The sequence below is a fragment of the Scyliorhinus canicula genome, chromosome 13, assembly GCF_902713615.1.
Source record: "Scyliorhinus canicula chromosome 13, sScyCan1.1, whole genome shotgun sequence".
Taxonomy (NCBI): Eukaryota; Metazoa; Chordata; class Chondrichthyes; order Carcharhiniformes; family Scyliorhinidae; genus Scyliorhinus; species Scyliorhinus canicula.
The window spans coordinates 101,297,637-101,441,815 of NC_052158.1; the positions used below are offsets into that span (position 1 = coordinate 101,297,637).

General features: G+C 48.9%; 1 protein-coding gene across 1 annotated transcript; it reads right to left on the minus strand.

Annotated features, from left to right (window-relative positions):
* Nucleotides 1–569: 569 nt before the first annotated feature.
* Nucleotides 570–76,736, minus strand: LOC119976205 (transient receptor potential cation channel subfamily V member 6-like). Its single transcript, XM_038816517.1, has 15 exons — nt 76,702–76,736; nt 75,850–75,944; nt 69,089–69,211; nt 67,048–67,188; nt 62,457–62,555; nt 60,280–60,452; nt 47,213–47,359; nt 45,598–45,804; nt 38,697–38,783; nt 36,995–37,071; nt 21,634–21,799; nt 5,218–5,284; nt 3,517–3,785; nt 819–928; nt 570–726 (listed from the first exon to the last, which is right to left on the minus strand). The coding sequence occupies exons 1-15, from the start codon at nt 76,734–76,736 to the stop codon at nt 570–572; spliced, it is 1,953 nt and encodes a 650-aa protein (XP_038672445.1).
* Nucleotides 76,737–144,179: the final 67,443 nt, after the last annotated feature.

Below are 144,179 nucleotides of genomic sequence, written 5' to 3' on the forward strand. Positions count from 1 at the left end.
ATAGGTCTGTTTTTTTAATCCATCAACAGATCACCTTTCCCTACTTTAGGAAGTTAGTTTGGGGTAAAACAAAATCTCTTGTGTTTCTCAGTGAGTACTACTAAAGCGATGATGGAAGTGCGAAAAATCCCTGCAGAAATGTTACCCATTTGTATTCAAAAATAATCTCTGGTGGTAAACACATGTCTAACTAATGATTTTAAAATAGCACTTCATCCACTCAGGAAAATGTAGAACATTCCCAAATAAATGGGAAAACACTCACTGCAGCTGACATGAAAGGAAGCTGTCAGCAGGCTATCGTCTGAAAGTTACTGTCATATAGCACCGCAGCTTAAAATGTCCTCTCAAAGTCCTCTCTTCTTTATTTTAACAAAAATATCTAATGGTAAATTAATTTTCAAGGTGTAAATTGAATGAAAGTGAATTTAAAATGAGCTTGTTAAATATTTGTATAATCACTAGTAATAAATTGTCAGTATATACCAGTGTGCAGTATTGTCATTTGAATAGCATTGCACAGTGCAAATAACAAAACTGAATGTTGATCCTTATGAAGAAAATGCTCCCTAAAAAGAGGTAGACTCGGAAGACTCTCTCATGCTTATGATCTTTGCAAGATTTTTGCGAATTGCATCCCAACCTAGATGGTGTGAATACTTCTGTGCATTCAATGCTGGAACTTGTACTTTTGTGCCTACTGTCTCAGTAAGAATTTCTTCAACCCTGCAATAAAAAGAATCATTTAGATAAATGACATTTGTATTTGAAACGCAAAAACAATGAAGTAAAATATTGAAATGCAGTTTTTGGATTACCCAATATACCACTTGTCATCATCAAAGCCCAGAGATCTTCCAGGAACCCCGGAGCGGATCTTCAGAAATACTGGTATACGCCGTTCTAGAAGCAGTATAGTAGCTGCAATCTGAAAAAGAGTGACCTCGCAATTTAATTTCTAATACTTGGAATGGTTTATACTATTGCTATTTGGGGTTCTAATACAAAGCAAACAAAACACTTGGAGAAGGTGGGCAATCCTCCTCCACGCAAATCCTCAATGACATGCACAGTGTCAACAGCAGTACAGCTCAATGTTATTTAAAACCTAATTTCCAAGGTTCTGCTTTCCTAAACTACATTTGTGAATTTGATGAGCTTTTACAACAATCAATGATAGTTTGACAGTCACAATTGCAGAGACTAGCTTTCAATTCCAGAGTTTGTTAATTGATCACAAATTACACTAGCCGCCATGATAGGATTTCAGCCCATGTAACAAACCATTAGCCTTGGATACCTGATTACTAGTCCAGTGACATTATTATTATGCCACTATCTTCCTCATGTCAGGATGCTTTGTGGTTTTTAGGGGAACTTGCAGGTAGTGGTATTCCCACATGTGTGTTGCCCTTGTTCTTCTCGGTGGCATAGGTCACAGGTTTGAAAGGGGCTGTCGAAGGAGACTTGGTGAGTTCCTGCAGTGCTTCTTTAGCTTCTATACACTGCTACCACTGTGGTGGAGGGACTGAACGTTTTAATTGGTGGATAGGATAGCAATCAAGCGGACTGCTTTGTCCTAGATGGTGTCGAGCTTCTTTAATGTTGAAGCTGCAATCATCCAGGCAAGTCAGGGAGTGACATACTCACCTCAGAATGTTTAGAACGGATTTAATGGAAATGAAACAGAGAACCGCATCGGTTGTGTTTAGCCAGGTGTTTCTTGGTGCTGGCAGCGCCGAGAACAACCCTGCTATTAAAGGGGACACTGCTTCATTTCTGGGCCTCGGCAAGGAACCTCCACCAATACCACATTTAGTGCCATTTCCTGCACCACCGAGCTCTGCTCGCCAACGCAGGAAGAGATCAGGGTGTAATTTTTAAATGGCACCCCCCTCTAGACCCCCCTCTCCGCCACGACCTCAATGCCAAGTGCCTGGTATGGGCAAGATGCCATCTGGGCACTTTGGCAATGCCAGCCTGGCACCACAGCAGTGCCCCTGCCAGGGTGCCCAGGTGGCACTGCCAGGGTGCCAGGCTGGCAGTGCCATGGTGCCAAGTGGTATTGGGGTGCCAGGGTACCACCTTACCCAGTGCCCAATCACACAGGGTCCCGGATCACCTGGGTGACCCCCTAAATGCTGGTAGGGCTGGTCCATGTTGGTGGAAACCAGTGCTAAACGGCGCTCGCTCAGGGTCTATGTGGTGTTAGCGTTAGACACTGAACATTGGGTAACTCCGGCTCAGACATATTGAAGTGAGCCTCACTGTACACTTGAATATGTAAATCTGGATTCCTCCATTGTGGGCTGGATCCGGATCGTGACTCCTCACGAGTACTCGTTAGATCTTGCCAGGCGTAACAAGGCCGTTAAATCTCACGATGGGCCTCGGGGGCTCCAGTTCAGTTTCTGGTCGATGGCAATCCTCAGGTTGTTGATAATTAACTATTTCAGCTGATTTCTCAGCTTCGCAAGAATGGATGGTAGTTCAGCCATAGATTGGAGACACATTCCATATATGATGATATTTAAATGATGGTTAAACACAGGTTATTGTGTAAAGCTTTTGAATCCTAAGGTAAATCCAATTGTACAACACCTACTCCCACTCTAACTGTGACCACCCAAATCATGATGAAACACAGCAGCTTCCTGATTGGTGCAACCTAATACTGCAACATGCAGCACTAATTAAATGAGCATTGAAAAATGAAAATGAAAATGAAAATTGCTTATTGTCACGAGTAGGCTTCAATGAAGTTACTGTGAAAAGCCCCTAGTCGCCACATTCCGGCGCCTGTCCGGGGAGGCTGGTACGGGAATCGAACCGTGCTGCTGGCCTGCTTGGTCTGCTTTAAAAGCCAGCGATTTAGCCGAGTGAGTCTGATTTTTCTGCACTATATATTTGAAATGATTAACTTAATGTTTGGTCATTAACTCTTAACGAATTAATTACAGTCATTTCATGTACTAACTCTGCGAATCATTATTTACCTTGCTAGGTAATGATTATATTTGTATTTAAACCAGGGTGGACAATCCCACGCTGCATATTTTCTGTGCAACAAGGATAGATTTTCCCAAGTAGCCAGTTACTTCTCTTGCTGCAGGTGTACTGAAAATCACAGGCAATGTACCCAGGAATTTCAATAGGCACTCCCAGCAGATCAGGAATGTCCTTATGGGGAAGGACTAAAAAAATCTATTGTCAGGAAGTTGTTCATTAACTTTCATTAAAATTTACCAAATCTGATTAATTAGAATGTTGGCTTTCTTCTATAAACTCCAACATTATGGTACATGTTTAACTTACAAAGTTGACAAATTAATCACAATAGTAAACTGATTCAAGGACTGCAATTATTAGAAATAGACAAACCCATTTTGTTCCAGTCAAGGATGCGGTGTCAGTGTTCCCAATCAATTAGATGACTTCCAACATAGTTATGATTACTGCTTTCTAACATTTCAATTTGTCTAGTTCATAAACTGAACTAAAAAAAGTTTAGCTTACCTGCACTTTCCAAAGTTCCTCTCTTTCATATGCAATTCTCCAATATGTGTCATCCATCATTGCAATCAACAAATTCAACAGCAGAAGATACACAAAAATCATGTATAGAACGTAGCCAGTGTATATGATGCTGGGAGTTGGCCTATCATACGGAACCGGAAGATCAATTAAACCCATCATTAGCTCAACTGTGGTGTACATTGTCATTGAAAAATCCCTGAAATATGGATAATGTCTCAAATCCAGAGACTGAAACATAACATAAAAAGCTGCAGGACAAAAGCAAAAAGACAAAACCACATGAGATTTGTTTTAAATTAAAATGTCAACAGTGAGTACTGCAGCAAAATGAATTCTGGAATTTCAAAGAGGTAGAAGAAATGGGAAAAATTATGCAGAAAGGGACGGCCTACCCGAGGTCTATATTAACCTTGGAAATGCCTTCATTAACAGTGCAGTTTAACCAATTCCATATTGTGGGGTGGGATTCTCCCTTAGTCCCCATGCCGGCGGGAAAACCGGTGCGAACGACTCCGGCTTCAACAGCCCCCAAAAGTGCGGAATTCTCCGCACTTCCAGGGGCTAGGTGGACACTGGAGGGGTTGATGCCACGCCAGCTGGCGCCGAAGGGACTATGCGAGTTAGCGCATGCGCCGAAGGGCTGCCGTAATCTCGCACATGCGCAGAACCGCCAGCATGGTTCCGCGCATGCGCAGACCGGCTGGCGTATTTGGATGCATGCGCAGGGGGTTGTCTTCTCCACGCCGGCCATGGCGGAGCCCTACAGGGGCCAGTGCAGAAGGAAGGAGTGCCCCCGCGGCACAAGTCCGCCCGCAGATTGGTGGGCGCCGATTGCGGGCCAGGCCACCATGGATCACCCAGTACCCTCCCGAGGACAGCACCAGCTGACTTACCTACCAGGCCCCGCCGTGTGGACCACGTCTAATCCACGCCGGCGGGGCTGGCCAGAAATGGACGGCCGCTCGGCCCATCGGGGCCCGGAGAATTGCCAGGGGGTTCGCTGTCAACGGCCCCTGACCGGCGTGGAATGAACCCCGCCCCCACCCGAAAACCGGTGCCGGAGAATACAGCAGTTGGCGGCGGGGCGGGATATGCGCCGCCCCCCCTGGGGATTCTCCGACCCGGTGGGAGGTAAGAGAATCCCGCTGATAGTCTCTGCTGGGATTAGAAACAGTTACATGTGGGCGGGGGTCGCAAAGTGAAAGGGTATATATTTTGTATGTAGGTGGACCTTGGTCAGGGAATGTGCCCAGTGGTGGGGGACGGAGTGGGGTGGAGGGGGTGGGCCACACATCCACAAACGTGTTGCTCATTTACGTCGTCGTCAAATGTGAATTGGCTGTTCTCACGATATTTTCCCTTCCCGCCGCCAAAACAGCCCCACGCAAACGGAAACAGAAAATCCCAGCCAGACATTTTAATCAAACACCCACTTTATCTAATTTGTGAACCAGTTTGGAATCAAAAGGAATTAATTTGTTTAATATTGACTTATCGGAAACATTCTACATCCACTGTGCAATCTTGTAACTAAACTTTTGAATGAAATCGAACTACGTGGGGCATGGTAAACAGACCTCATTCTTTTGCATTACATCACACAAATGTTCTGTTTTAAACCTTCCAATGTACTTCCTTTAACCAGTTACTACAATCATTTTTACCACCTGAGACACATACCAGAGGTAAATCCAGTGATACAGATGAGCACCAGGCAGCACCATTGCATAAAATCACCAAAAATTATCTGAAAGGAAATAACAATCCACAAACATGATACTTAGAGAGTCACGTTATTTTACAAATTATTTAGCTTTGGTCGGTGACTAAATAACCTAAAGTTAAATAGAATTTCTTTAAAAAATCTAATATCTAATATCTAAGGGGCTTTTCACAGTAACTTCATTGAAGCCTACTTGTGACAATAAGCGATTATTATTAAGTTGGATTTTAACTTTAATTTTTCGTGACAAGTGGTTACAGTGGAGGAAATGTTATCCAGGAATTTGTCACACTTTATTCTTTTTCCCTTACTTCTGTCTCATCCAACACACGCCACATAACAAACCATTACATTTTCACCTTCTTTCAACTCTCTCTTCTTTGATACTGGCCCCTCTCTTTTATTTTGAGGGCTGGAAATGTAGAGATGTCCCTGCCACTTCAGTTGCTTGATCTGATTGGAGCAAATACCAGGTCAAAATCTGGCACCACATGTACTTTAGAAGCTGGGCGAACTGATGGGACTTCTTGTGGTGAATCAACAAACAAGGAAAGGAGATGCCACAGAAATCACCTCTTTTCAGGTTGCGATCACCCACCAATTAGGACTTCGATGTTGACATCAAGAGTTCAGGCTACCGAAAAAGGCTGATGTGCAGGTATACTGGACAGCCTGCTAAGTTTATGTAAAACAGCTCGGAGCATGGAGCAGCTCAGTTACACCCGTGTCAAGGCATTCTACACATTAGGAGGTCTTTCCATACAATCTGGACTGAGTAGCCAGCTCTGTGATGACAACGTAGTACCCACCTTGATTAACCCTCAGCTGACAGCTCTGAGAAGATCAATCTTTGGCTCATATCCTATTCCTCATCTGCAATTTCCCCTTGATGACATTTTTCAAAGACATTTGCATCAGATTCCACACATATGGCATCCATCTATATTTCAGTCCTTCTGTCCTGTGCCCCTGCTTGTCTGACACCCACTTCTAGATGAAACAAACTTTCCTCTGGTTAAACATCGAGAGCACTAAAGCCAGCGTCTTTTGCCATGACAAGCTCTCAATTCTGGCCCTTATTGGCCGTTCTCTCAGGTTGAACTCATTGTTCTTGATTTTTAACTTACTTTTTCAGAGCAGGAGACCAGATGTCGGCCATGCGGAGACCTGGGAAGTTTTGTATTTTCTTTAAAAAGGCAGTTACCTCCGAGGTTTCGGCCTCATTCTTCCAGCGGAGTGGGCAGAGAGGGGATCAATTTTTGGAGGAGAGAGCTGGAAGGTAAGCTGAGTTTTTGATTCTTAACTTACTTTGTCGGAGCAGAAAACCAGAAGTCGGCCATGGAAAGACCTGGGAAGGTTGTATTACCCAATAAATTTGAACGGTGAGGAAACCCGAGACACTACACATGTAGTGTCTATCACCCTCCCTCCTCCTCTAACCTAAAAAAAAGACACAGTGCTGTGAGCAGGTAAGCTATTTTTTTTTTTACTGGGAGACTAAGTAGAGGTGATGGCAGCTAGGGCAGTGGAATGTTCCTCCTGCAGAATGTTCAAGGTAAGGGAGACCTGTGGGAAGTGCAGCCATCTCCAGTTCATCACAGGCCATGTTAGGGAACTGGAGCTGGAGCTGGATGAACTGAGGATCATTTAGGAAGCTGAGGGAGTGTTAGATAGAAGCTACAGGACATAGTTACACCTGAGAACAAAAGTAGCTGGGTAACAGTTAGAGGTGGGAAGAGGAGGAAGCAGTCAGTGCAGGGATCCCCTGTGGTTATTCCTCTCAACAATAAGTATCCGGCTTTGGATACTGTTGGGGGCGATTACCTAGCAGGGGTAGGCTGCAGTGCCCGGGTCTCTGGCACAAAGTCCAGCTCTGGGGCTCAGAAGGGAAGGGGGGACATTAGGAGAGAACTAGTTATAGGGAACTCAATAGTTAGAGGTACAGACAGGCGGTTCTGTGGGCAGGGGCGAGACTCTCGGATGGTTTGTTGCCTCCTGGGTGCCAGGATCCATTACGTCTCGGATCGTGTCTTCAGGATCCTTAAGGGGGAGGGTGAGCAGCCAGAAGTCGGGGTGCACATTGGTACCAACGACGTAGGTAGGAAAAGGGGTGTGGATGTAATAAACAAGTTTAGGGAGTTAGGCTGGAAGTTAAAAGTCAGGACATACAGAGTTGTCATCTCTGGTTTGTTGCCGGTGCCACATGATAGCGAGGCTAGGAATAGGGAGAGAGTGCAGTTGAACACGTGGCTGCAGGAACGGTGTAGGAGGGAGGGCTTCAGGTATTTGGATAATTGGAGCGCATTCTGGGAAAGGTGGGACCTGTACAAGCAGGACATGTTGCATCTGAACCAGAGGGGCACCAATATCCTGGGAGGGAGGTACTCTTTGGGATGGTTTCAACTAATTTGGCAGGGGGACGGGAATCTGATTTATAGTCCAGCAAATAAGTAGCCGATGTTCAGGACGTCAAATCATGTAGTGAGGCAGTGGGGAAGGTAACACTGACAAAGGAGGACTAGACGTGGTGGCCATCACGGAAACTTGGATAGAAGAGGGGCAGAAATGGTTGTTTTAGGTTCCTGGTTATAGATGTTTCAATAAGATTAGGGAGGGTGGTAAAAGAGGTGGGGGGGGAGGGTGGCATTGTTAATCAGAGATAGTATAACAGCTGCAGAAAGGCAGTTCGAGGAGGATTCCTACTGAGGTAGTATGGGTTGAAGTCAGAAAAAGGAAAGGAGCAATCACCTTGTTGGGAGTTTTCTATAGCCCTGCGCCCCCCCCCCCCCCCTACCCCTCCCCAATATCAGCAGAGATATGGAGGAACAGATTGGGAAACAGATTTTGGAAAGGTGCAGAAGTCACAGGATAGTAGTCATGGGTGACTTCAACTTCCCAAATATTGAGTGGAAACTCTTTAGATCAAATAGTTTGGATGGGGTGGTGTTTGTGCAGTGTGTCCAGGAAGCTTTTCTAACACAGTATGTATATTGTCCAAACAGAGGAGAGGCCATATTGGATTTGGTACTTGGTAATGAACCAGGGCAGGTGATAGATTTGTTAGTTGGGAGCATTTTGGAGATAGTGACCACAATTCTGTGATTTGCACTTTAGTAATGGAAAGCGATAGGTGCATGCAACAGGGCAAGGTTTACAATTTGGGGAAGGGTAAATACAATGCTATCAGACAAGAACTGAAGTGCATAATTTGGGAGCATAGGCTGTCAGGGAAGGACAGAATTGAAATGTGGAACTTGTTCAAGGAACAGATACTATGTGTCCTTGATATGTATGTCCCTGTCAGGCAGGGAAGAGAAGGTTGAGTGAGGGAACCATGGTTGACAAGAGAGGTTGATGTCTTGTTAAGAGGAAGAAGGATACTTGTGTAAGGCTGAGGAAACAAGGTCCGGACAGGACGCTCGAGGGATACACGATTACCAGGAGGGAACTGAAGAAAGGGATTAGGAGAGCTAAGAGAGGGAATGAAAAATCTTTGGCAGGTAGGATCAAGGAAAACCCCAAGGCCTTTTACACATATGTGAGAAATATGAGAATGACTAGAGCGAGGGTAGGTCCGATCAAAGACAGTAGTGGGAGATTGTGTATTGAGTTTGAAGAGATAGGAGAGGTCTTGAACGAGTACTTTTCTTCAGTATTTACGAATGAGAGGGGTCATATTGTTGGAGAGGACAGTGTGAAACACACTGGTAAGCTCGAGGAGATACTTGTTAGGAAGGAAGATGTGTTGCGCATTTTGAAAAACTTGAGGATAGACAAGTCCCCGGGCCTGACTGGCTATATCCAAGGATTCCTTGGGAAGCAAGAGATGAAATTGCAGAGCCGTTGGCAATGATCTTTTCGTCCTCACTGTCAACAGGGGTGGTACCAGGGGATTGGAGAATGGCGAACGTCGTGCCCCTGTTCAAAAAAGGGAATAGGGATAACCCTGGGAATCACAGGCCAGTTAGTCTTACTTCGGTGGTAGGCAAAGTAATGGAAAGGGTACTGAGGGATAGGATTTCTAAGCATCTGGAAAGACACTGCTTGATTAGGGATAGTCAGCACGGATTTGTGAGGGGTAGGTCTTGCCTCACAAGTTTTATTGAATTATTTGAGGAGGTGACCATGCACGTGGATGAAGGTAAAGCAGTGGATGTAGTGTACATGGATTTTGGTAAGGTACTTGATAAGGTTCCCCATGGTAGGCTTATGCAGAAAGTAAGGTGGCATAGGATAGTGGGGAATTTGGCCAGTTGGATAATGAACTGGCTAACCAATAGAAGTCAGAGAGTGGTGATGGATGGCAAATATTCAGCCTGGAGCCCAGTTATAAGTGGCGTACCGCAGGGATCAGTTCTGGGTCCACTGCTGTTTGTGATTTTCATTAATAACTTGGATGAGGGAGTTGAAGGGTGGGTCAGTAGATTTGCAGATGATACGAAGATTGGTGGAGTTGTGGATAATGAGGAGGGATGTTGTCGGCTGCAAAGAGACAAAGATAGGATGCAGAGCTGGACTGAGAAGTGGCAGATGGAGTTTAACCCTGAAAAGTGTGAGGTTGTCCATTTTGGAAGGACAAATATGAATGTGGAATATAGGGTTAACGGTAGGGTTCTTGGCAATGTGGAGGAGCAGAGAGATCTTGGGGTCCATGTCCATTGATCTTTGAAAGTTGCCACTCAAGTGGATAGAGCTGTGAAGAAGGCCTATTGTGTCATTAGCAGAGGGATTGAATTTAAGAGCCGTGAGGTGATGATGCAGCTGTACAAAATCTTGGTCAGGCCACATTTGGAGTACTGTGTGCAATTCTGGTCGCCTCATTTTAGGAAGGACGTGGAAGCTTTGGAAAAGGTGCAAAGGAGGTTTACCTGGAATGGAGAGTAGGTCTTACGAGGAAAGGCTGAGAGTGCTCGGCCTTTTCTCATTAGAACGGAGAAGGATGAGGGGCGACTTGATAGAGGTTTATAAGATTATCAGGGGAATAGATAGAGTAGACAGTCAGAGACTTTTTCCTCGGGTGGAACAAACCATTAGAAGGGGACATAAATTTAAGGTGAAGGGTGGAAGATATAGGGGGAATGTCAGAGGTAGGTTCTTTACCCAGAGAGTAGTGGGGCCATGGAATGCACAGCCTGTGGACGTAGTTGAGTCGGAAACATTAGGGACCTTCAAGCAGCTATTGGATAGGTACATGGATTACGGTGGAATGCTGGAGTGCAGTTTGATTTGTTCTTAATCTGGGACAAAAGTTTGGCACAACATCGTGGGCCGACGGGCTTGTTCTGTGCTGCATTTTCTATGTTCTATGTTGTAGCCATGCTGGCCACGCAAAATGGACACTGAGCCAAACTAAAATGGAAGACAGCAGGGGAAGCCTGTTTAGTGAGAACAGACAGCCTGCTCTCAACTAATTAGCATTTTGCAAGCAGCAAACCAGTTTTCTGGCCAGGTGCAGATCTCCAAGCCAAAGGTGTTAATGGCAAAACGCTTAACATTCTGATGAGGCAGCCCAGATCCAGGCACACACAATGGCAACATTTCCATCTCAATGTAGCACTTAATTGGTGGAGCAGACAGGATGGCACCAGAGTAACGAATATCGAAACCACCCCCCAACATCGAGGGAAGCCCCCGCATTGGAGGATTTCGAAGGTAGCCGTTTGGAAACGTTCCAATCGGTACCGAAAGGTAGAGCCCGCCTAGAAGGGGGCAAGGACATTAGAGAGGGGTATAAAAGCAAATTCCCCACAGAGCCCGGTCTGTTAAACTCGTGCTCCGGCTCTGACTGACATCTTGCATCCTGACTCCAGCCGTTGAGCACCAGCCGCCGAAACCGTAAGTTCAACGCTCGCTACGCGATCCAAGCCCACTAGACTCCCAAGTACCAGAACGCTTGCTGAAGGCTGCAGTACCAAACCAGGACGAAGGCCTCGTTCTCTGACCTTGCCTGTTCCTGTTAGATAAGTATTCTGTTCACTTAAGTTTAGTTATAGCTTAGTCTCTTAGTGTGTGCATGAGTATTTATTATAACTGTATAATAAATATTGATCGTTTGAACTTTACTAATCGGTGTATCGTCTTTATTACTTTGAACTTGACCTTGGAATACTTATGACGTTGAGGAACTGTGTTTCGTGCAACATTTAGTGGCGACATCCGCCGGGACCCTGTTGTAAGTGGAAACACCACAGTGTCCAGGACCCTGCAATTTGAATTAGGACTCCAAATTGCAGAGAAAGAAAGAGATCACAAGTATTCAAGGTGTTCAAAATAATAAGCGAAATTCGGAAGTGTGTTTAGTGCATGCGTACTAACAGGGCTGTAAGGTAAAACTGAAAGCTTTTTGTTGCGACAAACTTTCGGTAGTTTTGTTAACGGAAAATAGCGTAAGCCGTACCCTTTTTTCGAAACACCACCCCAGCAACCCCCTGTTCCAAATTATAAAAAGAGAGTCAGAGGAAATGGCCATGCAGGCAATGGAACGTCTGATGGATCCAGCAAAGTTTGTGGTCGCAGCGACCAGCAGCAGTAGCAGAGTAGGCCAGTGTCCCACGTGGGAGCTGGAACTCCGCAAATATTTACAAGGAAAGGGATGGCCCCTTTGGAAAGAGTTTTGTGCAAATGAGGAGACAGGTCCCGGAAGTATAGGTCATACTTGGTGGGAGAACCTCTCTCAAATACACAAAAAGAACCTAGGTAAAGCACGCAAGCCGATGGCGATTGTGTCCTGTTTGGCACAGTTGCGAGGCGCAGAGGAGGTCATCAGGACGCTCCGGACAGATTTAGAAGAGAGGAATAGGATGAGTAAGGTCGATGTCAGGGACATCGAGAAAGAAAACCTGGAATTAAAAGGGAAGTTGGCAGAGAAGGATAGAGAGGTGGATGATGCCAAGAGGGCTCACCAGTCTTGTCTAGCTCATCTGAACAGTTCCCAGACCCAGTATGAGAAAGCCTATCAGGACGTGCAACGTGCCGTTCTGATAAGACAGGAATCGGAAAAGCAGGTGGAGGCATTGCAGAGGCAATGTTCTGATCTCAAAGCAGCTTTGAGAGCACTCCATGCTGCAACGACCGAACAAAGACAAAGCACAGTTGACCACGCGAAATGCAGGAAACAGATTGCGGAACTGCAATCTCTGCTTTCGGTGCAGAATGGCTTCCAAAGCACCTTTGGAGCCCAGTTAGATGGAGAAAACGCCCCAGGTTGGCAGGAATTAAGCGAGACAGCGCAGCGTTATGTTCAGGGAACATGTGCGCCCGCAGCTCAGCAGAAACGACAGGCACCCCAACCCCCCACAGCTCAGACCATAACCGCACCCATGAATCCCATAACCACGCAGAGAAAAGCCGAATCAGAAGGCGCCCCAGACATAACCTACACCACCCCTTTAACAGTAACCCAGCTAAGGGACGCTTGTGAAAAGATCACTCCGTTCCTCCCCACCGCAGACCCCCACCAGTTTTTCGCTAAAGTAAAACAGCAGGCTACCATGTACGGCCTGGATGAGAGAGAGCAGGTTAAGCTCACCGTGCTGAGTTTAGACCAGAGTGTAGTAGCAGCCCTCCCCGACCCACAAAACGTGGCAGGAGGCAGCCTAGAGGAGATGCACACCGCCATTTTAGATGCCATCGGGTACAATAGAGGTGACCCCGTAGAAGGATTGAATAAGTGCAGGCAGAAAAGATCCGAACACCCCACAGCATTCGCAGGAAGGCTGTGGATTCATTTCAGCGCAGTTTTCGGACAGTTAGATAGAGCGCATTTAACCCGTGAAAACATGGTTAAGTGGACGCGCACAATTATCTCACACGCAACAGAAGCAGGACAGAGCGCTTGCAATAGCTATGACCCCTCAGAAGAGGCCCATAACGAAAAATGGGTCCTGAAAAGATTGTCCCGCGCTTGGGAGCAATCGCTTCAGGGAAAAGGAAAAGTTAGATCCCCAGAAGAGACTCAGGCTGCTGCAGATATCCAAGCAGTCAGAGAGCACCAGAAGCCCGCATGGGTAAATGAAGGCAAGAGCAGCCCTCAGCAGAAAGGACAGGAATGCTATAACTGTGGACAGTTAGGGCATTGGGCAAAAGAGTGTAATGCACCCCAGCGATCTCAGAGAGGCCAGCAGACAGGCACTCTGAACCGCAGTAAGGCAAAACCCATCCACAATGTAGCAGTACAGTCAGGACCCACCAATGTGGACGAGACGAACTGACGGTGTTCGGGCTCCCCCACTTGGGTCTGTGACACACTATGGGACTCATCAGGGAGGCCCGTAGTCACAGCGAAAGTCAAAGGGAAGCCCATAGAGTTACTGTGGGACACAGGAGGATCCCGCACCACCATTAACTCCACAACCACGGCACACTCAGACACGTGGCCGACCACCTCCACCATCACACTTAGCGGGTTCACCGGACACTCGCAGCAGGGACATATCACAGCACCCGTAGCGATCCAGCTAGGGAACATTAGCACAAGGCACCCCGTAGTTCTAGTAAATCTTCCCCGGACAGCAGAACACATCCTGGGGATAGATTTTATGAACGCTCACAGCTTGTCGTTCGACCCAGTGAACCAGTGTGTCTGGCGAATGGCTAGATCAGACAGAGCCCCAGCCACCCTCACAGTAGGAGACTACGCTAATCGGATTAGCGCAGTGGGAGAGTACTCATTCGACCTGACTACACTCCACACCGACCGACAAATTAAGGCCCTACTAAACAAACACAGGACAGCATTTGCAAGTCACCGTCATGACTGTGGCAGAATGACTGGACAAGTTCATGTTACCGGACAGGACCCCCGACCGCAAAAGCAATATAGATTTCCCCTTGAAGCAGAGGTGGAAATAGAAAAAGTTATAGGTAGCTTGTTGGACCAAGGTGTACTGAGAACGGTAGCCTCCACCAACAATGCCCCTATTTGGCCAGTGAGGAAGCCCGATGGATCATGGCGTCTGACCATCGATTATCGGGAACTCAACAAAGTAACCCCCGCAGTAGCCCCAACGGTAGCTACTAGTCCCGAGACCATGCTCAAGCAGGGTCTCAACGCCAAGTACTTCACGGTATTGGATATCAGTAACGGATTCTGGTCCATACCATTGGCAAAAGCGTGCCAATACAAATTCGCATTCACTTTTAAAACTCAGCAGTACACGTGGACATGCCTCCCACAAGGATTCCACAATTCACCCTCCATTTTCCACCGACAGCTGGCAAGTGGATTAGAAAAATTTTCCCGACCCGAATGTCTGGTACAGTATGTAGACGACCTACTACTGCAGACAGACACAAAGGCAGAGCACATTTCGCTTCTGGCCGAACTCCTGGAACTCTTGACTGAAATTGGCTGTAAAGTTAACCCGAAAAAGGCCCAAATATTGGAAAGTAAAGTGATGTATTTGGGATCAGTCATCACGCACGGCAAACGCGAGATCGAATTCAAAAGAATTGATTCGATTGTCAAATTGCCCCTTCCCCAGAATGTTTCAGCCCTCCGGTCGTTTTTAGGACTGGTTGGCTATTGTCGGAACCACATAGACGGATTCGCGACAAAAGCCGCCCCACTTTCAGACCTCCTTAAGAAAGGAGCCCCCTGGGAATGGCTTCCGCAGCATACAGGCGCTGTGGAAGAGTTGAAACGAGCCCTTAGTGCAGCACCCGCGCTGCTAGTCCCCGACCAACTTTCCCCGTACGCAATCGAGGTAGCTAGCACAGATCTAACCCTCTCGGCCGTGTTGCTTCAGGAACGGCACGAGCAGCTAAGACCAGTGGCTTATGCCTCCCGACTGTTAGACCCGGTAGAACAAGGATTTTCAGCCTGTGAGAGGCACCTCCTTGCTGTCTTCTGGGCAGTACAGTATTTTTCATACATAACCGGACTAAACCCCATCACCATTCTAACCGAACATACACCCACACAGCTACTACTAGACGGTCGACTGAAGGACGGTTCAGTTAGCCAGATTAGGGCAGCTAGGTGGACCCTACTTTTACAAGGACGGGACATTACTGTAAAACGGACACGCACACACACATATTTAGCAGACAACCTCCAATACCCCGGACAGCCCCATGACTGTGAAATTGTAGCTCCCCTGCATAACACAGGACCCTTTTTAGCCAAAACACCCCCCAGGAAGATAGGGAACCCAAAACAAAGCCCCCAGCCCACAGACACGTGTGGACCCTTGAGGATTTATGTAGACGGTTCCTCCACAGTTTTAAATGGTGAGCGTATCACAGGATGCGGCATCTATGTAGAGGACGCGCAGGGGCGCGCTCTCGAAGAGATAGCTCTTAAGTTACCAGGTCACTTAGGCGCGCAGGCAGCAGAGCTAGCGGCCATAGCGTATATAGTGGACCACCCCGATTCTTTCCCCAGCCCAGCAGACATATATTCAGACAGCTTATATGTCTGCAATAGCCTAACAGATTTTCTGCCCCTGTGGAGGACACGAGGTTTTGTATCCGCAGACGGAAAACCCCTTCCATCAGCCCCCTTACTCCAGCATATCCTAGAGAAAGCGAAGGACAGGACCTTCGGCATTATAAAAGTTCGCAGCCACCATAGGTCATCACCCCCTGGGAATGTAAAAGCCGACGCATTGGCTAAGGCAGGTTCCAGGAGAGGACACTTATGGACCCCCCCAGCTAGCGCACCAGCTAGCGCCCCTGTGAGCGCAGTACAAGTCTCACAAACAGAGGTTAAAGATCTCGTAGCAGCACAGAAACAGGACGGAGACCTCAGGGAGGTTTTCAAGGGAAACTTTGTGCCTGCGTACGAGCACTTTAAACACACACTGACCACACATGAGGGTGTGATCATTAAGGACCAACTTTATGTGGTCCCGAAGCAGGACAGGAATCAGATGATTGCCTTGTTCCATGACGGACACGGGCATCAGGGAATTGATGCAACAACGAGGCACCTCAGGCAACTCTGTTGGTGGCCTAATCTCAGGACTGATGTCACACATTACATTGAGAATTGCCTCATTTGTGCTCAGAATAACCCGGAGCGGTATTCTAAGAAAGCACAACTTCGGCATACTCGCCCAGTTAACGGCCCTTGGACAAACCTCCAGATCGACTTTATAGGTCCATTGCCCCCTTGTCGGAATGGCTATAAATACGTTCTGGTGGTGATAGATACCTTTACCAAATGGGTAGAGGCATTTCCCTCACGAACAAACACAGCTAAGACAGCTGCAAAGATCCTGACCCACCACATCTTCACGAGATGGGGTTTACCCCGAAGTATCGATTCGGACCAGGGATCTCACTTTACAGGACGGGTCATGAGGAACGTCCTGACAATATTCGGAATCAAACAGAACTTCCATATTGCGTATCATCCACAGTCCAGCGGGATTGTGGAGCGCATGAATCGGACCCTAAAAACTACCCTTAGGAAAATGGTTCAAGAGAATAACTCAACATGGGATTCAGTGCTCCCCTTTGCACTTATGTTCATAAGGAACACTGTCTCCACATCTACAGGATACACACCACATACACTCATGACCGGACGCCCTATGAAAGGTACAGAATTCCTTTTAGGACTGGACATGACAAGCCCCGAAGTGACGGCCCTCACACATGAAAAGGCAGTTAAAGATCTAGTTGAGACTGTGAGGTCTGCACAGCTCGCAGCCGCAGTCCAGCTAGGGAAACGCCGACAGCAACGTACTGCCTGTTTCAATAAGACCGTACACACCACAGAATTCCAGGTTGGGCAACAGGTAATGTTATCTGTTTATAACCCCAGCAGTTTTTTGGCTCCAAAATATTCCGGTCCCTACTCAATTTCGGACAAAATTAGCCCCTCCGTTTACAGGATAAAGTATCCTAATGGGAAGACCGCGTGGTTCCATATAAACCAGTTAAAGGCATATGGAACACAGGCCAACCATGCTCACCATGTCCTGCTGGATGCAGCAGAACACTTCACCCCGCCCACCAGAGACACTTTTCCACCATCCCCCTCACAGACCAGTTCATCCACGGACTCGCCCACGACTCCGCCCACAGACCACTACAGACCACGCCCCGACACGCCCACAAGCTGCCACAGCAGAGACAGCAGGACTGACACTGACTCTGAAGACAGCGACACCACACAGCCATACAGCCCACACTGCACCAACTACGACCCCGACTCCAGTGACCCCATGGAAGTCACCTACCTCAAATATCCAGAACCACCACCCGACCCCGACTACCCTGACAACACACTCGACACTACACAATGGCACAGGGACAATTCCTACAGACTTGTCCGCAATGATGAAAGTGACCCCCGGTCACACAATTCCAAAATAGCATGCCTGATCCACACAAGGGTGTGGGATCCGGGAGAGCAGGACGACACGGTGTCTGACTCCCGACACGGCAACCCCTTTGTGACCCTGTTCACAGAGGCAGAATCAAAGTGAGGTGTCCAGATGATGTAAGATAGGAATCGTTTGAGGGAAACGATGTCCTTTCTGATGGAACCTGCACGTATGTTTGTCTTTGTTTTATGTTTGTTTGTCTCAGGATTGTACATTGTTCAGCTGGAGGATGGACATCTTCTTTTCAGCTGAAAAGATTGTGACCACCTCACATACACGTTAGTTTGTCCGCAGATACTTTTGAGAACTTCGGTTTGATTGGAGATCTTTTCCAAAGTTGTAAGGCCACACGCCAAATAGCTTGTCCGCAGATATCTCTGAGAACTTCAGTGATGTCCTCAGTTGGAGCATCTTGGCTCCCTTGGTTTTTTTTAGGTGCCCCTCTATTCGGCGAAATAGAGGCTGCAAGTCATGGTCAACACATTCGTACCCGTTTCTTTCCAGGTTACTCAGGCAGTGGACAAACGGCACTGAGGACCCGCCCTGTCTGAGAACCAACCCTTGGTCAGCCAAGCTCGGGTATGGCACAGCACGCCCTACCCGGGGATTCCATCCAACTCATACCCGTCGCGGCCCATACGCAACTCATTCGGATGTTTGTTTCAAAGTTTGTTTTCATTTTAAGTTAGGTAGCCCTTCGGCCGCCATCCCACATGCTATTTACATCCGGGAACATTCGGATGGTAAATCAGCAAAGCCTGCGAGACGGCTCGCAGCAGGAAGGATTGTTAGGTGTATGCTGGTCTTTAAATTCGCTTTTTGGAAAAAAAAAAATGAGGGGAGTCACAGGGTGTGACTTAGCCAGTCATTTTAAAGGGTCAATTGGGTTTTGAAAGACAGATGCACTAACAAGTAAAGGTCTTAAACTGTGTATTGACAGATACTGTGCTTGATCCCAAAGGTTTCAAAGGACGAGACAGAGGTCGAAGCCAGGATTGTCAATACCGGAGGAAGAAGGAAGAGAAAGAAGAAGAACAGCAAAATGATGGAAGCCCACTTATTACTGTTTAATGTCATATGTATATGTGTGGAAACAAGACACGTTTCCCCCACAACCCCCACCGTAAATGTTTCAATTACAGCAAACCCCCAGTGCTCAGCTCTGATCAGCGAGGTTCAGACCTGGTGTACTAAATTCATGACGTGGTACTCCATGTCCTATATAATCGAATCACTGTTGGTGATCGCGATCCTCATCATACTAGTGCAGACCCTCAGGTTGAGGAAATGGAAGAGGAGAGCCTCTCGTTCCAGCACCTCACCCATCTATAGAGTTCAATCCCCCATCTTCGGATTCCACCAAACCCCTCAACCCCTCACTGATTACAACACTCTGTAAATAAAAATTCAGCCATGTATTATATTGTTCCATACTCGACTGCCGAGTTGGGAAGTGTGATGTTGTGGTGTGAATGGTTAAGATTTTAGAGTGATGAAATGTTAAGTTAAAGTTAAGGTTAATAGTGATAGGTAGAGGTTCCCAGTTGTAGTAATGCATGTCCCTTTGACATAGGGCCAAGTAGAAATGTTAGTTAAAAATTTTTCTCTTCTTCCCATAGTTTAAGAACAGAGTAGAACAGGAACTGGCAAGAGGTCAGAACACAAGGAAGGCAAAGTACATAGGTGATCCTTCACAATAGTATGATTGTGAGGATCACAAGGAGGGAATGTAGCCATGCTGGCCACGCAAAATGGACACTGAGCCAAACTAAAATGGAAGACAGCAGGGGAAGCCTGTTTAGTGAGAACAGACAGCCTGCTCTCAACTAATTAGCATTTTGCAAGCAGCAAACCAGTTTTCTGGCCAGGTGCAGATCTCCAAGCCAAAGGTGTTAATGGCAAAACGCTTAACATTCTGATGAGGCAGCCCAGATCCAGGCACACACAATGGCAACATTTCCATCTCAATGTAGCACTTAATTGGTGGAGCAGACAGGATGGCACCAGAGTAACGAATATCGAAACCACCCCCCAACATCGAGGGAAGCCCCCGCATTGGAGGATTTCGAAGGTAGCCGTTTGGAAACGTTCCAATCGGTACCGAAAGGTAGAGCCCGCCTAGAAGGGGGCAAGGACATTAGAGAGGGGTATAAAAGCAAATTCCCCACAGAGCCCGGTCTGTTAAACTCGTGCTCCGGCTCTGACTGACATCTTGCATCCTGACTCCAGCCGTTGAGCACCAGCCGCCGAAACCGTAAGTTCAACGCTCGCTACGCGATCCAAGCCCACTAGACTCCCAAGTACCAGAACGCTTGCTGAAGGCTGCAGTACCAAACCAGGACGAAGGCCTCGTTCTCTGACCTTGCCTGTTCCTGTTAGATAAGTATTCTGTTCACTTAAGTTTAGTTATAGCTTAGTCTCTTAGTGTGTGCATGAGTATTTATTATAACTGTATAATAAATATTGATCGTTTGAACTTTACTAATCGGTGTATCGTCTTTATTACTTTGAACTTGACCTTGGAATACTTGTAACGTTGAGGAACTGTGTTTCGTGCAACAATGTTCACTCTCAACATCTGGTTTGAACCTAAGTTCATCACCAAGTTCAGCAAAACCTTTCCATCACAAAGTCTGCCTACTTGCTCCACCGAAACATTTGTCAATCTTTGGCCTTGCCACAGATGTTTCGCTGATGAAATCCTCATCCACACTCCAGTTCAAATATTCCAATACTCCCATGCCTGCTGTCCCATCCTCCACCTTCAGAAGCTTTAACCCATCAAAAAGCGCATCCTAACCCACACCAAGTACTAGTCACTCGTTACCACTGCATTTGCTGACCTACTTAAGAACATTTTCTGTATTTAAGATGTTATTATCAATGCAAATTGTTGTTGTTTAAAACTTATTAAAATTATATTTATTACTTAAGCTCCCCAAACCATCAGTGTTAATTGAACAGAAAATAATGCCAAAATTCACTGGGTGTGTAGCAACATAGAATTTACAGTGCAGAAGGAGGCCATTCAGCCCATCAAGTCTGCACCGGCCCTTGGAAAGAACATCCTATTTAAGCCCAAGCCTCCACCCTACCCCGGAACCCAGTAACCTCACCAAATCTTCTGGACGTTAAGGGCAATTTATCATGGCCAATCCCCCATAACATGCACATCTTTAGATTGTGGGAGAAAACCGGAGCACCCGGAGGAAACCCCCGCAGACACGGGGAGAACGTGGAGACTCCACACAGACAGTGACCCAAACTGGGAATCGAACCTGGGACCCTGGAGCTGTGAAGCAACTGTGCTAACCACTATGCGGCCGTGCTGCCCTCTCTGAATTTGACAATAATTCCTCTGATGGGAGTGAGATTAAATTTAAAATGAGATGGTCAGTTTGTCTACCCTGTGCTTCACTATGGATTGGAGACTTAATGGAATTTCAAAGCCTAGAGATGGTTAAATTTAGTTTAAGAAGGAATGAGGAAGGGTTTCACAAAATATGGCATCTGTTTATATCTATTTGTTAAATATGTGTAATGTAATTTATGTATAAGAAAAATTTTGTAAATTTATTTCAAAAAAGGATAAAAAAATAAGATGGGAGTGAAATTTTCAGGGAGTGCCATCAGTGGAAACTCAATTTTTTGGTCGCCAGAGACAAGTATTTTTAAAAATTTGGGATGTGGGCATGGCTGGTTGAGCCAGCATTTATTGCTTATCCGTGAGGGGATTCAAGATGCAACCAAATTGCTGTGGATCTGGAGTCACATATAGGCCAAACCAGGTAAAGGTGGCAGATTTCCTTCTCTAAAAGGCATCTGTGAACTAAATGGCATTTGTATGACAATCGACAATGGTTTCATGATTAATTCCAGTTCTTTATTGAATTCAAATTTTGCCATCTGTCATGATGGGATTTGAATTCGGGTCCCCCTGGGCCACTAGATTACTAATCCTGAATAGTTACATAACTGTTTTCAATGTGTTCGAAACATTTTCTATCATTATTAAATGATTTCAAGTGGCTTTCCTACCTTTTGAATCATAATGGAAAACTGTCCAAGCATTTTAAAACCTCTCGCAAAATAGATGGTGTTGCACCATCCAATGATCAGGGCCAAAGAAATTGGAACAGCTTCTTCAACATTGCCGAGGATTCTCATGATAACTGCCACAGCAATCAAAAGAGAATAACAGACCCTGGAACAGAAGGAAAACAGTAATCTCACAATTTATAAAAAGCCATACCTGTGTGAAAGTGAATAAATTAACTATTTTATATAGATGTACATTTTACATGATGTATTCATTGGGTGGGATTCCCCGATCTCCCGCCGGATTGGAGAATTGCCGGGGGGGTCGGCGTGAATCCTGTCCCCGCCGGCCTCCGAATTCTCCGACCCCCCAAAGTCGCCGAGGCGTGAATCGCGCTGCCCGCCTCGGAGAATGGCGGGGACCGGCGCGACGCGATGGACCCCGGGGCTGCCCGAATTCTCCCAGCCGGATGGGCCCGAACCACCTATATAACGATGTCAACCAGTGCTGATGGTTGACGCCGGACAGCGTGGAGGTAGGTCACGGCGGTGGGGTGGCCACAGGAGAAGTGACGGCGTGGCCGAAGTCGGAGTGCGGGGGGGGGGGGGTCTGTGTGTGGTGGGGGGTGGGGGATGTCATGGGGGGGTGTGGGGGAGGGTGTGGGGAGGTGTAAGGGTGGAGGTGGAGATGGGGAGAGGGCGAGTCCCGGGGAGGGGGGAGAGAGTGAATGCCGGGGAGGGGGTGAGTGCCGGGTAGGGGGAAGAGGGCGAGTCCCGGGAATGGGGCAGGTGCCGGGGAGAGGGTGAGTGCTGGGGAGGGGACGAGTGCCAGGGTGAGGGGGTGAGTGCCGGAGAGGGGGGAGAGGGCGAGTGCCGGGGAGGGGTGAGGAGGCGAATGTCGGGGAGGGGTTGAGTTCCGGGGAGAGGGGGCGAGCCATGGGGAGGGTGGAGAGGGCGAGTGCCGGGGAGGGGGCGAGTGCTGGTGAGGGGGGAAAGGGCGAGTGCCGGGGTGAGGAGGTGAGTGCCGGGGTGACGGGGGAAAGGGCGAGTGCCAGGAAGGTGGTGAGTGCCGGGGAGAGGGTGAGTGCCGGGGAGGGGTCGAGTTCCGGGGTGAGGGGGTGAGTGCCGGGGAGGGGTCGAGTTCCGGGGTGAGGGGGCGAGTGCTGGTGAGGGGGGAGAGGGTGAGTGCCGGGGTGAGGAGACAAGTGCCGGGGGGGTGAGGGGGCGAGTGCCGGGGAGGTAGAGCGAGTGCTGGGGTAAGGCGTGCCGGGGTGAGGAGGTGAGTGCCGGGGTGAGGGGGGAAAGGGCGAGTGCCGGGATGGGGTGAGTGCCAGGGAGAGGGCGAGTGCCGGGAGGGGGTGAGTGCTGGGGAGAGGGCGAGTGCCAGGGAGGGGGGTGAGTGCCGGGGTGAGGAGGCGAGTGCCAGGGTGAGGGCGAGTGCCGGGGAGAGGGTGAGTGCAGGGGTGAGGGCAAGTGCCGGGGAGAGGGTGAGTGCCGGGGAGGGGTCGAGTTCCGGGGTGAGGGGGTGAGTGCCGGGGAGGGGTCGAGTTCCGGGGTGAGGGGGTGAGTGCCGGGGAGGGGGAGGGTGAGTGCCGGGGTGAGGGCGAGTGCCGGGGAGAGGGTGAGTGCCGGGGAGGGGTCGAGTTCCGGGGTGAGGGGGTGAGTGCCGGGGAGGGGGAGAGGGCGAGTGCCGGGGAGGGGGTGAGTGCCGGGGAGGGGGAGAGGGCGAGTGCTGGGGTGAGGGGGCGAATGCCGGGGAGGGGGTGAGTGCCGAGAAGGGGGCGAGTGCGGGGGTGAGGGGGCAAGTGCCGGGGAGGGGGGAGAGGGCGAGGGAGGTCGTCCGCCTGGCCAGGTGCCAGCTTCCAACTGATGCCACCATGCAGCCCATGGGACCTGGCTGCGGGGGGAGCTACGGGCAATGCTGACATGTCGTCATTCCCCCCCCCAACTCCCTGCAGGCCGTTATGTTTGCTGATCAGTCAGTGATGTTGGCCGCCGTGGCGGCAGCAGCACTTCTACATGTTACCCTGGGGGAGGAGGAGGAGCGTGCCAGAGATGCGGCGGAGGCTGCCGCAGAGGAGCGTGCTGCAGAGGGGCAGGTGGCAGCCGCCCAGGCTGGAGGGCCGCCAGCCCGACAGAACGAGGAGGAGGAGCATGAGGTGGAGGGGGAGGAGGTGGTGGTGGCACCACGGCGACGGAGACGCCCGAGGAGGCCCCGTGTGTACCGGCCCCGTTCGTCGTACCAGGACCTCACGGACCAGGCATGCAGGAGGAGACTCCGGATGAGCCGGGAAACCGTGGCACACATCTGCCACCTGCTGGCACACCTGGCACCGCGTGGCACTGGGGGAGGACACCCTCTCCCCGTGTCCGTCAAGGTTATGGTGGCCCTGAACTTTTATGACACAGGGTCATTCCAGGTGCCGAGTGGGGACCTGTCCGGCATCTCGCAGACATCGGTGCACCGGAGCATCCGGGCAGTGACAGACGCCCTATAATCCATTGCAGATCGCTACATCCAGTTCCCTGTGGACCGGGCGAGCCAGGATGCCCGGGCCGTGGGCTTCGCTGCCGTGTCCAGGTTTCCCATGGTCCAGGGTGCGATCGATGAGATGCACGTCGCCGTGCGGCCACCTGCAGATATCAGGGCCATGTTCACCAATAGGAAGGGGACTTATTCCATGAACATTCTGTGACCACCGCATGATGATCCTGTACGTCTGCGCCCGGTACCCCGGCAGTGTACATGACTCATATGTATTGTCGCAGTCTTACATCCCCGGAATGTTCGAGGGACCCCCCCCCACCCCGGCTGAGGGGCTGGTTGCTGGGCAACAGGGGTTACCCATTGTGGTTGTGGCTGATGACGCCTATACGGAGGCCACAGACTGACGCGGAGTACGGCTGCAACGATGCCCATACAGCGACCAGGAATGTGATAGAGAGGTGTTTTGGGTGGCTAAAAATACGTTTCAGGTGCCTGGACCGCTCTGGAGGGGCCCTCCAGTACCCGCCAGATAGGTTCGGCCGCATCGTTGTGGTGTGCTGCATCCTGCACAACATAGCCCAGCAGAGGGGCGATGTGCTGCAGGCAGAGGAGGGGGGAGGGGGGAGTGGAGGAACAGCGAGACGAGGCGTAGTCCTCCCTAGATGAGGAGGATGGGGATAATGGTCAGGACAGATGGGCTGGACATGGATGGGAGGCTGCCCACCGTTACCGGCTGGGCCAGTGGGCACGGGACAGGCTGATAGCCGCCCGGTTCACTGACTAGAGGGGCATGGGAATAGCCGAGTATGGGCACAGACCGCAGACCACGACACCAGCCGACCACCCTCACCCTCGCCACCCACCCACCACAAAGACCCTCACCCCCCCCGCCCACCCACCACCAACACCCTCACACCCCCCCCCCCCCACCCACCAACAACCACGCCCCCCCACCCCCCCCACCCCACCCACATGCACACCACCCCTCCAATGCACATCTACCTGCAGCACAACAGGCCAGGCTCACACGGTCGCCGGTGGAAGCGTGTCTATTGCAGGCCATGGAGGATGATGACAACCCGCTCTGCGATGAGCTTCGGGCCCTACATCGTTGGACAATGTCTGACCCATGGCCACAGTACCACCCTCCGCCCGGACCATCCCTGCATGCGGCAGTGACACTGCAGCGCACGGTCCCGTCCTCTGCCCGGGGGGGAGGGGGGGGGGGGGGGGGGGATGGCAAGGGCGACCCGGGGGGGAGGGGGGGACACACTCACCTGGGGCCAACGTAATACCACCCCTCACACACACACTGGCGCTCAACGTACATGACACCCACGCACGCTTCGGACAGAGCACAAAGGCAGTTTCTGTCGGTGTGAAAGTGATTTTAATAACAAACAGTCCATACACATGCCCTCGCCCCTATAACCCGTCTGTGCCCTGCACCCCTGCCAACTTACTCAGTGTCTAATTGTTTGGCCTTACGGGCCCTTCGACTATGCCTAGGTGGTTCCACAGACGGTGCAGCAGAACTGGAGGTGGACTCCTGTGATTCCTGCCCTGTGACTCGGGATCCCTTTGGCGGCCGTTTCCTGGGGCGGCCCAGCGTAGATGGGCCAGGCTGTGGATCGGGCGACTAGGATGGCGAGCTGCCAGCTTGTCCTGCCCGTTGCCCACCAGATGCACCTGGGACGTAAGGGGGGAGTCCGTGGTGTTGCGGTGTTCCGGGACCTCCCCTACAGGGGGACCTGTGACGGGCCCCAGCACCTCCTCCCTCGGGGTGCCCGATGGCCCCCGGGCCTCGACATGGGTCGGGGGTGTGAACGGACCGGCCATCCGACGCCCCCCCCGACACCTGGCGCTGCCAGTCCTGGAGGCCCATGCTCGTATCGACAAGGGTCTGCGGGTTTGCAGCCATGGAGCTCAGGGAGTTGGCCATCCCTGTCTGTGTCTGGGCAAACCCGGCCAGCACCTGGGCAACGGCGCCGATGCCCCTAGCGATGGCCTGCTGAGGCTGGGCCACTGCCTGCTGAGACTGGGCCACTGCCTGCTGAGACTGGGCCACTGCCTGCTGAGACTGGGCCATGCCTGCTGAGACTGGGCCACTGCCTGCTGAGACTGGGCCACTGCCTGCTGAGACTGGGCCATTGCCTGCTGAGACTGGGCCACTGCCTGCTGAGACTGGGCCACTGCCTGCTGAGACTGGGCCATTGCCTGCTGAGACTGGGCCACTGCCTGCAGAGACTGGGCCACGGCGTGGAGCGCATCTGCCATCTGCCGCTGGCTCTGGCTCATGGCTTACTGTGAGAGGGAAGCCATGTCCTGGGCCACAGACGGCATCTGCACAGAAAGCCATTGCCTCCACCGTGGACGCCACCTTGCAGTTTCGGCCTGCAACGGCATAACCGGCATAACCGGCTCCACTCCCAGCTACTGGACGCGGGTGCACTCCTCCACCTGCGTCTTCAGCCGCCGCAAGCCAGCCGTCACCCCCCTCGATCGTCCCTGGTACCGTGACTGCATCGGGTCTATGGGTGGGTGTGGTAACACTAGGAACCAGGGCGCCGTCTGGGCGGCAGATGGTTGCTGGGGTCAGCCTGCCCTCCGACCACCCGGCCCCTCGGCTGCTCCTACCTCCACCTGCTGTACCGGTACGGCTGTGTTGTGCGCACCAGTGAGTGTACCAGAAGCCTCATCGCTGAAGTGCCCAACCGAGGTGAGTGTCTCTGCGATGGTGGAGGGTGTTGGAGATAGCAGTAGTGTTGTGTCGTGATCATGGTCCGACCCAGTGTCCATGGTCCCCTGGGGTGGCAGTTCCTGTCCACCCGTCCACTGTGTGTCAGTGTCCTGTGTGTCAGTGTCCTGTGTGTCAGTGTCCTGTGTGTCGGTGTTCTGGGTAGGTGTGTCCGGGTAGGGGTGTCCCGGGTAGGGGTGTCCTGGGTAGGGGTGTCCTGGGTAGGGGTGTCCCGGGTAGGGGTGTCCCGGGTAGGGGTATCCGGGTAGGGGTATCCGGGTAGGGGTGTCCCGGGTAGGGGTGTCCTGGGTAGGGGTATCCAGGTAGGGGTGTCCCGGGTAGGGGTGTCCCGGGTAGGGGTGTCCCGGGTATGGGTGTCCCGGGTAGGGGTGTCCCGGGTAGGGGTGTCCTGGGTAGGGGTGTCCCGGGTAGGGGTGTTCTAGGTAGGGGTATCCAGGTAGGGGTGTCCCGGGTAGGGGTGTCCCGGGTAGGGGTATCCGGGTAGGGGTGTCTCGGGTAGGGGTGTCTCGGGTAGGGGTGTCCCGGGTAGGGGTGTCTCGGGTAGGGGTGTCCGGGTAGGGGTATCCGGGTAGGTGTGTCCGGGTAGGGGTGTCCCGTGTAGGGGTGTCCCGTGTAGGGGTGTCCCGTGTAGGTGTGTCCGGGTAGGGGTATCCGGGTAGGTGTGTCCGGGTAGGGGTGTCCCGGGTAGGTGTGTCCGGGTAGGTGTGTCCGGGTAGGTGTGTCCGGGTAGGGGTATCCGGGTAGGGGTGTCCTGGGTAGGGGTGTCCCGGGTAGGGGTATCCGGGTAGGTGTGTCCGGGTAGGGGTGTCCCGTGTAGGGGTGTCCCGTGTAGGGGTGTCCTGGGTAGGGGTGCCCCGTGTAGGGGTGTCCCGTGTAGGGGTATCCGGGTAGGTGTGCCCGGGTAGGGGTATCCGGGTAGGGCTGTCCTGGGTAGAGGTGTCCTGGCTCGACTGCGACGGGGGCTTGTGGCTGCCCCACTTGTCGCTGGGTGTCACACGCCTGTGTTGCCGCACTCGCACGAGGCGGGGGCATCGTATCGCTCTTGCTCCGGGCCTGTCCCTGTTTCGTGGCCACCCTGGGGCGGCTTGGCAGCATTGTATGCCGGAGGGGCCGGGTCTCTCCCTGTCTCGTGGCCGCCCTGGGGCGTCCTGCGCGCGGTCGGCATCCACGGGGATGGGTGCCTCGACGTTTGGTCCTGCAATACACAATACAGCATGCATGGTTAGACACACAGGTGGGCAGTGATCGGGGGAAATGGGTGAGGAGGGATATGGTGGAAGGTGGATACGGGGGGATCTGGGGGAGGGGAAATATGGGGGAGGGGGGATATGGGGATATGGAGGAGGGGGATATGGGGAGGGGGATATGGGGGAGGGGGATATGGGGAAGGGGGATATGGGGGAGGGGGGATATGGGGGATGGGGCACGGGCCGTGGGGGGGTCTCACTTGGTGGTGCGCCCCCGACATCTGCATCGGCAACCTCCCGGTCCTCGGGTCTGTCTGCCAGTTCCAGGGCCCTGTCCTCATGAACGGTGAGTGGCCTCTCATCAGCTGGGCCCCCTCCAGTCTTCTCACGCTCCCTTTTGTTGTGTGCGCGCTTCTCCTGTGGGGGGCGGGTGGGTGGGTGGCAGGGATAAAGGGTGTTACGCAGGGATATACATGCAGGCCAGCGGTTGTGCAGAGGTGCGCAGCACATTAGGGTTAGGGTTAGTTGCACCTGGGGGTGTGCCGCACATCGGGGCCGGGGAGGGGGGGGGTGGGCTACTCACCCTGGCTGCCCTGACAAGGTCATTCACCTTCTTGTGGCACTGGGTGCCTGTCCTTGGTGTCACAGCCACAGCACTGACGGCCTCTGCCACCTCCCCAGGCGCCATCTGAGGCATGTGGCAACCCTGCGGCCGTGTCCGGGGTACAGGGCCTACCTCCTCTGCTCTACTGCCTCGATGTCGCGCTCCTGGAACCTCGGAGCTGCGTGGATGGCGGCCATCTTGTTGGGTCTCCAGGGGAGGGGGGCGTATTTTGTGCTGTGACGCCGCGCATCCGCGGCATGTGGCGCCCTCGCAAACAGCATCACGCTACTACTAGCCCATTCCGGGCCAGAGAATTTGCGCCATTTGGGGGGGCCCGACGCCAGAGTGATCCGCGCTGCAGATCTTGAAGTAGCCTTGGATGCAGAGGCGGGTGTAGGGGTACATAAGTATAGGAAGAAATTTGCAAACGCAGATATGCAAAGTGGGAATAGTTACACAATGAGTTTGGGGGAAATAGAATTGTCAGTATAGTAGTGGCAAGCAGTTGTACGCCTGATTGATTTAAGTGTCAAGACCTGATCAATTGGTGACCTGATTACTCTAAAGTTTACAGTTGATTAATTTAAAGGTTAACGACTTGAATTAGTTGACGTGACCATCAATTCACTTGGGACACAATTGGAAGTAAACTGTGGTTTTAATAGTCTTACAACTGAGCCTGCCTGCGACCAGAAGAACTTCCGGTAGTGGGAGGGGCCATGGGCGGAGCCATGGGCGGAGCCAAGGGTGGAGCCCTGTACAAGCTCCTCATCTCCCCTTATGGTGAGAGCCGCGCAACGGCTCACAGACAGAGCCCACAAGGACATAATACTATGCAATACAATAGTGTGAATTACAATACAGTATGAATTCACCACATTAGTTTTAACACAGTTTTTGTTTGTCATACATTCACGTGAGAAAGCAGAATACATGGGAACTGGCACATGTAGGTACGGTTTGAAGAATGTTTAAATATCTCCAGCTGTAGCACCAGATGTTACACCGACAGCTCATGGTCAGCAGCCCAAATTCCTGCTCGATGATGGAGCGCATCTGGACATAGCTCACATTATAATATTATTGGGTTCTGAGGAGAGTGAGAAGCCACCTCCTTAAAGTACGGACCTTGTCACTGAGTAGTCAGCCACGTAACTGCAGAGTGGGATGGATAATTGAGGGAGGGATGACTCCTGCAGGGTGAAAGCATCATGACAGCTGCCCAGGAATCAAGCACCTATATCTATCTACCTGTGGTCACACACTATCTGAACGTTGATACAGTTAAATGCTTTCTGATTTGTGAATCTCTCCAGCCTGTTGCTGGATGCCCTGATGGCCAGATGTGTGCAATCAATTGCTCCTTGCAAATGGCTGGCAGGGGGTGGCAGGTGGCTATTTGGCTATTGCAGAAAAGCATCTGGGAGTCTGTGTCTGTGGAGAAGCTGATAAATTCCACCAGCTGCACAGAAAGGGCCTCTGTAACTATAGCGCTGGGCTGTCGCTTGTGAAATGTCACATAGATTTGCAGCAAAACCCTGGAATGAGCCACAAAATTACTTAGGGCTACTGTAACCTTAACTGCTATGGGTGGCATGGGTTGGCTGTTGCTTTCAGGTGTCATTTCTTCCTATATGATGGCATGGAAGTCTGTGATCAACATCAGGGGCGAAATTCTCTCAGGCCGCGCCAGGTCAGCGAATCGGCGATCGCGCCGTTTTTTTAACGCGACGCCAGTCTGACGCTGTTCCGCCATTCTCTCAACCGGCGAGAACGGCGTCATCATGAATGGGGCCGCGCCGCCTGGAGAATCGGCCGAGGGGGCAAGTCCCCTGATTCTCCAGGGTCCCGTGGCTTCTGCAGCCCGGATGGGCCAAAGTCTCGACGGCGTGATCCCACCTGCAAATGAAAATCGTCAGCCAGTCGTGCTGGCTGATGATGAGGGAGAGGAGGTGAGCAGCCGGCTTACTGCACTTCTGAGACTCTTATGATGGACACGTCCGGGGCTGGGGTTGAGGGGGCAAGGGGAGGGGGGCCTCCATGTTCGAGGGACGGTTGAGGGGGGAGGGGTGGGGAGGGTCCCTCCATGTTCGGCGGGGGCAGTGGAGATGACATGCCAGCCAGCCTGCTATGGCAGGGTGGTGCCAAAGTCTGCGCCCAGTACCTGGGCAGTGTGTGGTAAACCACTGTTACACCTGTATTAGGTGATGTAAGGTAGGACCTGTACTACAGGTTCGCCGGTAGCTCCTGCCTGCTGGCTCCGCCCAGTAGGAGGAGTATAAATATGCGTGTCCTCTATTCAGCAGCCATTTTGCCAGCTGCTGTGGGAGGCCACACATCTTACTGCAATAAAGCCGCAGTTGTATCCAACCTTAGTCTTTGTACAATTGATCGTGCATCACAGGGTACATGACGCATTTATCCTGGCACAATCGTTCATCCCCGCCATGTTCGAGGAATGCCACCCCTCCGCTGAGGGGCTGGTTGCTGGGTGACAAGGGTTACCCATTGCGGTCGTGGCTGATGATGCCTATACAGAGGCCACAGGCTGACACGGAGACCGGATACAATGAGGCTCATGCAGCGACAAGGGGTGTGATCGAGAGAAGCTTCGGCCTGTTGAAGATGCGCTTCGGGTGCCTGGACCGCTCCGGAGCAGTCCTCCAGTACCATTCGGAGAGGGACGGTCGCATCATTGTGGTCTGCTACGTCCTCCACAATATTTCCCAGCAGAGGGGCGATGTGCTGGAGGAGGAGGAGGAGGGGGCAGAGGGGAAGCCCACGGGAAGAGACGCCTCTCCAGATGAGGAGGATGGGGACGAGGGTGGAAACAGATGCGACATGTGAGCTGGATATGGATGGGAGTCTGCACAACGCCACCGGCTTGGCCAGCGAGCACGCGAGGCATTAATCGCCGCACGTTTCACCAACTGGGGGGGGTAGGGGCTCTCTGAGCAGGGTCACTGGCACCACCATACAGCCCCAACTCACCACCCAGCATCCCCACCTCCCACACCACCCCATGCACAGCACCCTCCAGCTGTGGCACAACGGGCTGGTCTCACACGATTGCTTGTAGAAGCACATGCGTTCAATGCCATGGTGAATGATGAAACCCGCTCTGCGATGAGCCGTGAGCTCCAAATCGTTAGCCAATGTCTGACTCATGGCCACAGCTACACCCTTCACTTGGGTGGTCCCTATACGCGTTACTGACACTCCATCACATGGACATGTTGGGTAGCTAGTGGCGGGGTGCAGAGGACGGTGGGGGAGAAGATTTACACCCACCTGGGCTCATCGTTCAACTAACCTTCGAACACAGTGCCACTCAGTCCCCTTCACAACCCCACGGGCACCGGACATAGAACAGAGGCATCTTGCATTGGTGTAAGAGTGAGTTTAAATGTAACGGTAACATAAAAGTGCTCTAGCCCTGATAACTATACTGTGCCCATGCCAACTGACTCGGTGTCAAACCTCTTGGCCTTACGGGCCCTACCACTACGTCTCAGTGTTTCTCCAGACAGTACAGCAAGAGTGGAGGCGGACTGCTGAGACTCCTGCCCTGCGACATGGCTCCCTGTTGGCGCGAATGTCCTGGGGCAGCCCAGCTTGGATGGGCCAGGCTGCTCCACGGGCGTGCTGGATAGCTTGGTGCCACCCTGTTCTGCCCACTGCCTCTGTTCTATGTCCGGTGCCCGTGGGGTTGTGAAGCGGACTGAGTGGCACTGTGTTCGAAGGTCAGTGGAACGATGAGCCCAGGTGGGTGTAAATCTTCTCCCCCACCGCCCTCTGCACCAGGGACGGAACGGGGGAAGTCCGAGGATCCGCGGTGTTCCGGGGCCTCCCTTGCAGGAGTCACCGGAACGGGCCCCAGAACCTCCTCCTCCCTCGGGATGCCCGGAGGCCCTCAAGCCTCTCTATGGGGCGGAGGTGCGAGTGGAGACAAGCCCCGAGGCACCCGCGACACTTGGCGCTGCCAGTCCTGGAGGCCCGCTGTGGTATCAACCTGGGTCTGAATGTTAGCAGCGATGGAGCTCAGTGAGTGGGCCATCCCTGTCTGGGATTGCGCCACCTCCCTCTGTGCTTGTGCGACGCCATCCTGCATCTGGGCGAGGCTTCCGATGCTCTCAGCGATGGCCTGCTGAGACTGAGCCATCACCTGGGCAATGCCGCCGATGCTCTCAGCGATGGCCTGCTGAGACTGAGCCATCGTCTGAGCAATGGCGCCAATGCTCTCAGCGATGGCCTGCTGAGACTGGGCCATCACCTGGGCAATGGCGCCGATGCTCTCAGCGATGGCCTGCTGAGACTGAGCCATCGCATGGGCAATGCCGCCAATGCTCTCAGCGATGGCCTGCTGAGACTGGGCCATCACCTGGGCAATGGCGCCGATGCTCTCAGCGATGGCCTGCTGAGACTGAGCCATCGCCTGGGCAATGCCGCCAATGCTCTCAGCGATGGCCTGCTGAGACTGAGCCATCGCCTGGGCAATGCCGCCAATGCTCTCAGCGATGGCCTGCACCCTGCAGAGCCAGACTCTGTAGGGTGGCTGAGATGTCCAGCTGGCTCTGGCACATGGCTGCCTGTGAGAGGGCAGCCCTGTGCTGGGCAATGAATGATGCGTGCACATAAGGCCCCACGCCTTGCATAACCTGACCCATGGCCGAAACCGTTGCACCCATTGCCTCCACCGCGGACGCCACCCGTGCGGTGTGGGCCTGGGTGGCAGCCATGACCAGAACCACTCCCTCCTCCTGGACGTGGATGGAGTCCTCCACCTGCGTCTGCAGCTGCTGGAGGCTGGCCGCCATCCCATTGTCTAGTCCCTGGGTTTCTAACTGCATCAGGTTGATGGGTGGGTCTGGAATGTCCTGGAACCCAGGAACCGTCTGGACGGCAGCTGGTTGCTGGGGCTGGGCTGCCCTCTGACCGTCCGACCCCCCGGCTGCTCCTACCTCCAGCTGCTGTACCGGTATGGCTGTGTGGTGCACACCAGTCTGTGTCCCAGAAGCCTCATCACTAAAATGCCCAACTGAGGTGCGAGTCTCTGCAATGGTGGAGGGTGTGGTTGACAGCAGTTACGCCACGTCTATGTCCTCATCGGACCCAAAGTCAGGGGTCTCCTGCGTCGAGCCCTGGGCTGATGTTCTTTGTGTCGCTCCCATCTGAGGGGCACTGTCAGATCTGGCTGTCCTCTGTGCATCACTGTCCTGGCTGTCGTGCGTGTCAGTGTCCAGCGTCTCCGTTTCCTGGCTGTCGCTGTCCTGGGTGTCCATCCTCTGTTCATCACTGTCCTGGGTATCAGTCCTCTGTGCGTCAGATTCCTGGGTCCAGGTGACAGGGTAAGGCCTACCTTGCTGCCTGCCCTCCCCGCCGTGGCGTGCGTCCCTGGGGGCATCTGGACCCGGCACTGGTCGTGGGCGAGGAGCACCAGACGGGCTGGGATGATCGGCGGCAGGTCCTGGAAGACACAATACAGCATGTATCATTAGACACGCGGACTGGGGTGAGGGGGTGGAGGGGGTGTGGGGTGATGGGGGAGGGGGTGTGGAGTGATGGGGGGAGGGGTTGTAGTGGGGGGGGGGGGAGAATAGGGTGAGGGTGTGGAGCCAGGCAGGGGGGGTCTCACTTGCTGGTGGACCTCCGATTTGGCAAGGGACAACCTCCCGGGCCCAACTCCGCCAACGAGGTCCAGTGCCCTCTGCTCATCTACTGTGAGGGGGTGCAGTACAGGTGAACCCCCTCCAGTTCTCGCACGCTCCTGTGGTTGTGGACAGTCTTCTCCTGGGCGGGGTGGGGGGGGGGGGGGGGGGGGGGGGGGGGGGGGGGGGGGGGGGGGGGGGGGGGGGGGGGGGAGGGGGAGGGGGGGGGGTGCAAAGCATCAGAATTAGACGGTCTGCAGCATCCCGCGTAGATGTTGGCTAGATGATGGCCTGGGAGCACTGGGCACCCGGTCACGGCGTCTCTCAGGGGTATGCGCAGCCCATGTGGGTCAGGTGGGGGGTTTGGCACCCCTCCTGGGGCGGGTTACTATCACATGTACAGTGGTAGGGATTGGGTGATGCCAGGGGCACATCTCGGTGTACTCACCCTGGCTGCCCTCGTCAGGTCATGCATCTTCTTGAGGCACCGTTCGCCCGTCTGTGGGGTGTACCCCACCGCTCTTACAGCATTGCCCACCTCACGCCAATTCCGCCGGACTGTGCTGGCAGGGTGCCGGTGGCCAAGTCTACAGCACAGGATCGCCCTCCTCTCCTCTACCGCGTCCAGCAGCGTCTCGAGGTCATGGTCCCTGAACCTCGGGGTGGCACGGCGGGGGGCGGCCATCTCGCCAGTCTCGGTGCTGTGCGTTGCTCGCGCACCTTTTATCGACACGGCACCGCGTCATCGTGGCATCGCGTGAATGACGCCAGTCCGGCGCCACGCCCTCCGCGCTTCTCGCTGAGCCCGTGCTGGCCCCTTTTACGGGCTAGAATTAGTCCTCGGGCCGGCCCGTTCATGCCGTCGTAAAATGCGACGCCGTTTACGACGGCGTGGACACTCTGCTCGGGATTGGAGAATCCCGGCCCAGATGTCTGGATATTCTCTGGCACCTCCAACACTGGCATGTCCAGAAAGCTATGCCTAACATGGTGTACCCTGTGCTCAGGATAATATCAGGTCTTCCTTCTTGGTCTCCTGCTGTCTAGGAACATGCACCTCCAGTCGCCTTGCCTCAATGGTGAGAGGGAGCTGCACCCATTTTATAATTGGAGGCCTTTGTTACAAACAGTGCCTAGGCCTCCCCGGACAGGCGCCGGAATGTGGCGACTAGGGGCTTTTCACAGTAACTTCATTGAAGCCTACTCGTGACAATAAGCGATTTTCATTTCATTTTTCATAGGCAAGGTTCCCCAAAAGTGTTAACATGGACGAGATCCCTTGAATTGTTAACTTCCAGCTGGGAAACCGCTGAATTGTTATGACCAGGTGAGGTGGGATGAACTGGCTCTCCTTCTAAAACCCACAGGCCTTATCTGAAGTCTAATATTTTTGTCCGTGTTGCAACACCTCAGGTAACTCAGGACTATTCACCCTGAGTCTGGTTCGGTACAGGTGAAGACACAAAATTTCAGTGGAGGCTTCTGGTAGTGGCCTTGGAGTGAGTGATCGCACATTAAATGGCTCTTGTCCGAGGTTGGATGGTTTGGTCCTTTTTGCCCATTTTGTGGGGTGCTACGTAGGTGGAAAATGAAGGAAAAGTGAAAGCTAGTGAGTCTCCTTCGGCAGGGAATGTATAAGCCCTACCAAACGAAGAATGCAACTAATAAAGGGCAACAGTCAGACCAGGAGGACTCTCAAGGTACAACGGAGGAAACAATGATGGAGAACTCTGTGGCGTCATTGCCCACACAATTGTCAATGGTGCAATTCGTGGAGTTTTTGACAACTAAATTCCAGTGGCTAGCATGGTTGAAGCTGGTGGGGGAGGGGGGTCTTTGACTGACCTCCTGAAGTAGATTGGCTACACAAGTCGCTGAGGAGGAGGTCAAAAGTGGTAAGAGTATGGCGCACAATATGTTTCCTGGCATTTGTATCTTATTAATGCTGGATTAATAAGGGGATCAGGGATTATGGGGAGAAGGCAGGATGGAGATGAAAAACATATCAGCCAAGATTGAATGGCGGAGCAGACCCGATGGGCCGAATGGCCTAATTCTGCTCATACATCTTCTGGTCTTACGGATGACAGAAATGCCTCTATGTTCCTGGCATCAGCATTACTGTGAAGAGTAGAAGGAAGCTATCTCCAAATAAAGTTAATTGAAGGACAACTGATTCAACATCCCAATTCTGCGATGTGAAATAATGTTGAACGTATTGTCCCTGCTATTTTGTTGCCTGGGCGGCTAGTGGGTGGATGATGCTATACACAGCCTACAACCATTCTCCATGCATAGGAAGTACATCAAATTAATTCCAGCAATTCAACTGGTGTCAAGCTCACATCTTGTGGGCAGGCAGAGGCTCTGCATTATGGCTAATTGGGGGATAAAGGAGATAAAGGCCGTACGTGTGCACAACGTAGGTTCCACACTTTATGTACCGCCAACTTTGTTTACAATAGTAAAGGAACAATCTATCCCAGTATCACTGAGAGCCTAATCTTTGCAAATTATAAATACAGCACGGCGTGAGACATCGTTATCTAATCTGATCAATTTTCAGTTGTGATTACCAATTTTTAAATTATTTACCTTCTCCAATTGGATTCCAATATACTTTCTAGAATGATCCAATTAGGAAAAAAAATGACAAGAGCAGGAGATTATACTTACAAGAGCAATGGAAAAGGCCCTCCTATTGATGTATTCCCTAAATAATTTCTTGGACCAATCCTGTACAGATAAGGGATCTGGAAATGAAAATAAATATTGAAAATTGAGACCATCAAATGCCTGCCTTAGGCAAGATGCCTGGGTAGCATCAGCAGCTCCAGGGTGCTACCCTGACCAGAGGTCAACCACCTGAGGCCTCCATTGCCCAGAAGACTCCCCCCCCCCCCCCCCCCCCCCCCCCCAAGTCTGCCTTGTCTCTGTTTGTGGAGACCTGTACTATACGGTGCCCAGCTCGGGTCGCCTAGGCGAGGCCGGTTGATCCCAGGAGCTGGTTAGTTCTGGCATAGACATAGTTAAGTATGCCTGACTGCACAGTTAACGATGCAAATCTGGATCCCACCCATTGAGGGATCGCGATGTGTGCCGAGATCTCGTTCGCTCTCGTGGGGCGTAACGAGTGTCAGGAATCCCGGCGGATGCCTCTCGCGAGATTTGCCAGCCATATCCTATCCTGATTACAGTAGGATGTGCCCGGTAAATCACATCCAATAAATATATTTTAAAATAAATTTAAAGTACCCAATTCTCTTTTTCCAATTAAGGGGTAATTTAGTGGTGGTCAATCCACCTACCCTGCACATCTTGTTGTGCGGGTCAGACACCCACAGACACGGGGAGAATGTGCAAACTCCACATGGACAGTGACCCAGGGCTGGGATCGAACCCGGGTCCTCGGCGCCATAAGGCAACAGTCTTAGCCACTGCACCACCATACAGCATCCGCCCAATAAATACGATCCTTACTTCAATATGCCCACGCCAAGCGCATTGGCAAATGTTACAGATATCACCTGTGCAGCCTGGAAAGATGATGCACAATTGTTGAGGAAAATTGTGGCTTCCGCAGCCACTGGCAATATGGTAAAGATGGACTGTAGTACTTTTTGTTCCTTCCAATATTGATATATTTAACTTTTATAAATGTATCAAAACTCATATTATTTTCATTATTGGATTCTTTTGTGGAGCACAGCCTCTGAAAGATCTGCTTTTGGGACATCAAGAAATAAGAGTTTCTTAGTTTGTACATTTTGGTGTGGGAATATCAATGGTTATGTGCAATGCACCCCAGTAACTCTGCAGGTTAATTGTGTTGTTTCTGGCTAAGGTATCTTTGACACTGGATTCCCAGAATCAGAGGTGATGCCCATTGCCACATTGAGAACTGTTAACAAGCTTCTAAATAGATTGCGTCTGGGAATTTATCACAAAGTGATTCATAACTGTGAACTAACCTATTGCCATTCTATTGCACAATGCACTGGAATTCCAAGATTTCTTCCTCATTAATGCATTATAAATCCTACCTTGTGGAAAAATTTAACTTTTTTCTCACAAGCTTGTGAAGAAATAACTTTTGGGGAATATCACAACAGAGGTCATGGAGCATAGTAACCTTCAGCTCCATTAGGCCTTCTGGAAATGGCATCACTTGCAAGATTGGATAACCAGCTTGCCATCTAAGGCTGGGTAATTGTTTGTCAGGAGAATTCTACGGCTCTGCCTTCTCTGGACTTCTCTTCTCAAACAGCTGGCAAGGGTGAGTAGTTAAAGAATTTATTTCACGGCTGCTCTCTCTCTCCATAAACTGTAGGTGCTTCTTTTCACTTTGAGGTATTCAGGACAAAGATCTGGGACTTACCTCACTGATGAGTATCACCAGTGCTCCAATGATGGTTATCAATTCACCCACAAGTCTCAGATAATCTTCCTTTGTTTGATAGGATTCCTAAATAAAGTAAGCAATATAAAGATGACTGTTAACACAAATACAATGCATTTATCACAAACAATGACCCTGCACCTTGCTTATTGGTAAAATTAGAAGCTTGACCCCTCCTACAGAGGGGGCCAAAAACAGATGCAGAGATAGCAATGTATGATTAACCTGGGCCCATCGACTGCAATGAAGGCAGCCACATACTTGGCTCAGATGTCTCATGCGCGGTTCACCCCTGAGGTTCAGGATACAAATTTCTCCCTGAACGCCATATGTGGGTATGGCCTCCTACTGAGAGCCCTTCTCCACCTTCGTCTCCTCCCTCTTGCAACAGCTTCTCTTACTCTGCACGAGCCTCCGTTCATTCTCCAATTCATGCTGTATTCTGAGAGAATACTTGTTTGTACAGAAACATTAAAATCAGCACAAAGTCCTTACGCACTTGCCAAGTCATCCCCTGCAGGCTTTTGTATAATCTGTGGCAAGAGCCATTAGAAATCAATCAGTTACTAACTTGAAATGATGTTAATAATTCCGTTATAGACAGCTGATGGGGGCTCCATCCTGCGGTGGACATTGCACTTTGTGAGCTCCAAAATGGCAGTGCGAACGTCAAATTAGCGTTACATTAAGTTTATATTACATTAAAAATGACCTTCCTGTTCTGAATACTTTCATTTTCATGTTCACTATACACACATGCACAAATATACCAAATATGTTATCAGATTAAATTCCCTCCAAGATTGACCCCTTTCAGTGAAAGGAGTTGGTTCAATAGGAAGGATCTGCCTGGTAGTAGCAGTCATCTGTTAATCTGCTGAAAGGAGTTAGTTCAATTGATGTTAATTACTGTAGCACATGGCTAAACAATGCAGTGACTCATCAGAAACTCTGTATAAGAGACTGGTCCTTTGAATTGCATGGACAGTACCAACAACATGGGTAAAAAGAGGGATGAAGCCTTGAAAGTAAATCTTAGGGAGCTAGGAAGACAGTAACAAGTAAGAACTCAGAGTCACCACAGAATTGCTACCAGTGCCACATGCCAGTGAGCCCCGAAATAGGAGGTTACAGCTAACAAATGTGAAGTTCTTGAAGCATTAGGACTGGTTCTGGAGGAGGTGTGACCTGTACAAGCTCCTCAATGTGGCTGCAACCAGTATCCTTGCTGGGAGGTTTGCTAGTGCTGTTGGGGAGGGTTTAAACTAGTTTGGCAGGGGAATGGGAACCTGTGAGTAACCTCAGATAGGGCAAAATTAGAAATGGAAATGGAAGGCTGAAAATCAGTGATTTTGTTTTAGTGTATCCTTAAACCCACACACTGTTTTTAGTGGGGGAATAGTGGGTGTCATAATATACATCCAGGTATATGATGGTGCACAGACAGGCATTGATTGACACACAGGATGACCAGTGAACACACAGAACACAGCAGCCAATCACCAGACAGGACACAACCACTATAAAGCCAGAGGGCACGAGTTTTCCCGCTCTCTTGGGATCCAGCCTCTGAGACAGTCAGAGCCCGTGAGCAGCAACTAGAACAAATACCATGTGGTAGTTAAATCACCACCAATCAGCTCTCCCCTTCAAAGGAGACTATGGTGACTACCTTTATACTTCAATGCAATGAGTATAGTAAATAAATCAATGAGCAGAAGGCACAGATGAAAGCATGAGTATGCTATCAGAGCTACTACACAAACATGAACAGGAATGGCAGCTCAACATTCCTGCTTACTGGGTATTCAGACAAGATAGGAAGAGGGATAAAAAAGAAGGGGCTGTCAGCTTTGGTTAGATGAGCAATTACAGCAGGAGGAAGGGTGATATGTTAGAAGGATCATCTATTGAGGCCATATGGATTGAACTTGGAACAAAACAGAGGCAGTCACACACCCAGCAATGTACTGTAGAACCCAAAGCCATCAGCAGGAGATAGAAGAGCAAATATGTAGACAAATCTCTGAGAATTGCACAAACTGTATAGCAGTAATAGTAGGAGATATTATCTACCTCAATATTCACTCGAATAGTTTTAGTGTGAAAGGAATGGAGGGAACAGAATTCTTGAAGTGCATTCAGAAGAATGTTTTTGGCCAGGATGTAACAAGTCCAATAAGAGAAGGTGTGGTTCTGGACTTTGTTTCAGGAAATGAAACTGGCCAGACGGAAGGAATAATAGTGGGAGAGTAATTTGATGGTAATGATTATAATTCCGTTTGTTTTGACATAATTGCGGAAAAGGACAAAGATAAAAATGAGTTAAAGTCCAAAATTTGGGCGAGGCTAAATTTCACTAAGCTGGGGAGTGGTTTAGTAAAAGTGGATTGGGAACAGCTACTGGAAGGCAAATCAGCATCAGAGCGGTGGGAGGAATTCAAGGGGTTCAGAGTAAACAGGTTCCCACAAAGAAAAATGGTGGGATTGCCAGATCTAGAGATGTCTGGATGTCAAGATGCTCACATGATAACGTAAGGCAGAAGAGGACAGTTTATGTCAGGCACTGAGAGCTCAGTACTGAAGAAAGGCGAGAGAAATATAGAAAGAGGAAGCTGAGTTTCCTCTGGGTGCTCCGGTTTCCTCCCACAGTCCAAAGATGTACGGGTTAGGTGGATTGGCCATGCTAAATTGCCCGTAGTGTCCTAAAAGTAAGGTTAGGTGGGGGGGGGGGGGGTTGTTGGGTTACGGGTATAGGGTGGGTTTGAGTAGGGTGATCATTGCTCGGCACAACATCGAGGGCCGAAGGGCCTGTTCTGTGCTGTACTGTTCTATAGTTCTATAGGTTCACTCCCCTCTATCCAGACACGCCGCGGATCGGAACAGAGTATTTCTGTTAGCAGAGAGGTCAGTGACAAGGGGATTTAAAATGATTCATAGAAAGATTAGGAGGGAAGTGAGGAAAGATCTTTTGACTCAGAAGGCTGTGGGGGTCTGGAACTCATTGCCTGAAAGGACAGTAAAGACAGAAACCCTCAACTCATCTCACAGGTGTTTGGATATGCACCTCAAGTGCAAGGCTTTGGGCCAAATGCTGCAATGTGGGATTAGGCTGGGCAGCCATTTTCCGGCTGACACAGACAAGATGGGCCAAACGGTCTCTTTCTGTGGTGTACAGTTTCTATGATTCTGTCTATGTGCTCCACGGATGTCATTTGGAAAATCTGAGGCCATTCACAGTGCCCAGAAAAGTCATTCTAATATTCCCAATTTCCTGCCCATCTGCTTTGACTTCAGGAAATCTGCTGCCTTGGAAAAACCTTTCCATTGGGAATGTTAAGTCATTTTGTTGTGTACTGGCAATACTGTTCTGGAAATATATTTAATTTTTTTCATTTTAAAGACAATGGGGCTAGATTTTGCCAGGGCAACCGTGCCCCTGGCTGGCTGTCTTCGAGGCCTACATTACCTCAGCGGACCCTTCACCATCAGAAGCTCATAAAGTGCAACTATTTTACTCAAGGTTGAGCTCCAGCATGTTCCCGCTGATACAGGACGCGCCGACCTACGCCCGTGCTATGGAACGGCTCAAAGAAAATTATGTCCAGTCGACGAACACTCTGTTTGCGAGGCATGTACTCTCCACTCGCGTCCAGCAACCGGGTGAGTCGATTGAGGACTACTGGCGGGCCCTTATCCCTCTAGTACGGGACTGAGAGTGCCAGGCTGTCTCGGCTACGGAACATTCGCTTCTCCTCATGCGAGATGCCTTTGTGACAGGTATTGCATCGGACCCCATCCGGCAACGACTGCTGGAAGAGGCCGCACTCGATCTAGCGGCGACAAAGACTTTAGCGCTCTCTATGACGGCCACTTCCATAACGTGCAATCATACCCCGCCCATTCATCCCACCCATCCTACCCCTCGTAGACCCCGCAACCGACCCCCCCGAATGGGGCCGTTCCCGAGCAGTATGCCTGCGCTACTCACCACACCGCGCACCCTGGGGGTCCCCACGGCTACTTCTGCGGCCAGCAGAAGCACCCCCGCCAGCACTGACCGGCCCACGCCGCGACCTGCAAATCTTGTGGCAAGAAAGGCCACTATGCAATGGTGTGTCAGGCCCAGGCTTTTGCCTCTATCGCGCCCAACCTCTCCCCCTCTCCCCAGCCGATCGCACAATGGGCCTCGCTGTCCACAGCACCCGGGGCCACGTGCGATCAGTGGACACCGCCATCTTGCCCCGCCCCCGCAACATGCGCTCCATGGTCGCTGCCATCTGGCGCCGCCCCCACAACGTGCGCTGCATGGGCGCCGCCATCTTCATCCCCGCAGGTACTTCGGACGCCGCCATTTTGTCCACCCCTTGGGACTGGACCACTGGACCCGGGTCACTGCCACTACTCATCGGAATCTTCGGGCTCTTCGGGCGATCGCCCGCTACTCGCCTCCGTACCCTCGGCTACGTAGTCCAAAACAGACTACTGGGGCCCGATCCCGACCGCATGCGTCCCCTCATGGAGCTTCCCCTCCCCCACTGCCCCAGGGCTCTCAAACGATGCCTGGGGTTCTTTTCTTACTACGCCCAGTGGGTACCACAATACGCGGACAAGGCCCGCCCACTGATCCAGTCCACGCAATTTCCCCTCGCGGCCGAGGCACAACAGGCCTTCGCCCATATTCGCTCAGACATAGCCAAGGCTGGTATGCACGCAGTAGATGAGACACTGCCCTTCCAAATAGAGAGCGATGCTTCAGACTTGCTCTTGCCCCCACTCTAAACCAGGCAGGCAGACCCGTGGCATTCTTTTCCCGCACCCTCCATGCCTCCGAAATTCGACATTCCTCTGTTGAAAAGGAGGCCCAGGCTATCGTTGAAGTGATGCGGCACTGGAGGCATTACCTGGCCGGCAGGAGGTTCACCCTCCTCACTGACCAACGGTCGGTTGCCTTCATGTTCAACAACACGCAGCGGGGCAAGATCAAAAACGACAAAATCTTGCGGTAGAGAATCGAGCTCTCCACCTATAATTACGAGATCTTGTATCGCCCCGGCAAACTCAACGAGCCCCCAGACTCCCTCTCCCGAGGTACATGTGCCAGCGCACAAGTGAACCAGCTCCGTGCCTTGCACGAGAGCCTTTGCCATCTGGGGGTCATTCGGTTGTACCACCTAATCAAAGCCCGCAATCTGCCCTACTCCGTCGAGGAAGTACGGACAGTCACCAGAGACTGCCAGGTCTGTGCGGAGTGCAAGCCGCACTTCTACCGGCCAGACCGTGCCCGCCTGGTGAAAGCGTCCCGCCCCTTTGAACGCCTCAGCTTGGATTTCAAAGCGCCCCTCCCCTCCACCGACCGCAACATGTACATCTTTAGTGTGGTCAATTAATTCTCTAGGTTCCCCTTCGCCATCCCATGCCCTGATATGATGTCTGCCACTGTCATCAAGGCCCTCGATTCCATGTTTGCTCTGTTCGGTTTCCCCGACTACATCCACTGTGACAGGGGATCCTCATTCATGAGCAATGAGCTGCGTCAGTTCCTGCTCAGCAGGGGTATCGCCTCCAGCAGGATGACCAGCTACAACCCCTGGGGAAACAGGCAGGTAGAAAGGGAGAACGGGACAGTATGGAGGGCCGTCCAGCTGGCCCTACAGTCCAGGAACCTCCCAGCCACTCGCTGGCAGCAGGTCCTCCCTGATGCACTCCATTCCATTCGGTCACTGCTGTGCACCGCGACTAACAAAACACCCCATGAACTTGTTTTACCCTTCCCTAGGAAGTCTACATCCGGGGTATCGCTCCCGACGTGGCTCGCAGCTCCAGGGCCCGTCCTACCTCGTAGGCATGTCAGACTCCACAAGGCGGTCCCTCTAGTGGACAGGGTACGCCTGCTCCACGCGAACCCCCAGTATGCCTACGTGGAGTTCCCCAACGGCCGCCAGGATACAGTCTCGCTCAGGGACCTGGCACCCTTGGGTGCCGATCCCATGCCCACACAACTCCCCACCCACGTGCCACCCTCCCTTCTCCCGGCGCTCCCAGCATCAGCCCCACCAGGTCCATCCCTCATTCCCCTGCCCACATTAGAGGACATGGAAGATTTCAGCTCGCTCCCGGAGTCGTCCAGCCACTGGCCAGCACCAAGACCGCCACCACCGGTGCCGTCGACGCCGACACCACCTGTGCAGACGTCGCCACCACTGCTGCATCGCTCTCAACCCACCGTCAGACCACCGGTCAGACTCAATCTATGACGGGCACCGGGTTGCAAGATGGACACCTGATTTCCCCTCCCCCCCCTCTGTAAATAAATCACTGCTTATGTATTATAATTTCACGTCACCCCCGCCGGACTCATTCTTAACAGGGGGTGAATGTGGCGATCCACCACTGTATATATATGTGTGTACCTCTTTTAGGGGATGTACAATAGTACCTGCTATTACAGGTTTGCCGGTAAGCCCCTGCCGGCTAACTCCGCCCACTGGGAGCAGTATAAATATTCATAAGCTCTCCTGAGCTGCCATTCTACAGCTGCAGTTGAGGGAATAACATCTCATGGTAATAAAGCCTCTTTTGTACCGTTTCGTGTTTCTGTGTGCAATTTTTAGCTCATCATGGTCCTAGACTCTCCCACAAAGGCAAGCAACCAAATCAGCATCTGGTTGTCTCCTCATTTTCCACATGTTTTCACTATTTAAATCCTCCTGCACAAACACGGGCTGTTGTTGGAAATTATTTATTGCAGTCTATATTATTGCATTATCTTTTCCACCAAATTTTAATGTTTCATAATGGTGAGGCTGTGAGAAAGACTTGGGATGATAAACATGTACATAACTGGAGAATGTCAATATTAGGAAATGCTTATACTCACTGCCAATGTCTTCTGTGTCCTAATGGTAAGGTTGTCAGATAAACCAGGTGGAATTGGCTTCAAGGGCCGATACAGGCTCGAAACGGTAAATATAATAATGTACATAATATAGGAGAACATCCATATCAGGAAATACTTGTACCCAAAAGAATTCCACTTTTGATGTAATAACTCCTTCACTGGTTTCGCATCAACAAGTTTGCGAACCTGCAAAAGTAAAATCAATTAATGTCGGGTCAGTTTTCCATCAGTGTTTTCGGTCTTATTTTTCAGCCAATCTTCTCCCCTTCCGATGGAGTGACGTAATTGACCATGGCGTGATTCTCCCAAAAAATGATGGAGGCCGCGATCTTCCCTGCTGCGCCAGATAAACATCTCGCCACGGCGCAGCGTAGCTGGTGAACGCAATCTCGCAAGATGTTGCGAGAGGAATCCCGCCCACAATGGGTGGGATCAGTTTTGGGCAATTCTGCACGTTAGAGCGAGGCAGTAAGCCTTACTCAATGTGCAGATTCTCAAGGTACCTGAGGCTTTGGCATTCAATCCCTTTGCCTCATGGACCTCGGCGAGTGCTGTTCAATACTGCGCCCCACAAACGGGCATCAGACAGAACAACACTCGTGGGGGTCTCCCTGGGGATCGGATTCCCCCAGCTGCATCGCCTTTGGGCAGGTTGGTGACCTGGTACTGCTGGTGCCACCTAGGTACCCTGGCAGTGCCAACCTGGCATCCTGGCAGTACCATCTGGGTGCCATCCTGGCACTTCCAAGGTGCCCAGCTGGCATTTGTGGCACAATTGGGCCGGTGTTGCCCACCATGTTTATTAGGGGTTGCAAGGGGTCCTCCCAAGTTGCGTTTGGGCCAGGGGGATGTCAGGGATTATTTTTGTGGGCCTCGGCGATCGGGACGCCATTTAAACATTTTATGACGGGAGCCCCCCATTGTAAAAAATGGTGCTGTGTGTGTCCTCGGCCGCGTGTTCCCGTTCGGGACCCGAATTCAACACAACTTCCTTTTGGGAAGATCGTGCTCGAAGTGTCATTTTGGGTGAGTTTGGCGTAGTTTTTCCTGCCGGCTTTTTGGGTGAGAGCCACACCGGTATTTACCCACACATTATCATTTTTCTGGGCCTTGAGTTTCTCCCTGGTTCAGTCCACATTTAGGGCATGGAGGGTAGAGTCCCGTGGCATGCAAGGTTAGCCTGGTATTTCCTGGTGCTCGGAGCGCTGAGAAACATCATCCTATCTAACGCCCATCCGGGTAGATCGGGGGCCTCAGTGGGGAACTCCCTGACAGGCCGCACGTAGCCCCATCTTCTGCACCGAGGAGCTCGATGCAGGGAATTGAACCCGCGCTGCTGGCCTCGCTCTGCATCACCTATCAGCCATCCAGCCAACTGAGCTAAACCGCCCCCAATACCTGAGTTGCTAAATGAAGATTTCAAGTGGGGAGCCATTACCAGTATGTTTACTGAAGTCCATTTTCATTGAAAATGTAAATGTAATTTGCACAATAGAGACCGCAAAGTCACAACACATGTAGAACTGTCCTCCGGAAAGGTATGGTTTAATAGACAACTACAGCAAGGTACAGGTAGGTTTATTTTTATGATTACCTCACTATTTCTGCTTGTTGTTATGATGTCCAGGACTGATTTTTGATCACCCCATGTATCAATGTTGGTGAGATCATAGACACAGTAAGAAATTGTTCCCATTGTCCAGTATATTTTCTTCTGCTTTTGCACCAAGTAGTTGAACATCTACAGGGGAAAAAGCATTTAATACGTTACACAAAGTATTTTAAAAATGTAGGTACATTTTTAAACAAACTATTTTATATGGTTCAAATTTAATTAGAATGCACTCATTCTCCTGAGGTTGTGATCTCCTCTGTGTGGCTACAAATCGGAGTTTGAGCAAAAGTTAGTATTTCCATCTCAGATAAAAGTTAGGAGGGATTCTCCGTTTCTGAGACTAAGTGCTGATGCCGGCGTAGAATTCGTGGACTTTCACTCCAGCAAAACTGGCGCCACACCTGGACCGATCTCGCTACGGTTAAGGGGCTACGTGGAACACAATCAATTCTAATGAGAAACGGTGCCGGGTTCCCCGGTTTCACGACAGACATTCTGGAGCTGACACCACTGTTGTATATAATGCATGCGAGATGTAATACGGTAAGGCTCCTGTACTACAGGTATGGGGGTAGATCCCTGCCTGCTGACTCCGCCCAGTAGGCGGAGTATAAATGTGTGTGCTCACTGAGCTGCAGCCATTTCAGCAGCAGCTGTGGGAGGCTACATATCTCTGCGTAATAAAGCCTTGATTACACTCTACTCTCGTCTCATCGTAATTGCTAGTGCATCAATAGCTGCAGCCGCATATACACACTGCACTCCCCACACATTGGGGCCTCACGGTAGCATGGTGGTTAGCATCAATGCTTCACAGCTCCAGGGTCCCAGGTTCGATTCCCGGCTGGGTCACTGTCTGTGTGGAGTTTGCACGTCCTCCCCGTGTCTGCGTGGGTTTCCTCCGGGTGCTCCGGTTTCCTCCCACAGTCCAAAGATGTGCGGGTTAGGTGGATTGGCCATGCTAAATTGCCCGTAGTGTAAGGTTAATGGGGGGATTGTTGGGTTACGGGTATATGGGTTACGTGGGTTTAAGTAAGGTGATTATTGCTCGGCACAACATTGAGGGCCGAAGGGCCTGTTCTGTGCTGTACTGTTCTATTCTATAAACACACTACCCCAGCCAACAAGATGGCATTAAGGAGAGCAGCCCCAAGGTTCGTGTACGCAGGGCACGAGACCCTCCTGGACGCTGTGGAGGAGAGGAGGATGACCTTTTACCCCGGCCCGGGAAGGAGGCTGCCAGCTGCTGTCCTTCGCCGGGACTGGGCGCAGGCGACAGAGGCGGTCAGTGCCGTGGGCAACGTCGGCCAAAGCAGCCATGCCGCAAAAAACTGCACAGCCTCCTCAGGGCGGCCAGGGTGAGCAGGCAGCGCTGAGCCCTTGGCACCAACTCCCATTCCACATACCCGTAACCGGACAATCCCCCCCCCCCCCCCCACCCAGAGGGATGGGCGAACCAAAACCTCGCACCACATGCCGGTACCCATACGGGTGCCCAGCTACACACCCCCTGGGCTGCATGCATTGGACTGTCCAACACTGTTGTTTTCTGATCCCCCCCCCCTACCCCGCTCGGAGAAGGCCACTCACAACGACCGGGAGCGGGAGAAGGCAGGTGGGGAACCACGACCTGCGGGCCTTCACTGTGGCTAAGCAGAGGGTCTGCGACCCAGAGGAAAGGGAGGTCGCCGAGGTGGAGTTGAGTCGCAGGCGAGGAAATGAGACCCTGCTTAGTTGTGGTTCCCTATGATACATGTGTCAACCTCTCCCCCCACACCACCCTCACTCCCAAGCCACCCCAACACCACTCCCACACCGCCTTCAACCAACACCCCCCCCCCCCACCCACCCACCCCCCCCCCCCCCCCCCCCACCCCCCCCCCCCCCCCCCCCCCCCCACCCCCCCGGCCCGCGGTCTAATCATGCGTCTTGTCTTGTGTCATGCAGGACCTGTTAGTGGTGCGGCGGGTCTATCTGGCATACTCGCCCCCAGCCAGTGCCACAGCCAGAGACCCTGGTGCACGTGTCGGAGGATGACACGGATTTCCCGTCACAGCTGTCTACAACACCCTCCACCATCCCAGAGACACTCACCTCGGTTGCGTACTGTAGTGAAGATGCTCCTGGGACACTCTCTAGTGCTCACCACACAGTTGACCTAGTACAGCAGGTGAAGGGGGCGGACAGTCGGTGGGGAGGCCAACCCCCGGAACTAACTGCCCTAACTGGGTCTCGGGCTTCTGTAAAGGACAGTTCCATCAATTGTGGAGATGCAGTCACAGAGCCATGGACTACATGAGGGGTTGTCGGCAAGTATCCAGTACCTGCAGGTGCAGTTGGAGGAGTCGAACCATGTACAGCAGCAGGATGTGATGCTGCCAATGCGTGCCACCCAGTCCAACACCACATGAGTGGCGTCTGCAGTGGAAGCATTGGGGATGACAGTTTCCGCTATGGATCAGCATGTCCAAGGCTTGGGGCATCCTGTGCAGGCGCAGGCTGAGGCAGCCATGTGCCAAAGCCATCTGGACATTGCAGCGGCGCTCCTGAGCCTGGCCCAGTCACAACAGACCATGGCTGGGAACGTCGATGGCATTGCCAGGCGCTGGCCGACGTTGCACAGACCCAGATGGAGATGCCGCAGTTACTGGCTGATGTGACACAAACCCAGAACATGGTGGACAGTCAATGGGTGATGTGGCATAGTCCCATAAGGTGATGGTCCACTCCCTGTGCTCCATGGCAGCGAGTATGCGGACGTTGGTTGAGTACAGAGCGGGCCTAGAGGACTGGCAGCGCCAGGTGGCAGGTGAGCCTCAGGGGATAGCTTCACCCGCAGCCCAGTCCCATGGAATAGACCGGGGCCATCGTGCACCTCGAGGTGGGAGGAGGTGAGGGGGCCCGTGGTGGTGACCCCTGCAGGGGAGGTGCCGGAACTCAAATCCCCCCCCCCCCCCCCACTCCCCCTGTCCCTGGTGTATCTGGTGGGCAGCAGGCAGAACAGGTCGGCACCATGACACCAGGAAAACCCGAGCAAAAGCCGGGCCCATCCAGGCCCAGTCGATCCAGAACACGGCCACCAATGGGGACCCAGGTCACAGAGCCGGAATCACAGCAGGCCACCTCCACTCCTGCTATACCGTCTGGGGAACCACCCAGATGTAGCGTTAGGGCCCGTAAAGCCAGAAAGTTAGCCACTAGTTAAGTTAGCATGGGTGCAGGGCACAGTTTAGTTATAGGACCAGGACACAAACCTGTAAATATTTGTTCACAGTAAACACCTGTTACCATTGTTACAACCTGTCTCAGTGCTCTGTCAAATGGGTGTGAGGGGTGGGCTGGCCAGAGGAAGTGGTTGGGGGGGGGGGGAATGGCCAGATGTTGTGGGTGACCCAGGCTCCCACCATCTCCCATCATCTGGCAGATATGTTGCACTGTCTCTCTGTTCAGCTGGAGTCTCTGTGGGTGGCGGGGGTAGAGACATAGAATGTCATCAAGATGATGATTCACTTGACCATCCAATGCCACCAGGTTACATGGTCACCCTGAGCTGCAGTGCTGCACCATCATCAATGTATCCAACCTTGGCCGGGCTCTTTGGGATGATGAGGTCCACACTGCATCCCCGTCCCCATCAGTGACTGGCACATGGCCAGTGATGTGAGTAGCCTCTATCCTCACCATCCGTCTCTGCCAACTAGAGTACCGGTGACTACTGCAACAGGTGTTAACGCGAGGCTCTGTGGCCCCTGTCCTGTTTCTCACAGTGGGGTCTTCTGTCGGTCACCTCGCTGGATGAGCCGTGTGCTATCCCACCAGGAGGGTGGAAACTGGTTGTGTGGTGGAGATGTTCATACAGGCATGTGGTTTTATGCTGAGAGACTGGTGTGCGGTGACATCCTACAGATGGAGGTGAATGAGGGATGGGTGTGTTTTCTGGGACCTTAGCCGCATTGTGATGTGGAGCCAGGGTTCATCATAGGTTGTGACAGGGACCTAGTCTTGTTTCCTGGCCAGGGGTAGGATGGATGAATTGGATCAGGGTGGGCGCGGTGGACAGGCAGGGCTTGGATATATCTTGTGATCCTCAGGGGTGTGCTTGCTGCTATTGCTGGGATATGAGGGTGTTCAGATGGGTGGGCAGGGTGGGTTGCCACATGACCAGTAGCTCTCAGAGCATTTGCAGGGTCCTGTGAGCAGTTAGCAGTCTCACAACCAAAAGCCTGTAAGTTGCTGCTCGGGGTGGGTTTAAATGGTTTATTGCAGAAATGGGGGTCTCAGCCAGGGTACCCAGATCCTGAGGGGGACATCCCAAGTCACTCCCACTACTCCCCGAGGTCCAGGGTACACACCCTGAGGGGGACATCCCAAGTCCCTCACACTACTCCCTGAGGTCCAGGGTACCCACCCTGAGGGGGACATCCCAAGTCCCTCACACTACTCCCTGAGGTCCAGGGTACACACCCTGAGGGGGACATCCCAAGTCCCTCACACTACTCCCTGAGGTCCAGGGTACCCACCCTGAGGGGGACATCCCAAGTCCCTCACACTACTCCCTGAGGTCCAGGGTACACACCCTGAGGGGGACATCCCAAGTCACTCCCACTACTCCCCGAGGTCCAGGGTACCCACCCTGAGGGGGACATCCCAAGTCACTCCCACTACTCCCCGAGGTCCAGGGTACCCACCCTGAGGGGGACATCCCAAGTCACTCCCACTACTCCCCGAGGTCCAGGCTTACACCCCCCAGCAAGCCTGAAAATTTTAAACCGTTTTCTTACTTCCTTGCTCCCCCTCAAATGCCATGACGGCCACTGGTACATACTTGCAGCAACTCACACAAACACTTGAGTCCCGGCTGTGAGGAATGGAGCACAACAGAGGGATGGAGAATAGGGCTTCCAGCCCGTTAATACATGCAAATTATGGATTTGCATGGTGCTGCCAGCAGGGGGCGGGTAGCTCACAGCTGCATGGTGCTGCCAGCAGGGGGTGGGTAGTTCGAAGCCACATTGTACTGCTAGCAGGGGGCGGATAGCTCGCAGCTGCATGGTGCTGACAGCAGGGGGCGGATAGCTCACAGCTGCCGCTGGAGGAGATCGGAACATTGCAACGTGTTTGGTGTCTGGTACCAATCCCATTTTTCGGGGGTGTAATAACCTGCACAGGACTCATCCAGCTGGGGATGATTGTTCCCTGTGTTCAATTGGACTGAGTTAACACAGCACTAGCATAAAAGGCCGGCAGCTGTAGAGCCAGCTAAAAAGGAATGAGGAACCTGTGAAAGGTAACCAGGCCCTGTGAATGATTGATGCCGAAATAAAGACCTTTTAAGAAGCTCGTTGGACTCCCCTGGCTTTATCACAGGGGGGATTCTCCATTCTCCACCCGATTGGGAATTCTAATACTGGCATCGGGAAATGGATAATCCACCCCTCTATCTTTTCCTTCCTGTTTGACTTTTTGCAGAAATGATGGGCGAGATTCTCCCATATGGGGAGAAATCGTAAGGCTGGCGTCAAACCCGGGCGGGTTTGACGCTAGCCCCCCCCCTTCCCGACCGGGAACCGATTCTGGTCCCCGGTCGGGGCTAGCAGCCCGACGCCGTAAGCTCCGGCATCACGGGCTTAACGAATTTCGTTAAGCCCGCTTGCCGGAGTTAGCGCCGGCTGACGCGTCATATGACGTCAGCCGCGCATGCGCGGATTGGAAGACTCCAACCCGCGCATGCGCGGATGACGTCATCGCGCATTTGCGCGAAACCCGCGCATGCGCGGGCCGGGTTGCCCCTCAGCCGCCCCGCGAATGGATACTGCGGGGCGGCGGAAGGAGAAATAGTGCGCGGGCATCGGGCCCGCTGCCCGCGATCGGTGCCCACCGATCGCGGGCCCATGGCACCCTTGGCACGGCCGTGGTACTGCCGTGCCAATCGGTGCCATGGTTATAAAATGCGAGTGTTTACGGCCGTTTTTACGAACGGCCAGACCAGGTGTGTTTGCCGTTCGTAAAAACAGCCGTAAAGGGCTGGGAACTCGGCCCATCTATCAGCTGTGAATCGCTGCCGGCCGTAAAAAAATGGCGGCTGCGATTCGTGTCGGGAGTTGGGCGGGGGGGGGGGGAGAGAATAGCGGGAGGGCGTCGGAACAGCGTGGCCGTAAAATTTTACGAGCCACGCTATTCTCCGCACCGTCGGGAGTGCGGAGAATCTCGCCCGATGAATTTGATGACCGAGAGCTCAATCGAGACGGTAAATATTTGAAATGTAACAACGCCTTCATTTTATATGCTGAATCACAGAATTTACAGTGCGGAAGGAGGCTATTCGGCCCATTGAGTTTGCACCTGCCCTAGGAAAGAGCACCCTACCCAAACCCACACCTCCACCCTATCCCCACACCTCCACCCTATCCCCACACCTCCACCCTATCCCCATAACCCCAACTTTGGATGGGGTGGTGTTTGTGCAGTGCGTCCAGGATGCTTTTCTAACACAGTATGTGGATTGTCCGACCAGAGGGGAAGCCATATTAGATTTGATACTTGGTAATGAACAGTGCAAGTGATAGATTTATTAATGAGGGAGCATATTGGAGATAGTGACCACAATTCCGCGACTTTCACTTCAGTAATGGAGAGGGATAGGTACGTGCAACAGGGCAAGGTTTGCAATTGGGGAAAGGGTAAATACGATACTGTCAGACAAGAACTGAAGTGCATAAGTTGGGAACATAGGCTGTCAGGGAAGGGCACAATTGAAATGTGGAACTTGTTCAAGGAACAGATACTACGTGTCCTTGATCTGTATGTCCCTCTCAGGCAGGGAAGAGATGGTCGAGTGAGGGAACCATGTTTGACAAGAGAGGTTGAATGTCTTGTTAAGAGGAAGAAGGATATTTATGTAAGGCTGAGGAAACGAGGTTCAGACAGGGCGCGGGAGGAATACAAGATAGCCAGGAGGGAACTGAAGAAAGGGATTAGGAGAGCTAAGAGAAGGCATGAAAAAGTTTTGGCGGGTAGAATCAAGGAAACCACAAGGCCTTTTACACATACGTGAAAAATATGAGAATGACTAGAGCGAGGGTAGATCCGATCAAGGACAGTAGCGAGAGATTGTGTATTGTGTCTGAAGAGATAGGAGAGGTCTTGAACGAGTACTTTTCTTCAGTATTTATGAATGAGAGGGGCCATGTTGTTGGCGAGGACAGTGTGAAACAAACTGGTAAGCTCGAGGAGATACTTGTGAGGAAGGAAGGTGTGTTGGGCATTTTAAAAAACTTGAGGATAGACAAGTCCCCCGGGCCTGACTGGATATGTCCAGAGATTCTATGGGAAGCAAGAGATGAAATTGCAGAGCCGTTGGCAATTACCTTTTCGTCCTCACTGTCAACAGGGGCGGTACCAGGGGATTGGAGAGTGGCAAATGTCATGCCCTGTTCAAAAAGGGAATAGGGATAACCCTGGAAATTACAGGCCAGTTAGTCTTACTTTGGTGATCAGCAAAGTAATGGAAAGGGTACTGAGGGATAGGATTTCTGAGCATCTGGAAAGACACTGCTTGATTAGCGATAGTCAGCACTGATTTGTGAGGGGTAGGTCTTGCCTCACAAGTCTTATTGAATTCTTTGAGGAGGTGATCAAGCACGTTGATGAAGGTAAAGCAGTGGATGTAGTGTACATGGATTTTAGTAAGGCATTTGATAAGGTTCCCCATGGTAGGCTTATGCAGAAAGTAAGGAGGCATGGGATAGTGGGATATTTAGCCAGTTGGATAATGAACTGGCTAACCAATAGAAGTCAGAGAGTGGTGGTGGTTGGCCTTTTCTCATTAGAACGGAGAAGGATGGGGGGGGGGGGGGGGGGGCGACTTGATAGAGGTTTATAAGATGATCAGGGGAATAGATAGAGTAGACAGTCAGAGACTTTTTCCCCGGGTGGAACAATCCATTACAAGGAGACATAAATTTAAGGTGAATAGTGGAAGATATAGGGTGGATGTCAGAGGTAGGTTCTTTACCCAGAGAGTAGTGGGGGCATGGAATGCACTGCCTGTGGAAGTCGTTGAATCAAAATCATTAGGGACCTTCAAGGGGCTTTTGGATAGGTACATTGGTTATGGTAGAACGATGGGGTGTAGATTAATTTGTTAACTTAGAATAAAAGTTCGGCACAACATCGTGGGCCGAAGGGCCCGTTCTGTGCTGTATTTTTCTATGATCTATGTTCTAAGGGCAATTTAGCATGGCCAATCCACCTAACCTGCACATCTTTGGACTGTGGTAGTAAACCGGAGCACCCGGAGGAAACCCACGCAGATGTGGAGAGACTCCGCACAGACAGTGATCCAAGCCCGGAATCGAATCTGGGACCCTGGAGCTGTGAAGTAACTGTGCTAACCACTGTGCTACCGTGCTGTTCTTTCTGCTTGTTTTGTTACAGTGACACCACCACTACCCAAGGCAGTTTAGAAAGTTCCAATCAAGTCAATTCGGCGGTTAAAGCTTAGACTTAGACTTAGAACAGTACAGCACAGAACAGGCCCTTCGGCCCTCGAAGTTGTGCCGAGCAATGGTCACCCCACTCAATACCCGTAACCCCCCCCTTACCAATCCACCTTACCCGCACATCTTTGGACTGTGGGAGGAAACCGGAGCACCCGGAGGAAACCCACGCACACACGGGCAGGACGTGCAGACTCCGCACAGACAGTGACCCAGCAGGGAACCGAACCTGGGACCCTGGAGCTGTGAAGCATTTACGCTAACCACCATGCTACCTTGCTGGTCTGATTTTTATAGAATCATAGAAGAGTGCAGAAGAGGCCATTCAGCCCGTCGACTCTGCACCGACCCTTTGAAAGACCAGCCTAACTAGGCCCAAACCCACGTCCTATTCCTGCAACTTCACGCTAAGGAGCAATTTAGCACGGCCTATCTTTATATTTCAATACTTGTCCCAAGTGGCAAGTGCTGTCTACATATTTTAGCTCAGGAACAGCCAACACCTGTGAATATCGTGGGAGAGAGCAGTGCAGGAATCTGCTGCATGAGCGGATGTAGCTGGCATATGTTGCGCTGATGTGCAGCATGGAAAATCAGGAGCATGGTAAGTCAACATCAGAAAAAGAGTTAAAAGGGCGGCAGTGGTTAGCACTGGGACTGCGGCGCTGAGGACCCGGGTTTGAATCCCAGCCCTGGGTCACTGTCCGTGTGGAGTTTGTACATTCTCCCCGTGTCTGCGTGGGTTTTGCCCCCACAATCCAAAGATATGCAGGGTAGGTGGATTGACCATGCTAAGTTGCCCCTAAATTGGAAAACAAATAATTGGGTACTCTAAAAAAAATTTTTTTAAAGAAAAAAAGAGTTATGAAAGGTACAAGATGAATGGCTGAAAGGAGAAAAGCAATGCCCTCTCTACAACTTTTCAAAACCTGAAATGAAAATAGGCTTTTGTAGTTAGGTCACCACTAGAGAGGGAACCCCTAATGGCCGGTGGCTGATGCTCAAACCAGTCAAGCAGGGAGGACTTTGAAATTTGCCTGGAGCAATGTCCCCTCGTCTGTCACCTGGAGTCCACCTCCATGAAGTCACGCTGTTGTAAACTGTCTATGTGGACCTTAATAGGCCTCAACTGGCTAGCTGCTTGTTGGCGAGTAGCCTTGCTGTCCCTCCCTTTCCACCTCCGTGAAAATGGCCTGAGAATGGGCTGGTCCGAAATTCTACCCACCTCTGTGCCCGCCCGCATCGGGGCTTAAACTTTCAGCCCCATGTAGTAGAGATCTAACTGGAACCTGGACACAGCAGGAAAGAGGTCGCCCCTGAGTATGGAGATATCGTGGAGCCAATTTTCAATTGAAACATACATCAACCAATCAATGGGCTGAGCAATTATATTAAGAACTTAAAAGTGTACTGTTAATCTAATGGTACCAGATCAGAGGCCTGAATCATATTCATGGCTGGAATCCATTTGAATTTGTTTCAGAAGCTGGTGACTTGCCATTTCTGGGCTTGTGGGATGGTAATGTGGGGGAGGGGCAAGCTATAAAATGCAGCAACCCTTCTGGGAAGCTGAGCTAGTAATTCAACTTGAAGAGGAGTGGGAGCAATCCTGCAACCTCTGCCTTTCTCCCATCCCAAGAAGAGACAGTGGGGCCAATGATTCTGCTCTATATTTGGAGAAGTCAAACATGTGCTCTGGCAGATGTTTGACAACTTCTGCGCTTCAACACACGTCCATCACTTTCTTGAGCATTGTTTTGTCCAGGGTTGAGAAACTCCAAAGTGCATTAAGAAGTTCACCTGACCTACAACCTTTATGTTGAATTTGGCTAGGATGAGCACAAAAGCCTTCGCTTTCATGTAATACGGTGACCAGGGGCGAGATTCTCTGACCCTCTCCAAGATTCGGTGGGGGCGGGAATCGCGCTGCGCCGGTCGGCGGGTCTCCGCGGCGATTCTCTGGCCCGTGATGGACCGAAGTCCCGCCGCTGACAGGCCTCTCCCACCGGCGTGGATTAAACCACCTACCTGACTGGCGGGATTGGCGGCGCGGGCGGGCTCTGGAGTCCTGGGGGGGTGGGGGGTGGGGGGGGGTGATCTGACCCCGGGGATGCCCCCACGGTGGCCTGGCCCATGATCGGGGCCCACGGGCCTGTGCCATGGGGGCACTCTTTTTTTCTTGCGCCTTCGCCATGGTCTTCACCATGGCGGAAGCGGAAGAGACCCCCTCCCCTGCGCATGCGCCGGTATGACGTCAGCAGCCGCTGACACTCCGGCGCATATGCGGACTTACGCCAGCTGGCGAAGTCCTTTCAGCCCCGGCTGGTGTGGCGCCAAGGGCCATTCATGCCAGCCGGCGGAGTGGGAACCACTCCGGTGCGCGCCTAGCCCCTCAATGTGAGGGCTTGGCCCCTAAAGGTGCGGAGACCTCCACTCCACTCCATCACGCCGGGACCCCCCGCCCCGCCGGGTAGGGGAGAATCCCGGCCCGGAATTATTCGCCGTACTGTTGCTGTGGCCTAACTAGTGTTTTATACAATTTTAGCATAATCTCCCAGCAATTTTCCAATTGTAAAGATTTTCATGATATACATATGATAGCAACACCTATCTGCTCGTTCAACATTGTGAGCTAATTTACAGATGGCTGCTGAGGAAAGCCATTGACATTTGAGCTATGTCTCTATATAACGGCACAATATAAATGAGCCGCCATTTTCTGAAACTTCATTCGCTGAACTAATAAATTTAGTAAATCACTCAGTCGAGTTCAATTTTAATAATACCATAAATGCCCAAATAGATAGTGTGGCCAGGAGATACTGTACAGGCTCAGATCTTTCAAATATTTCTTTCAATTTCCCCAAGAAATGTGTTTTTGATGGACTGATATGTTTGTGACCTTTGAATCTGCAGCTGTGTCTAAGGATTTCTTTACAACAACTTAATACACTCCATCCCTGGCCAAAATTTGCTTTAGAGATGAAACAATCCATCTTGCTCCCTTTCCTCGATGGTCAGTTGAGAAATCCTCTACTGTCTACTGCAAGCTTACATTCACCAGTTGGGATTCGTACAGTTACACACAGGAAAAGATAAGTTTTATCAGTAATCTTTTAAATAGGGTCTGAAGCCATTTGTTCACTCTGCAAGCCTGATTCAGAAATAGAGCACATCAAAACTATACTGCGGTATAATGGCTAGACCAATCATTGTCCATGATGCATTGTACAAACTCACAAATGGTCAATAGGCCGCCACTTTTGGGCCTGAACAGTGTTGTGTCGATCTCAAATTACCATGCAAAGTATCTAAAAAATTTGAACAATAGATTAAGAAAGCCATTTCACACTGCTAGTATGTAGTGGCTACACGAGTAGTATTTTCCACTAACAGTTGCTGCCGACAGTCCAAAAAGACACAATTGAACAATGTTGTGCCTGAATTTTAGTGCTGGCGTGATGCCAGGTACGTAGGACATATGTCCCAAATATTGGCTGATCGAATCAAACAGTTTGTTCCTTAGGTTGTTTGGAATGGGCACAGTATAGAACGTACTCAACCAACCCTTCCAAAAACCAAAACGAAACTACTTTTAGATGTGATTCTGTGATTGGGTGGCACTTGCTGAATAATCCTGAGTGATACTATAGCTACACTAACAACCAACTTAAGATAATCAGTTGAGGTCATAACCTGACTCATTTACCCTTTCGAGAAGTAACATTCATTCATACATCGTGACCTATTCTCAGCAAAACAAAGAAATATATTCAAGCTTTGTGTTATTTTTAATTAGTCAGCAGTTTGGGAAGCCAATATGTCCCCTTTGCATTCTCCATGGCAATGCCTTGACCAATCAGAGTTGACTAGCCAACAAATGTCCTGATGCGTGCATGATGAAAAGCTTCAGCAATATGTCTCTCTTTTCAACAATGAAAATGTTTTGTCCAAAATAATAGGAAGGTATATATTTAAAGAGATCTTTAAGTCCTTGGAGAGGGATTTAAACCCCAAACATCTGACTCTGAGAGAGTGTGGTGTAATGTTTTTGTCAGATGGCCTGATTTATTAAAAGAACACTTGTAACTAAAGCTATAATTGATTTATTAATATTAACTGTGGGTAAACTATATACAAGACAACAGATGAATAACATTAAAAATACACACAAGCAACCTCTCTCTTCAACTTCCTCCAGCCAGTCTGGTAAAAGCAAATTACTGCGGATGTTTGAATCTAAATCCTAAGAGAAAATGCTGGAAAATCTCAGCAAGTCTGGCATGGTCATCTGGACTCGAAACGTTAGCTCTTTTCTTTCCCACAGATGCTGCCAGACCTGCTGAGATTTTCCAGCATTTTCTCTTTGGTTCCTGCAGTCTGAGGTCAGCTGACTTTAACATTCACTTATACACTAGTGAGACTCCTAGTGATCAGACGGTGCATTACAACACAACCATGATATCACTACATGTGCTACTTCACTTTATTTTCCCTAACCAACTAATGAGATCGGTTTATTTTATTTCAGAAAAAACGTTTACTTACTACAAAGTCACCCTCAGCTGCTGCAAGCTTCAATGGAGTGTAGCCATCATTGTTCACAATGTTTTCTACAAATTGATGATGTTTCTCAGACACAAGAGATGTGATGAGATCATACATGGAATATGCCTGTTCTTTTTCTGGTTGTAGAACTAACACATGAAGCACTGTGTTACCTGCAGAAAAATGATTCAGATTTTTAATCATTTTCAGAAGCAGTATGCCTTCCCAATCATTGTAAGCATTCATACCAATGTAGCTTCATCTGCCTGAGAGTAATGCTGATGGCTCAAAGCCTATGGGAACCATGTGGACAAGTATTTTCAGGTATGAATGTGCATTTTGAACAAGAGTATTTGAGTCTGCATTTAGGGTGAGTTCATAAATTAAAGTGAAATCTTAAAACCAGCTAAACTGGTCAAATCCATGGTTAATTTGCACGTTTAGTATTAGCATTATTCATACCTTTGATTCCATTTGGTTAGCACAAAACATCCTACATTCTCACTCCTAGGGCACAGCACAATTTAATGGCCACACTTGTGGCCAAAAAGCAGCTCGCTGTGGCATAACGTGGCCGAGAAAAGCCAAGAGATCCCACGATCTCACGAGACATTGTGATGTGAATCCTTCCCGTTGTGGGTGGGATCACGTATCAGCAAATCTGCATATTAAAGCGAGACAGATCGGAGACCTCGGGCAAGCACCGTTCAGTACTGGTCTCCACAAACGGGAACCAGACAGAACGGCACTCGTGGAGGTCTCTCAGAGGATTGGAGGTCCCCAGGTGCAAGCCCTTTGGGCAGAGTGATACTCTGGTACTCCTGGTGCCACCCAGGCATCCTGGCACTGACGGCCTGCCACTTCTATCTGGCATGGGAACTGCCAGGGTGCCAGGTTGGCACTGCCAAGGTGCCAAGCTGGAATCTTTCACGCAGGTGCAGTCGGGCTGGGGTGACTTCCACAAGTGCTGGGGAGGGCGGGGAACCTCCTATAGTGTGTTGAGTGCTTGGAGGGGGAGGTTGTCGGGGGTCGTTTTTCCAGGGCCTTGGAGATTGGGACGCCATTTAATAGCATCCTGATCTCTTGCTACACTGAGGACTTCAGGCGAGTGGAGCTCCAACCGGGCTAGCTTTGTGCGGCCTCGGCCGCTGAAGTCCCTTGTCAAACACGAGTCACATTTTATAGCCTGGCGGAGGTGAAGCATCATGGGGGGGGTCTGGAAATTGCAGTGCCGGCCCATTAATGATATATCAGCAGCCTTTACTGTACAATTTGCGTGCCCAGGCTGGCAAACGGCATGGAACGCATTCATGCCACTGTTGAGGCATTAGAGCAGGGCAATCTATCTCTGCAATCACTTTCAGACATATAACCTTCAGTCCACTATCCTTGCACACTGTGCATGGCCTTTTCCCTTTGGTTCATCACCTTACACTGTCAAATTTCCTCCTTGTCTTTAAAAACATTCTCACACCTAGGGGCGTTTCACAGTAACTTCATTGAAGCCGACTTGTGATAATAAGCGATTATTATTATTAAGCCTTTGGTCACCTCGCCTCACTCTCACACAATGGCTCTTTGTCCGTTTCCCCTTTTACTTAAATAAGCAAAATATTGTGGATGCTGGAATCTGAACCAAAACAGAGGATGCTGGAAAAACTCAGCCGGTAAAAACTCCTTTTATTTATATTTTTCTCCCTTTGGTGTAAAGTACCTCGGGTCTACATTAAGGCTGTTAAATCAATGCATGTTGTTACCTCCGGTGCCATGGATTCTGCGCACATTGGGAGTCCATTGCCACAATTATGTAATGCCACTAACTTGAATTGTTCTAATTTTATTTGAGAATACAATTCTATCCCAGTGGGCACATAGGCATAAGTTTGTGATTACCTACAAATGTTTCTCAATTTATCACATCTTCTTTCCTGATGTTTTTAATGCTGGTGATATCCCGCACGACGATGCTTTGTGTCTCTTGTTCCAATTTAAAACAAAAGTTTCCACAGTGGTCTGACATTTCAGAAGAAAGAATTTATGAAAACTTTTAACCCACCTTTGTATTTCATGAATAGTTACGATTGCAGTTTACTATGGAGCCATCGGTAAAAAATGGAACATTCCTAAAAAAAATTTTAATTCAGGCACGACTGTTGGAATGATTATGGAATACTTACCTAATGAATCCTGTGCCTCTAAAGGTGCACAATGCTTAACAAGAGTTCTGACAATCTCTTCATTGCCAATGCATGCTGCAAACGACAACAAATATTCACCTGGAGGTAAGAAAATATGGTCAACTACAGACACAATAATAACAAAAAATGAACCCACCTCTGCACATCAGTCTACAGTCAACATTGCGAAAGACAGTTGCAACAGATATTTTGCAGAGGCTTCAAAATGATTAAGAATCTCAAAAATGATTATTCCACATGTGCTATTGTTTGATAGCTACATGCCTCTACTTAAGTAACATGGTGCTCTATTATCTTAAAACCCTTAAGGATAGCCATGCTAAAATTAGAATTTCGGAGATAAATGAGAATCTGGACTAGCAGGACAGTTTATTCAGTTACAATAGTCTTGTTGCCCTGCTGTTATTCTAAGAAAACCATAGATTGCTCAGGCCAAGCGTTTTGCCACGATGGAGAGCCTCTCAATTGTGGCAAAAATTACAGAGCAGTCTGAAAATCCTATGTCCTGCCCCTGAAGCAGGGCAATTCCCATTTTTGCGAGTGCAGGAATGGAGGGGGGGGAAGGGTTGGGATGTACCGCAGTTGGACTCGGTCACACATGGCTGAAGCCATCACCATCACAAACATGGCCTCGATATATTGCAAACACACATGGTAATAAGTCATTCACAACCTGGCCGCCCCTCCCATGAATGCCAGCGACTGTAAATATGGGACCCTGTCACCAAATTGTTCACAATCAAACAGTGCCCACAATGCTGAGAGTGACACTATGTCAGACTTCAAACCCAATACATGCTGATAGAATTGTATGTTGTAACATACATGCAGATAAGGCATGATGCACATAACAGTCTATAACTGTTCTGCAACAGCACTTTGAAAGAAATTGCACACAATCCATTCTGGCCAATGGTCTAGTTGGTCACACCAACATTCCTGGTTTACATATATCTCTGCTTAGTGAACAAGACACATCCTGTGATACCTGGATTACAAATGCAGCCCAAACTAGTTGGCATAGCAAACAACTAATCTTACCTGCACGACACATGACCTCTGCAACTGTGATGCATTCACCTCAGCCAATGTGTAACACTGCAATGTAAATGAGTGTCTTGCACCCTGCACTCATGCTTGAGATGAATCTGCTGCCCATTGAAGTCAAACTTTGATGGACAATGAAAGTTACATGAAACAGTGTTTGAGCTTTGAACACTGGAATCTTACATCATACAGAGAGAGGGAAAAATCCCGCCAAAGCATCAGCTGACAACCTTGATCCTGTTGACGACACTTCAAGATGGACCTCGGCTGGTCACACTCATTATTATTGGTAAAACCACCTTCAGAATGTGAGCATTCTTTTTGAGATCTCTAGTGACAAACACACACCGATTTGCATACAGGTGTAAGTAAATTTATTCAAATGTGATATATGCAATGTGAATAATGTAACCACAGTGAACTCATTAGTGCTCTAGGTGAGACAGCACCTGAGCCCGCGTTCATACCTGTAAAGTGACCCCCATGTTGCCTCAGAGGCGGTGGAGGCTGGCTGCCCATTTCTCTGTCACAACAGCAATGAGGCACGGTGGCTGACCTCGTCCGGCAGATACTCATTGTGATCTTACTCAGACTGTGGCCTCTCCATGTGCAGCCATGGTTACTGGCACTGTTGAGCACACGAGGGCTCTGGCAGAGATACTGGGAGATGAGGGTGATACCCTCACTCTCTTCAGTTACCTCCACAGCCTTGGGTTGGTCTTCAGGTGGGGTTGATTGAGCTAACTGCTGGTGCAGAGCAGGCGTCCATTCCAGTAACCATTGTGTCAATAGTGTGCGACCTTTCAGTTTAGGCTTTGCAGCGCCTCATGTATTCTGTGGATTTTAGAGCTCATACTCTGAGTGGACTGGTCCAGGCTACTGAGGGAGGCTTACATCCTTTCCTGGCCGAGATGCTTGCAGTTGCACCCGCTCTGAGTGTTGTTCTCCAGCAGACCTACCAATCTCTCTCATGGTTAGAGGTCATCTGGTTGAACCTCAAGACAATGTGGAACTCCTGACAGCAATAGGTTCCCCCATTCACAGTCCAAGTGCTCCCAATGTGGCATGGAACTTGGCCAAAGATCCACACATCTGCAACTGATTGTCCGATACTGTGCTGCTACAGGTGACCCCTGAAGCTCCATGTTCCTGCCCAATGATGGATCATTGTAATATTTATTGCGCGTTTGAGGGGGACCTAACATAGATGTCTCGAACATTTCCTATCAATGAAGGGCACACTTTGTTGAACTGGCGCTCAGAGGGCGTCATGCATGCCATTAATATCCCCCTGGGCCTGGGGAAAGCCAGCGATGGTGTCAAATCCTGCTGCCCGGGTATCTTGGTGGGCCTGGTCCAGGTTCAAGGTCATGTAGTCCAATGTCTGGGTGCATAGGGCACATGTGACAGTGCGGAAGCGCGTGTATGCAGACGTTTGTGAGATCCCACATAGGTCCCTGCTCACGCCCTGGAGTGAACCAGAAGGATAAATGTTCAGGGCGACCATCTCCATACCCCTGCTGGTGCCCTTCTCCATACCCCTGTGGTGTCAGATGCACCACCATCTGGTACAGTCTCCCTGGTGATCAGGAATCATCAGCAGCATTCGTGGTTTGGCAACTCCTTGAAGGACAGACACCGATGTTATACACATGCCGTAATGTGGCGCTGCTTTCTCGCATCTTAGGTGGACAACCGGCACTTGAGACTCACTGGCTGGTCCCAGCTCTGGGGCGGGCTCCACTTGAGCAAGGACCTCCCTGGGCTGGCCTTGGTGCCCTTGCTACTGTGCATCTGCAGTGATTGCAGCGGCCAGGTAGATAGCGAGCACAGCTGGCTGTAGTCCAAAATTCAGAGAATGTTAGCAAAATGAGATTCACTGGACCATTCAATGTCATCAGTCTACACGGTCACACTGAGTTGTAATGCTGTGCCACCCTCAACATGTTCCCCCATTCCTCTTCCAGCCCCTTTGAAATGATGTTGTCTGCACTGCACCCCTGTTCCCATCAGTGACTGATGCATGGTCAGTGATGTGGGCAGCCTCTACCCTCACCACCCATCCTTGCCAACAGGGGTACCAGTGGCTGTCGCAACCGGTGTTAGCGAATGGCTCTGTTGCCCCGGTCCTGTTTCTCCCAGTGTGGTCTACAGTAGGTCTCTTCACTGAGTGAGCGTGTGCTATCCCACCAGCACGATGGTAACTAGTTGTGCTGTGGAGATGGTCATACTGTGCAGCTCGTCATCTTTGTGCTAAGATCCTGGTGTAAGATCCCACTATTTGCAATTTGAAACAGCTTTTTGAAGATATCCAGCCAGAGCCTGCTTGGGTTCCAACAGGACCCAAATCTGTTCTGAAAAGAATGACTCTGTGTCATTGGGATGTAGGTTGGATTGAGAGCTGTATGTATTTCCTTTCTTGTTGTTTAATTGGGAATAGAGATAGTAAGTAAGGGTATGGTATTTACTGTACTTAGTAGTATTGTTTAAGGGTTAATTATAAGTTATTTTTGGGTGTGAATTTAAATATTTTAATACTGTGTTAATAATAAAGTTTGGTTTTAAAAATACCAAATCCCTATTTCTTTATGCAGTCACTCCTGGAGCACATCATTCTTTCCACATAGTCTTACCAAATAAACAAAAATATTGGGGCTTTGGTCCAGTATTCTATTCTGTTCGGGTCTGGGCTGGGATCGTAATACAGACATAAGTGCTTGTTAAGTATACTCTGCTGCAGAATGAAATGAAAAAATGAAAATCGCTTATTGTCACGAGTGGGCTTCAATGAAGTTACTGTGAAAAGCCCCCAGTCGCCACATTCCGGCGCCTGTTCGGGGAGGCTGGTACGGGAATTGAACCGTGCTGCTGGCCTGCTTGGTCTGCTTTAAAAGCCAGCGATTTAGCCGAGTGAGCTAAACCAGCCCCTAAATAGCCCCTCCAGAATAAAGGTTTCAGTAAAAGTTACACCAATTTTATTGCTGGAAAAAGGAGCAAACCCAAGTAACTGCATACAATCATTACATTACACTGGGAATAAATAAGGAAGCGTTCAAAGGTAAAGCATCTGAGTGGGAAAGTATGTTTTGGTATACCTGTTTTGCCGATCAAATTGATGCATGAGGTTATTCTTACCTTGTAAGATTTGCTGAAATCAAGCATTTGCAGCCAGATTCCTTCATCACAAAAACGTCAATGAAATGGAATGTTAGTTCCTTATTTTCACTGTGAAAGATCACCTGTGTGGATGATGCCTGCGGTACCACACAGGGCAAATCTCTTGTGCTGCATTATTTCCAGAAGTATTTATGATTTAGTAATCCAATCAAGTTTCTGTATTTGTGCTATATATCCTGCTCCCTCCTTCCCCCATAAAGGAAATCCCTAAATGACCAGCATATTACATGGCAGGAGCTCATTGTGCATACAATTAAGCCTGACTATGTAGTTTGGTGTCTGCTCAAACTGTCAATATAATGGAAAATTGACCATCTTAACCCTCAGAAGACCAATGAGACTTTACCATAGTAACACTGACATTCTTCTCCGGGAACAAAGCAGGATCCTGTTGCACGAGCATTCATCACATCAGCACCTCGCTTCAAAAGTTCTTTAACCATTTCCACATCTTGTTTCAGAACAGCAATGTGCATGGGTGTCTCACCTGTAGATAGATACAAAAAAGGAATTGAAAGTGATGCTAAAGACATAATTCATGCCTTTATTCATGTAAACAGTGTTCATTCATGTAAACAGTGTCAGAAATAGCTCCACGCTAAAGTTCTTTACTGAGTAATAAATTTCCTTGGTTCTTTATTTCACTCTGCCAAAAGGTTTGATTTAACCTCAGAAGCTCAGATACTGACACTGGTGAACAAAAATGAAAAGGTTGCATTTCAGAAAACCAACATCTTTCACATGTCTGAGCACTGAGTTCAAATGCATTAAAAGCAAACTGCTGACTATCTCTGTACAGTCAATCAATCAGCAATACTTTGGCCTTTTCCTCCCATCATTGTCTCCCATCATGGGCAGAATTTCTGTTTAGGGTATACTTGTGAAATTGTGCCCAAAAGGCACTTGAAATTGCATTGGTTATGTTGCAGTTTCAGTGTGCAATAACATTAATTTGCTTAATCACAGGAGGAAATTATTTTTTGAACCCATGCAATTGAGCTACACAACAGAATGCAATTGTTTCTTTATTGCTTTTCATTAAAAATAATTTATTTGAATATTTAAGCAGTGCATTTGACTAATACAGCTGAAACTGGGTTTATCTTGTGATGAATGTAAGAAATTATTATATTTTATATTTGTAGCAGTAAGGTTATTAAAATCTGGTTCAGGATGCATACAGCTAGTGTGTCTGCTAAAGCTGTGATTAAGGGGTTGTAAACATGATGTGATCATTAATTGTAACTATTTACTTGTTTACATGTAGTGGACTGATGGAATATTGTTTTGGATTTTGTAGAGTCCATGGGTGTAGATAATTTATGAGGAATTGTGTTTTGGTGCTGGCAAATCAGGTCATGAGACATCTTGTGGGAGGAGACAGTAAAATGTCTTAAGTTTAGGATGTAATGAAGGGGAGGGGTCAGGTCGGCCTGTAGTTTCAGTTTCCCGTAGGATTTTAAGTTGAACAGAAGCGTCTTGAGTTGGCTCCTGAAAGCACTATTTGAAGAGCATTCCGGAGCCAGCACAATTGGCTTAAACTTGCAATTTAGTCCGAGGGTCCTGACCAGTTTTGTGGGCAAAATCTTTTCCAAGAGAATTGAACCTTGAATTCATGCAAAAGATGGCAGAAGCCACATTTGCAAGTGCTTTTAGACGTACCTCATTTTTAAAATTTCCACCCTGCAGCAACGATTTCACCCATGTTGCACTGAAATTATTGGTGTAAACAAGCAGAAACTCAACTGCAGTGTGCTTCAGCCCAACTTCGGGAGAGCACTTGCCAAAACACTAGTGTGACATTTCTTTGATTTTCCGACATCAACCATCCTGAGGCCCACCTGAGTGACAATGCCATTTTGTGGCGAATTGGGAACTATTTTGTGTTGCAATTCAATGCCATATTAGGAAGCGAGACAGTCCCAATACATTACACAACTCTTTCAGCCAAAAAATCGAGGAGACTTTCATCCTATGTTTGTTTGATCCACATGTTATCAGTGAAAGACCAATGTTTAATCAACTGCATCATTTGATAGCACTGCTATGGCATTTTCACCTCATATATATAGGCCTTGAAATAGGTTGAGAAACAGTTATTTTAATTTAGAAGACCTCCATTAACGATAAACAATTTTCAGTTGACTACATTAAGCATCTGTAAACCAATATTCCATAGCATCATGACCAGTTAAATAGGTAAAAATTAGCACTTAATTTATCTTCCAAATGTGTTCATTTTTGATAAATATATATAAGCCAGGATTTGAATTCGAGTGAGTCTAAAAATAAGATATTAAAATAACAACACCTTGCATTTGTCTATCATCTTTAACACAGTCAGAACTATTTCTATAAACAAAGAGAACGCCATTGCTACATTTTACCTCTGTACATATCAGACGTCATTGGTTCATTGATCAGTGATGGCATCATATCCAGAATGAACTCTGCGATTTCCTTATTTCCATTTAATAATGCTGTATGTAGTATTGTTTCTTCTAAATTCCCTTTAAATTATATTAGCGAATTTCAGTTTCAGAACAAATACTTAGTGGAATGCCAAAACATTGCTGATATATATTTTACAACGTACATTTTACAGTTTGTACAAATAAAATAAAATGATTCAGGAACAAATGTTTGCCATTAGTATATCTAGCATTATGAAAATTAATGTCCTCTTCTAACTAGCCAGCTGGCAATATCATTATCTATACATTTGTAACATGGATGCTGGCATTATAAATCAATACATATATTCTTGTTATTCAACCATGTCTTGTTCAATTTTTTTTTTTTGAAAAGTGGTTTGTTCAGTTCTCAGGACCAGTCACAGTGCTGATAAGAGGATTGTAGAAAGAGTTGCATTTCTCCAACATATAGAGCATCAGAGTGGGGTTAATTGGATAGTTCTTTCAAAGAGCCGGTATAGGCACAATGGGCCAAATAGCCTCCTTCCATGCTGCATCATTATATGATTATATTACATTTTTCTTCCCAAGACTTTCAGGTTGAATGGTGCTAACATTGTAGTGAACATGTGGCGCAGTGGTTATCACTAGGACTGCGGCGCTGAGGACCCGGATTCGAATCCCGGCCCTGGGTCACCGTCCGTGTGGAGTTTGCGCATTCTCCCCATGTCTGCATGGGTTTCACTCCCACAACCCAAAGATGTGCTGGTTAGGCGGATTGGCCATGCTAAAATTGCCCCTTAATTGGAAAAAGAAAAATAATTGGCTACTCTAAATTTAAAATAAACATTGTAGTAGATATTTTCAGGTCGATGAGTGCCTTTCTGTCAGGTTGGAGCAGGAGAATGCCCGACAGTGTGACATTGAAGCACCTTCCAAGTAGCCTAGTGAATTGGACCGTAAATTTCTACAGGTGTTTCCTCCTCATCTGCCTTAACTTCGTTGGAAACGCTGAGGAAACGGAAGAACTGTGTTAAATGGCATCGGCAGTTTTCTCCGGCTGTTCTGCCGAGTCACAGTCATCAGTCAGAGTTCCCCAGTGACAATGCACTTCTCAGTCAACTTCCTAAAGGGGATCTTTCAGAGGAGCAAGTTGTGAGAAATGGGGCTTTTGTTTGGCCCAGAGAACAAGATTGCTGATTGTCACAATTAAAATAAAACGTCCTGACTTTGGAACTTGAAGGTTAATTGTCTCTTTTTGAATTCTTTTGAATGGGTCCAAGCATAGAGATTAAACACACCAACTTGGGAATACCACAGAAAAATGCTTTGCTTCACCAAGGAAGAAATGATGGAACTGTGCTATTTTTCTGGAGTTTGCTGTTAACCCACATTATATATTAGCATGGCTAAGAAATTGCCAAAACGTCTTCAACGGCACTTCCTCGACACAATGTCTACTACCTATTCCAAGTTGCCATAGTGGGCATCAATAACATCCATCAAGTCATAAAGGTGCAACACATCAAGAAGCTTACTGATACTGAGCACCTTCTCTTCTCTCGGGGAATTCCTGTGGAATTCAGAAGACGTTTAGAAGACACTACAATTTTTCGCATTGCAAAATTGAGATTTTGTTGAAAGTGCCCATGCGTCCATTAGGATCTGCAATAAGAAAGTCCGTAGTCCAAGATGACCATAGGCTGCTTTCCCCTTTGAGATAAGAGCTGACTGGTGATGGTTTAACCTGAGGGTCATCACACCTCAAGCGAGAGGCCTTGAACCCACGCTGCTGGCTTTGTTCTGCAACACAAACCAGCTCTCTAGCGCACTGAGCTAAACCGGACCCCTACAATATTACAGCCCGCAGCAATAACATGGCCTTTATGAACCACTGGACAAGGTTTTCCGCTCTAGTTTGTGGCAGGCATGTTTGGTGGCGTGAGCAAATAATATGGTGAGAAGGCACATTCACGTCATTGTGAAATCAGTTTGCCACAGCCTGCTCCACCAGTCAATGGCAGGCCGTGTTCCAAGCCACCGCGCAACGGGACACCAATTTCAATACATTAAGATCACATTATAAACCTGCTCGCCGGAAACATCACCCCGCGTTGAATCATGCACCCACATCAGCATGATTATACCTTGATACGTTTCACGACTGTACATAAGTGATATGCACCAGGTAACCTTCAGTTCACTCAGGACTTGGAGGTTAATTTGCCTGGTTTCAGGCAGCACCACATTGCTTTTCTGGATCACATGGGCAAGTTTCTGCCTACCCAACCAGCAGGAAAGCAGGGGTGACTTTTCAACGGCTATAGGGCTCGCTTCAACAGGGGGAAAGGTGGTCTCAGGCAAGGGAAGAGGTCGCAAGGGAAGAGCTGTACTGGGGAATGGGGGTATCCCAGGGTGTGTAGGTGGGTTCATGTTGATCTGTGCAAGTGGCCTCCAGCTGGTGAGGGCAGAGGAAGCTATCTCCAGAGGAAATGAGACCAGATGGAGATATGAATGGGTGAGAGAGTGAGTGGTGATGTGCCTTGCTCCGTCAGTGAGTGAGGCTCCAGTGATGTGTGCTGGGCTGGTCAGTGTAAGTTTAGAGTCATGAGGTGATTTACTTTCATTGGCAGCATGAAAGATCGTTCATCTTCTTCCTGCACTGAATGTCCGACCCTGTCTATGCAGTGTTGGCACTGACTGCCACTACCACCACCTCCCAAACCGGAGTGGTGAGATGCTGGACCTCCTGTAGCCAAAGCGAGGGGTGGAGGAAGTCATGGCGGGCCTCCTGTGGTAGTATGAATGGGAGCACTGCCATTGGTGCAGAGCATTGGTTTTCCCATTGGCTCTGGCTGGTCATGTGCCTCTCGTCTGATTGGCTGGGACTAGTCATGGGACTGCTCACCAATTGGTCGAGAGGCAAGTAGACCCCGCCTCCGAGGCGGGGAATATGTAACCAGAGTTCCCGGCGGTCGGCCTTTCTCTGTAGTCGACCACCGGGCTAACAACTAGCTGATTAAAGCCTAAGTTTGGACCTTCATCGTGCCTTGCGTCCAATTGATAGTACATCAATTTAATCAGCTAGAATTTTGAAATGGAGCTACGCATCAAGCCTGACTGCCTCCGCATCAGCCCGCATGCTTCAAATGCGCCTGCAATCTTTAAACATTGCCAGGCATGTTTCAACAGTTACCTGACAACTGCAGCCAGCAAACCCACCAAGGAGCAGAAACTCCACATCCTCCACTCGTGCGTGGGTACGGCGGTATACTCAATGATTGAGGACGAAAATGATTATGAAGCGGCCATGGATATCCTGAGAGGACACTTTCTCCGGCCGGTCAACGAAGTATATGCACAGCATCACCTGACTACTAGACAACAGTTCCCTGGTGAGTCACTCGACGAGTTTTACCAGGCCCTCATGGCTCTAGGGAGAATGTGTGCCTGTCCACAAGTTTCTGCGACAGAGCACATGGAACTTTTAATTAGAGACGCTTACGTTGCCGGCATGCAGTCCCCTTCTATCCGCCAACGATTGCTAGAGAAGAACACCCTCAGCCTAGCTGAGGCACAGACCCTCGCAGCCTCCCTGGAGGTCGCCGACCTGAACGCCCGCGCATATGCCCCCGGCTGCGCGGCAACCCCTTGGACTTCATGGCAGGCTCTGTCCTCCGCTGACCCCGACCCCCCCAGGCCTGCGCTGCGGGACGCTCCGACAAGCTAACGGGGCCCCGCTGATATTTTTGCGGCCTCTCCAAACACCCCCGCCCGCACTGCCCAGCCCGCTCCGCTCTGTGTAAGAGCTGCGGGAAGAAGGGCCACTACGCTGTGGTCTGCCAGACCAAGTCGGTCGCTGCTGTTCCGCGCAGCGACCGCGGATCGCCCCCCCCCCCCCCCCCCCCCCCCCCCCCCCCCCCCCCCCCCGGGCCCTCCCAGGGCCCAGCGCTGCACACTGACCTCTCCGGCTCGCCTCCCGGCCCCCGCGACCGGCCCACGGTCCTCACTATGCGCTCCCGGCTGCCCTGACCGGCCCGCAGACGGCGCTGACACTGCCCCCAGCCGCCACTAGGTTCTCACGGGCGCCACCATCTTGGGTCCCAGACGCCACGTGCGGGTCATGGGCGCCACCATCTTGAGGCCCCGGCTCCACGTGCGGGTCCTGGGCGCCGCCATCTTGGGGCCCCGATTCCACGTGCGGACTCTGGGCACCGCCATCTTGGGCCAACACGGAAGGCCCTGCCAGCGATTACTCTGCCACCGAGGATGATCTGGAACTCTCGCCATGACTTGCTTCCATCACACTCGACCAGTCGCGACCACGCACGCTCGCCAAGACTACGACAACGATCCAGCTCAACGGGCATGAGATTAAATGCCTACTGGACTCCGGGAGCATGGAAAGTTTTGTCCACCCCGAGATGGTAAGACGCTGCGCGCTCCCCATCCACCCAGTCAAGCATAAGATCGATTTGGCTTCGGGTTCGCACTCCGTCCAGATCACCGTGTGCTGCATAGCAGACCTCACGGTCCAGGGGAGGGTTTTCAAAAACTACAAACTCCTCATTCTCCCCCGTCTATGCGTTCCGGCACTCTTGGGCCTGGATTTCCAGTGCAACCTGCAGAGCTTGACCTTCCATTTCGGCGGCCCTATTCCCCCCCTTACTGTCTGCAGCCTCGCGTACCTCAAAGTGGACCCCCCCTTCCTTGTTTGCTAATCTCACCCCAGATTGTAAACCTGTAGCCACTAGGAGCAGACGATACAGTGCCCAGGACCGGACCTTCATCGAGTCCGAGGTCCAGAGGCTCATTAAGGAAGGAGTCATTGAGGCCAGCAACAGTCCCTGGTGAGCCCAAGTGCTGGTAATTCGGACTGGGAAGAAAAATCGGATGGTCATTGACTATAGTCAGACCATCAACAGTTTACGCAGCTGGACGCGTATCCTCTCCCCCGTATTTCTGACCTGCTTAACAAGATCGTGAAGTACAAAGTCTTTTCTACGGTGGATCTTAAGTCTGCCTACCACCAGCTGCCCATCCGCGCGAGTGACCGCAAGTACACCGCGTTTGAGGCAGCCTCTACCACTTCCTCAGGGTTCCATTCGGTGTCACAAATGGGGTCTCGGTCTTCCAACGGGAGATGGACCGAATGGTTGACAAGCACGGTTTACGAACAGTGAGATTCACCTGAATGAAATCAGGATTGAGAGATTATAGTTACGGAGAAAAACTCAAAAATAGGATTATGAGGGAATCCAAGTGATTCTCGGAGAAGTTCCCAAGATTCAGCAAATTTTCGAAGGGGTAAATAGTGACAACTTTGTTTGGTGATCAGATATTAGGACCAAGGACTCCGAATGGACTGATTCACCAAATAAAAGCAAAACATTGCGGACGCTGGAAATCTGAAATGGAAACAGAAAATGCTGGAGACCTCAGCTGGTCTGGCAAGGTCTGTGGAGAGAAACAGAGTTAATGTTTCAAGTTTAAATGACCCTTCTACAGAACTGAAGAAAGATAGAGGTGTAAAGAATTATGTAGTTGCAAAGGGGTCAGAGGAGGTGGGGCAGAATAGAAGAACAGGGATAGGTCGGCTAAGGGAGATACTGACAAATTCGTCCCGGGCGTAAGAGAGTGTGAATGGTACTATTATGGGATGAAGATTGCTAATAGTGACAAAAGGTGGGAAAATAGAATGTGTTAATGGGACCAACTGAATAGCAAGGGACAGGTGGCCCAGTGGCGAAGGGGTAGGGTTCTGCCACATGTCAGTCTTGGGCCTACTGCAAAGCTCCAGCGGTACCCAACACAATCCGGAAGAACAACACTTACCATTTAGGCATGTTCGAGGCAAGATGCTGAGTTGAAATGCACTAACAACCAATTTGTAGGAAAGTGGAGGAAAAATGGGAAGAGAGGGTGAATTTTAAAAGCTCCGACTAAAATCGAATATAGAATTCAATAAAAAACACATAATTTGACTTTTTAACACCATAGTTTGGGGAATTGAAAACGTGGAAGATTAAGCTGTTTAAAATGAGAACCTAACCCCTCCAGTGCTCATGAGTTACCTGCAGTCCCTCATGCTCAAATTTTGTACATCATGAAGTTCTATTGATTGCCCTCTATATACAATATGAATATATCATCAAGCAGCAATAGTGTTTCAATAGAGAGATGTTGGGATAAGTCTGTATCATAGAATCCCTACAGTGCAGATGGAGGCCATTCGGCCCTTCAAGTCACCACCGACCCTCTGAAAGAGCATCAATCTAGGTCCACTCCTCCACCCTATCCCCTTAACCCCACCTAACCTTTTGGACACTAAGGGCAATTTAGAATGGCCAATCCACCTAACCTGCGTATCTTTGGACTGTGGGTGGAAACCGGAGCCCCCGGAGGAAACCCACGCAGTCACCCAAATCCGGAACTGGACCCTGGTCCCTGGCGCTGTGAGGCAGCAGCGCTAGCCACAGTGCCACAGTGCTGAGGGATAGAAATGTAATCAGTTATATATATATAGTTGGAGAAGGGATTGGGACAGAATAGATGGAGAAGGAGAATAACATGAACAAATTAATCAAAATCCATTTCTTACTGTTGTTAATATTCAGTTATCGACTGCTTCTACCAAGGCAAACGCAATGGAAGTTTAATGCAAGTGGAGAGGGGAGCACAAATGGGGAGGAACAAATGAAATGCAGAGAGCAATAGTCTATTATTAAACACACCTCGAATGGCAGGATCAAAATCTTTACTTGTTAACAAGGACTTCATGCTGACAGTGTCATTTATGTGAGCTGCTTTAAAAAACTCACTTCCATGCCTGCAAAAACACATTTCTTTCTGTATTTATTCAAGGAGTGAAACATTTGAGTCATTTCAAATCCATTTAAAATGTACTTAATGCCAGATAATCTCAAACAGTTCTAAAACAAATGCTTCTCCCTTCTTCGATGCGTGATTTATTCGAAGGATCAATACCCAGACTATTAAAATGTTGAAGGTATGGTACAGACTCATTTAAAATAAAACTCGATCAAAATTGCGATAAGAAAATTGTCACAAGATTTTTTTACACTATGTGACAACTTAAGTAAAAATTGAAATGTAACCCCTTCCTGGTGTTTATCTGTTAGCAGTACCACCCTCTCTCCCCTACCATAGAAACAACAATCAGGCTTCCAAAATTCAGCATAATTATTCCAGCAAAACATTAACGGCTCAGTTCAGTTGATGAATGAGCTTCATGTTGGAAGCTTGCATTTAGAAACCCAGTCCCATTATTTTAAAAACATCATCCATAACCATTCAATGTTAAATTCATTTTTTAATATCCAGATGGAAAATCAAAAACAAAAATTCATAAGGTTAGTCACATAACATAAGTCACAAAGATATTCGCAAGCTTTTCAACCAATGCTGTTTTATTTCCTAAATGTTTAATTGCAACTCATATAAACCTCTTGGGCTCAGTTGCTCCCCATCAAGATGTTCTACTAAATTCTAACTATTGTTTCTACAGGTTGCTGCATGGCTCAGCTTTGCAGTAAATTTGTTCTTAAGGTCTTTAAGTTTGTTACCTGGCAGTATCGTTCATGTTCACCGTGATATACATGAGGACTTTGTAAGTTACTTTCAACAGCTCTGAAACTGGTTGATTCCTTTAAAAAGAAGAAAGAGGGAAAGTTAATTCAGAAACATTACTTCAAGAATCAAAATATATTGGCCACCATTTTGCAGGTCCATTAGTCACAGGCACAAATCCCACAGCGGCCACAAATTATCGCGAAAGGCCAAAAACAGGCAGCTGGATTCTCCAGCGGCTGCGCTGAGCACCATGGCAGACACGGACCGCGGAGGCAGCTGAAGAAGAGTGTAGCCCCCCCCCCCCAACCCCTGCGATCGGCCACCCCCCCCCCCCCCCGAAGATCTGACTGGCCTGATCTGTCCCCCGGCTGTCCATAAGGCCCCGCCCGACCTCCCGGTGTCCAATACCCCCGCCCCAGCCTGCAGCCGCCAAGCGAGCTTCCCGAACGACGATAGGTGGTTAGAACCACGCCGTTAGGAACTCGACCGGTTGGGAGCAGAGGAAAGCTGGGCAGGCCTCTGGCAATGGCCCCCCAGCCAAGCAGTGTACTCTGCTAACATGCCGATTCTCGGGTCCCGGAGAATCGCCGGACCAGCGCCGGGCCCGATTTCGGCGTGAAATTGGATTCTCCGCCCTTGCACCAAATGCGATGGGTTGGTGTAATGTCCTCCTGTGGTGGTGTCACCTCTGTGTGTATCGTGAATGCCCATTGGTCGTGTCCTATCTTACTGACCTATTGGATGAATGTCTGTGTGCCATGTCTCTTGGGCTCCCTCTAGTGTCTAGTGAGTCCACGTGTATTTACATTAACCCCTTGTGTATTTACAGTGATGCATATCACCACATCCCCTTTGTTTCATGTTACATATTTTCTGTACAGTGTTAAAGAAAATTGAACAAAAACAGGTAGATAAGTGATGCTTTGTACAAGTTATGATAACAGTAATCATTAAACAATAAGTCCAAATCATATGTATGAGTCCAAAATTCATTAATTATTATGGTCGAGTGTCTTTCTTGTTTGGTTGGTGAGGTGGTGATGTTGATGGTGGCATTGCTTTGTAATCGCCGTCAGTGTCCCTGTGCGTAAGGAACCAAGAAGTGGTCACATCACTTTGTTGTCTGATTTGGAGTCTTTTTTTCTTCCGATGCTTGTGGTAGCGACGTTTGATGGCATCTGTCCTGAAAGCCAGATTGCCTGTTGGTACTGCAGCAAACGTGAATTGGGAAGATGCATCGTCCTGCCATGGTGTGTCATTGTACTGAGCTGAGCAGGAATAGTGTCCCTCATGGGCAGAGTTGTACCATGTCGTACCAGTCGTTGTTCCAGTGTGTTGTGTTTATCGTGCTTGTTGTCGACATTTTTGCCTCTGGTACACTTCTTGTTATGGTCTTTGATGTTGTTGTTGTGTTTGGTGGTTTTGCTGTCGTGTTTGCTGCGCTCAAGGACCACAGTCTGTGGATAATACGAGTCCTTCACACAGTTACTCATGTCATGGTGCTTTGTGGGATCTGCTGTTTCCTTGAGTGTGCCGTCACTGAGTTTGCGGCGCTCCCCCTCTGGAGTCATGTCTGGCTTGCCTGAATCAGCTTTGGCTTGTCGATTCTCCCCGTCTGGAGTCTGCTCTGTTTCACCTGAGTCATTTTTGGCTTCTTGCCGCTTCCCATCTGGAGCCCTTTCTGGTTCACCTGTGTCAGCTAAGGTTTCTTGATGCTCCACGTCAGGAGTCAAAACGTTCAGGAATTCAATGGCTTGTGGAGAGGCTCGAGCGAATGAGGTTTGACATAACGTGGTGTCACCGGAGTCACCAGTAGTCTCACTGTGATTGTCGAGTGCCTCTGTACACACTAGCTGAGGTCTGTCATGTTGCACATCTTGTATGGGAAGTGGGATTCCGTCGTCACTTGCCTCACATACAGTAGGTAGAGCCTCAGTAGCTTCTTGTTGTTCACTTGAGCTGGGTAGACTGTCAGAGTCTTCTTCTGGTGGCTCAAACAATCTGGGTGGACTGTCATAGTCGCTTTGTTGTTCACTGGAGCGTGGTAGACTGTCATAGTCTTCTTGCTGTGCACTTGAGCATGGCAAACTGTCATAGTCTTTCTGTTGTTCACTTGAGCATGGCAGACTTGCATCGTCTGCTGCTGGTTGCTCAGAGGAGGTTGCTAGACCTTCATGGTCTTGTTCATGCAAGGACTGCGCTCTGGAGTCTTGCGTTGCTTCTATCATGGAGGCTGTCCACGAACTCGCTGTGGAGGCTTGTGTCACTCGAGTCACTTCTTATTCATGCAAGGACTGTATCATCTCTTTGGGTGGTGCTAACTGCTTGTTGCAGGGTTCTGCGGAGGTTAATTTCAACTACTGGTTGAATTTCAGGCATTGTGCTGTCGTTCCAGGTGAAAGAATCAGGTTTTATGGCTTTAATTTTTTTTCCGTGTTTTGGCACATTTCCCCTTTACGTGGGAGTGGTCTGGGGCCTCTGACGTCACAAAGCGTGAGACATAGGTCGTAGGAAGCGATTGGGCATGCTCAGATCGTTGTTCCTTTACTTGGGGCCTTTTTCTCCAGTGCGCATGTGCAGCACATTTACCAAGGTGGCTCCAATTCAAAACTGCAGATTTCTGCTGCAAGCCTACCTCATGGCGAATTTTGGCGCCTCTTTTACCGTTTTTTCTTGTATGTCCCTCGCAGAATTCTTGGAATTTGTCCAGGACTGCCTGGAAATCGCTTTTGTTTTGCCCCTTTGAGTATTTGAAGGTCTGGAAGATTTCAGCTGCTTCTGGACCCGCGATGGTAAGTAGAAGCTTTATTTTCTCTGCATCCGCCATGCCATCTCGGTCGGACGCTACCAGGTAGATCTCGAATCTCTGCCTGAACCAACGCCAGTTTTCACTGAGATTCCCTTGGCATCTGAGCTGCTGTGGAACCGGAATCTTGAACATCATCTTGCCTGGGTGCTGTTGCTGGTTGTCACTGTTTGCTGAGTTGTAACTATATGGATTTAACAGTCACTCACTTGTACCATGTTTTGTTATACTCTTGACGTAGCATAAGCTGCTTACTTGATGTGCAATCTGACCAAGGAAGGTTCAGACTTGGAGATAGCTTTAACACATTTATTAAACTGTTAACAATTCTCCTACTTGGATTTGACTCTCCCATTAATCCTGCTATAGCTACCCAGACTGATGAACCAGTCTGCTACAATGCAGGTGGTGAGTGTGATGTGCTGAATCAACCCAGTGGACTCACTGAGTGTCTCCACTGGAAAGAGGAAGATCATGTGTGCTGTGACCTTTTTATATGGGTTGGTGTAATGCCCTCCTGTGGTGGTGTTACCTCTGTGTGTATCATGAATGCCCATTGGTCGTGTCCTATCTTACTGACCTATTGGATGAATGTCTGTGTGTCATGTCTCTTGTGCTCCCTCTAGTGTCTAGCTAGTCTATGTGTATTTGCATTAACCCCTTGTGTATTTACAGTGATGCATATCATCACACACTGAGCACTTCACACAACCCAAGTGTATTTCTGTGGGTAGGCAAGCCATGTAGCATGCGGGAGTCATTGCCTGGAATCCCAAACAGACGGTAATACCTGGACAGTATACCTGAGCACTGCAGGATGCAACACCATAGGTGCAGCAGCCAACATCCAAATGCCCAGGAGATGGGGCAGAGCTGCAGCGACATGTCCACTGATGGAGGGTGGGTGAGTGGCACAGGAGAGGGGGCCAGCACCCAGTCCGAGTGGTGTTTTGAGAGGGTATCCAAGGTCCAGGGTCTGGGGCCCAGTGAGGGGGGGGGGGGGGGGGGGGGGGGGGCGTCTGCCTAGGATACGTGGGGAGAGCGTTCCGAGTAGAATGGTTGGGGGGAATCAATGGGGGAATGGAAGTTCCCGGAATGGGAGCCACTGCTGTTTGTCGGTCTAACACACTCTCCCAATGCATTACTGATGTTGAACACTATGGCAGGGATGTTGGACGCAGAAGTTGAACAGTGATTCTGGTGCTATGCAATGAGGCCAGATGCCGGAGAAAGTGGCAGCAGCATCTGCAGGTGCTCGAGGCTCGATGCCCTGAGGACCCGGCCGCCCATCAGGCAAGGGAGGGACCCAGAGGGGGAGTCCCGCGATGGTCCACAGTGTACAGGCACTGCTGGTCATTAGAATAAATGACAGACAGCATGTGCCACAGGAAGCTCCACCTCAGCAAGGACACGATGCAACACCTGTGCCATAGCCTCATGGTCTTGGCACCATGTGGAGGAGGAGGACACCTGCTCCTGGTGGCCGTCAAGGTCAGTGCAGCCCTGAACATTTATGCCACAGGATCATTACAAGGCTCAAGTGGGGGCCTGTGTGGTATCTCACAGCCCACAGGTGCATCTGGCAGGTCACGAATGCCCTGTGTGCCCGGGCAGAAGACTACATTGTTTTTGACATGGGCCCATCCCATGGACAGGATGCCCAGGCAGCAGGTTTCTCCACCACCGCCCCAAGTCCATAGAGGCCACGCATGGTGCCCTGCGCTGACCGGGTCATCTAGGGGTTCCCTATGTTAACCGGAAGCAGGTTCCACTCCCTCAACATACAGCTCATGTGCAACCACCAGATCAAGATAATGCCTGTGTGTGCCCGCTTCCCGGGGAGTGCGCACAACAGCTGCATCCTAGGGCAGTAAGTCATCCCTGCCCTCTTTAACACAGTATTAAATACATACCAGATATTTATGCAGTAATATTGGGGGAAATTGTTTGTGATATTCATTGGTAGTTGTATGGCATTTAACCTCTTAATCAATGCATTCTTGCAATATACTGCAAATGTTATAATCCTGTGAACATTTTAAATTCTGAACTCTTTGCAGTGCCAGGCAGATAATCTAAACGCCAAATGGAAAATATTGAGGCTATTTTTCAATCAAACTCTGCTTTACTTACTTTAATTTTTCATTAAAATTTACCAGCTTCTGCAAATTATGCCAACTGGATGTCGTCAAAAATGCCTCTTAAAGTATTCATAAATTAATACTACTATAACTTGATTTAACAAATAATCATATGCCATTGATATGGATTCTCCCATTGAGTAAAGTCAGCATAATTGTCATCCATGAACTATTTTTAACACGCAGAATTTTATTTGATTAAAATTAATATTGGCTACTTGCTTTCACTTTATAAACTGGAGGTACATAAAATTGACGGACTCTAAGCCATGTCAGTTTTATAGTTTGGTACAATACTTATTAATGTGTTATAATTTAAATATTGTTGCTGAAACAAAATGACAAGACAATTCAAATGTGCCCATTCGATGAATGCAGAAAAATGTGTCTTTACATAGGAAATAATGACAGTAATGAGCATCCAGTTATCAGTATGTGCCTCTGTTTGAATAACTGGAACAATGATAGTTGTATTCCATTGATATATCTCAAAATTCTGCACTGAATTATCACAACATTGTAAGGAATAAAGCAGCAAATACCATTCTAAATTATTTCTATTTTACGGTGGGCATTTATTCATCTATCCCCTGCATATTTAAATGCCAAAATTGCAATTACAATATTAGTCACATTGTTGTTTACTTCCCAAGGGTTACTTCTTGTCAAATTGACTTGAAAACTATTTTCTGGCTTTGGGTGACGATCTTAACTCTTGTGACTATTGCTTAAAATTGTCTTATCTATTCATGAGAATTCAGTCCTTTCCCAAGCACTGGTACACAAAATTTCATGAATACTACCAAATACAGAAAGCTTTTTTATCAATATCTCATCTTTATTCATTTGAAGAAGATTGCCCACAATGGCAGATTTAACGTCTTACCTTAGTTTCCCTTGTTGATCATGCTGTGCAAAATCTTTCAGTGCAATGTGATATTGACTACAGAAACAATCCTTGAAGGAGTGATTTTATCTGTCTAACTGTTTTGGAAACACGTCAGTCAACTTCTTGGCATGTTTTCATTGTATTATGGAAGAGCATTTATTGTTTTGGAAACTAACAATAAACAGAAGGAATAATCTGTAGCAAGAATGCTTAAATAGATTCCTCATTGTGGCTCTATTAACATCCAGTGAACAGCTCGATTAAAAGCGTATCACAATTCAGGGAGAATTGGAGAAACCAAAAAGGAGAACAGAAAGCAAAGGTTTCTTTTAAAATAAGGGTTTTAAAAAATATATTGACATAATGTGTAAACTTCCAAGTACAATGGTTAGGAATATTGTAGAGCACTTTTGGAAAAAACTATTTAAACTAATGATGTAGGAAAAAGCAGGACATAGATCTTGCAAAGTAATTTGAGGCATTAAGTCAATTTTAATCTGCCATGGATGATTCTGCGAGTTCAGAAATATCAGTTAGTCTCATAAGTAGCTTTATATGTTTCCTATACAAGAAAAATGTTTTATTTTTATCACATTGCCCTATGTCCATTACTATCTGCTTGTGCCTGGACACCAACATCTGCAGACACATGGAAAAGTTTTCTTTGGCAATCAGTGAGCATGGGCAGATACTCCTCTTCCCAGTAAATCCAATGGCAGTACTAAAATATTACAACACTTCACCAAAGTTTGAATGCAACTTCAGAAACACTGCAGTCAAGGTCTGTATCTAGATTGGACACAGTCACCAAGCATAAAATATGTATGAAATGTGAATACCCTTTAAAACCACTCTTGGCCTCCAAAAAAAAATAACTAGCCATTACCAACCTCATCTACAAACCATGGTATATTCCGAGTGATAAGTGGGGGGGGGGGGGGGGGGGGGGGGGGGGGGGGGGGAATTGTGTCGGGATGAGCCAGTTGATCAAACAGCCAGACCTAGGGCAGTACAAAGCACTGTAAGCACACCTTGTCCTCAGTGAAAATAACAATCAGCTTATGCTTCAGCCAGGCACTATCTCCTTGCAGGCATGCTCCAAAGAGGACCAATTGCACAGTGGTTAGCACAGTTGCTTCACGGCTCCTGTGTGGAATATAAGGAAAGTAGGAAGAAACTTAAGCAAGGAGTCAGGAGGGCTAAAAGGTTGTCACAAAATGTCATTGGTACATAGGGTTAAGGAAAATCTCAAGGCTTTTTACACGTACATAAAAAGCAAGAGGGTAGCCAGGGAAAGGGTGGTCCCACTGAAGGACAGGGGAGGGAATCTATGTGTGGAGCCAGAGGAAATGAGCGAGGTACTAAATGAATACTTTGCATCAGTATTCACCAAAGAGAAGAAATTGGTGGATGTTGAGTCTGGAGAAGGAGGTGTAGATAGCCTGGGTCACATTGAGATCCAAAAAGACGAGGTGTTGGGCGTCTTGAAACATATTAAGGTGGATACGTCCCCAGGGCCTGATGGGATCTACCCCAGAATACTGAAGGAAGCAAGAGAGGAAATTGCTGAGGCCTTGACAAAAATCTTTGGATCCTCACTGTCTTCAGGTGATGTTCCGGAGTACTGGAGAATAGCCAATGTTGTTTCTTTGTTTAAGAAGGGTAGCAAGGATAATCCAGGGAACTACAGGCCGGTGAGCCTTATGTCAGTGATAGGGAAACTACTGGAGAGAATTCTTCGAGACAGGATCTACTCCCATTTGGAAGCAAGTGGTCGTATTAGCGAGAGGCAGCACGGTTTTATGAAGGGGAGGTCGTGCCTCACTAACTTCATAGAGTTTTTCGAGGAGGTCACAAAGATGATTGATGCAGGTAGGGCAGTGGATGTTGTCTATATGGACGTCTGTAAGGCCTTTGACAAGGTCCCTCATGGCAGACTGGTACAAAAGGTGAAGTCACACGGGATCAAAGGTGAGTTGGCAAGATGGATACAGAACTCGCTAGGTCATAGAAGGCAGAGAGTAGCAATGGAAGGATGCTTTTCTGATTGGAGGGCTGTGACTAGTGGTGTTCCGCAGGGATCAGTGCTGGGACCTTTGCTGTTCATAGTATATATAAATGATTTGGAGGAAAATGTAACTGGTCTGATTAGTAAGTTTGCGGACGACACAAAGGTTGGTGGAATTGCGGATAGCGATGAGGACTGTCAAAGGCTACAGCAGGATTTAGATTGTTTGGAGACTTGGATGGTGAGATGGCAGATAGAGTTTAATCAGGACAAATGTGAGGTAATGCATTTTGGGAGGTCTAATACAGGTAGGGATTATACAGTGAATGGTAGAACCCTCACGAGTATTGACAGTCAGAGAGATCTTGGTCAAGTCCACAGGTCACTGAAAGGGGCAACACAGGTGGAGAAGGTAGTCATGAAGGCACACGGCATGCTTGCCTTCATTGGCCAGGGCATTGAGTATAAAAATTGGCATGTCATGTTGCAGCTGTATAGAACCTTAGTTAGGCCACACACACTTGGAGTATAGTGTTCAATTCAGGTCGCCGCACTACCAGAAGGATGTGGAGGCTTTAGAGGGTGCAGAAGAGATTTACCAGGATGTTGCCTGGTATGGAGGGCATTAGATATGAGGAGAGATTGAATAAACGTGGTTTGTTCTCACTGGAACAAAGGAGGTTGAGGGGGCGACCTGATAGAGGTCTACATAATTATGAGGGGCATAGACAGAGTGGATAGTCAGAGACTTTTTCCCAGGGTAGAGGGGTCAATTACTAGGGGGCATAGGTTTAAGGTGCAAGAGGCAACCACTTTCAACAGCTTCATCAAAGACCTTCTCTCCATCACAAAGATGGGAAGGTTCACTGATGATTGCACAAACTTCAGTATCATTTGCAAGAACCAGAATGGGAATTAGTGGGAATGGGACAAATAGTGCGAAATAGACAAGCCTTAAGGCTTTGTGCCTAAGACACGGAACATTCACAAAGCGGATGAATTAATCGCACAATAAATGTAAACACGTATGATATAGTTGGGATTACGGAGACGTGGCTGCAGGGTGACCAGAGATGGGAACTAAATATTCAGGGGATTTCGTTATTTAGGAAGGAAAGATAAAAAGGAAAGGGCAGTGGAGTTTCAGTGCTGGTTAAAGAGGAAATTAATGTAGTAGTAAGAAAAGATGTTGGGCGGAATTCTCCGTTGGCTGACGCCAGAAACGCAATTGGGAGGAGAATCGGTATTGACGGCGAAATCATGGCGGTCGCTGGTTTCATGCCAAAATGCAATTCTCCGGTGTTGCGACAGCGGCGTCAATGCGTTCCACTCGGCAGTAAACGCAATTTCCATGTTATTAGCTAGCCCGCCACGGTATTTCCGGGGCCTCCGTGATTCCCTGCCTCCACCGGGGTATATTTCCGGCAGCGAAGTGGTACTTGCGCTTTTACAAATCGAGAGACAGGTGTTGTGGCTGATGAGGGGGAGAGACACGGAGAGGCGCGACTGTGGGCTGCTGGTCCTGACACTTACCAAGCTGGCTAGGGGTGGGGGTCCCTGCCAGTGCTGTGGAGGTGACAGGGGGCCGGGCCATAGGGCCAGGGTGACCCCCACGGGAGTGGGGCAGTGTCCATGCATGCATTGCCTTTGCCTTGGCCTGCAAGGCAGCCATCTTGCTGTGCACCCGACTGACCACTCACAATGGCCCCTGGTTAGCAGATTTACACTGGCCGTATGGGTGCCCTCAACCTGCACCCCCCCCACCCTTCACACCCCAGCCACCACCCTCCACCCCACCATTCCCGCACCCCACCCTCTGCCATACCACACACCCCCAAATCGGACGCCACCCACCAGCGGGGCATCATCAGCAGATCCTGCAAGACACAAGACAAAATGTATGATTAGACTGCGGGCCGGGGGGAGTTTGTGTGGTGGATTGGAGACGTAAGGGTGGTGTAGGTGTGAGGGTGGTGTGAGTGTGGTGTAGGGCGAGGGTGAGGGCAGTGTGAGGGTGGTGTTGGGTGGTGGTGACACACGTATCATGGGAAACCGCAATTCAGCGGGTCTCACTTCCTTGCCCGAGGCTGATCTCCACCCCGGTGACTTCCCTCGGGCCCACTTACCACATTCTGGGCCCTCTATTCTGCTGCAATGAGGGGACACAGGTCCGGCGGTCCAACTCCAGTCTTATACCGCTCTGGACGGGTATGGGCGGCCTTCTCCTGAGGGGTGGGGCTCGTGGGGAACAGAAAATGCATAGTGTTTGACAGTCTGCCGCATGCAGCCCAGGGGTGGGTAGATGCTGGCTTTAGTGGTCAGGGCATCCAGCTATGGTGGCTGGTCTGGCTGCCAGGATATGGTGCAGGGTGGGGATTTGGATGCCCTCCTGGTTGGGGTGGGGGTTTGGGGTGGGGGGGTGTAGTAGGTTTACGGGTGTGTGGGGCGGGGTTTGGTGCCAGTGTCACAGTGCTGCCTACTCACCCTGGCCGCCTTGAGGAGATCGTGCAGTTTCTTATGGCACTGCTGGCCAGTCCGGATGGTGTTGCCCCTGGTACTTACGGCCTCTGCCACCTGCACTGAGGCATGGCGGTACCTGGCAGCCTCCAGCCCGGGCTGGGGTAAAGGGTCACCCGCCTCTCCTCCACGGTGCCCAGCAGGGTCTCACGATCAGCATCCGTAAAACAGGTTGCCGTTCTCCTCACTGTCATCTTGTTGGCTGGGATGGTGTGTATGGGGAGTGCAGTGCATATATGCGGCTTCAGCTTGTCAGCCTCCTGAGTGTCAATTGCGAATCCGGCGACTCCGGCATCGTTTCACATTGGAATTGATTGTGTTCCTAATGGCGCCGGTGCTAGCCCCTCTACGATCACTGAATCCATCCACATACGGCGCCAGTTTTGCTGTCGCAGAAGTCCACGAATCCTGCCCCGGCATCAACACTTAGGGCTGGATTCTCCGATTTTGTGGCTATGTCCAGAGGAAGCGGCTGGTCTTATGACCAAAATGTCAGCGACACTCAGCACCGATGCTCCACCCTGATCCTCCGGCCCCTCAGAAATGGTGTAATCGCTTAGTACGCCGCACGCCGTTGGGTTGGCCTCAGGACGTCACCTGTGGCCCTCCTCCGATGCTCCGTGCCAATGGACCAACTTTCCGATGGCGTGGGGTGCGTGTCCTCTCAGATTCTCCGGCCAATCGCCGACCGCGATTGTGACGTCGGCAATTGGAGAATTCAGCCTTTAGTCTCAGGAACGGAGAATTCTGCCGATTAGCTGCGATAATGCGGAATCTGTATGGGTAGAACTGAGAAATACCAAGGGGCAAAAATCGTTAGTGGAGGTTGCATGTAGACTCCCGAATTGTAGTGATGTTGGGAATGGCATTAAACAGGAAATTAGGGTCGCACGTGAAGTCGGAACATCTGTAATTATGAGTGAGTTTAATTGACATGTAGATTGGGCAAATCTAATTAGTAACAATATTGTAGAGGAGAATTTTCTGGAATGTTTCTTTTGGACCAATACATTGAAGAACCAACTAGTGAATAGGCCATCTTAGACTGGGTATTGTGGAATGAAAAAGGAATAATTGGCAATCCAGTTGTGCAAGGTCGACCATAATATGATGGAATTCTTCATAAAGGTGTAAAGTGATATTGTTGATTTTGAGACTAGGGTCCTGAATCTTAATAAAGAATGGTATGATGCACAACTTGGCTATGATGGATTGGAAAACGTTACTTAAATGGATGAGTGATTAGGCAATTGCAAACATGCAAAGAACACATGGGTGAGTTGTAACAATTGTTTTTTTTCCTGTCTGGTGCAAAAGTAATATGGGAAAGGTGGTCAAACCATGGCTTACAAGGGAAATGAGAGATGGTATTAGATCTAAGGAAGGGCATACAAATTGACCAGAAACAAAACAACAGACCTGAGGATTGGGAGCAGTTTAAAATTCAGCGAAGGATGATCAAGGGATTGATCAAGAAGGGAAAAATAGAGTGCGAGAGTAAGTTTGCAGGAAATATAAAAATTGACTGGAAAGGTATCTGTGGATATGTGCAGGAAAGCATTTGATGAAGTCAAATGTAGGTCGCTTACAGTCAGAAACAGGGGGATTTATAATAGGGAACAATGAAATGGCTGAGCAACTAAATACAAACTTTGGTTGTGTCTTCACAAAGAAAGGCACAAATAACATCCCAGAAATATTGGGGAACTGAGGGAGGAACTGAAAGAAATCAGTATTAGAAGGGAAATGGTGTTGGGACTGAAAACCAATAAATCCCCATGGCCTGATAATCTACATCCCAGAGTACTTAAGAAAGTGGTCATCTTTCAAGATTCTATAAACTCTGGAATAGTTCCCACAGATTGGAGGGTAGCTAATATAGCCCCACTATTTAAAAAGGGAGGTAGATAGAAAACAGGGAACTGCCTGAGAGTGTGGTAGACGTCGATTCAATAGTTGCTTTCATAAGAAAATTGAAAAATTATCTGTAGAATTTATTTTTGCAGTTACAGGGAAAAGACAGACAGCTAGCATTCACACAATGGGCCAAATGGCCTCCACTATACTATATATGATTTCCAGTGTGGACATGCTGGTTTAATGAGTCTCTGTCACTAAAAAAGACAAGGGTAACACATACATGGGAACAGCACCACTTGCAAGTTCCTCTGGATTTGAAATATAATAATAATGTTTATTATTGTCACAAGTAGGTTTACATTAACACTGCAATGAAGTTACTGTGAAAATCCCCGAGTCGCCACATTCCGGCGCCTGTACAGGTACACTGAGGGAGAATTCAGAATGTCCAATTCACCTAACAAGCACGTTTTCCGGGACTTGTGGGAGGAAACTGGAGCCCCCGGAGGAAAACCACGCAAACACGTGGAGAACATGCAGATTCGGCACAGACAGTGACCCAAGCTGGGAATTGAACCTGGGATCCTGGCGCTGTGAAACAACAGTGCTGCCTGTTGTTTTCTGCTGCTTCGGATAACACAGGCTGCTACTTGATGCAGTCTTAAATAAAGGATGTTCCAGACTCTGAAATGAGTTCAACGTGTTTATTGAACTATTAACACAGTTCTCAAATGAGTTCGACTCTGCTAATCTAACTGTAGAAACTCAGTCTAACTGTACCAGCTTGCTCTAAGACACGTGCTAGGGTGTGATACTGCTGATCAACCCTGTCTAACTCTCTAGATATATGTCTGTGGAAAGAGGCTGGGTGTGAGTACCTCATCCCTTTTATAGTGTTTATGTCATGCCCCCTTGTGGTGATGCCACCTCTGAGTGTCCTGACTGCCCATTTTTTGTGTCCTATTCTGAGTGTTTATTGGTTGCATGTTTGCATATCATGACATCTCTCCCTTTTTTTGTATTTTTTTTGTAGATGTATATACATGTGAATGTGTCTGTCTAATGTGACTGACTGAGGAATACAGAACAGAACAAACAAAACAAATACTCATAAGTCCAGTCTCTGAGGCTTGCGTCTGATCCTCGGCGACCGCCGGAGAGGTGGTGGAGGGGATGACGATGTCTTGACAGGCGAGTCGGAGGCACGACTGGTGGCCTCATGGTTCGAGGTGTCTGGAGGTAGCAATTCAACATGTGGAAATGGAGGGGAAAGTAGTTGTGGGCAAGCAACTTTTCGCAGTGCCCTTCGATTCCTTCGCACAATGGAGCCATCAGCCATACGTATGACATAGGATCTGGCAACAGCCTGTCGAACAACGACAGCCGGAGCAGACCACCCACCATCCGGTATCTTGATCCTGACCGTGTCTGCCAGGGATAGCACGTCCAGATCGGTGACCTGTGTGCCAAAGCCCTGCTTCTGGCTGTCGCGAAGCTGCTGCATCTTCTGCAGCACCGGGAGGTGATCAAGGTTGGGCAGGTGAATGGCTGGAAGCATCGTCTGCAGGTCCCTGTTCATCAGCAGTTGAGCTGGCAACATGGCAGTGGACAAGGGAGTCGCCCAGTATGCAAGTAATGCAAGGTGTATGTCGGAAGCGGAGTCCGAGGCCTTGCGGATAAGCTGCTTTACAATGTGCACCCCTTTTTCGACTTTGCCATTGGACTGCAGATAATGCGGACTGGAGGTGACATGCCTGAAATTGTAGCTCTTGGTAAATGTGGACCATTCTTGACTGTAGAAGCACGGGCCATTGTCGCTCATGTCAGTGTTCGGGATGCCATGCCGTGAGAATGTCTCTTTACACACTTTGATAAGGTTCCTTGAGGTGAGGTCTGGCAGCTTCAGCACCTCAGGATAGTTCGAAAAGTAATCGATGATTAAGGTATAGTCACGACCATTCACATGGAATAGGTCAATGCCAACCTTGGACCACGGAGAGGTCTCTAGGTCATGTGGTTGGAGCGTCTCCTTGCTCTGCGCTGGTTGGAATCTCTGACAGGTTTCGCAGTTCAGGACCATGTCCGTGATGTCCTGGTTGATGCTGGGCCAGTAGACAGCTTGCCGAGCCCTGCGTCTGCACTTCTCTATGCCCAGGTGTCCCTCGTGAATCTGCCGCATCACCATGCTCTGGAGACGTAGCGGGCTGACTATCCTGTCCAGCTTGAGCAGAATGCCATCGATCAGCGTCAGGTCATCCTTGACGTTGTAAAATTGAGGGCATTGCCCTTTCTGCCAGCCATTGCTGAGGTTGTGGATGACTCGCTGCAACAGGGGGTCTTTGGCTGTCTCTTCTCGGCTGAGAACAATCTTCTCAGCTGTTGCCGGGCGAATGCTTGCACACAGTTGTACCTGCAATTCAATCTGCTGGATGATCCCCAGTGGGTCACTGGGCGAGGTGACGGAGCGGGACAATGCATTGGCGATGAGCGGGACAATGCATCGGCGATGAGCGGGACAATGCATCGGCGATGAGCGGGACAATGCATCGGCGATGAGCGGGACAATGCATCGGCGATGATGAGCTCCTTGCCAGGTGTGTACACCAAATTGAAATCATACTTCCGGAGTTTGAGCAGAATTCTCTGCAAACGAGGCGTCATGTCGTTCATGTATTTAACGGGATGGGCACGCTGCCGTACTAGTACAATATTTGACTGCGACCTGATACCAAGCCAGTGGTCCACGTAACACGACGTGTCCCTGCTCCACTGAGAGTGCGCCTGAAGCCTTTTAGATGATGTGGACCAGAGGCCTATGATCCGTATCAACAGTAAATGTTGGCAAGCCATTGACAAAAGCATGAAATCTGAGGATGCTGGTGCGAAGACCTAAACACTCCTTCTCAATCTGCGCATATCTGGCCTCAGTGGGTGTTATTGCCCGTGACGCGTATGCTACTGGTACCTAGGATGACGTGTCATCTCTTTGAAGCAACACCGTCCCAATGCCATCCTGACTCCCATCTGTGGATATCTTGGTCTCTCGGTCTGGGTCAAAGAATGCAAGGACGGGTGCAGTGGTGAGTTTGGCTTTCAGCTCCAGCCACTCTGTTCGGTGCTCCGCCTTCCACTCAAAGGCAGTTGATTTTTTCACCAGTTTGCGTAGGGCCGTGGTGTTTGTGGCCAAATTTGGGTTGAACTTGCCAAGGAAATTGACCATTCCCAGGAAGCACAGTACTGCCCTCTTGTCCTCTGGGACTTTCATTGCCTCGATGGCTTTAATTTTGTCTGTGTCTGGGTGTACACCGTGTTGCGAAATCTGATTGCCCTTGAACTTCAGCGTGGATGACCCAAAACAGCACGGACCTGTTTACCTTGAGGCCATGTTCATGTATGAGTCGGAATACTTTCTTGAGTCGTGACACATGTTCCTCTGGGGTTGTGGACCAGAGTATGATATCGTCAACGTAGACACGAACCCTTTCTATTCTCGCCATCATCTGTTCCATGATGCGATGGAAAATCTCTGATGCCGAGATGATGCCAAATGGCATTCGGTTGTAGCAAAAACGGCCAAAAGACGTGTTGAAGGGGCAGAGCCTTCTGCTGGATTCTTCAAGTTGGATTTGCCAAAATCCTTGGGATGCGTCCAATTTTGTGAAGAAGCGCGCGTGTGCCATCTCACTCGTGATTTCTTCCCTCTTCGGCATGGGGTAATGTTCCCACATAATGTTTTTGTTTAGATCCTCGGGGTCAATGCAGATGCGTAGGTCCCCCAAAGGCTTCTTTACGCACACCATTGAGCTGACCCAGTTGGTTGGCTCAGTGATCTTGGAAATAATGCCTTTTTGTTGTAGACTCGTGAGCTCTGCCTTCAGGCGCACTCTCAGTGGAGCAGGGGCACGTCGTGGTACGTGGACCACTGGCTTGGCATCAGGCAGCAGTAGAAGCTTGTACTCATCCAGCAGCGTGCCCTCCCGCTAAATACATCTGGGTACTGGGTTAGTATGTCGTCGATGCTGGCCTGAAGATCTGAATGGGTTGGCGTTGTGGTGTAGACCCTTTAAATGAGGTTCAGTTGCTTGCAGACGTGCGCATCTAGCAGGAACACCCTGTCTGGTTTAACAATATCAAAGTGTAAGCTTACTGGTGTGTGTCGGCTGGACACCTGCAGATGGCAGGACCCCAGTGCCTTGATTTCTTTTCCATTGTAGTCCAGGGGTTTGCAGGCAGCTGGAAGGATTGTGGGGGGCTTCTTGATTCTCTTGAAGTCCACCTGCGAAATCAGGTTGGCGGAGGCACCTGTGTCCAGTTTGAACTGGATGGGACAGTGGTTGACCATCACTGCATGCCATTCGTCCTCGGAATCCACGGCCAGGATTGATTGGACTCGCGATGTGTCTGGTGTGGCACTTCGTAATATTCCCACTCGGTAAGTGTTGTCCAGGAATTCATCATCTGGATCCATCACACTGCCTGGATCAGAGTCATGCATTCGGTGTTGCACACTTCTGATGCGCCGCTGTTGGAATTGGGAGCGCTGGCTCCTGACTGGTGGTGCAGAACTGCACAGGGCTGCATAGTGGTTTGGTTTCCCACAGTTTAAACAGCATGTGCCTCTTGCAGGGTCGTTTTTAAAAAAATGGGCGGTGCCGCAGTTCGCACACGTCATGACCTCGGCGTCATGACGCTCAGTGCGTCGTTGCGCATGCGCGGTGCAGTTCTCAGACGTCTGCACCTGCGCAGTGCGGTTTTCGGCCACTTCATGTTCCCGATCGCAATGCGCATGCGTTGGGCCCCGGGAAGAGCGCGCAAAATGGCCGCTTTCGTCAATGTGGAGGCACTGCATCCGGGAGATAGCCTGAACACTCCACCTCGTGGGAGGCTTGTTTTTCACTTTCTGCCATTTTGTTCTGTGAATAGCGATTTTTAGAGTGCTCATGCACAGTACACATTTCAATCGCAACTGGCAGGGTCATGTGCTTGCTTTTCAACAATTGCTCTCGCAGACGATCAGAGGGGACTCCAAAAACGATTTGGTCTCTGATCATGGAGTCAGTGATATCACCGAAGTTGCAGGATTGCGCTAGCAGTCTAAGGTTAGTTACCAGCCACCCCGGGCAGGCGCCGGAATGTGGCGACTAGCGGCTTTTCACAGTAACTTAATTGAAGCCTACTCGTGACAATAAGCGATTTTCATTTTTTCATTTCAGATAGGAGTTGAAGGATTCGTCTTTACCTTGCATCCTCTGCTTGAAGATGTAGAGCTCAAAGATGTTGTTGGTGTCCACCTCGCAGTGGCTGTTGAATTTGTCCAGGATGGTTTGGTACTTCGTTTTGTCCTGCCCTTCGGAAAAGTGAAAGGAGTTGAATAACTATATCGCATGGTTACCCACGGTGATGAGTGGAAGAACTATCTTCCGAGCATCGGTCGCGCCATTGAGGTCGGATGCATCCACGTATAGTTGAAATTTCTGCTTGAATGATCGCCAGTTGGCACTAAGATTGCCAGTGGTCCTGAGCTGATGAGGAGCCTGAATCTTGTCCATTATGCCTGTATGCAGTAGCTAGTTGCCACGGGTCTTGCTGAGTTGAATTAAATAGATTGAACAGTCACTCCTGGTATCATGGTGTGCTATGCTGCTTCGGGTAACACAGGCTGCTACTTGATGCAGTCTTAACTAAAGGATACTCCAGACTCTGAAATGAGTGTTTATTGAACCAGTAACACAGTTCTCAAATAAGTTTGACACTCTGCTAATCTAACTGTAGTAACTCAGTCTAACTGTACCAGCTTGCTCCAAGCCATGTGCTGGGGTGTGATGCTGCTGTTCAACCTTGTCAAACACTTTAGATATCTGTCTGTGGAGACAGGGTGTGAGTGCCTGATCCCTTTTTATAGTGTTTATGTCATGCTCCCTTGTGGTGATGCCACCTGTGAGTGTCCTGACTGCCCATTGGTTGTGTCCTATTCTGAGTGTTCATTGGTTGCATGTTTGCATATCATGACACTGCCCACATATAGTATCATTACTTCAACATCGGCAATGGGATGCCGCCCCCTCTGGTGGGTCTCTTCTACCGGTGGGACAGACTGGCCCAGCAATGGTGATGGAGAAGTTTGGCTGTGAAGTATGATTCTATATGAAGGATGATATCAAGCTATTGTGTGACTCATCTCTGGGAGAACCTGCGTTCTATTCAGGCTGACTGTCAGGCATTTGTCTTTCTTATGCATGATACACAATTGGCTAGACCACACAGATCTGAATGCTGATTATTATCATGGGAAGCACAGAAACGCTTCTGACCTGGTATTGATAGCCATTCATTGAATTACAGGACTGCTTGTTAATTCTGAACATCATTCACATGGGCATTTCACAACAGTGAGAGACTGCATGTGTTTCAGTTGATGTTCTCCTCTGCTATCTATTGTTATAAATATTGATTTCTTTCATCAGCAGTTGATTTTTAACCAGCTTTACCTGGCGTGCAACCTAACTCGCATCCTGACGGTCATCTCACGTGTCTGTCAGCTTAGCTTTCGGAAGTTACCAGGTAACGCATCAGTTTGGTTGGTTCTCGAGCCCTTTGCCTCTCATGGATTCAGGTCAATTTAAAGATTTAGCACAAAGTATTGAAGCTCATGCAGCCATCGAGCAGACTGTAAGACAGGCACAACATGTCAGAAAGGTAAGAGCTTTAAATAGTTTGATAAAATGACAAGCTGCAGCTAGATCACATCGGATTAGGCAAGAACACCTTGGTTTAAAATTGCCAACGGGAAAATTCGCACAAGTGCATTTTTTGACAGTTAAAACAATGTAACCACTGTGAGTTTGTAGAAATAGCAACTGATACAGAGCTATAACCTTGTGAGATATGTGTATATTAGTATTATGTTTCACAACTGTGAATGTGTTTCCGATTAAAAAAACATGTTACCTCCATGGCTCAATTACACCTGCTCACGTATCCAGTTACTATGGCTACCTCATGAATTGGAGTAATTGAGGATTAATTGTAATTTTAACCTCAAGAATCATCCACAACTTTCTTCTTAAATCTAAGCTTAAATGCAGAATACTTACAGTTTATATGCAATTTTCTAATTTTACAGAATGAGGCTCACACATTAAAATGTATGAATGTGTTTATTTTAAAGCTGTTTGACAGTATGTTTGCAGTACAGTTTCTGGTTCACACTGATGCTCATAGCACATTACCCCTTAACTGCATCAAAGACAATTGAGGAAATTGAAGTTTTCCAGGAATAGATGTTCCACAACACAATGGCAGCAGAGGTAGTAAAACGATAGAGCAGGGTGTCTTCAGCCCCATGACTTTGGATGATGTTGCAGAAGGTCAGCACATAGATGAGGAGTAAGTGGGTTGTGCAGCAGACCCTGTCAAAGGCTTCAGAAGGGTCAAGAAAGACAAGGTTGGTGCCATTTCTAACTGCTTAGTGCTATTTCAGTGCTGTGTTAGTGATGGTAACCTCTTTTTGCACAACCTATATGAACATAAATAGCTTCTAGAATGCATAAGTGAGCCTGCTTGATGTTGGTGGAAGTGTGGCTCACTTACATTTGCTGGAAGTTATATATATTTATTCACCGCGTCTTGCCCTTTGCAGGCACAAAGAGCATGCCCATGCATTGTGCCTTTGTCAACTAAACAAAAGCCAAAGGGATAGCCATTCCCTGATTCATTCCCCAGGGTAATGCCTTGACCAATCAGAGTTGATGTGTCTGGTTTGAATTTAAACAAAAGCTTGATCGTTAAGTGCTCCCTGGTGCATTCTTCATGGCAGTCCAGTTGCCAATGAATCAACACTCTCATGCAGTACAAATTATTACTCCCTTTAGAATTAGTATTCTTGCAAATCTGTCCTGATGAGTGCGAGATAGACAGATTTGATAACATGTCTCCTTTTCAGAAAAACTCAAGTTCTGAATTACCAAGTGACTACTACAAAAGGAAATATTTACAATTCCAGCTAACACAGATGGCAGGAAAGGAGTTTATCGGGAATTTAATAAAGAGGGTAAGGAGTGAGTCTCATTGACAAGATAAGCCAGGAAAAGCGCATGAGGATGATGATTGGTCAAGACTTTGGCAGGGGGAAATTTTGAGGAACATTTGGCTTAGATGGCAAGGGAAGTAGGTAGGTAACAGCAGAGCCACCTGAATGGATGGTCTCCATTTTATTGACAACAGCTCCTCACACTTGTTAGAGATGAGGGTGAAGGAACAGGGAAGAGCAGTTTAAGAAGATGATTGATAATTGGGACGAATCACCAGGATGCATCTTTAGTACTGCAGGATTACTGAGAAATAATGGGCACTTTTAACACAGGATATTAGTGGTACTTGTGTCACAGAGCAGAGCCACAGCAGTTGAGAGAGGGGCAGCCGAGTTCTGCTGTCAGAGGGATCCTGAAAATCAGCAAGTCACATTTAGTGTGCTTAGTGCTAAATGATAGGCTCTTTTGTGGTATAGGTTTACAAAAGACAGCATTGACACTGTCAAAACTCTTCTCTTACTTAGGGTGATGATTTTAGTGCCATCTTGTTATAACCCCACGAGACCTGCGGGGATGACCCAATTAATCTCCCATGAGCCTTGCCTTCAGCGGGCTAGGTAACTCAGTACCACAAAAGCCGGCCCAGGTCGAAGCCGAACTGCAGAGTAGTCCCCTGTGGGAATAGGAGTGTTACTTGTAAATACTTTCATTTTGGAAATAAATCATTCTTTTGACTCGCCATTCCGTACTCCTTCCTGATGACTAAACATCCCATCATTAAGAACTCATCCACTTACACAGCGTTAAATCAGGCCCTTTACAATCTGGCCATTTTTGGGAATCCGATTCCTGAAGATATAAATATAACGTAATAAATTAAATAATTGTAACATCAAATCGTCTATGACAGCAGTATTCTGAATTTTATCAGGTAAGTTAAGTAGAATCGAATGTGTGGAAAATATTTATCAACTATAATGCTTCAACAAACTTCTGTTGTATTTCCAGTTCTTCAGGAGTGAACACAAGCAGCAGTAGTTTACCCAAGACTCATTCTTCACCATGGTTGAACCTCAGTGATACAAACATCTCACTGCCAGTGGCCTGCAGAAGAAAAGAAACTCCACAACAGAGCTGTGATTCAGGGATATTGTCACCTGTGAGTTGTTGGTGGCTGTCTTCTAATGCAGTCACTCTGACCTTTCCTCCTGCTCATTTGAACAAAATGAAAATACTCAATGTACTAAGAAGTAAGATTTGTTGAGTGCTTTTGCAAAGAAATATAGGAGTGCAGGTACACTGCCGTTAAAGCATAGAAGTACGGGTAGAAGATGCTATTCAGAGGCAACTAGCATCTGGACTGAATATTGAATATATAAAATCAAGAATGTGATGACATCAATTTGCCACAGTTGGAATGTTGCCTATGTTCTGGACATTGCAATGTTTAAAAATGAAAGATTTGTATTTATATAGCACCAGCACATAGAGGTGATTTAGTACAGTGGGCTAAACAGCTGGCTTGTAATGCAGAACAAGGCAGCAGTGCAGGTTCATTTCCCATACCGGCCTCCCTGAACAGGCACCGGAATGTGGTGACTAGGGGCTTTTCACAGTAACCTTATTGAAGCCTACTTGTGACAATAAGCAATTATTAATATTATTGTTGATCTCAGAACAACTCAAAGTATTTTCTAGCCTATGGGCGGTCACCGTTAAAATGTAAGAAACATGGCAGCCAATTTACCGGCAAACAATATGATTACATATTGGCGATTTCGGAGACATGGGTAGAGCAGGGACAGGAATGGTTGTTGCAGGTTCCAGGATTTAGATGTTTCTGTAAGAACAGAGAAGATGGTAAAAGAGGGGGGGGTGTGGCATTGTTAATCAAGGAAAGTATTACGGCGGTAGAAAGGACGCTTGAGGACTCGTCTACTGAGGCAGTATGGGCCGAGGTTAGGAACAGTAGAGGAGAGGTCACCCTGTTGGGAGTTGTCTATAGACCTCCGAATAGTCCCAGAGATGTAGAGGAAAGGATTGGAAAGATGATTCTTGACAGGAGCGAGAGTAACAGGGTAGTTGTTATGGGGGACTTTAACTTTCCAAATATTGACTGGAAATACTATAGTTCGAGTACTATAGATGGGTCAGTTTTTGTGCAGTGTGTGCAGGAGGGTTTTCTGACACAGTATGTAGACAGGCCAACAAGGGGCGAGGCCACATTGGATTTGGTACTGGGTAATGAACCCGGCCAGGTGTTAGATTTAGATGTAGGTGAGCACTTTGGTGATAGTGATCACAACTCGGTTATGTTTACTTTAGCAGTGGGCAGGGATAGGTATATACCGCAAGGCAAGAATTATAGCTGGGGGAAAGGCAATTATGATGCTATTCGGCAAGATTTAGGAGGTATAGGATGGGGAAGGAAACTGCAGGGGATGGGTACAATCGAAATGTGGAGCTTTTTCAAGGAACAGCTACTGCGTGTCCTTGATAAGTATGTACCTGTCAGGCAGGGAGGAACTTGTCGAGCAAGGGAGCCGTGGTTTACTAAGGAAGTTGAAGCACTTGTCAAGAGGAAGAAGAAGGCTTATGTTAGGATGAGACATGAAGGCTCAGTTAGGGCACTTGAGAGTTACAAGTTAGCCAGGAAGGACCTAAAGGGAGAGTTAAAAAGAGCGAGGAGAGGACACGAAAAGTCGTTGGCGGATAGGATCAAGGAAAACCCTAAGGCTTTCTATAGGTATATCAGGAACAAAAGAATGACTCGAGTAAGATTAGGGCCAATCAAGGATAGTAGTGGAAAGTTGTGTGTGGAATCAGAGGAGATAGGGGAAGCATTAAATGGATATTTTTCGTCAGTGTTTACACTGGAGAAAGACAATGTTGTCGAGGAGAACACTCAGGTTCAGTCGACCAGGCTAGATGGAATTGAGGTTCAAAAGGAGGAGGTGTTAGCAATTTTAGAAAATGTCAAAATAGATAAGTCCCCTGGGCCAGATGGGATTTATCCTAGGATTCTCTGGGAAGCCAGGGAGGAGATTGCAGAGCCTTTGTCCTTGATCTTTATGTCGTCTTTGTCGACAGGAATAGTGCCGGAAGACTGGAGGATAGCAAATATTGTCCCCTTGTTCAAGAAGGGGAGTAGAGACAACCCTGGTAATTATAAACCTGTGAGCCTTACTTCGGTTGTGGGTAAAATGTTGGAAAAGGTTATAGAACATAGAACATAGAACGATACAGCGCAGTACAGGCCCTTCGGCCCACGATGTTGCACCGACATGGAAAAAAAAAACTAAAGGCCATCTAACCTACACTATGCCCTTATCATCCATATGCTTATCCAATAAATTTTTAAATGCCCTCAATGTTGGCGAGTTCGCTACTATTGCAGGTAGGGCATTCCACGGCCTCACCACTCTTTGCGTAAAAAACCCACCTCTGACCTCTGTCCTATATCTATTACCCCTCAATTTAAGGCTATGTCCCCTCGTGCTAGCCACCTCCATCCGCGGGAGAAGGCTCTCGCTGTCCACCCTATCTAACCCTCTGATCATTTTGTATGCCTCTATTAAGTCACCTCTTAACCTTCTTCTCTCTAACGAAAACAACCTCAAGTTCATCAGCCTTTCCTCATAAGATTTTCCCTCCATACCAGGCAACATCCTGGTAAATCTCCTCTGCACCCTTTCCAAAGCTTCCACGTCCTTCCTATAATGAGGCGACCAGAACTGTACGCAATACTCCAAATGCGGCCGTACTAGAGTTTTGTACAACTGCAACATGACCTCATGGCTCCGGAACTCAATCCCTCTACCAATAAAGGCCAACACACCATAGGCCTTCTTCACAACCCTATCAACCTGGGTGGCAACTTTCAGGGATCTATGTACATGGACACCGAGATCCCTCTGCTCATCCACACTACCAAGAATTTTACCATTAGCCAAATATTCCGCATTCCTGTTATTCTTTCCAAAGTGAATCACCTCACACTTCTCCACATTAAACTCCATTTGCCACCTCTCAGCCCAGCTCTGCAGCTTATCTATGTCCCTCTGTAACCTGCAACATCCTTCCGCACTGTCTACAACTCCACCGACTTTAGTGTCGTCTGCAAATTTACTCACCCATCCTTCTGCGCCCTCCTCTAGGTCATTTATAAAAATGACAAACAGCAACGGCCCCAGAACAGATCCTTGTGGTACGCCACTCGTAACTGAACTCCATTCTGAACATTTCCCATCAACTACCACTCTCTGTCTTCTTTCAACTAGCCAATTTCTGATCCACATCTCTAAATCACCCTCAATCCCCAGCATCCGTATTTTCTGCAATAGCCGACCGTGGGGAACCTTATCAAACGCTTTACTGAAATCCATATACACCACATCAACTGCTCTACCCTCGTCTACCTGTTCAGTCACCTTCTCAAAGAACTCGATAAGGTTTGTGAGGCATGACCTACCCTTCACAAAACCATGCTGACTATCCCTAATCATATTATTCCTATCTAGATGATTATAAATCGTATCTTTTAGAATCCTCTCCAAGACCTTACCCACCACAGACGTTAGGCTCACCGGCCTATAGTTACCGGGGTTATCTCTACTCCCCTTCTTGAACAAAGGGACCACATTTGCCATCCTCCAGTCCTCTGGCACTATTCCTGTAGCCAATGATGACCTAAAAATCAAAGCCAAAGGCTCAGCAATCTCTTCCCTGGCTTCCCAGAGAATCCTAGGATAAATCCCATCCGGCCCCGGGGACTTATCTATTTTCACCTTGTCCAGAATTGCCAACACTTCTTCCCTCCGCACCTCAATGCCATCTATTCTAATAGCCTGGGTCTCAGCATTCTCCTCCACAATATTATCTTTTTCTTGAGTGAATACTGACGAAAAGTATTCATTTAGTATCTCGCTTATCTCCTCAGCCTCCACACACAACTTCCCACCACTGTCCTTGACTGGCCCTACTCTTACCCTAGTCATTCTTTTATTCCTGACATACCTATAGAAAGCTTTTGGGTTTTCCTTGATCCTACCTGCCAAAGACTTCTCATGTCCCCTCCTTGCTCGTCTCAGCTCTCTCTTTAGATCCTTCCTCGCTTCCTTGTAACTATCAAGCGCCCCAACTGAAACTTCATGCCTCATCTTCACATAGGCCTCCTTCTTCCTCTTAACAAGAGATTCCACTTCTTTGGTAAACCATGGTTCCCTCGCTCGACCCCTTTCTCCCTGCCTGACTGGTACGTACTTATCAAGAACATGCAATAGCTGTTCCTTGAACAAGCTCCACATATCCAGTGTGCCCAACCCTTGCAGCCTACTTCTCCAACCAACACATCCTAAGTCATGTCTAATGGCATCATAATTGCCCTTCCCCCAGCTATAACTCTTGCCCTGCGGGGTATACTTATCCCTTTCCATCACTAACGTAAAGGTCACCGAATTGTGGTCACTGTTTCCAAAGTGCTCACCTACCTCCAGATCTAACACCTGGCCTGGTTCATTACCCAAAACCAAATCCAATGTGGCCTCGCCTCTTGTTGGCCTGTCAACATATTGTGTCAGGAAACCCTCCTGCACACATTGTACAAAGAGCGACCCATCTAATGTACTCGAACTATATCTTTTCCAGTCAATATTTGGAAAGTTAAAGTCTCCCATAACAACTACCCTGTTACTTTCGCTCTTTTCCAGAATCATCTTCGCCATCCTTTCCTCTACATCCCTAGAACTATTAGGTGGCCTATAGAAAACTCCCAACAGGGTGACCTCTCCTTTCCTGTTTCTAACCTCAGCCCATACTACCTCAGAAGAAGAGTCCCCATCTAGCATCCTTTCCGCCACCGTAATACTGTCCTTGACTAGCAGCGCCACACCTCCCCCTCTTTTGCCCCCTTCTCTGAGCTTACTAAAACACCTAAACCCCGGAACCTGCAACAACCATTCCTGTCCCTGCTCTATCCATGTCTCTGAAATGGCCACAACGTCGAAGTCCCAGGTACCAACCCATGCTGCCAGTTCCCCTACCTTATTTCGTATACTCCTGGCATTGAAGTAGACACACTTCAAACCACCTACCTGAACACTGGCACCCTCCTGCGAAGTCAAATCTGTGCTCCTGACCTCTATACTCTCAATCTCCCGTACCCCAAAACTACAATCCAGCTTCCCATGCCCCTGCTGAATTAGTTTAAACCCCCCCAAAGAGCACTAACAAATCTCCCCCCCAGGATATTGGTGCCCCTCAGGTTCAGATGTAGACCATCCTGTCTATAGAGGTCCCACCTTCCCCAGAAAGAGCCCCAGTTATCCAGAAATCTGAATCCCTCCCGCCTGCACCATCCCTGTAGCCACGTGTTTAATTGCTCTCTCTCCCTATTCCTCATCTCACTATCACGTGGCACGGGCAACAACCCAGAGATAACAACTCTGTTTGTTCTCGCTCTGAGCTTCCATCCTAGCTCCCTAAAGGCCTGCCTGACATCCTTGTCCCCTTTCCTACCTATGTCGTTAGTGCCAATGTGGACTACGACTTGGGGCTGCTCCCCCTCCCCCTTAAGGACCTGGAAAACACGATCCGAGACATCACTTACCCTTGCACCTGGGAGGCAACATACCAAACGTGAGTCTCTCTCGCTCCCACAAAATCTCCTATCTGTGCCCCTGACTATTGAGTCCCCAATTACTAATGTTCTACTCCTTTCCCCCCTTCCCTTCTGAGCAACAGGGACAGACTCCGTGCCAGAGGCCCGTACCCCATGGCTTACCCCTGGTAAGTCGTCCCCCCCACAAGTATCCAAAACGGTATGCTTGTTACTCAGGGGAACGACCGCAGGGGGTCCCTGCACTGACTGCTTCTTCCCAGTCCCTCTTACAGTTACCCATCTATCTCCAGTCTTTGGTGTAACTACTTCCCTGAAGCTCCTATCTATGACCCCCTCTGCCTCCCGAATGATCCGAAGTTCATCCAGCTCAAGCTCCAGGTCCCTAACACGGTTTTTCAGGAGCTGGAGTTGGGTGCACTTCCCACAGATGAAATCAGCAGGGACACTGACGGCGTCCCTCACCTCAAACATTCTGCAGGAGGAGCATTGTACTGCCTTCCCTGACATCACCTCTAGATTAAAAAAAAAACAAGAAAAAGAAAAAGAAAGGAAGAGCTTACCTGATATTACCTCAAACCCTGCTCCCGCTGAAAGTTAAGCAAATTTAAAGGCACTCACTCACCTTCACGACAGGCCCCTGCTCCCGCTTCCCAACCACCGTGGGGTGGGGGGGTTGGTTAGAGGAGGAGGTAGGGTGGGAAACACTCACGAAGTGTTTCGGGTTTAACTGTCACTTGCCAACAGCCCCTCCACAAACAACCTTCAACTTAGGCTGACCGCACTGCACGTATGCAAATTCCCCCAGAACAGCTGACCAGTAGCTCTGCTCTGCTGCCCTCTGCTGGATGCCTGTCTTCACTCAAACTCCTTGGGTCTCCTTCGCCGGCTCCCCTTCAACTTAGGCTGACCGCACTGCACGTATGCAAATTCCCCCAGAACAGCTGACCAGTAGCTCTGCTCTGCTGCCCTCTGCTGGATGCCTGTCTTCACTCAAACTCCTTGGGTCTCCTTCGCCGGCTCCCCTTCAACTTAGGCTGACCGCACTGCACGTATGCAAATTCCCCCAGAACAGCTGACCAGTAGCTCTGCTATGCAAATTCCCCCAGAACAGCTGACCAGTAGCTCTGCTAAAAGAGATAGGGTTTATAATCATCTTGAAAAGAACAAGTTGATTAGTGATACTCAACACGGTTTTGTGAAGGGTAGGTCATGTCTCACAAACCTTATTGAGTTTTTTGAGAAGGTGACCAAACAGGTGGATCAGGGTAAAGCTGTTGATGTGGTGTATATGGATTTCAGTAAGGTGTTTGATAAGGTTCCCCACGGTAGGCTATTGCAGAAAATAAGGAAGTATGGAATTGAAGGTGATTTAGCGGTTTGGATCAGTAATTGGCTAGCTGAAAGAAGACAGAGGGTGGTGGTTGATGGCAAATGTTCATCCTGGAGTTCAGTTACTAGTGGTGTACCGCAAGGATCTGTTTTGGGGCCACTGCTGTTTGTCATTTTTATAAATGACCTGGAAGAGGGTGTAGAAGGATGGGTTAGTAAATTTGCAGATGACACGAAGGTCGGTGGAGTTGTGGATAGTGCTGAAGGATGTTATAGGATACAGAGGGACATAGATAAGCTGCAGAGCTGGGCTGAGAGGTGGCAGATGGAGTTTAATGCGGAAAAGTGTGAGGTGGTTCACTTTGGAAGGAGTAACAGGAATGCAGAGTACTGGGCTAATGGCAAGATTCTTGGTAGTGTAGATGAACAGAGAGATCTCGGCATCCAGGTACATAAATCCCTGAAAGTTGCCACCCAGGTTAATAGGGCTGTTAAGAAGGCATATGGTGTGCTAGCCTTTATAAGCAGGGGGATTGAGTTTCGGAAACACAAGGTCATGCTGCAGCTGTACATAACTCTGGTGCGGCCACACCTGGAGTACTGCGTGCAGTTCTGGTCACCACATTATAGGAAGGATGTGGAAGCTTTGGAAAGGGTTCAGAGGAGATTTACTAGGATGTTGCCTGGTATGGAGGGAAGGTCTTACGAGGAAAGGCTCAGGGAATTGAGGTTGTTTTCGTTAGAGAGGAGAAGGCTGAGAGGTGACTTAATAGAGACATATAAGATAGTCAGAGGGTTAGATAGGGTGGACAGTGAGAGTCTTTTTCCTCGGATGGTGATGACCAACACGAGGGGACATAGCTTTAAATTGAGGGGTGAGAGATATAGGACAGATGTCAGAGGCAGTTTCTTTACTCAGAGAGTAGTAGGGGTGTGGAACGCCCTGCCTGCAATAGTAGTAGACTCGCCAACTTTAAGGGCATTTAAGTGGTCACTGGATAGACATATGGATGAAAATGGAATAGTGTAGGTCAGATAGGCTTCAGATGGTTTCACAGGTCGGCGCAACATCGAGGGCCGAAGGGCCCGTACTGCGCTGTAGTGTTCTATGTTCTATGAATTAGGAGCAGGAATAGGCCATTCTGTCCATTCGAGCCTACTCTGCCAATTAATGAGATCATGGCTGATCTGTTTTAGTCTCTACTCCACATTACACCTCCCCCAATATCTCTTGACTCTCTTGTTAGTCAAGAATCTATCTACCTCTGCCTTACAAATATTCAATGAACCTGCCTCCACCACTTTCCGAGTTCTAAAGACTCACAACCCTCTGAGAGAAAAATAAATTCTCCACCTCTCAGTCTTAAGTGGGAGGCCCCTATTTTTAAACTGTGTCCCCTAGTTCTAGTCTCTCCCACAAGCAAAAACACCCTTTTAACATCCACCCCATCAAGTCCCCTCAGCATCTTATACGTTTCAATAAGATCTCCTCTCAATCCTCTATACTATCTTCATAAGATAACCCCTTCATCTCAAGTAACAATCTGCCTATGGCGCTGAGGACCCGGGTTCGAATCCCGGCTCTGTGTCACTGTCCGTGTGGAGTTTGCACATTCTCCCCATATCTGCGTGGGTTTCACCCCCACAACCCAAAGATGTGCAGGATAGGTGGGTTGGCCACGCTAAATTGCCCCTTAATTGGAAAAAGTAATTGGGAACTCTAAATTTATTTTAAAAAAGAAAGGGAAAAAAAAGTAACAATCGGGTGAATCTTCTCTGAGCTTCCACGAATACATTTCTCAAATATGGAAACCAAAACTTATACATCGTACTCCAGATGTGGTCTCACCAATATCCCATACAATTGTAGCAAAAATCCCTACTTCTATATTCCATTCCCCTCATAATAAACAACAACATTCCATCTGCCTTCCTAATCACATGCTTTATCTGCACACTAACCTTTTTGATCCATGTACCAGGTCACCCAGGTCCCTCTGTACTTCAGATTTCTGCAGTCTCCCTCCATTTAAATAAAATGTTGCTTAACTTTTGTTCATGCCAAAGTGGAAAAGTTCAAATTCTGTTTTATTTCTTTCTCTGTCACTGCTCTGCCTCATTATAAAGACGTTGTGACTCAGCGGTGTGGTGCAGCTTGATGGACAGGTTGTTGGCATTTTGAACGAACAGTAGCCAGCTCCTCCCTGTCATTTATGTCAATGCTGCCATACTTGAAGGAGAGCTTCAGAGTGCCTTTGAAACATTTTCTTTGTCCTCCGCTGGAATGAAAGCCATTTGAGAGTTGAGAAAACTGGATCTGGCAGGTGAAATGGTTTTCCAGACACAGCATCCAGTCCATTAAAGTTAATTTTGCAGGAGTTTTGTCGGAATGCTTGTGGAGCTGACTTCAAGAAGGATACTAGTGGTTGTTTAATGGTCCTCCCGTTGAATCCAATGGATGCAGCTGAGACACTGCTGATGAAATTTCTCTACACTATTACATGTTACCGATATATAGTCCAGGTCTCACTTCAGCACATGAACATGGGGATGACAACTATTCTGTACACCAAGGTTTTTGTTGACTTGCAAAAGTCTTTGTTTTCAAACACTCATTGCCGTAGTTGCAGATGGCTGTATCAGTGTTGGATCTCCTTGTCAATGATGCCTTTTAAGTGAGGTGGTTGTGGAGGTGTGGGAAGTGCTCTTCATCTTCCAGAGTTTCCCCTTCAACATACATGGGAGGCTGACCAATCATCTTTAAGTGTTTGTGAATACATAAATTTGGCCAGAATACCAGGAAATCTCCCTGACTGTTCTTCAAATAGTGCAATGCGATATTTTACATTCACTCATTAGTGATTCCAAACAAACCTGTTGGACTTTAACCTGGTGTTGTGAGACGTCTTACTATGCCCACCCCATTCTACACTGGCATCTCCACATCATGGGTCTGGACTGGTATGGCCTGCCTGCACTATTTTTGGAGGCTGAGACACTTCCACTCAGTGTGCTGGTTGCCACAGAAATGACGGTTCCAATTAGCAGTAGGATTGGGAGAGCTGTGGAGTTGGCGCTCCTTGCTTTGTGGTTGTTGTATGCCTTGTGTGAATCACTATTATGGACAATGGCGATTTGGTACAAATGTGTTTCCACCTGATTCAGGACTATTTTATCATGCACTTCCAAGTACTCCGCGATTTCATCTTTAACACTGGACTCTAAAATCTTAGCAATGATCGAAGTCAGGCTAACTGGATAATTTCCCTTCTTCTGCCAACCTCCCTTCTTAAACAGTGGTGTTACATTCGCCACTTTCCAGTCCTTTGGGATCCTTCCTGCCTCCAGCGATTCCTGAAAGAAATATTGGACCAGGTCGGACCGGGAGTGGGGGGGTACTTGAGACGAGCCGGGGGTTTGGGGTGGAGGGGTCAGGCTGCAGGGAGGGTGCTGGGTTGGGGAAGATGGGGTAAGGTCAAGTCGGGGGTGGGGGTTGGGTCAAGAGGGGGGAGTCGGGTCAAGGGTGGGTCCCTTGGAGATCGTGTACGTGGGAGGTGTGGCGCTAACGATTGCAGTCAAAGACAAGTTCAATCGAGGCTTTATTGCTGTGTGATGCTATTCCTCCGGCTGCAACTGTAGACTAGAGTCTGAGTGATTCACACGCATATTTATACACAAGCTCCCTGTGGGCGGAGCTAGCCGGCAGGGGCTTACTGGAGGAACCTGTATTACAGGTCCAGCCATTCATCCCCCTACTGCAAGTATGCATATCTACAGTGGTTATCAGCACCTTCACCCCCTGTAGAAAATGAGTCCGGCGGGGGTGACGTGTAACTATGATACAAAGGATGATATATTTACAAACGGGTCCAAACAAAGAAAACCAAGAGTCCATCCAGTCAGCAGGTTACAGGTTGAGCCGAACTGGCGGTCGAATGTTCGGCGTAGCTGTGGTGGCGATGTCGGTGCAGGTGCTGGCGGTGTTGGTGCTGGCTGCTGGCGGGATGACTCCGAGAGCGAGCCAAAATCTTCCGTGTCCTCCAGTGTGGGCAGGGGTACGAGGGATGGACCTGGTGGGGACGAATAGGGGGGCGCCGGGGAAAAGGAGGGTGGTGCGGGGGGAAAAGGGGGCTTGGGCATGGGATCGGCACCTGAGGGAGCCAGGTCCTGGAGCGAGACTGTTTCCTGGCGGCCATCGGGGAACTCCACGTAGGCATACTGAGGGTTGGCGTGGAGAAAGCATACTTCGTCCACCAGGAGTTCCGCTTTGTGGTGCCGGACATGCCTACGGAGAAGGACTGTGCCCGGAGTCGTGAGCCACATCGGGAGCGACACCCCGGATGTAGACTTCCTGGGGAAAGCAAAAACACGTTCATGGGGTGTACTGTTAGATGCGGTGCACAGTAGTGACCGAATTGTTAGCGCCACAATTTAATGCTGTGTGATTTTCCGTACACCATGGACATCAGAATCAAGCCTGACCATCTGCAGCTGGATCCGCAGTCGCCTCACGCCAGGAAAGACTTTGTTCACTGGCTGGCAGTCTTCGAGGCCTACAACTCTTCAGCGGAGCATCCCCCGATGGAGGCTCAGAAAAAGCAACTCCTGTACTCGAGACTTAGCTCCAGTGTCGTTCCGCTAATTCGAGATGCGACTGACTACACCAGAGCTATGGAACTGCTCAAGGAGAACTATGCACAGTCAACGAACACCCTGTTTGCGAAACATCTACTCTCTACTCGCATCCAGCAGCCGGGTGAGTCGATTGAGGACTTCTGGAGGGCCCTTATACCTCTGGTACGAGACTGCGATTGCCGGGCCCTCACAGCCACAGAACACTCTGACTTACTCATGCACGATGCCTTTGTCACAGGCAATGCATCGGACCCCATCCGGCAACAACTGCTGGAAGGGGCCGCCCTCGACCTCGCGGCCACAAAGACCCTAGTCTTCAGTTGCAGCCGGAGGAATAGCATCACACAGCAATAAATTGTGCCGCTAACAATTGCAGTCAAAGACGAGAGACAAGTTCAATCGAGGCTTTATTGCTGTGTGATGCTATTCCTCCGGCTGCAACTGAAGACTAGAGTCTGAGTGACTCGCACGCATATTTATACACAAGCTCCCTGTGGGCGGAGCTAGCTGGCAGGGGCTTACTGGAGGAACCTGTATTACAGGTACAGCCATACATCCCCCTACTGCAAGTACACATATCTACAGTGGTTATATCACCACAGGAGGTAAGCAGAGAATCATAAAATTCCTATAGTGCGACAGCTGCAGTGCCGAGAAACACCCGACTATTCAATGGCACTTTGCCATTTTATTTGGCTCGGAAGTTTCTTTTGGGTGCCATAGGAATTTCCAGGGTGCCATACGGCCCTGTTCCCGCCCACCTGAGGGTCTCTAACGGCCTGGGGACCCACCTCAGGTCCTATTGCGGCTGCTCCACGTTTGTGGAAACCAGTAATAAATGGCGCCCTGGCGAGGTCTCCTAGACGTGGCTCTTAGGTACCCGGCGCTGGGAGAATCCCACAAATGCATATTTAAATGAGCAAATGGCATATTTAAATATGCAAATCTGGACCACACCCCGTGAGAGCGAGATCCAGATTGCAACATCTCACGAGTCTCCATTAAATCTTACGAGGCATTTTGAGAGGCCTCTTGTGAGATTCAACGGCCTCGTCCCAACACCAAGTCAGCACGCCAAGACCGTTAAATCACACCTATTGTCCTTCTTTTCTGCATTAACTTACGCCTCAATGATTAATCTGACACCACCTTTTTCACACCCTCCCCTGTCTTTCCTGAAGATCCTATATCCTGGGATGTTGAGTTGTCAGTCCTGCTCCTCATTCATCCACATCTCTATCATGGCAATAATCTCACAATCCCACATGTCAACCCAAGCCTTTAACTCATCAGCCTACCTATAACACTCTGATTATTAAAAAGAGAGATCCTCCAGCGTCACCGTACTGCCTTGGAACTCAACATGGCTGAACTCCCTCCGTCTTGGTTCCTTTGCTATAGTATGCTGTGTCTCTATTGATCCTCTGTGACCCCTCTGTGACCCCTCCTCCTGTTGAACTTGTTTAAACTCCTTCCGACAGCACGAGCAAACTTAAAGGGAGGATGTTGGTTCCAGTCTGGTTCAGATGCAGACCGTCCCGCATGTACACGTTCCAGCTTCCTCAGAAATGGTCCTAATTACCTAGGAATCTAAAACCCTCCCTCCTGCACCAACTTTTGAACCATGCATTCATCTGCCCTTTTCTCCTATTTCTGTATTTGCTGGCACGTGGCACTGGAAGTAATCCAGAGATTACAACCTTTGAGGTCCTATTTTTTAATAAGACCATAAGACAAAAGACATAGCAGCAGTAGGCATTCAGCCCATCCCGTCTGCTCCGCTATTCAATTAGATCATGGCTGATCTAATATAATCCTCATCTCCATTTTCGTGCCTTTTCCCCATAACTCTTGACTCCCTTACTGATTAAAACTTACCCACAAGAAGAAACATCTTCTCAGCATCTACCCTGTCAAGTCCCCTGAGAATCCTATATGTCTCATAATGGTGCCTCTCATACTTCTAAACTCCAATGGGCATAGGCCCAACCTACTTAATCCCACCTCGTCAGAAAATCCCTCCAAACCCAGGATCAACCGAGTTCACCTTCTCTGGACTGCCTCCAAAGCCAACGGCCGGGAATCTCCGAGCCTGCGCTGGGTCGGAGAATCGGAGAATCGGGAAATTCCGGCCATGCCGCTCCAGCGCCGGGCCGCCGATTCTCCTGTGACCGGAGAATCGGCGCCAATCGCGCCTGAGCGGTCGCCGCAGCATCTGCGGGGGGGCCAGTGAAATAGGCCCCCACGGCGATTCTCTGCGGGCGACCGTTCCCACCGGCGTGGTTTACGGTAAGGCCGTACGGTACTACAGGTATGGGGGCTGATCCCTGCCTGCTGGCTCCGCCCAGTAGGCGGAGTATAAATGTGTGTGCTCACCGAGCTGCAGCCATTTCGGCAGCAGCTGTGGGAGGCCACACATCTCTGCTTAATAAAGCCTCGATTACTCTCTACTCTCGTCTCGTCACAATTGATAGTGCATCAATTTATTAAGCAGAGATTTTACAACATTGGATCTCCCCATCAAGCCAGATCACCTGCAGCTGCAGCCTCAAGCAGACAATGCTAAGTCGGCCTTCGCACATTAGCTTGCTTGCTTTGAAGCCAAAATCAGATCTGCGACAGAACCACCCAGAGAGACACAGAAGCTCCAGATCCTGTATACACGGCTGAGCTCCCACATCTTTCCCCTCATCCGCGACGCGCCTGCCTATGCTGAGGCCATGGCACTACTGAAAGAGAACTACACTCAGCAGACCAACAAAATCTACGCCAGGCACCTCCTGTCCATGCGGCATCAACCCCCCTTTTCTCTGAGTCTGTGGAAGATTTCTGGCATACCCTGCACACCCTGGCGAGGGACTACGCGATTGCCAGGCCATTTCAGCCGTTGAACATTCCAAACTCCTAATTAGGGACGCTTTCATTATGGGCATAGGGTCGGCGTACATCTGCCAGCGCCTCTTAGAAGGGGCTACTCTCGACCTCGCAGCGACCAAGAAACTCGCGATCTCACTAACACCCCCGGCCACACGGCGCCCCCCTCCTCGACCACCCCATCGTGGGCCCCACCAGCGACCGTCCCCAGCCAACCCCACGCCTGCGCCGCGCGGCAGCCAACCAACCACGGGGGACACAAGCTACCTCTGCGGACAGACAAAGTACCCTGGCAGCGCTGCCCGGTGTGGAGCGCGCTCTGCAAGGCCTGCGGGAAGAAAGGACATTCCGCTGCTGTGTGCTAGGCCCGCTCAATCGCCACTGTGACCAGGCCCATTGTCCCCGCACCCCCCATGTGTGGCACGTTGGTGCCGCTATCTTCCTCGCCTCAGACCACGTGCGGCCCGTGGGCACCGCCATCTTGCTTGCCTCAGGTCACGTGCAGCCCATGGGCGCCGCCATCTTCCCCCCCATCAGGCCTCTTGCGGCCCGTGGACGCCGCCATCTTCAATGCCGCCCGCCATGTGCGCCCCATGGGCGCCGCCATCTTCCCCACCTCAGGACCCCAGCTCGTTGGGCACCTCATCGGGCCGCTCATCACCGCCGCCGACCAGCCATGCCTCGCCTTCGTCACGATTGACCACTCCCGACCACACAACCTCGCGACCACGTTGACGACAGTAAAAGTCGATGGGCACAAGACGTCATGCCTTCTTGACTCCGGGAGCACTGAGAGCTTCATCCACCCCTATACGGTAAGGCGCTGCTCCCTCGCGGTACACCCCATTAACCAGAGAATCTCCCTGGCCTCCGGATCCCACTCCGTTGCAATCCGGGGGTACTGCATCATCACCCTCACCATCCAGTGCATAGTGTTCAGTGACTTCCGGCTCTACGTCCTCCCCAACCTCTGCGCTGCCTTGCTACTCGGCCTGGATTTCCAGTGCAACCTCCAAAGTCTAACCCTGAAATTCGGCACCCCTTCCTATCTTCCTACCACCCCTTACTGTCTGTGGTCTCACGACCCTTAAGGTTGACTCGCCTTCTCTGTTTGCAAACCTCACCCCGGATTGCAAACCCGTCGCCACCAGGAGGAGAGGTTACAGTGCCCAGGACAGGATCTTCATCAGGTCTGAGGTCCAGTGGCTGCTACGGGAAGGTATTATCGAGGCCAGCAACAGCCCCTGGAGAGCCCAAGTGGTAGTTGTGAAAACTTGGGAGAAAAACAGGATGGTCGTTGACTACAGTCAGACCATCAATCGGTACACGCAGCTCGACGCTGCCTACCACCAGTTCCCCATCCGCAAGGCGGACCGCCCGTACACCGCGTTTGAAGTAGACGGCCGCTTTTACTACTTCCTCAGGGTTCCCTTCGGCGTCACTGATAGGGTCTCAGTCTTCCAACGAGAGATGGACTGAATGGTTGACCGGTACGGACTGCGGGCCACATTCCCATACCTGGATAACGTCACCATCTGCGGCCACGACCAGCAGGACCACAACGCTAGCCTTTCCAAATTCCTCCACACTGCCAAACTCCTCAACCTAACATACAACAAGGAAAAGTGCATGTTCAGCACCAACCGCTTAGCCATCCTCGGCTATGTGGTGCAAAATGGAGTTCTAGGACCCGACCCCGATTGCAAAGCCTCCCCTCATGGAACTTCCTCTCCCCCATTGCCCCAAGGCTCTCAAACGATGCCTGGGGTTCTTCTCATACTATGCCCAGTGGGTCCCTAACTATGCAGACAAGGCCCGATGCACGCGGTTGTCGAGACGCTCCCCTTCCAAGTCGAGAGCGATGCATCAGGCATCGCTCTGACGCCACCCTCAACCAGGCAGGCAGCCCCGTGGCATTCTTTTCACTCACCCTCCATGCCTCCGAAATTCGGCACTCCTCCGTCGAGAAGGAGGCCCAAGCCATCGTAGGTGCGACATTGGAGGCATTACCTGGCCGGCAAGAGATTCACTCTCCTCACTGGCCAACGGTCGGTTGCCTTCATGTTCAACAACACAGCGGGGCAAGATCAAAAATGATAAAATCTTGAGGTTGAGGATCGAGCTCTACACCAACAATTACGAGATTTTGTATCGCCTCGGCAAACTCAACGAGCCCCCAGACGCCCTCTCCCGAGGTACATGTGCCAGCGCACAAGTGGACCGACTCAGGGCCCTACACAACGCTCTTTGTCACCCAGTGGTCATCCGGTTCTTTCACTTCATAAAGGCCCGCAATCTTCCCTACTCCATTGAGGAGTCAGAGCTAGTACTAGAGACTGCCAGGTCTGCGCGGAGTGCAAACCGCACTTGTACCGGCCAGACCGAGCGCACTTAGTGAAGTTCTCCTGCCCTTTTGAATGCCTCAGTGTGGATTTCAAAGGGCCCCTCCCCTCCACCGACCGAAACACGTATTTCCTTAACGTGGTCGACGAATACCCCAGATTCCCCTTCGTCGTCCCATGCCCCGATATGACGTCTGCCACCGTCATCAAAGCACTCAAAACAATCTTTGCTCTGTTTGGTTTCCCCGCCTACATCCACAGCGACCGGGGATCCTCATTTATGAGTGTTGAGCTTCGTCAGTTCCTGCTCAGCAGGGGCATCGCCTCGAGCAGGATGACCAGCTACAACCCCCGGGGAAACGGGCAGTTGGAGTGGGAGAATGGGATGGTCTGGAAGGCTGTCCCGCTGGCAGGAGGTCCTCCCCGACGCCCTTCACTCCATTCGGTCGCTACTTTGCACTGCGACTAGCGCAACCCCCCCCCCATGAACGTCTTCTTGCCTTCCCCAGGACGTTCACCTCCGGGGTTTCGCTCCCAATGTGGCTGGCAGCTCCAGGACCCATTCTCCTCCGCAAGCACATGCGGCTCCACAAGGCAGACCCGTTGGTCGAGAGCGTACAGCTACTCCATGCAAACCCGCAGTACGCCTACGTGGCGTACCCCGACGGCTGCCAAGACACAGTGGCACCAGCTGGGTCCCCACACCCCCTCTGCCCCGGTGCCACCCTTCCTCCCCTCAGCACACCCCACCTCAACCCCCGCTCCAGGACGATCCGTCCTCCCCTTGGTCCCACCCGGGGATGAAGATGAGGTCGACACGCTCCCGGAGTCACTGGCGACCGCTGCAGGAGGCCACACATCTCTGCTTAATAAAGCCTCGATTACACTCTACTCTTGTCTCGTTGTCATTGATAGTGCATCACCTACCAAAGTGCATAACCACATTTTCCTACATTATATTCCATTTGCCAGGTTTTTGCCCATTCACCTAACCTCTGTAGGCTCTTTGTGTTACCTTCACCACTTGCCTTCCCACCTACTTTTGTGTCATTTGCAAACTTGGCAATAGTACTTTAATTTCCCTCGCCCAGGTCATTAATTTATATTGTAAATAATTGTCAGCCCAGTACGGATCCCTGTGGCACTCCACAAGTTACAGGTTGCCATCTTTATTAAGTAGCCTTTTGTGTGGCACTTGTTGAAGGCCTTTTGGAAATCTGCTACCTACCTTCCTGAATTCTTGCTGCAAGACCTCATCCTTTATTCTACCTATATCACTCGTACCAACGTGTACCAAGACCTCTGACTTATCACCCACCCCCTTTAGGATGCCCTGCAGCTGTTCTGTAACATCCCTGGCCCCAGGGAGGCAACACACCATCCCGGAGTCATGTCTGCGGCCACAGAAATGTTCTGTCTGTTCCCCTAACTAATGAACCTCCTGTCACAAATGCTCCTCCTTCCTTCACTCCTGTATAGTCAGGCCGCTTATGGTGCCAGAATCTTGGCTCTGACCCCAGGACCCAGCGCCCTCATCAGCTTCCAAAATGGAAAGCTGCTTTGAGAGCAGGACCCCAGTGGACACCTGCACTACCTGCCTATTTCTCTTGGACTCCATGGTGGTCACACTTCTTTCCTCCAGTACCTCGAGCTGCAGTGTGACCATCTCCCGTAACGTGCTGTCCACGTAACTCTCAGCGTCGCGGATGCGTCACAGTGTCTCCAGCCACCGCTTGAGCTCCAAAACCGAAGCTCAAGTTTCTGCAGTTGGGAGCTGGAGGGAGGCTGGAGAATGACAGGAGGGAGTTCTAATTTCGCATTGTGAAACTCCAGGTAAATCGGCGGCACACAGTGAGAAACTTAGTCCTGAAGTACGGGTATAGCAGCACCATCTTAAAGTCCCAGAATAATGATGCTCAACAAAAACAAAAGTAACATTGGTTCTATCTGGAAATGCAGCTTTGGAGAGTGAAGGCAATAGTGAAGGGGGCACAGCTGGATCATATCCAGCATCTCATCAGGGAAGTGCAGTCACGGCTTAACAATAACACCATTCATCACTGGCCAAACAGCTTCCACTCATTGACCATCAACAACTGAAATGTCACTGGTATGCCATGATGGAACCATCAATTCAGCGAACACGTGCAGTTGGATCTGAACAGAGGCTTTAATACACTAACAACAGAGCCAGCCTATTCGTCGTTGAACTTCAGATGAACTGGCAGGCTGGCTCTAAGGCACTGATCTTTATACATCGGTCACAGGGGGAGGAGTCCTGGGCGGAGCCAAGGGAGGAGCCCAGTACAAACTCTCGCGTACTCCCAGAGCGACTCCCCTGGTGGTCGGATAGTGCAACTGCACTTACAATGGTGGATAGTGAACATATATACATGGAGTTATATTGGCAACTATATACAGCATTGATCTTACAACGGGTAGATAACGAACATATATACATGGAGTGATATTGGCAACTATATATAGTGTGAATCACATTCACCACATGCCACTTCACAGAATGAAGCGGGAACTACTTTGGTTTAATAATTTCCATCACAACCTCCCAGCCCCCCAGAGGGCACCAGGTGTCACATTCCTAGAGTGAAATGTTGCTCACTTCAATGTGTGTGCTATCATCTATGGGGTAAGGCTGCATCATGCACAATGCAAGCGGGGCACCCAAAGCTGTGGAGCCCCACATTTCCCCAAGGTATCTCAATTTCTGCACCCTTCAATCATTGTTGTCTTCAAGTTTTCATTTCAGAGAAAAGGCAAAGTGAATAATTGATCCAGGTCTCCATGCTGGATTTCTCAGAGTCCACATTCAATAAAGATGACGAAGGAGGGAGAGGCATTGCCACGTGCAGCTCCATGGGGAAACTGAGCATAAGCAAAAGGGTGAGGAGGAGAGACCCAGAGAGTGAAGGTGACTTGCCAGACCGAGGGTTTAACGCCTTTGAGCCTGCTACTTACAAATAAATGTGAGGCAGTGCCAGTCCTGCCTGTGCTCGTCCCAAGATCTCATACGTCACATATGCCACATTCTTCATGAAGGCCTGAGACCACCTGGAGTTGGAGGCTTCCCCTGCCAGTGGCTCTAAAGATAATGGCAGCACTCAATTACATTGCCTCTGGGCCATTCCAGGGATCAGTGGGGGACCTATGCAGCATCCCTCAACTGGCAACACATCGGTGCATAAAGGAAGCCCTTTGCAGGAAGGCCCATCATTATGTCAAGTTTGCTCTAGATGAAGATAATCAGAAGCAAAGATTCACTGAATTCTCAGGTTTCCCAGGAGTGCAATAGACTGCACACATGTGGCTATACAGGCTCCGCGGCAGAAGCCTCTAATGTTTATTAACTGCAAGGGCTACCATTCCATCAATGTGGCACTGGTGAACTGATGTGTGACCATTGTGAGCACATCCTGCACCTGTGTGCATGGTATGCCTTCAAGTTGCCCTGACCCATGCTCAGGTGGGAATGTTAAGGGGCCAGAATGTCTGCAGCGTTGGTTGCTGGGAATAAGGAGTACAAGCTTAAACAGTGGCTTGTGATTCCAGTGTGTCCCCCTCAAACCCGTGCCAAGGAGAGGTTCACCACAACTCTACACCCTCCCTTATAGAGCAGACAAAGGGATTTCTGAAGATGTGCACCAGATGCCTGGACTGCTCAGGTGAGTCTCTGTAATATGCACAGAGTGGGTTTCCCACAGGATCGCAGTTTGCCATGGCCTTCAAATCTGGCTATGCAGAGTGGTGAGCTCTTGCCAGAGGGTGAACTGCAGGAGGATGACAGCTCATTGGAAGATGAAGATGAGGAGATCTAGGAAGCCGAGGGGCTGCTGAGGCTATCTGAGCGCGGTGAAGGAAGAAAGAAGTGGGAGATGCGTCAGTGATACTTAAATAGCCGACAGGTTCCAGGAGGAGTGAAGTGAAGTGAGGTCACCTGCACACATCCCGTCAGCCCTCATAGCCTGTCATCTCAGGGGAAAGCTGAGAACGAATCTTGCATTCACATTTGTGCATTCTGGCCTCATGACCCTCTAGGACATCGAAACATAGAAATATAGAAAATAGGAGCAGGGGGGTGGCCATTTGGCCCTTCGAGCCTGCTCTGTCATTCATTAGGATTATGACTGATCATCCAACTCAATACCCTGATTCCGCCTTCCCCCCATATCCTTTGATCCCCTTCAACCCAAGTGCGATATCTAACTGCTTCTCGAAAAGATAGTGTTTTGGCCTCAATTGTGTTCTGTATTAGCGAATTCCATAGGCTCACCACTTTCTGGCTGAAGAAATTTCTTCTCGGCTCAGTCCTAAATGGTCGACCCCGTGTCCCCCGACTGTGACCCGTGGTTTTGGACATTCCCACCATCCTAACCATGATCTTAACCTTGGTCAGCCCTGCCCTGCTAATGCACTCAATCTGTGAACTTAATGTCTACTGAGGAATGACAGTGATGTGAGACAAGGCCTGCTGCTTTCGATGCCATCTAATGATATAAACTCTGCCGTGACTGAGATGTGGACCAGCCCAGGGCTCTCATCCAAAAGTGCATGTCTTGCATTCGGAGGCTAACACTGAGGAGACTAAGATGCCCCTAGAGTTTCATTACTAATGATTTATCTTCACTCACTTCTGTCCCTTGAGAACCAGGAGTTACAATCTTTTCCATTATTCTAATAAAGATTTAAACGCATTTCCCTGACAACATGTAAGGCTAGTTGCACTGAGGTTAACCATCACATTTTTAAAATTAATTTACGAGCTGCGGGTGTTGCTGATTAGGCCAGCATTTATTGCCCATCCCTAGTTGCCCTTCAGTAGGTGGCGCTGAAATCCGGAACTGCTGCAATCCCGGAGGTGTAAGCACACCCACTGTGCTTTAAAGAGGGAATTCCAGGAGCTTGACCCAGCAAAAGTGAAGGAAGGGTGATATATTTCCAAGTCAGGATGGTGAGTGACTTGGAGGGGAAAATCCAGGTGGTGGCGTTCCCAGGTTATCAGCTGCTCTTGTCCTCTCGATGGTAGTTGGTCGTAAGTTTGAAAGGTGCTGCCTAAAGAACCTTAGTGAGTTCCTGCAGCGTATCTTGTAGATAGTACACACGGCTGCCACTGTTCATCAGTGGCGGAGGGTTTGAATGTTTGTGGAAGGAGGAGCAATCAGGCGGTCTGCTTTGTCCTGGATGGTGTCAAGCTTCTTGAGTGTTGGGGGAGCTGTACTCATCCAGGCAAGTGGAGAGTACTCCATTACACTCCTAACTTGTGCCTTATAGACAGACATTGGGCAGGGGGGGGGGGGAGATGGGGAGGCTAGAGGTGAGTTACTTGCCACAGGATTCCTAGCCTTTGACCCTCTCTGGTAGTCACAGTATATGTATGGGTAGTCCAGTTCAATTTCTGTTCAATGGTAACCCCCCCAGGATGTTGATAGGGGGGATTCAGCGATGGTAATGCCATTGAATTCTAACCACTGCACCACCGTGCTGCCCTTAGATGGAGTATAATTATTCATTTCCAGGTTATAAAAATCTACTGGAGCAGATTACTGAAAAGCTTCACCTCATGTTAGTTGAGGCAGCATAAGCTGGAGGTTCACAACCAACATGAGTTTCCACGAACACTGTTTTGTTTTTATAACACAAAGCTAACCATAAACTGAATTGGTGGTTCTTATGCCCGGCCTACACGATGTAGCCTCTTAGAAATTCCTTGACCACTTACTTGTTAAGGAGTGACTGAGTGTAAATGCACAGCTGATTCTTTGAATTCTGGTTTCTTTCCGATTTCTAATTATCAAATAGAGCACGATAGGTGATAGAAATGTTAATTGGGCAAAATGTAAGTACTACTATTTACAAATTACCTTTAAGTAGTCCAATATTGGTACAGTTGATTCAATCCAGGAAACAGCACATGATCGAGGCTAAATACTGTATTGCTTTGTAAACAACACGGCCGTGCCACGGTTTTTTGATATCCTGACAACATTATGTCAAGGAAACAAGTGAAACCTTAACACCCTCACTTCCACTAGTCACTAAGGAACAATCTGGGGTTTTGTGCCCATCTTAGATGTATGAATGAATGGAGTATGTAAGAGTTCAACACAAAAATAACCAATAAAAAATGGGCATTTAGTGAGGATGGCTTATATTAATTCCTATGTCTCTATGAGATCAGTAAAAACAGTGTCACAGAGGTGACTATGAATGACAATTGAATATGAATGATGATACAAGAAGTATATTTTACACAAATAGAAATGGAAATTTACTGCCTGGGCAAAAATAAAATCAGTTAGCATGCCAAAACTGACTACTCAAGCCAGAAGAGAGGACAGTCCCTCCATAGTTACTTTTCTCCTCCAGCAATATGCCCTCCTTTCAATGAATGGCTGCCCATTGCAATGTCTGGGAAGCAGCAATAATTCTTCACATACCCAGTTTCAATCTATTTACCATGTTTAACAATCAGAAACAGGCTATTGGAAAAATTAAGTTTGATAAATCTCTGTTTGTACAACCTTCCTTTTCCTTTTCGGGCAGGCCTTTTCTAAGTAAGTTTAAAGTATTTTCTTTTAGCCATCAGTTAGGGAACCTCAGCTTCGGAACCACAACTGAACACAATCTGTGTTGGGAGGTTAATCACATAAAAAAAGATGTTGATGCCTTGTGCCCCATTCACCTCCTCTTCCATTAAAGACAGGTGCAATGTAACGGAAACGAAACAGAGTCCCGTGTTCGGCACGTTTACCCGGATGTTTCCCGACGCTTGCAGTGCATGAATGACCCCAGTACTAAATGGGACTCTGCTTCATTTCTGGGCCTCGACGAGGAACACCCCACCAAGGCCGCACTTAGGCTCACTTCCTGCACTAATAAACACCTGCTCCCAGTGCAGGAAGGGATCGGGGCACCATTTTCAAATGGCTTCCCGATCTTTAGACCCCCACTGCAGCCCCCCAATTCCCCCCCCCCCCCCCAATTCTTCGATTAGCAGGTCATCGTGTGCCACGCAACCCATCTCATAAGGGCAGGGCACCCCTAGGCCTGATCCCCGGCATGGAAAGGATGCCACCTGGGTACCATGGCACTGTCAGACTGGTTCTCAAGGGTGCTCAAGTGGCTTCGGGGGTGCCAGGGTATCACTGTGCCCAGCCATGCAAGGGCCCTCGATCGCCTGGAAGACCCCCCTCTAAGTGCTGATACACCTGGTCCATGTTTGTAACCAGTGCTGAACAGCGCCCGATCGGGATCTCTGAGGCCATTAGGTCCAGGGCACTGGGTAGATTTGGCGTAGACATATTCAAGTGAGACTAACTACTCTCTTGAATATGCAAATCTGGATCCCGCCCTCAATTGGTGGGATCCAGATCCCGACACCTCACGGGATCTTGTTAGATCTTATGAGGCGTTACGAGGACGGTAAATCTCACATGATTTATCAGCTCGTCGCGTCCCGAGTCGGACACAATGAGGCCAATAGATCGCGCCCTTGGTCTTTATTTTGGAAACAGGCTACCTATTGAGATTTTAAAATCTGCTTTCGGAAATAAGATTGTGTTTGATAATAAAACATACAGGTGAAACAACAACATCCAAAAAAGGAATAAGGTCACATTGAGCATTGTTTCAAATAATGGAGATTAAAAGAAGCAACAGTGTTTGAAATGAGAATTATTTAGGATTTCATCTGGAGCCTTGACATTAACCCTCAGGTGCTTCATTGTACAGGAGTTGAAGCGAGTGAGATGCTGATATGAGGCACAGGCAATTTTAAGCCCCAGACTTTGTTACTGCATGTTGCTGAAAAGATTCCCACCTGAGTCCAGCAGCAATCATTGAGATGGTAGCGAAGCTTGCCCCTCTTAAATGGCCTAGCAAGCTACTCAGTAGAATCAAATGGCTGAGGGATGAAACTGGATGGACCATCCAGCATTGATCTAGGCTCCAGAAACAATGACACACCCTGTCCTGTCAACACTGCAAAGTCCTCGTTACTAACATAGAATATTTAAACGTTTATGGCCCATCATGCCTATGCTAACTGCAAGTCGAAGCACCCAACCTAATCCCACTTTCTCACGTTTTTAAATGTCGTCCCAATCTTTGAAACTCCTGAAAAGATCCCCGATCTCCACCACTAGCCCGAACGTATGATGGGTCCCCCCCTGATCACATGCATACAACAAATGCCAGCTTGGCAGTGCCAACTCAGTACCACCCATGCCAGCTTACAGTACCACCTGGGCACTTTGGCAGTGCCAAGCTGGCACCCAGGTGGCACTTACAATGTGATTGAATCCCAAAGCCTCAAGTACCTCGGGAATCTGCACATTAAAGGCAGAAGAGCTGTCTCGCTCTAATATGCAGATTTGCCAGAAAGTGATCCCGCCCACAATGAGCGGGGTTCACATTGCAATGTCTTGTAAGAATCTCACAAGGCATGGCGAGCAGGGTAGACCCTGGGAGCAGGGTCCCGGCTTTCATCAGCCATGCTGTGCAGTGGCGAGCTGCTTTCCTGGTGCAGTGTGGCCATTGGATCACGCCGTATGGTTCTATGATTCTAATACATTAAAACAAGATTAAATGACTGACAGCAAACTTGAAAAAATAAGTTACAAAAAATTGGCAAAATGAAGTTAATAAGGAGACACTAATGAAACAATGCAGAAAGAATAAACTGAATTTCATGAAAAGCAACGAGAAAATAAGAACAACTCCAGTGAAGAATTGAATCGGAAGAATACGAGCTCAATGAACGAGACTTGGCAATGAGGAATTAACTGAAGAAGTAAAAACATTGAAATTGACAGCAGAATCAGCAATTGAGGCAGTGAAAGAAACTGAGATTCCGTGCCAGAACAAAATTGCTGAAATGGTCACGCGAATGGAAAAGCAGCAAGCCTGTGTGAATGAGTCCCAGGCAAGACTATATTTGGAACTCTGCATGGTTAAAGCCAGCCAGTAACAGTGTTTATGTTTAAATGCACAAGCCTCAAGACCTCATCAATGAGCCATCACCACCGCAACAATAAAAAAAACATATTAAGTACATAATATAACATGGTGTCATAATATGAAACTTTGGTAGCGGATCAAGTAGATCGCTGGAATTATTGTCTCTGTGATCAGACTTCAGTCCTATCCAGTACACGTGAAGGGACTGATCGTTCGTAAACATGTGATCACTTGTGCAGTATAAAGATGCTCCAGTAGTCAGTGTTGCCATCAAGAAATATTTCCGAACCTGTAAGCTCCAAAGTACCTGGTCAACCTGTTCTAGACATAACTTATGTCTCCGTGGAAGTAAGTAATAATGAGCTGCCTGTGCCAGAAGAGGTACCCATTATTGCAGTCCTGTTAATGCTGATCCTGTGGAAGCATCTTAGGCTAGAGAATTACGCAGCTCTACATGAGACAGAAAAGCCCTTCAAAGATCCAATTTAGAATTGTTCAACACACATGTCTAATGTTTGATTATAATTTAGGACTGTGTAATTTAGTTTTGAAGATTGTATAAAGGAGTTAAAGGGGGAGGGATGTGGTGATTGTCCCTTTAAGGGTAACACAGCAGAAGTGGGTAACCTGGCTTGAGGGACCAATTGTGACTGAAAGTAGAAAATCACCCCAGGGGGTGGGGCCCTCTCTTAGGTCGAAGACATATAGGCAGCTAAGTGCAGCTGATGGGCTACTCTAGGGAATTCAGGTGGCTGCTGACCTCTGCGCATTTTAAAAAAAATTAATAAATACCTTTTATGTTTCTAAAGAAGTCTTTGAGCGTGCACCGTTACAGAAATAGATAACAAAAACTCTAAGCTGGAGAAGGATTTTAAATTCCATAGGAGCACCAACACATGTCAACAAAAGTAGAGGTAATGGACAATCAGGATTCAGTAGGGTGCAGAATTGTGAAAATACAGGATTTTACGAAAGGTTGGAAAAGATCAGAGTGGAGAACAATGAAGTGGTTGTTTAAAGGGACTGGAAAAATGTACAAGGGTTTCAGCATGAAGGACATCAAGGCCAGTGACGCTTTTGATATGGAAGGAAGCAATCTTTGTGATGGAGAGGGCAAGAAACTAATGTCATGTTTGAACAGAACAGAAAGGTTACGATCAGCCTAAAGAAACAATGGTTCAGTAACACAAAGCTTGGGTTTTAAAACCCTCTATATTGCAGGAATAAGGAAAGACTGAAGGAGGTAATTAGATCCACAGTTTTGGTGTCTTGGGAAAGATTAACTCCGAGGCAGAGACAATGCAGTGATTTTTATTTCTGTATAGTAAAGGTGCATGAAGTAGAAGACCATGAGAAATGCACACGTGAGATGAGTAAAATAGAAAGAAACATGAAAATCTTGCAATGAAAGAGAGATTGGGAATGTAGTCGTGTAAACTATATCCTAGCTTGTATCGTTTTTCAGACTGCCACCTTCATCACCAAGTGGTAAACTAGCAAAGCAGAATACTCACCTGCTATGAAAGCCAGTTCTTTTCATCGCCATGGAATTTAAAATGGGCTGGGTTCCACAATGGGTGAATGATCCACTCTGACAGTAAAGTTAGTCATCAAGAAAAAAATTAACACTTGCCCTGTCCTCCAACATTTGAAGTATTTTGCGATTTCTTCAGCATATCTAACCTCTATTTCAGCTGACTTTTCAGAAAATGCAATGCTGAACAACAAAAGAGATGGTAATCTAACTTTCTCAAGAGAAAAGATAGTGAAATTTAGTTTAATGCGAGAAACATTTTATCTGGAGGAAACAGATTCCAGCTTGGGTCACTGTCTGTGCAGAGTCTGCACATTCTCCCCGTGTGTGCGTGGGTTTCCTCCAGGTGCTCCGGTTTCCTCCCACAGTTCAAAAGATGTGCAGGTTAGGTGGATTGGCCATGCTAAATTGCCCTTAGTGTCCAAAATTGCCCTTAGTGTTGGGTGGGGTTGCTGGGTTATGGTGATAAGGTGGAGGTGTTGACCTTGGGTGGGGTGCTCTTTCAAAGAGCCAGTGCAGACTCGATGGACCAAATGGCCTCCTTCTGCACTGTAAATTCTATGATAATCTATGATTCTATGAAACAACTCCACTAGCATGAGGAATGTATATTAAATGTTACTGGACAGACTTCAACAATAAGAGATTTGGAAATACATGAACAGTCAAAAGATTGCCATTCATACGATGAATTACAGCCAAAGTTATGCAGTATATAGCTGCAGGTATAAATACTGTATGATGTTTATACAGGGAATGTAGTTGTGATTCATTAAAATACAGGCTGTCCTCAGAATTACGACACAATGGTTCCTGAAACCCATGTTTGAAGTATCCTGGCCCGCCCCTTCAGCCACGAAGAGGGTCCCACTAACCCCAACGAGGTTCCTGCCCAGACCCAGCGGGAACATGCAAACACCCAATCAAACTCCATTTGAAGATCATTTTAGGACAGAAGCCCAATTCACTGGACTCTTGGCATGCTTCAAACCCCCCCCCCCCCCCCCACCCGTATCCAAAGCCGGGAGTCACACTGGCGTGAATCAGTTAACACTGGGCTCAGCAGCCCAAGATCCCGCCCAAGCCATCTATAGTTCATGTGAAATTATTCATTTTTCAACTTTATGCACACATTGTAAAATAAAAACGGTGAACATGGTGGCCTGGTAATTTTTAAACTCATTTTTGGGATGTGGATATCACCGGCAAGGCTAATATCCATTTTTCTGCCTTCTCCCTTCAAAAGGCGCTCGTGGGTCCTCTTCTTGCACTCTTGCTGGAACAAGGGTGAAAGCTCCATTGTACTGTTCGGAAAAACATTCCAGAACTTTGAACAACACGAGTCATTACCCTATCCAGAATCTTATAAAAGGAAATCTTACATCAGAAAATTTATGCCTGTGAGAGACTTTGAGTTAAATGAATGTACATATTTTAATTATCCTGATAAGAATGCTATGATTGTGCTGAATTCACTTTGAATCATTTTTTGTCCTTTCAGTATTAAATTACTGATGTTTAATCACTACTTGATTAATATTCCAATGTGATAAAATTAAAATCTATGGACTTCTTGCCATTTTTTCCTAAGCTGCCGTCCGATAAATTCAAGTTCAGAACTTGGCATGAGCTCGAAGGACACAACATCAAAGGTACTCAACTTCATTGTCCAAGAGTCAGAACAGGTAACCATAATAATGAAAAATGAAGTCTTAAAGATCGTAAGATTAACAAATCTTACACCGTTTTAGTCAATCTCTAAGAGGCACAAAAGTTTTGTTACTACAAGTTAAGACCAACTGTATAAAATCCATGAATTACTTTCTCAAAAGATACTGCATAAAGACAATAGTGGTTGGATTGAGCCACATAACACTAATTTTTCAGGCGCAATGTGGCTTCCTAAGGCCCAAGTGCTGTGTAGGAAACTTGCACACACTTCCAGCTGAAAGTGCATTGCCTGCCATATTGGGTAACAACAAGAGATGTCCTTCACCTATGCCTGAATTAGAAATTAGGCCCTTTGCATTTGCGGTAATATTGGTTAGGGTCAAGGAAGACCAACCCATAACTTCTCCTAAATAAAAGTTAAATATAATCAGCATCCCAACCTCTTGTCCCCATGCTCACTCCAGCATGGTCCAAAATCCGGGCCCCCAACCCCTCCTCCAACGCCTTGACCACAAGCTGAATCCACCGGTCCAAATCCAATCACTTGCCTCCTCGTTCAAGGGCCTGATCCCTCCTTTGAGCCCAGTTCCAAAGTGAAGCTTCCCAATCATGACTTCCCAGCCAGTAGACAAATCTTGAAGTATCTACCATTTCCCTCAACGTCATCTTCACTTTGCTGAAGTCCAAGGTCCGATATCCTGGAGTGCTCAGATCTCATCATTTGTGTTTGCAAAAAGAAAGCTGTACCAGGGAGGTACCCAGACGTAACACCCAACAGTTTCTATTCTGTAATATAGAGCACATCCTGAAAATATTGTCTGAAGTTCTGCACAATGCATAAAACAAGTGGAATATTTTACTCCTTTTAATGAATACTTAGGCCAGGATGTTATGGCCCCACTGCAGCATCTCCCCCACTTGGCGCATATGGCAGGCCATTTACATTTCCATTTACTTCGGCAGGCCGTAATATCCCAGCAGGCAGGAAGGACCATAATATCTGGACGTGTGTTTCCCCATAGTAATATTAACTTCTACATTAAACTGTTTAGGGCGGGATTCTCCGGTCCCCCAGCTGCATGCTTTTCAGCGGGGTGTCGTTCACTGGAGGTTGGATTCTCTCTTCCCACCACTTGTCAATGCGATCTTCCATTGAAGTCACCCCACGCTGCCGGGAAACCCACGGGCAGGGGTGCGCTGCCAGTGGGAAAAGAGAATCTCAATGGCCGGAGAATTCAGCCTTAAAGTGTGAAATTAGCTTTAATTTGTTGCACAGAATGGGTGATGGGGAATTATTGACAATCTGTTTTAAAATCTGCCTGATTCACTTTCTATTGAGGCCAATGGAGAAGATAATTGAATGAGGTACAAAATGGCTTCATTATCATTCATTTTACACTGCAACAATTACACCTTCTGACATTTTCATATGATTTATTGTTCAGAAACTTAAAAAATATGGGGCAAAATTCTCCGACCCCCAACAGGGTTGGAGAATCGCCTGGGTCTGCCGTAAATCCCGACCCCGCCGTGGCAGAGATTCTCCGCCACCCGGGAATTGGTGGGGGCGGGAATCACGCCACTCCGATCGGCGAGGCCCCTGCGGCGAATCTCCGGCCCGCGATGGGCCGAACTCCCGCCGCTGGGGGGCCTCTCCCGCCGCCGAGGTTTGAACCACCTCTGGTGGCGGCGGGATTGGCGGCACGACCGGGCCCCCGGGGTCCTGGGGGGGCGCGGGGCGATCGGACCCCGGGGGTGCCCCCACGGTGGCCAGGCCCGCGATCTGGGCCCCCCGATCAGGGGGCGGGCCAGTGTCCTGGGGGCACTCATTCTCCTCCGCCGCCGCCACGGCCTCCACCATGGCGGAAGCGGAAGAGAAACCCACAGCGCGCATGTGCCGGTGGTGACGTCAGCGACAGCTTGCTGCTGACGTCACCGCCGGCGCATGCGTGAACCTGCCCACTGCCGGGCGGCAGGCCTGAAAGGCCGCTGGCGCCGGTTTTTGCGCCAGTCGGTGTGGTGCCAACCGCTCCGGCACGGGGCTAGCCCCCAAAGGTGCGGAGAATACCGCACCTTTGGGGAGGCCCGACCCCGGAGTGGTTGGCGCCACTCCCCTACGCTGGGACCCCCCATCCCGCCGGGTAGGGGAGAATCCCGACCAAGGGTAGTAATAAGGAAAATGATAACCAGAATGTGACAGGAACAAACTTCACCAATACATAGGGAAAATAGGGAAAAGTGGTAAAAAGGCACAATTGAAAGCTCTTTATTTGAGTGTTCATGCTATTCATAGCAATATGGATGAGTTGATAGCACAAAAGCAAATAAATCAGCATGATATGATAATCATTGCAGAGACATGTGTAGGATTCTCCATTTGGCAGATGTCCTCAGACAACACGAACACTGAGATGGTCTCAGTGCTGAATTGCACTGATTTGCGCTCATGCTGGGAGTGCAAATCACAAAGCGATTCCAAATTCTTACCCATGCAAACCTTTGTGTGGTGAGGATTGTAAAGAATTCCTGCTATCGGGCCGCCATTTTGAGTGGATGGCCCGATAACAAAGTCCCGCGGCTGGGCCTACCCCGGGATTTTCTGGATTCCTCCCCCGCCATACAGAGAAGACCAGATTCCCCCCCCCCCCCCCCCCCCCAACTCCACCACTCCCAACCGGAGACCCCTCGGAGACCTCCTAAATAAAGAGAGCCCCCACAGGTACCCCCAAATTAAAGATACCCCCGAGACCCCTCAGAAGAGAGACCACTGTATGGAAGACCCCAGAGAATATGGCGCTTAGCCCTTAAGCCCACAGGTGCTTGATCCCGACACCAGATGGGAACCAAAGCATTGGAAACGGATCGGCGCCTAGTGCTGACCCCTTTTTTCCACAACGCTGGATTCTCCGCCATATCAGGGACTCTGCTACTGGTGGCACACGGTATAGAATACAGCCCATGGTTACAAGGTGACCAAAGCTGGGACTTGAATATTCGAGGATATTTGACATTTCAAAAGGACAACACGAAAAGGAAAGGAGATGGGGTAGCTTTATACTCAAGGATGAGATGAGTACAGTGGTGAGAAATGATCCTGCTTCAGAAGATCAAAATAGAATTAGTTTGAGTGAGGACAAGAAATAGCAAAAAGAGGAAGTCACTGGTGGAATATTTAGGCCCCGTAACAGTAGGTACACTGGAAGACTGAATATAAATAAATGAATAATGGGGGTTTGCAGGAAGATGTTGCAAGAATCATGGGCAATTTTAATCTTCAAATAGATTGGATGAATCAAATTGGCAAAGGTCGCCTGGGGGATGAGTTAATTGAGTGTAGTCAGGACTGTTTCTTAAAACCAACCAGAGAGCAGGCTATTTTAGACTTAACATTGTATTATAAAATGAAACAGGATTAATTAATTACCTCAGAATAAAAGGTTCTTCGGCAACATGACAGAATTTCACATTCAGTTTCAGGGTGAGAAATATGTAATCTTAAATAAAGACAATTACAACGGTGTGAAGACAAAATTAACTAAAGTGGATTAGGAAAATAGGTTAAAATATAAGATGGTAGAGAAACAGTGGCAGACATTTAAGAAGCTCATTCATAACTCACAACAAGGATATATTCTATTGAGAAAGAGAGACTCTATGGGAAGGACAGACCACCCTTGGCTAACTAAGGAAGTTTAGAATGGTATAAAATTGAAGGAAACAATTACACTATGAAATATTACTGGTAGATCAGAACATAGAGACATTTTTAGAAACCAGCAAAGGATGATTTAAAAAAAGATGGAAAAACTAGAGTATGAGAAAAAACTAACAAAAAATATGAAAACAGACAGGACCAGTTCTACAAACATATAAAAAGGAAAAAAGTAGCTAAAGTAAGTGTTGGTTTTTTGAGGATAAGACCTGGGAATTAATAATGGCAAACAAGGAAGTGCAGAAATTTTGAACAAAAGTTTTGCATCTTCCTTATCAGTAAAGGATACAAAAGAGATCCCAAGATTAGTAGAGAATAAAGATGCAAAAGGGTGGAGGAACTTAAAACAATAATTATGTTTAGGAAAAAAGTATTGGGAAAACTAATGGATTTAAAGGCTGACAAGTCTCCTGCCATGATGACCACCATCCTTGGGTCTTAAGAAGAAGTGGTAGCAGAGATAATAATATTATTATTATTACATTAGGAAAATGATAGAATCCATTATTAAGGAAGTAGTAGCAGGACATTTAAAAAATCACAATACAATTAAGCAGAGTAAGCATGGGGAAAGGGAAAAATCATGTTTGACAAATTTATTTGAGTGCTTTCAGGATGTATCAAGCAAGACGGATAACGGGAAACCAGTAGATGAAGTGTATTTGGATTTCCAAAAAGCATTTGATAAGGTGCCACATAAAACATTACTACACATGTTAAGAGCTCATGGTGTTGGGGAATTAAATATTAGTATAAAGAGGATTGGCGGACAAACAGGAAACAGAGAGTGGGGATAAATGGGTCATTATCAATTTGGCAAAGCAGAACGAGTGGAGTATCACAGAATGGGTGATGGGGAATTATTGACAATCTGCTTTACAATCTGCCTGATTCACTTTCTATTGAGGTCAATGGAGAAGAGATCTTTACTGGGGCCTTAATTGCTTTTAATCTATTATGATTTATAAGAATGCAAAGTCAGCAGAATGGTCAAGTGAGTGGGCAAGATTTGGCAGATGGAGTATAATATGAAAAATATATAAGGAAGAGTGCAGAATGCTGTGGTACAGAGGGATCTGGGTCTCCTCATACATGAACCTCAAAACATTAGCATGGAGTACAGAAAGAAATTAGGAGGGCAAATTGAGTATTGCCATTTATTGGAAGTGGCGTGCTGTATAACATTAGAGAAGTCTTTCTACAACAGCACATGGCATTGGTGAAGCCACACCTAGAGTGCTGTGTGTAGTTTTGGGAATACGTTCACGAGAAGCAATACTGAGAAGATTCACTGGGCTGATCCCTAAGTTTAAAGGGGTTGTCTTATATGGGAAGGTTAAGCAGGTTTGGCGTATACTCATCAGATTTTCCTAAAAGAACAGATTTGTGGAGACAAAAAAAACATTATCAATTATGATAAAACACATGGTGAATTATTATTTCTTTAAAAAAAACATTTTATTAATGCATTTGTAAATTTTTAACAACAATTTCAAGAGAAAACACAGCAAAGTAAGTAATACCCCCCCCCCCCCCCCCCCCCAACCAACAACCACACCCAGCCAACATGGCTTTCATTCACAGTTCCGCAGACCCCTCCTCCACTTACTAATCCCACCTCAACCATCCCCCCTACCTCCCTCCCTCCCTAATGCCCCCCCCCCTTTTGTATCTGCTAGCAGCTTAATTTTCCTCAAAGAAGTCGATAAATGGCTGCCACCTTTGGGCGAACCCTAATGTTGATCCTCTCAGGACGAACTTGATTTTCGCAAGCCTGAGAAACCTGGCCATGTCACTAACCCATACCCCCCATTTCAGGGGCTCCAAGTCCCTCCATGCTAATAAGATCTGTCTCCGGGCTACCAGGCAGGCAAAGGCCAAAATGTCAGCCTTTCTCGCCCCCTGGACTCCTGGGTCTTCCGACACACCACAAATTACCACCTCTGGACTCGGAGCTACCCGTACCTTCAATACCGTAGAGATGACATTGGCAAAACCTTGCCAGAATCCCCTGAGCTTCGGACATGTCCAAAACATGTGGACATGATTCGTGGGCCCTCCTGCACATCGCCCACACCTATGCTCCACCCCTTCAAAGAACCTGCTCATATGGGCCACATTCAATCCCAGCTCAATGCCACCTCCGAAATCCCCATCTAATCTCCCGCCCCCCACCCGGCACAAACAGGTCATTGCCGCAAATTGGTGTCCATACCGACGCTCCCTCCACTCCCATATGCTTCTGCCACACCCACACCCTCAAAGCTGCACCTACCACGGGGCTTGTGCAGTACAAAGCCCGCGAGAATGGCAGAGGTGCCATTATCAGTGCCTCTAAACTTGACATGTGGTGAATTATTACAGGATGATTTAAATATTAGTCTTTAAAATTAATGAGAAATATATGTATTAATTTAATGAAATGTGAAATAGGCCCTCCAGAGCATCAGTTTTCCAAAGACAGAGGAAGGATTTCAGCTGTGAGGAAGGGAAGACAGGACGAAGGTGCACTGGATCAACGATTACTAGAAAACTGGGAGAATTGTTTGGTGAGAATTCGTAATAAAATGGGTAATTTTGAATATGTAAAATAATCCACTAAATCACACAAGGGCAGCACGGTAGCACAGTGGGTAACTCTGTTGCTTCACAGCTCCAGGGTCCCAGGTTCGATTCCAGGCTTAGGTCACTGTCTGTGTGGAGTCTGCACGTTCTCTCTGTGTCTGCGTGGGTTTCCTCCGGGTGCTCCGGTTTCCTCCCACAAATCCTGAAAGACATGCTGTTAGGTGAATTGGAGATTCTAATTCTCCCTTTGTGTACCCGAACAGGCGCTGGAGTGTGGCGACTAGGGGCTTTTCACAGTAACTTAATTGCAATGTTAATGTAAGCCTACTTGTGACAATAAAGATTAAGATTATATTTACCATATTCAATTGCAAAACTGTCTTTCATTTACAATGCTTTCAATAATGAAAATACCACAGTAGAGCTAAAAGATCAATATTTCAAAATCACGCTACTCCCACCAGGAGTGCACATCCTCAAAAACTGGGCTCTTAAATGGCAAAATAGTGTATGAAGCAAGCCCAGGTTTTATTGACAGTTCTTTAGGCTCACTAAGACCAGAGAATGCTATGGATGATTTTAGTTAGTTCTATGTTTCTGAGAACAACATGGGTTAATAAACCCATATCATACAGGAAAGGTAAAGGTCACGATTCAATGGACAAAAAAGTCAGATTTTGGCTACAGCGCCAAGAAACACCCGCTATTCATCGGCACTTTGCTCAGCTCAGCAGTGCAGGAAGATAAGTCGCAGATCAGAGCGCCATTTTAAAGGCAGCCCCGATCTATCAGCCCCCTCAGCGACCCCACTGTGTTGCACGATTCTACAATCTCCTGAAATTGCAGCCGCATTATTTGCATGAATTCTGTGCCAAAAGGTGGACAGCACGATAGCATGGTGGTTAGCATAATTGCTTCACAGCTCCAGGGTCCCAGGTTCGATTCCCAGCTTGGTTCACTGTCTGTGCAGAGTCTGCACGTTCTCCCCGTGTGTGCGTGGGTTTCCTCCGGGTGCTCCAGTTTCCTCCCACAGTCCAAAGATGTGCAGGTTAGGTGGATTGGCCATGCTAAATTGCCACTAGTGGTGGGTGGGGTCACTGGGTTATGGGGATAGGGTGGAGATGTGGGCTTGGGTAGGGTGCTCTTTCAAAAGAGCTGATGCAGACTCGATGGGCCGAATGGCCTCCTTCTGCACTGTAAATTCTATGATCTATAATCTGTAAAACTATTTTAAAGCAACAAAAAATATATGGTATAATCCATAGAATTATAGAATCCCCACAGCGCTGAAGCAAGCCATTCCACCCATTGAGCCTGCACCGACCCTCCGAAAGAGCACTCTTACCTTCATCTACTTCCCTGCCCACACCCAGAAACACATTTGCACATCCCTCAACACTAAAGGGCAATTTTATCATGGCCAATCCACTAACCTGCACATCTTTGGACTGTGGGAGGAAACTGGAGCACCCGGAGGAAACCCGCGCAGACACAGGGAGTATATACAGACTGTGCAGACAGTCACCCGAACCCAGGTCCCTGGCGCTGTCAGGCAGCAGTGCTAACCACAGTGCTAACCACTATATTGGCAGAGCCTTGTTCTAAACAAAAGCAAAACTGGTAACTATAAATTTGGAACTAAAATGGTAGTAGTACAACAGTTTAACAGTCAATTCAGTAACTACTTTTATGATAATGTGCTAATAGTCATCTTTTTTTCACTGCATGTCATTCATGTAAGTTCATATTCATGATAACTTATTCCATATTCACCAGCGTCACTTAAAAATACTATGACTTACTGGTAAACATTAAGCGTTTTCCAAATCAATTCAGCCTCAGTGATAAACATATGCATTTCTTTCTCAGAAGTGTGCAAACTAACAGATTTTTCATTTGCATCAAGCAGGAACTAAACCTGTCATACCAAGGCCTCGGTGATTCTTATCAGCTGGAAAACTTTTATAAAATTCTTCATAGGCTGATTCGAGTGGAAAAGCTTCAGCTGGTGGACAATTACCTGACAGACCTTAGTTCTATAAGGTTGCCGAGGTAGGAAATAGAGTGCTTGATGCGACCATCAATTCACACAAGACGATTAGTAGAAGTGAACAATGGTTTTAATAAGCTAGATCTGTGCCTGCCTGCGACTGCTCTGTACTGAGTGCTGCCTTCAGGTTTATATACCACCCCCGAGGGGGCGGAGCCACAGGCGGAGCCCACAGGGGCATCAACATAATACAACACAGTACAGTGGTGAATTGTAATAGCATACGTTCACCACAGTGCTATTAACTATTAACTTGATATCTGACTCCTCTATCGATTCAGATTTCAACATTATATTTTTAATAATTCGAGAACTTATATGGAAACATCTGACGGCCTTTGTCACATGCAACACATATATCTATTACATAAAGGGGATGGTTGCTCCTAAATGTATGACTCCATTTTTTGTCTTGTTGGTTTACCTTCGGTTGATCTGAAGCAGAGGAGAGGAGGTTCAGAGGAACCCCTGGCGGGTGCCTCCTAGGCCGGATGAAATCCAACATCTATATTTCTAGAATGAATGGGATTATATTGACTATGATTTAGGGGGTACAGCTCGTTAGTAATACATTCCTAATGTGAATTGTCTAATGAATCATTTGGTTCCCGCTGGATCTAACCTCAGGCATGGTTGAACACTTCAGCTGGAAAATACAAAGGAGAGCAGCTTTGGGTCCTGTAACTAAGGAAAGATGTACTGGCCTTGGAAAGGGTCCGGAGGAGGTTCACAAGAATGGTTGTCACGTGGCGAATGGTTGAGGAATCTGGGTCTATAGTTGTTGGAGTTCAGAAAAATAAGGGGGGTGTTATTGAAACTTGCAGGATACTGAGAGGCCTGGATAGAGTGGACATGGAGACGGTGTTTCCACTTGTCAGAAAAACTAGAACCAGAGGGCACAGTCTCAGACTGAAGGATGGTCCTTTAAACAGAAATGAGGAGGAATTTCTTCAGCCAGAGAATGTTGAATCTGTGGAACTATTTGCCGCAGAAGGGTGTGGACACCAAATCAATGAGTGTCTTTAAGACAGAGATAGATAGGGTCTTGATTAATAAGGGGATCAGGGGTTATGGGAGAAGGCAGGAAAATGGGGATGAGAAAATAATCAGCCATGATTGGATAGCGGAGCAGACTCGATGGGCCAAGTGGCCTAATTCTGCTCCTATGTCTTATGGTCTTATGGTCTCGGAAAGGTCCACCTGTGTCAGGGACACGTCTCCCAGTGACTGGAACATGCTGCTGAGTCGCTCAATCATGGCCGTCACTGACTGGACATCGCCTTGGACACCACTACTCATGCTGCTGATGTCGTGCTCCAGGCTCTTCTCTGCAGTCACCATCCTAGCAGTGTTGGTCTCCATGTCACGAATTGCCGGTGCTATCTCCTGTGCCCTCAGACTTTGGAACGCCTCCAATCGGCTATGGACCTGCTGGAGTGTCGCTAACAACCCCCTCTGAATCTCTCAGCCGCGTCCTAACAACTGCATCAGCTCCGGGTAGACATGGTCCAGAGGTTCAGCATCTAACTGGGATCCAGCTGGGTCCTGGAATCCAGCAGACCTCTAACTTGCTGTCTCGCCTGGATGCTCCTGCCTCCACCTGATGTGCATCTGTAACTGAGTGGTGTTCTCCAGAATGTGCCCCAGAAGCCTGACCACTGCTTTCGCCCACCGAAGTGTGTGTCTCCGTGCTGGTAGAGGGTGGTGATAACAACAGTGATGCGATTATTATGGTGGTATCCTTGGAGCTCTCCTCCAAGGTGTTCTCTTGGGAGGTATGGACAGGAACCATCCCGATGGGCCGGCATGATCGGATGAAGATCCTGTGAGAGAATGGACATGTGGTCAGTGGGGGAGGAGGATCAACATGCTGGTATGAAGAACACACGTGTGACCGGTCATCTTGGTGGGGGCAGGTGGTTACTCACCTTTGTGGCGTAGGCCAATCTCGACGTCTGCACTGATCTGATCCATCCTCGCCCACCCCTGCAACTTCCAAGGCCTGTTCCTCGTAGGGGTGAGGACTCTGATGTCTGGCACCACGCCACCCATCTGGGCCTTCTCCCGTCTATTATGGGCCAGCTTTTCCTGCGGTAATACAGAGGGAACCGTGAGCTGCACACTTCATGTACCTGGGGGCAGGGAGGGGAGTTGGCATGGGGGGGCATGGGGGAGGGGCAGGCATGGGCATGGGTGGAGTAGGAGGCGGCATGGTACAGGGCAGGGCGGTGCCAGGTGCATGGTTGTCGGGGAGGGCGAGGAGCAGGGTTTACAGGCGGGATCAGTGCCGGGGGGGGCCAATGCCAACTCACCCGTGCGGCTCGCTGGAGATCGTTTAGCTTTTCCCAGCACTATGTGGCAGTCCTCATGGTCACGCTCTTCGCGTTGACGGCCACTTCCGCTTCCTCCCAGGTGGCAGTGGCTGCCCTGTGGCGGACCCGCTGAGCCCCTCGGGGGAACAGGGTGTCCCAGCTAGACTCCCCCGTGTCCAACAGTCTGGCCAGGTCTGCATCTCCCAATCCTGGAGCTGGTCTCATTGGTGGCATGACTGCATGCTGTGTGGAGTTTGCTTTGCAGGATCGGTTTAAGTGCTGGTCCTCCTAGTTAGCGGGGTGTCTGGCTAGCCCGTTCCGTCGAATCACCCTGCATGACAGCCATTTATGACGTGGGGCCTCATTAACTGGAGCAATTAATGATATATACCAGTGATGGCCTCGCCGGGTTGGCTGTCGGGAATTCCCGGCGATTCCCGCTCGCCACCACACTTGGAACAAATTTGGCTGGACCGTGCCCAAAAAGTATAGAATAACAACAATCGAGGTTTATTGATAACACTGAGCAGATCTTAAATGCTGTGTGACTGCCCGCACCTAGGGGAGAACTTCTGCCCCCCCCCCCCCGACACGTGACTCCTTTTGCACCCACTTCATCCCAGCATCCACCCGATCTATCGAAAGGAAAGCTTCAATTAACAGTCAAAGGAAAAAGCTTAACTTAACAACTGAACAGAAATACTCACAGTTTCCTTGGGTGAACAGGCTGAAGACATTAAGTGATGATAACGTTCTCATCCTCAGGACACTCAGTATGTGGATAACAAAATGGCTTCCTGAAATCTTCACTTAGACCTCAGCTCATATTTTCTGATCTAACTGTCAAATAATAATTAGTTAACTCAGGAAACCCCGATACCTAAGAAAGACAAAGACCCAACGGAATGTGGGTCATACAGACCCATATCTCTGCTGAATGCAGACGCCAAAATACTGGCCAAAATCCTAGCCAAGAGGCTAGAAGACTGTGTACCTGAGGTGGTCACAGAGGACCAGACGGGCTTTGTCAAAGGTAGACAGCTTACCGCGAACATCAGGCGCCTGCTGAACGTGATAATGACCCCCTCCGGGGAGAGAACACAAGAGGTGATCGTCTCCCTGGACGCAGAAAAGGCCTTCGACAGAGTCGAGTGGAAATACCTCATAGAGGTACTGGAGCGGTTCGGGCTTGGAACAGGGTTCACCGCTTGGGTAAAGCTCCTGTACAACGCACCCATGGCGAGTGTACAGACCAACAATACCAACTCCCAATACTTCCAGCTGCACAGGGGCACCAGACAAGGATGCCCACTGTCCCCGCTGCTGTTCGCACTAGCAATTGAACCGCTAGCAATCGCGCTCAGGGCAGCAAAAAATTGGAGGGGGATCCGAAGGGGAGGTAGAGAGCACAGAGTCTCACTCTATGCGGATGATCTGCTCCTCTATATCTCGGACCCACAAAGCAGCATGGACGGAATCATCGCGCTCCTGAAAGAGTTTGGAGCCTTCTCGGGCTACAAACTCAACATGAGCAAAAGTGAGATCTTCCCAGTACACCCGCAAGGGGGGGGGGGGGGGGGGGGCAGCACTAAAGGGGCTGCCGTTCAATCAAGCCCGACATAAATTCCGCTACCTGGGGATCCAAATAGCCCATGACTGGAAAGGGATCCACAAATGGAACCTCACCAGCCTGACGGAGGAAGTTAAAAAGGACCTGCAAAGATGGAACACACTCCCGCTCTCCCTCGCGGGGAGAGTTCAGACGATCAAAATGAACGTACTGCCCAGGTTCCTCTTCCTGTTTAGATCCATTCCGATCTACATCCCCAAGGCCTTTTTCAAAGCGCTGGACAAACTCATCATGGCGTTCGTATGGGGGGGTAAAAATGCTAGGATCCCAAAGAAGGTCTTACAAAAAACAAAAACCAGGGGAGGGCTAGCCCTCCCGAATCTACAATTCTACCACTGGGCAGCAACAGCCGAGCGAGTAAGGGGATGGATCCAGGAGCCAGAGGCTGAGTGGGTGCGTGCGGAGGAGGCCTCCTGCATGGGAACCTCCCTCCGGGCCCTCGCCACGGCAGCACTCCCATCCCCACCCAAAAAACACTCCAGCAGCCCAGTGGTGACAGCCACCCTCCAATCCTGGAACCAACTGCGGCAGCAACTTGGCCTGACCAAAATGTCGAACAGGGCTCCCATCTGCAACAACCATAGGTTCACACCAGCACTGACTGACGCCACCTTCAAAAGGTGGAGGCAGGACGGGGGGACACTGACAGTCAGGGACCTATACACGGACGACAGGATCGCAACACTGGACGAACTGACAGAGAAATTTCAGCTAGCTGGGGGGAACGAGCTACGGTACCTGCAGCTCAAAAACTTCCTACGAAAGGAGACAAGGACGTACCCACAACCGCCACGACAGACACTACTGGAAGACCTACTGGACGCAAGTATCCTAGAGAAAGGGAACTGTAGTGACATGTATGACCGACTGGTAGATAGGGACGACACCGTACTGGACGCAACAAGAAGGAAATGGGAGGACGACCTGGGGATGGAGATAGGGTGGGGCCTCTGGAGCGAAGCACTGCATAGGGTCAACTCCACCTCCACGTGCGCAAGGCTCAGCCTGACGCAACTAAAAGTGGTACATAGAGCCCACTTAACAAGAACCCGTATGAGTAGGTTCTTCCCGGAGGTGGAAGACAGATGTGAACGGTGCCAAAGAGGCCCGGCCAACCACGCCCACATGTTCTGGTCTTGCCCCAGACTCGTGGAGTACTGGACAGCCTTCTTCGAGGTTATGTCCAAAGTGGTGGGAGTGAGGGTGGAGCCATGCCCGATAGTGGCGGTCTTCGGGGTTTCAGAACAGCCAGATCTATTCCTGGGGAGGAGGGCGGACGCCCTTGCCTTTGCCTCCCTGATCGCCCGCCGTAGAATCCTGTTTGGCTGGCGGTCAGCAGCACCGCCCAGAGCTGCGGATTGGCTGTCCGACCTCTCGGAATCTCTCCAAATGGAGAAAATCAAATTTGCCATCCGAGGGTCGGACGACGGCTTCCACAGAACGTGGGAGCCATTCATGCAACTGTTCCGGGACCTATTTGTGGCCAATGTACAAGAGGAAGAATAGTCGGGGGAAGGTAGCGGGAGGGGCTACAGGTTCGGTATGGGGGTTCGATGGCTAGCTAAGGCCCAAAACCAAACTAAATAAACATGTTGGGGGGGGGGGGGGGGGGGGCGGGCGCAGTTACTACTACGAAGATGCTTACCTGTAAATATGTATGTTAATTTTTGCGTGTTTGTTTGTTGTTTTTTTTCTTTTTTTTTTTTTTTTTTTTTTGTTCTTTTTCTCTCCTAACAATTTGTAATTTGTTCAATATAAAATATGAAAACTGAATAAAAACATTTATAAAAAAAAACTCAGGAAACCCCATGGACAGCAGCGGGACCGGTAGATCCCACCGCTGGTCAACGACGGGCCACTTCATCTTGTTGAGAAACACACCACAAGGAAGCCAGAAACCCGCCCACTGTTAATCAAATTAGCCTCCATCACAATTAATTAAAATACCTCCCAATTGTTCTTTCTATATTCAGGGCCAATCTGCAATTCAGAAATTCTCTTGTTTTTGTTCTAAGTCTGTGGACCTTTGCGATAAAGTTGTTCATTGAGAATTTCCCCATTCTGGTTTCAGTGAAAGGAGCAAAAAGTGTCATTGCCCTGGCCTTTGCACCTTAACAAGACCTTCCCTTTCATCATTGAGAAAATGAAGCAATGGACCGATTTGATTCCTCAAGTTGATGTACAATTTGATCGTCTTTCAGATTCTTGCTCAACACAATGTGCTTGTTCTATCTTTGCAGATGCAAAGAACTTAATCTCAACAAAAATCACTTAACATCTTTGAAACAACTGCCGGAAATCCCCCAAATTCAGCATTTATCATTAACTGAAAACAACATAGAGACATTAAGAGGACTTCACAAACTAGGATCAACTCCAGTAGAATCACTTACATTGAAAAGGAATCCCTGTGAATTTCAGGATAAGTACAGATCCAGGTATGTGCCATTTAACTTTGCTGGGAAAAGATCATTTATACAGAGGGACTCACTAAAGTCTTCGGTGTGAGGGGCCATTTTAAAAATGTGATGGTGCAAAATCCTCTAACAACATCAACAAAGATTGGGGAAAAATTACAAATTATTATCAAAAATTCTGCTATTTAAAGTAATAAATTTATGCATCTGTCATGTGAAGCAAGAAAAATATGATCCAAAAAGCTTGTTTGCGTAATACAATTTTGAAAGTTCTGAAATGCCACATAAGATTCTGATTCAAATGCAATAACTTGAGTTTTAGAAGCAATTAATGGGTGTGGTGAACATATAATATGTATAATTCACACTGTGCATCACTGTGTCCCTGTGGGCTCCATCTGTGAGCCGTTGCGCTGCCCTGCCCACAGGGGGAGATGAGGAGCATGTACAGGGCTCCACCCTTGGCTCCGCCCATGGCTCCACCCATGGCTCCTCCCACTACCGGAAGTATAAAGTGCTGCGGTCTTGCGAGCCTGCCCTCAGTTCATCTGGTCGCAGGCAGGCTCAGTTGTAAGTCGATTAAAGCCACAGTTTACTTCTACTCGTGTCTTGAGTGAATTGATGGTTGCATCAACGGGCATTAAAGAGTAAATAAAACACAGGATGGAATTTTCCATTCCGGGCCTAAATCCTGTGGCGGGGCAGGAACCGAGAGGGTTTCCTGCTGCTGAGACTGGTGGGAATACGTGTCAAATTGCACAATGTGGACCTAATTAATTGTGCAGTCAGAGGTTTCCCAGCATATCACGCAGTGGAGCAAGCTTGATGACATGCGCTCAGCTGTCATATCCGAGCGCCATATTTAAAATGGACCCGGACATCAGCTTCTTCCTTACCAACGGTTGAAGGGGGTGGTGGCTCTCTGATCACAGGGAGCTTTGGCCTCCAAATTCAATACACTTCCCTCGAGGGGCAGCACAATACAATGGAGGCAATGAGGGGCATCCTCCAACCTCAGGATGGAAGAAAGAGGCCAAGACATCTCACCAACCCGAAATGGAATGAAGTCTCCAGGGTGGTCAGTACCCATGGCCTCCACCAGAGGACTGCCCTGCAATGCCAGAAATGGGTGAATGACCGCATCTGACCACCAAGGCAAGTGAACATTCGATTGCTCCAACTCACCTCACTAAAGGGCAGAGCGGATATGGACCTCAGTGGCAAGGGCTCCATCAGTTAGGCTCATGCATAAAAGAGCTCTCAATGTGATATGGTGTTGCCTTACAGCCCCATTGCAGTCCATCTCGTCTGCAGGTGGAGAGGCCTCACTGAGGGCTCAAGCTCAGATGCTGTCTGGGAGGGGGGCTAGGTGGGGGTGACCCAGGGAAAGGGGGGGGGGGAGAGTGGCATGGGTTCACAGCTTTGGAGGGTGCTGGCCCTGAACTCTTTTGGATGACCTGCAATGCATCAATCACATGGCACACAATTCTGTGGGATTTTGGTAAGACTGGAAGAATGAGAAAGAAATTGGGCCAGATTTTTACACACCCTCACCGGAAGCTTTTTTGGTGTGTGTGTGTGTGGGGGGGGGGGGGGGGGGGGGGGGGGGAGACATGAAATTGAAGAAATAGGATTTATTCTGACTTCTCACCCACCCTGAGCACTCAACTGTTCTATTGGCCACTTGAGGGTTGTCTCCCATCCAGCTTCAATCTTTAGACTGGCGGGAGGATTGAACTCTGTCATGTGGGGAAAGGCCAAAGTTAAAGAGAGCTAGCTCCTGGGTGGGAAGGGGGTGATACACCTCCATTAGAAACCCATTCTGAAGTCAGGCACCTCCCACCTCCTCCCCCAACTCCTTAAGCTCCGATGGCTTTCAGACTTCCCACCCACTCCATCGTCCCTTCATGCCCTCTCATAGGCCTTCCCTACCCTTCCCGCCTTCAGACCCCTTCAAGGCAGCTGGGTCTCTGATGCCTGGCCTTGGTCTCCAGCACCCTCCTGCATTTCCTCTTCTGTCCACTGCAGCGCTGTCACTCCAAGACATGACTTCCTGATGAGAGAGGGGCAGAAGCCCCCCCCCCCCCCCCCCCGAAGCCACTTAATGTTAATTCAAGTGTGAAATGAATGCGGGGCACTGAGAGTCGGTGGGGTGAGTTCTCCGCTGACTCTTCGAATGGCAGGAAGCGAGCCTCCACCATCTGAAAAATTCAAGCCATGACATCCATCATCTCAATCACATCATCCCTCTTTGCACAGCTAAAATCCAAGCACAAAAGGAGAGACGAAGAGAAGATGGGACAGAGCTGGCCTGACCTCAAGAACCTCACTGAGTTCAAGGTGCAGGCAACCCAGCTGGCAGGGGAGGAACTAGACGCGCCTGTGCAGATGGAGTGGTCAACAGGTGGCACCAATTTGGGAAGGCGAGATATCCCACTGGGTGCATGGATATTGCATAGGTGGGACAATTCCAGTTTGGCCTTCATCTGCATCCCATTGATGAGATGCAAAGTGGCTTCACACCAGCCACTGCTGGGAATAGCGACCCACACTGATG

Bases quoted from the DNA above. Each gene is read 5' to 3' on its own strand.
- LOC119976205 (XM_038816517.1), bottom strand. From the start codon at position 76,736: ATGTATATCACGGTGAACATGAACGATACTGCCAG. The intron at 47,360-60,279 runs GTAAGTAAACGT...TTTCCCCTGTAG, and splicing joins CAGCTGAGGGTGACTTTGTA to ATGTTCAACTACTTGGTGCA. The intron at 727-818 runs GTAATCCAAAAA...TTTTTATTGCAG, and splicing joins GATGACAAGTGGTATATTGG to GGTTGAAGAAATTCTTACTG.